The sequence below is a fragment of the Sebastes umbrosus genome, chromosome 4, assembly GCF_015220745.1.
Source record: "Sebastes umbrosus isolate fSebUmb1 chromosome 4, fSebUmb1.pri, whole genome shotgun sequence".
NCBI lineage: Eukaryota > Metazoa > Chordata > Actinopteri > Perciformes > Sebastidae > Sebastes > Sebastes umbrosus.
Window position 1 is genome coordinate 12,500,192 of NC_051272.1, and position 102,105 is coordinate 12,602,296.

The 102,105-nt window shown below is 42.1% G+C and overlaps 6 protein-coding genes across 12 annotated transcripts; 1 reads left to right on the top strand and 5 right to left on the bottom strand.

Moving 5' to 3' along the window:
• Window positions 1-2,020: 2,020 nt before the first annotated feature.
• LOC119487285 (BTB/POZ domain-containing protein kctd15-like) lies at window positions 2,021-9,709 on the bottom strand. 2 transcript variants are annotated; one of them, XM_037768024.1, is made up of 5 exons: window positions 9,158-9,709; window positions 6,243-6,418; window positions 5,096-5,240; window positions 3,007-3,309; window positions 2,021-2,695 (listed from the first exon to the last, which is right to left on the bottom strand). In XM_037768024.1, exons 1-5 carry the CDS (start codon window positions 9,182-9,184, stop codon window positions 2,534-2,536), a joined length of 813 nt encoding a protein of 270 aa, XP_037623952.1. In that variant the 5' UTR covers window positions 9,185-9,709; the 3' UTR covers window positions 2,021-2,533. The 2 variants fall into 2 exon arrangements, with proteins under 2 accessions (XP_037623952.1, XP_037623954.1); XM_037768026.1 differs by lacking the exon at window positions 9,158-9,709 and adding an exon at window positions 8,040-8,142.
• Window positions 9,710-11,733: 2,024 nt separating this feature from the next.
• LOC119487535 (carbohydrate sulfotransferase 8-like) lies at window positions 11,734-32,614 on the bottom strand. The gene is made up of 4 exons (XM_037768498.1): window positions 32,324-32,614; window positions 23,725-23,916; window positions 15,440-15,480; window positions 11,734-14,025 (listed from the first exon to the last, which is right to left on the bottom strand). Exons 2-4 carry the CDS (start codon window positions 23,843-23,845, stop codon window positions 13,027-13,029), a joined length of 1,161 nt encoding a protein of 386 aa, XP_037624426.1. The 5' UTR covers window positions 23,846-23,916; window positions 32,324-32,614; the 3' UTR covers window positions 11,734-13,026.
• Window positions 32,615-41,585: 8,971 nt separating this feature from the next.
• LOC119486654 (P2Y purinoceptor 8-like) lies at window positions 41,586-42,563 on the bottom strand. Its single transcript, XM_037766946.1, has one exon. It carries the CDS (start codon window positions 42,561-42,563, stop codon window positions 41,586-41,588), a length of 978 nt encoding a protein of 325 aa, XP_037622874.1.
• Window positions 42,564-47,380: 4,817 nt separating this feature from the next.
• Window positions 47,381-54,091, bottom strand: tph2 (tryptophan hydroxylase 2 (tryptophan 5-monooxygenase)). The gene is made up of 11 exons (XM_037767191.1): window positions 53,829-54,091; window positions 52,596-52,730; window positions 52,321-52,504; window positions 51,551-51,651; window positions 51,312-51,379; window positions 50,950-51,146; window positions 50,626-50,761; window positions 49,539-49,665; window positions 48,796-48,891; window positions 48,281-48,414; window positions 47,381-47,964 (listed from the first exon to the last, which is right to left on the bottom strand). Exons 1-11 carry the CDS (start codon window positions 53,985-53,987, stop codon window positions 47,790-47,792), a joined length of 1,512 nt encoding a protein of 503 aa, XP_037623119.1. The 5' UTR covers window positions 53,988-54,091; the 3' UTR covers window positions 47,381-47,789.
• Window positions 54,092-57,853: 3,762 nt separating this feature from the next.
• tbc1d15 (TBC1 domain family, member 15) lies at window positions 57,854-70,351 on the bottom strand. 2 transcript variants are annotated; one of them, XM_037767190.1, is made up of 17 exons: window positions 70,217-70,351; window positions 68,528-68,629; window positions 67,600-67,674; window positions 66,779-66,920; window positions 66,177-66,384; window positions 64,707-64,809; window positions 64,126-64,320; window positions 63,763-63,891; window positions 63,022-63,125; window positions 62,822-62,916; window positions 62,559-62,675; window positions 62,360-62,460; window positions 61,341-61,440; window positions 60,892-60,989; window positions 60,657-60,773; window positions 60,345-60,431; window positions 57,854-59,180 (listed from the first exon to the last, which is right to left on the bottom strand). In XM_037767190.1, the coding sequence occupies exons 1-17, from the start codon at window positions 70,238-70,240 to the stop codon at window positions 59,016-59,018; spliced, it is 1,962 nt and encodes a 653-aa protein (XP_037623118.1). In that variant the 5' UTR covers window positions 70,241-70,351; the 3' UTR covers window positions 57,854-59,015. The 2 variants fall into 2 exon arrangements, with proteins under 2 accessions (XP_037623118.1, XP_037623117.1); XM_037767189.1 differs by having other exon boundaries at window positions 64,126-64,323.
• A 3,286-nt stretch (window positions 70,352-73,637) lies between these two features.
• On the top strand, window positions 73,638-98,676 carry LOC119486782 (zinc finger C3H1 domain-containing protein-like). 5 transcript variants are annotated; one of them, XM_037767155.1, is made up of 35 exons: window positions 73,638-74,400; window positions 76,493-76,907; window positions 78,109-78,322; window positions 79,447-79,879; window positions 80,330-80,541; window positions 80,870-80,993; window positions 81,125-81,219; window positions 81,309-81,500; window positions 82,455-82,616; window positions 82,721-82,867; window positions 83,037-83,155; window positions 83,261-83,365; window positions 83,600-83,774; window positions 84,398-84,526; window positions 84,983-85,603; window positions 86,531-86,640; window positions 86,739-86,870; window positions 87,106-87,227; window positions 87,342-87,443; window positions 87,520-87,648; window positions 88,705-88,882; window positions 89,322-89,508; window positions 89,833-90,021; window positions 90,664-90,901; window positions 90,982-91,087; window positions 91,569-91,767; window positions 91,853-91,947; window positions 92,853-92,957; window positions 93,640-93,744; window positions 93,902-94,052; window positions 94,210-94,310; window positions 95,692-95,793; window positions 96,414-96,453; window positions 96,752-96,814; window positions 98,019-98,676. In XM_037767155.1, the coding sequence occupies exons 1-35, from the start codon at window positions 73,842-73,844 to the stop codon at window positions 98,169-98,171; spliced, it is 6,309 nt and encodes a 2,102-aa protein (XP_037623083.1). In that variant the 5' UTR covers window positions 73,638-73,841; the 3' UTR covers window positions 98,172-98,676. The 5 variants fall into 5 exon arrangements, with proteins under 5 accessions (XP_037623083.1, XP_037623085.1, XP_037623084.1 ...); XM_037767157.1 differs by having other exon boundaries at window positions 79,447-79,870; XM_037767156.1 differs by having other exon boundaries at window positions 76,493-76,903; window positions 78,108-78,322.
• The last annotated feature ends 3,429 nt before the right edge of the window (window positions 98,677-102,105 follow it).

Genomic DNA, 102,105 nt, shown 5'->3' on the forward strand with positions numbered 1-102,105 from the left:
TTTAAACATTGTGACGTGAACGACGTCCACCGTTTTAAATTCTGACCACCAACCGTTAATGAGACGCCACTGACGGCGTCATACTGCTGTTAAACACGCCGGTGGAGTTCATCTCTTATAGGAAACACGTAGGAGTGAATGAGGTGCAGGTGTGAACTAGACTCTGGTGGTGTTTTCCTGATCCTGCTGCTGACGGGATCATTACAGGTGTTTGACTCCAGCGCTGTACCTGAACAGGTGCCTTCAGAGTCCAACCTGTAGCCCACTCAGGACGCCGCCGAGCCGCCACGTTTTCTGATCACGCTCAGATCGGTCACACATTCAACCGTTGATTTTTCACTTGAGGCAGAAAATCATGAGTTTTATTATTGAGCATCATGTTGTCAGAGGAACGTGCACCGCGAGGACTGTAACGCCGCAACGGTCGAATGAACGGCAGTGAAACAGCTGGTGGATGTTTAAATGTGTGTGTGTGTGTGTGTGTGTGTGTGTGTGTGTGTGCGTGTGTAGTTCATCATGCTGATGGCGGTTAACTCCTCTTCTTCTTCTTCTTCTTCTTCTCTTCCTCTCTGACAGTCACATGTTCAGATTGATTCATTAGAGCTGCACGATTTAGAAAAAATAATCGAATTGAGATTATTTTGACTGATATTGATATGATTTGCGATATTAGAGGGAATGATATCTTTGTGTCGCGGTGCGGCATCGCCCTGTCGGGGTTTATTTCACAACAATGACCCACTGGCTGAATATTGACCCTTACTTGTACTTATTTCTCATTGAAGCTTTGACGCCCAAAAGCTGTTATTGGGGGCAGCCCTAGTAACCGGAGAGGAATGTTGGTTGCCTGGCAACAGTAAACAGTTTAGTAAACACTAAACTCTTCCCTCTAAGGCGTCTTTGTTGAAAGAAGCACACGGTCGGCGCGTATTTACAATTATTCAGAGGTGCACGACAGATCGCTGCGACAACTTGTGGAGCCTTCGCTCACCACGCGAAAGCCGTGATGACGTATTTTTCTGTCGTGCGTACCTTCACTACGGCGACCATAAACCAGGCTTTAGTCTGTAGATTATGATCAGTAGGTCAGGACGAAATGCTATTTTGACACATTTCCCCTTTAACAAATATTGCAATTTCCTCCTCATCCTGCAACTTGAAAATTGCAGTCGGCCATATTGTGATTTTTAATAAAATTCAGATTAATTGTGCAGCCCTAATTCATGTCTACAGCAGCTGGCTTGCTTAGCATGAAGACGGGAAGCTCTAAAGCTCACTGATCAACATCACTGCGAGCAAACAGACGCATTTATAAAAACTGCACATAACCTCGTTAAAGAAACAGTGAATTATAGTTTTTACACTTTTATTTTTGTACAGATGAATCAGTGAGCTTTAGCTGCTGGTGTGTTCCCTGCTGTTTCCAGTCTCTATGCTAAGCTATGCTAAGCTATGCTAAGCAGCTGCTGTCTGTAGCTTCATATTGAGCAAACCGAGAAAGAGAAGAAGAGGATTTCACTAAATGTTAAACTGTCCCTTTAACCCAGTTTTTAAGTTACCAATCATCACAGGGAGCTGGTTCTCCTACAGACAGTGAACTCACTCAGGCTACGTTCATGAACGCTAACAAACACAACATTCCTGCAGTCTCCTCCTCCTCCTCCTCCTCCTCCTCTTCATCCTGCCTGACGTGATTCACTGTTAGCTCACCGTGCGACTATGAAACCTTCAAATCACAGTCTGAGAATATCGACCTTGTACTGTTGAACATATTAATTTGTCGAGTAGTTGAATATGCAGTTTGGCTTCACAGTTTGCTGTTGAAAGTTTTTAAGATGACGTTTTGGAGAGAGGGTGTGTGTACATGGAAGGTTTTTAACGCTTTAAATGTCTTTTCCCCTCATACCGGGCATTTGGTTTGTATAGTCTAGAGCTCTAACTGAGAACTGTATATTCAGTCAGTCTGGGGCCTCAGAGCACCCGGAGAAATATCATCTGTTGGAAGGACACAATTTTTGCGACTATTTATATTTCCTACATTCTGTATTCAATCCTGACGCATTTCAGGCAATGCAATTTTACAGTTGTTTGTACCTTTGCAAAAAAAATGAAATAAAGAAAATGACAAAGAGTTTTTGTAGAATTTGATCCTCGCGAGAAGACGTCGTGACTTTTTAATGTTTCTATTAATACATCTGTACAAATGAGAAATAGTGACACCAGCTGACAAATACATTAAATATACAGTTTCAAAAGGGGCAGCTTTATAAAAAGAATTAAATTATCCGCACACGTATAAAAACGACCATTCACCTGTATACACAGAACAATGTTATTACAAATATTTACACGTGGCAGTTTTATGACTTGTTGCTTCATCATCAGGCTCAAAATGAAAACATTCGATCCAAAGTGAAGTCTGCAGAGGTCAAAGGTCGCTTAAAGTTTGTTTCCAAGTCTTCAGGTCTGAGCTGCTGCTGGAGACGTCTGCTGGATCCAGATGTGAGTTAATAAATGGTGGTGGTGTTGGAGGTTAGTCCAGCGGCTCCTGTTTGATCCGGATCGGTGTGCTGGTGATGGACTGGCTGTGCCGCAGGTCACGACACAAGACGTACTCGCTGAACTGGGACGAGTCGACGCCGCCGCCACAGGACGCCTTCATGATGAAGCCTTTCTGGAACAGACGCTCCAGGACCTGAGGACAGCAGTCAGTCAGTCAGACAGGTGGAGTACAGATGTAGAAAAGGTGTAGAGGTGAAGTAAAGGTCTAGTGCAGGTGTAGTAAAGGTGTAGAGGTGAAGTAAAGGTGTAGTCTCGGTATAGAACAGGTGTAATCTAGGTGTAATACTGGTGTAGTCTAGATGTGATACTGGTGTAGTCTAGGTGTAATACTGGTGTAGTCTAGGTGTAATAAAGGTGTAGTCCAGGTGTAATACTGGTGTAGTTTAGGTGTAATAAAGGTGTAGTCCAGGTGTAGTCCAGGTGTAGTCCAGGTGTACTACTGACCTGTACAGAGTTGAGTCTGCAGTATCCGTTGAGTGGGAAGCGGATGACGTGGGTCGGGTCCTGGTTCCAGCCGGCGTTGACGGAGTTACACATGACGTCTCCGGTCTCGGGGAAGATCTCCTCGATCAGGACCTTCTCTCCGCTCAACGCGATCCTCTCGCCCAGATCCGGCGTGACTCGAACCACCAGACACTCGCAGGGTGGCGCCCGCTGGGCCTCTCGCTCCACCTGCCAGCGATCCAACTCCCGAACCATCGGAGTCAGCTGGTAGAACCGGGCCTCCTCGTAGAGCTGAGGGAAGTCCTGAAGGAGGCACAGAGAGGGAGCATTGTTAGAGACCTTTCCTTTCCTTCTCGTCTCCTTTCTCTCTCGTCTCCTTTCCTTCACGTCTCCTTTCTCTCTCTCTCTCTCTCTTCCTTCTCGTGTCCTTTCACTCTCCTATCTTTTCTCTCTCGTTGCCTTTCACTCTCGTTTCCTTTCCTTCTCGTCTCCTTTCTTTCTCGTCTCCTTTTTTATCTTGTTTCCTTTTTTATCTTGTTTCCTTTTTTATCTTGTTTCCTTTCTCGCTCCTTAACTTTCTCTCTCATTTCCTTTCCTTCTCATTTCCTTTTCGCTCTTGTTTCCTTTCCTTCTCTCCTTTCCTTCTCGTTTCCTTTCTCTTGTTTCCATTCGCTCATCTCCTTTCTCTCTCGTCTCCTTTTTTCTCTCCTTTCCTTCCCTTCTCGTTTCCTTTCGCTCTCGTCTCATTTCCTTTTCGCTCTTGTTTCCTTTCCTTCTCCTTTCCTTTTCGCTCGTTTCCTTTCCTTCTCCTTTCCTTTCTCTCTCCTTACCTTTCTCTCTCTCTCTTCACGTTTCGTATCAAAGCCCCCCCCCCAGACTAGAAGCGAGGGATAGAAAGATGTGTTTTCTAAAGAGGGGTCGTGTCTGCAGGCGTTTTTAGTCATCGTGAGCAGAATAAGAGAGGCAGCAGTAACGACAGGGAGGGAGATGAGAGGGATGTGATATAACCACACACACACTGATTCAGTAAAACACACAGCAGTGTGTGCTGTAAGCCTCTCTGGATGGATCTCTGCAGCCGCCGGCGCTGATTAAAGCGTCACAATGTGTTCAAAGACTCGCTGCTGTTGGTTAAAACTCACCAACACTAATAATCATCTGTTTGACCTGAACGTTGAGTTTTTGCATCGCTGCATATCTGAGACACGACTCATTATTACAGAAGAGGAAGAGTCCTTACGGCAGCAGACTTACAACTCAGTATTACTATTACTATCACTTCATACTAGACTACGACTTTTTATGAATATTTATAAAATACTTACGCTACGACATTTTATGAATATTTATGAGATACTATACTACGACCGACTTTTTATGAATATTTGTCATACTATACTATGGTTTTTTTTCCATGAATTTTTTTTTTACATATACTATGACTTTTCATAAAAAAGTCGAAATACTATGCGTTTTTTTTCATAAAATTTTTCGGCATACTATACTATGACTTTTTTGGTGAATTTATTCGACCTATTATACTATGACTTTTCTTCATGGAAGTTTTCGACATACTATACTAAAACTTTTTTTCATACATTTTTTGACATACTATATTATTACTTTTTTTTCATGACATTTTTCAACATGCTATACTATGACTTTTAAGTGAAATTTTTTGACATGCTATACTATGAAGTTTTTTGGTGAAATTTTTCAAAATACTATACTAAGACGTTTTTTCATAAATTTTTTCGACATGCTATACTATGACTTTCTTTGGTGCCATTTTTCGCCATACTATATTATAATTTTTTTTTTCATGACATTTTTCGACATACAATATCACAATATATTATAATCAGTTAATAATTGGTTAAAAAAAATTCTAAATTAGTATCCCTACATCACACCGTTTTTAAATTACCCAAGCAGCTTTTTCTGCCTTCTACCAACATTCGTAAAAAAACGTTGATACAATTTATCTGTGATCGGCTGAAGATAGAGACAGAGAATATCGATAAACTGGTCGGGCTCTGTTTACAATCATATTCATCTTTTCTTTGCGACATTTTTCCAGTGAAAGTACCTTGAAGTCTTCAGGCAGCAGCAGTTTGCAGGTCCGCAGGAAGCTGAGGATGTAGCGGAAGATTTCTCCGTCTCGGTCGATGAAGTAGTGCTGCTTCAGACTGTCCAACACGATGGGCTCAGTGCCGTTAAACAGACGACTGATCCTGCACAGAAACACAGACGAGACACTGACTGTCATAGAGCTCCATTAACTGTTGTTCCTTCATCACCATCAACACACTGGAGTTATTCTGACTCAGTCCCACATCCACCATCCTGCTGACACCAAAGCTGCGTTCACACCAAGAGTGAAGCAAATTTTCTCCTCGCTTTACTGGCGCGAGTTGGACCGCCGGTATCTTTTGTGTTCATGCGCTCTAGACGCACAGGAGAGAAGGAGGAGCTTGTCACCATGGATACCAGGCGACAACTTCTCTTTCATCCATTTCCTCTATCAACCATGGAAGAAATAACCACTGTTGCTGCGTTGTACATGTTGTGGAACTCCCAGATATGTCAGAAAACCAAACGCCGTCGTGTCTGGGTTCATAACATCACCCGGCGGCGAGCTGTATTCACATACAGTGACATTGCACTTACTGTATCTAGCAGCCACACGTCACTACTGCGGTATGAACCCAAAATAAACAGATTGTGCTGTGATTTAAATCAATAAACATATCAAAATGATGCTGAAATAACTACATAATTATTATAATAAAAGTCTGAATTCATGCTTTGTCAGGTCTGTTCACAAGACGACAAGCAAACAACTTTAAAAATGCTTGTTTTCTGAATGGAGTTTGGATCGATCAGTGCGAAACGTTTGCTTCACTCTTGGCGTGAACACACCATAATACTCACTACAGCACCACATATTAAGTAATCCGCCGCTGAAAATAGTCCCCAAAAAAGTCTCTATTTCCTCCTGTTGGTTTGACTAAACTACAGTGAGCAGCTGTTTAAGGACTAGATATTAGTGTTTTAATGTCGTCAGTAGGAACCAATGAGCTGAGAGCCACAGACAGGAAGTCACTCAGACCGTATAGAGAGATGGACTAACTGCTGACTACTTCCTCATTTGGTCCGTAAGAAGTCAGATAATATTTTCTATCGTAGTAACTCTCTGATCATGTGACACGCGGTAAATGTGCCGGCGGTCTTACCTGGACTCTGGGTATTTGGTGAGCGTCGCCAGGCTGCTGGTGTACATGTGACCCCCCACGTCGATGTGCACAGGGGCGTTGGCCTTGGTGAGCTGGGCGGGTGACGGGATACCCTGGGGGGTCATGGGGGACGCAGGTGAGCGGCTCAGAGACATCCTGGACATGCTCCGCCCTTCCTGTGACAGGTAACAACAGGTCAGAACACCCCAACACAGTTCACCTCACCTGAGAACACACCTGAGATCACACCTGAGAACACAACTGAGAACACACCTGAGAACACACCTGAGAACTCACATGAGAACACGCCTGAGAACACACCTGAGAACACGCCTGAGAACTCACATGAGAACACACATGAGAACACACCTGAGAACTCACATGAGAACAGGCCTGAGAACTCACATGAGAACACACCTGAGAACACGCCTGAGAACTCAACTGAGAACACGTCTGAGAACACGTCTGAGAACACACCTGAGAACACACCTGAGAACTCACATGAGAACAGGCCTGAGAACTCAACTGAGAACACACGTAAAAACACACATGAGAACACGCCTGAGAACTCAACTGAGAACACGTCTGAGAACACACCTGAGAACACGCCTGAAAATACACATGAGAACACACATGAGAACACGCCTGAGAACTCAACTGAGAACACGTCTGAGAACACACCTGAGAACACGCCTGAAAATACACATGAGAACACACATGAGAACACGCCTGAGAACTCAACTGAGAACACACGTAAAAACACACATGAGAACACACATGAGAACACGCCTGAGAACTCAACTGAGAACACGTCTGAGAACACACCTGAGGACACAACTGAGAACACGCCTGAGGACACACCTGAGAACTCAACTGAGAACACACCTGAGGACACACCTGAGAACACGCCTGAGAACTCAACTGAGAACACACCTGAGAACACGCCTGAAAACACACCTGAGAACACGCCTGAAAACACACCTGAGGACACGCCTGAGAACTCATATGAGAACACGTCTGAGAACACGCCTGAAAACACACCTGAGGACACGCCTGAGAACTCAACTGAGGACACAACTGAGAACTCATATGAGGACAAGCCTGAGAACTCAACTGAGGACACGCCTGAGAACTCAACTGAGGACACGCCTGAGAACTCATATGAGAACACGTCTGAGGACACGCCTGAGAACTCATATGAGAACACGTCTGAGAACACACCTGAGAACACGCCTGAGAACACAACTGAGAACACAACTGAGAACTCAACTGAGAACACACCTGAGGACACACCTGAGAACACGCCTGAGAACTCAACTGAGAACACACCTGAGAACACGCCTGAAAACACACCTGAGAACACGCCTGAAAACACACCTGAGGACACGCCTGAGAACTCATATGAGAACACGTCTGAGAACACGCCTGAAAACACACCTGAGGACACGCCTGAGAACTCAACTGAGGACACAACTGAGAACTCATATGAGGACAAGCCTGAGAACTCAACTGAGGACACGCCTGAGAACTCAACTGAGGACACGCCTGAGAACTCATATGAGAACACGTCTGAGAACACAACTGAGAACACAACTGAGAACTCATATGAGGACAAGCCTGAGAACTCAACTGAGGACACGCCTGAGAACTCAACTGAGGACACGCCTGAGAACTCATATGAGAACACGTCTGAGGACACGCCTGAGAACTCATATGAGAACACGTCTGAGAACACACCTGAGAACACGCCTGAGAACACACCTGAGAACACACCTGAGAACTCAACTGAGAACACACCTGAGAGAGTATTCGTACTTATTGTTGAACTAACTAGTAGTTTTACAGTCAGTGAAGCTCAGAGCTGGTGGATGATCTTCATGGAGCCTGACTGATGAAACAGAGGGAGGTGATGATGACCTGAGAGGGGTGGGGGGGGGGGCAGCTCTGGTTTAATTGCCCCCCTCCCCCCTTCGCTCTGAAAGGTGAACAGGAGGCGGCAGCAGCTTTCAGTGTCTCTGCCCCGCGGCCGGCTCACCGCCTCAGGCCAAACTGACAAACTCTGCTGCTCCCCTCTCTCTCCGTCTGGAGCTACACAACTCTGCTGCACCAGACTCTGTGTTAAAATCACAGGAAATAACAGACAGCAGGTCTCTGCTGATCACAGCCTCCACATAGAGAGTCAATCACATAAATAATGATCATCATCTGAACCTAAATCTATAATCAAGAGGTCAGAGGTCACTGAAACTAATCAAAACACAAGACCTGAAGCTGCAGTCACTCAGTGTGATTGACAGGTCTATATACCTGCTGCTGACACACAGAGATCTGGTGCCCCAATAATCTCACCTGCCTATGTGGGAACAACGCCACTGACGCCAGACTCCATTCAAAAATCTGAAGATTTAACGCGGCCTTGCTAATCTGCAAACATTGAGTATTGCCTAACTATATTTTTAATGGTTTTCTCTTCAGTGTAAGGCCTTCTGGTGAATTCGGCATATTAATTGTCTATGAACTAAAACTTAGTGTCTATATTTCTTTACTTTTTACCACAGAGTCACGTGGATCCACCGCCCAACGCGGCGTTATTTGAGAGGAAAACATGGCCGGCAAAACAAGCGAGCCCAGCAGGAAAAGTTCACATTTTCGTTAAAAAACGTTGTGCTACGGAACAATTCATATATGCCGAATTAAACAGTGTTTCATACCATTACAGAAAATATCAACAATTTTTGGTATCTGTATTAAATGAGTGCGCTGATACCAATAAGACTTAAAACTGTCATATTTTAAATTACATCTGGTAAAACGAAACCCCGGGGAATGTTATCGGGATTTTTTACATCGTAAACTTGACAACTTTTGCGTGTAAAAATGTCACGTTAAACATGTAATGTTAAGCTGCTTCTTACCTGAGAGGACAATGACACAGAGGACATGGAGACCGGCGTCTGTCTGCTCCGAAATGTGAGGATTCCGGTCGGTGATCAGTCCTGCTGTTTGTCCTCGTCTGTCCTGCTGTATGTGAGTGAAGCAGAAGGAGCTGAACGAGCCGGTCCGTGTCGTCTCCTCCAGGAGAATAAAGAGGAGTCCAGCCCGGGGCCTTCCAGACCCCCCGGGGGGACCAGGATCAGGATTAGCTCACAATAACGCGCTCCAACTCGCTCCTGTCAAACCGAGGAGAGAGAGAAAATAGATCCCTCCGCCTCCGCCCTGTCACAAAGATGATTAATCAGAATAATTTAGTATATCCATCAGGTTTAAACATGAATCTTCTTCTTTTTCACATATATTCTAACAAACATCAAACATCCCTGTGGCTCTCTGGGAGCCAGATGACGTCTGTCTTCACGCATTCAGCCTCTCCCCCTACAGCCTGCGGATAAATGCGCCATTTCAATTATTGCGCGCTGGTTAGATGGAGATGGAGACGCCGCGGGGCTGCGCGCACACTGATCCGATTTAGAATCCTCATCTCCGGCTTGAAGCGGAGCGTCGGTCCGGTCATCTACCCGGAACCATCCGGCTGTGATCCATCAGCAGCTCCGACACTCTGTGTGTTAATCTGAGTTTAATATAAATATAAATATAGATATAAATATAATTATAAATATAACTATAAATATACATATACATATAACTATAACTATAACTATAAATATAAATATAAACTTGTGTCAGTGCATGTCACAGCCTAAGAGACAACCACAACATCAACAACACATAATAGTTGTAACTCACACTCTGCCTTTTATTTACTCCTCTACTTCATGTTTTTTTTTTTACATTTATCCTTTGATATTGCAATATATTGTTATTAATTGTTTTGTATTTGTTTTATTGACACAACAAACATTAATTACTTCTTTATTGTTTTCTTCCATTTATATGCATGTTCTTTTTAAATATCTATATATTGTAATTTGCTTAATGAATTGTATATATGTATATATATATGTTTTTGTTTTTATTTTGTTCTTTTTTTTATTATTTTTATTTATTATTGAATTGAGGCTTTGGTAATATTGTTCACCTGACAGTCATGCCAATAAAGCAAATTGAATTGAATTGAATTGAATTGAACTGTCTGTAGTTAAATGTTTTAACCCTCAATAGACCTGTTTTAGTGTTTTTTTTATGGGGGTACAGGGAGTGTTTAGGGGGAGATAGCAGGTCAACAGTAGATGTCACATAGAAGTGGTGTACGTCATCTGAAAGCTGGGAACCTGAATGTTAATTTGAGATGCAGCTCAGCACTGTGTGTCAGAAATAAACATGAATTAAAATATTAAAAGTGTTTATAACATTGGTATTGTTTATTGTTTATTTATTTTGTTTTTATTATTTTGTTTGGGGCAGATACCTGCTGTTCTCCTGGTGTCCTCTAGGGGGCATCACTGCATCTAAATCAATGTTGGTGCTAATCACTGACACATCCCAGACTGTTGTTCTCCTGGCAGTTATTATACGGAGAATAATTCATAAGAAACAGCAATGGCATCATGTCATTAAAGATTTAGTGACCTCTAGAGGTCAGGTTAAAGGTTCTCTCCTGTGTGACGAGTGCGTTCCTCTGTAGAGCTGCTGTCAGAGCGGCGAAGGTCATCAGAGTGTAGAGAGAGATGTGAGATCATCTGATGTTCCCTTTAAAAAGGTCATAGGTCAAAGACGCTGTCACGACAAGGGGGTTTCCATGTGAAGGCCTGGAATAAAACAGGGGCTGAAAATAATGTGTGTGTAAGTGAGACACCCTGAACCACACACACGCACGCACGCACGCACGCGACACACACACACACACACACACACACACGCACACACACACACACAGCCTCAGGCAGCACCTAGTTGATTGTGTCTCTAATTAAAGGAGCCGGCAGAAAGACGAAGAACGATTTAAACATTTAAATATCTCCTAAACCTGCCAGAGGGCAGGAGGAGGAGGAGAAGGAGGAGGAAGAGAGGAAGAGAGGAGGAGGAGGAGGGAGAAAGAAAAGAGGAGGAGGAGGAGGAGGGAAGGAAGAGGAGCAGGGAGGAGGAAGAGAGGAGGAGGAGGAGGAGGGAAGGAGGAGGAGCAGGGAGGAGGAAGAGAGGAGGAGGACGAGGGAGGAGGGAGGAGGAGAAGGAGAGGAGGAGAGGAGGAGGAGGAGGAGGAGGAGGAGGAGGAAGGAGGATATCTGTTCTTCATTAAAACACTGCTCAGGCGCCTGGGTTAGCTCAGTTGGTAGAGCGGGCGTCCATGTATTAAGGCTTGGTCCTGACCGCGGCGGCCCGGGTTCGAATCCGGCCTGTGGCCCTTTCCGCATCCACTCTCTCTCTCCCCCCTTTCAAGACTCTATCCACTGTCCTGTCATGAAAATGCCCCCAAAAAAATAACTTTAAAAAAAAAAAAAAAAAAAAAAAAAAAACACTGCTCAGTGATCATCACTGAACCTGAACCTCAGGATGTGTCTTCATGTTTTTCTGAATAAAAACCACCACGTCTCAGTTTCTAGATAAAAAGCTCACACATTTATTATTACTATTATTATTATTATTATTATTATTATTATTATGATTATGATTCACATCAACCAGTGTAATGCAGCAAGTGAAATATGGCAGTGTTAAGGCTCCAATGTCGTCTTCATCTTCATCTCATAAAGTCTCTTTAGTCTGTTTAGCCTGGTGACACGTCATCGTCTACGTAACCGTCTATGTCACCGTCTACGTCATCGTCTACGTCATCATCTAAGTCATGGTCTACGTCATGGTCTACGTCATCATCTACATCATCATCTACGTCATGGAGATGCTCTGATTTGAAACAGGTTTTATTTAAACTGTCTGCAGCATCCAGAGTTTAAATGTTAAACTCTGTTAGTTTGAGAGGAAACATGATGTCATCGGTCTCACCTGATGATGTCATCGGTCTCACCTGATCATGATTTACCTGGAAAGAGGAGAAGAAGAAGAAGAGCTGTACCTGTCTCTGTGGACGGACAGACGTCTTAATGTGGACGACGTCTCAGAGAAATGAAGGTAAAACTAACTTCACAGAAGTCATTCAGCTGTACGACTAAACTAAAGGTCAAAAGGTCATATTAACCAACACCAGCTCCTCCATCAGAGTTCTGATTCGTTCTCTGCAACTAAAGTAATTAATAATTTCCTGAAGAATAAAGAACGAAGGTCGATATAGAAAAAGAAAACTAGAAGGGCAGACCTCTGCCAATAATTAGTGTATCTGCCCCGTGATCCAGATCAGCTCCTAGACCTGATCAGGTTCTTCCTCGGCCCACCATAAGACCCATAATCAGACAAGGTCCAACAGGACCAGTAGTTCTTCTGTAGTCCTGAAACCAGAAATATGAGGGAGTTCTGCTCTGTTAAGCCTTTAGCTTCAGACCCCCTTCCTGGTCCTGGACTCAGTGCCCCCCCCGGTCCTGGACTCAGTGCCCTCCCTGGTCCTGGACTCAGTGCCCCCCTGGTCCTGCTCCTGGACTCAGTACCCTCCCTGGTCCTGCTCCTGGCCTCAGTGCCCCCCCTGGTACTGTTCCTGGACTCAGTGCCCTCCCTGGTCCTGCTCCTGGACTCAGTGCCCCCCTGGTCCTGCTCCTGGACTGAGTACCCTCCCTGGTCCTGCTCCTGGATTCAGTGCCCCCCTGGTCCTGCTCCTGGACTCAGTACCCTCCCTGGTCCTGCTCCTGGACTCAGTACCCTCTCTGGTCCTGCTCCTGGACTCAGTGTCCCCCTGGTCCTGCTCCTGGACTCAGTGCCCTCCCTGGTCCTGGTCCTGGACTCAGTGCAGGTCTGTGAAGGGTTTGGGGTAGTTGAACATCAGGTAGTCCATGTAGTAGAAGTCGAATGCCTTCTGCCTCTCGGTGGCGTTGAGCTGTGAGAAGTAGCTCTGGGTGATCCTGGAGGAAGTCCTCTCGGCTCGTGGGTTCCGGTCCTTGAAGTCCGGGAACGTGAGGTTCCTCGGCGCTCCGATGTTCTGCAGCAGGAAGTTGGCTTCTTCCTTCAGGCTCTCGAACTTGCCGATGAAGTTGTACCTGAGGAGGCAGGGGTTACACAGCTGGCTGATGGGCTCCCAATGGATGTCCATCCCCACCGGCCGGCGCACGTCCAGCAGGTACTGGACGAACTCCCTGAAGGTGACGCCGGCGCCAGTGCGCAGGGCGGTGTGTGTGGCGTTGGCGCGGTATCTGGAGATGATGGGGCGTCCGAAGACCGGGTGGTAGTACGAGTTCGGACTCTCGAACTTGTCCCGAAACGCCGACACCAGACGCTCAAAAGGCTCCCTGACGAACAGGACTTTGGTGTAGGACCGGAGTCTCTCGGCGGTGCCGGTGCGGTCGTAGCTCTCCAGCCGCCGCAGGTGGTTGCCGTAATGCGCCGCGTCGTGAGGAATGTCTCGTGTGGAGGTGGCGCTGCCTCCCAACACCATCAGCACCCGCTTCCAGTTGGAGCAGCCGGCTTTGGGCACCTCGCAGTAGAGTAGCCTGGACCGGTCCTCCACGAAAACCCGGGACAACTGCCGCCGCGAGACCAGCTGCTCCGTGACGCCCGGCCGGTATTTGGCACAGACGTCGGTCAGCAGTCGGCGCCGGGACGCCAGCGTCTCCGCCAGCTGCTGCTGCAGATGTAGTTCCTCCTCGCCACCGGCAGGGTTCTTCAGGAGCAGCTTCCTGTGGCGTTTGGTGACCGGCGGTTTGTAGCCGACGGCGTCCTCCAGAACCAACAGAGACTCAGAGTCCTTCAGCTTCACCAGAGTCTGACCGGTCACAACGTCGTCATCCTACAACACACACACACACACACACACACACACACACACAAACAGGGCTGTCAAAGACAACGTGATAATAAGGCGCAACTAATTTCTTTAACACATTAACACAACTTGTGATTTTTAGGTTGTAGCGGCTCAGTTTTAAAGCTTGAGTGAAGATACTGGTATCATATGAAACTAGAAAAACCTGATTAATCCATCGGTACCAACCGCAACCGAATCGTGACGAGGAAACGTTTGGATATTTTATACTCCGTGCGGGTTTCTCCGACATTCTCAAAGCTCCTTAAAGTTCTCCGTTTTCTCCACCTATTAGAAAATGTTGGATGTGCGTTGACAGACGAAAATCTACCGCACGGAACCAAAGCAAAGGGCCGCGTCTGATGGTGTGATGTCACTTTAGCCGTACAGACTCATGCGCATGCGGCAAGCATGAATCAGGCTTTATGATACTGTGGCAGGCAGCGCTGTTTGTGAGACTAGAAGCAACTATGTGCAATATAAACCCTCCATCATTCAACACTGTGTGCTGCAATCCATCGCTAGTCGGAAGAAGGTTAAATAACGCTCCAAAAAGGTCCCTTGACCTCTGACCTCCAGAAATGTGAATGAAAATGGGTTCTATGGGTACCCACGAGTCTCCCCTTTACAGACATGCCCACTTTATGATAATCACATGCTGTTTGGGTCAAGTCATAGTCAAGTCAGCACACTGACACACTGACAGCTGTTGTTGCCTGTTGGGCTGCAGTTTGTCATGTTATGATTTGAGCATATTTTCTATGCTAAATGCAGTACCTGTGAGGGTTTCTGGACAATATTTGTCATTGTTTTGTGTTGTTAATTGATTTACAATAATAAATATATACATACATTTGCATAAAGCATCATATTTATCCACTCCCATGTAGATAAGAGTATTAAATACTTGACAAATCTCCCTTTAAGGTACATTTGGAACAGATAAAAAATGTGTGACTAAGCGTGATTAAATGTTTTAATTGATTAACAGCCCTACTTTAAACACAAGACTTTTACACAGTTTCCTGTGAACAGCTGCAGATGGATCAAGTCATTTCTATTCATGATGTAAATAATAATGTTTTTAATAACTCATGAAACAGCCCATCTATCCTTCTCTACAGTACACACACACATGAATACTGAATAAACAGGACGTGCATCATATGAACTCTTCTGATTTTAAACTGATATTTGATTCTAATAAATACATTTTCACAATAAATGAAAATATAATAACCCGTATGTGATCTGTGGTTAATAAAAGGTTTCCTCTCAGCAGGTGGCTCTGTTTTATTCTAACCAGGATCTCAGTAAACTGGTCTGGGATCAGTTAAACTCTGGTTGTAATGCTGCTGGTGTCCAGGAGGTGTCTCTGTGTCTGTGTTGTGTTGCTCACCTTCTCAACGGGCCACCTGGGAGCCTCCAGCGAGTTCACACCTGCAGACAACAGAGGATTATTATGGTCTGGAGATAAACAGTGGGATCACACAGTAATATGCTAATCAATAGTTATCAATCGATTACATCAGCAGATGTTTTTTTAGATTTCTGGCTTTTGAAAAAACAAAAATGTAAAAAGAACTCAAAGAGAGAGAACTTTAACTCTTATTATCAGGTGACCTACTGATTCATTTTCAGTTAATCCAGATTAGTGGGTTAGTCTGTAAAATGTCCAAAGTGACGTCTTTAAATGCCTCGTTCTGTCCCACCAACAGATTTAAAAGAACAAAAAAACAGAAACACTGAAGGTTGAATTAACAAATATTTGATCAACAATATGACTGAAACGAATCAATCAGCAGAATATATGCAGACTTTTATTCTGAGATTAGAAGTTATGCATATTTATCCTCCTCTAATCAGACAGATGAAGGTGCAGTTAGCTCTAAGCTAACAGCCACCCGGTCCTGAGAGGAGGACTGTCAGGCAGCAGATGAGCAAGGCACTGTGAGACGCTGGTGTGAATGTCAAGGTTTTTTTTCTGCTGAGCGTCGTCTTGCAGGTTTCTGCAGTGGAGCTGAACTGAAGGCAGCAGGAGAGACGGTGCTGCTCACAGAGGAACGTCTGGTACTGGATGTTACTGGATGTTACTGGGTGTTACTGGGTATAACTGGGTGTTACTGGATGTTACTGGATGTTACAGTCTGTTACTGGGTGTTACTGGACGTTACTGGATGTTACTGTCTGTAACACGCCTCCCGAAATCAGAAAATTATAGTTATTGCAGCGAGCTGGTGTAAATTTGGCATAAGGTCACGTGAAGTGAAAGAAACCTCTTCCTGTTATGTGAGTGAGTTTCTGTGAACAGACGAAGCTGAACACACTGTTGACAAGACTCAACAGGAGGCAAACGATGCTCTAAATAACCCTGGCATCACTGAGTCTTAACTACACACACACACACGCTGTAACACACTCAGCTCCAGATGGCCTCTCAGCAGCTTCCTGACTCTGAAGGTTAGCAGTGTCCTGCTCCTCCTGGTTATTTATTACCCAGACTGCACCTCACCGTGTGCACAACACAATGCAACGCAACTCAAACATGTAACTGATCCTGAGTCTGTCAGCTCTCCGAGCTGCTGAAGAAAACACCACTGACTCCACCAAGACATTGATAGGGCTGATCAATATCACCATTGATTACTTTAATTAAGTGTGGGGTAACATGCTGCACAACAGAGCCATGAGCACAGTAAACAGTGCAGGATATAGACCCTTCTAGTGTTGACGTCATGATGACATCACAGTATTAGCTGGAGGCTAAACAAAGGAAAGACTGGAGGCTAACACTAGCAGTGGGCTAAAGTTACACATCTAAAATGACATCTTGCTGTGTTGTTGGGTGCCAGAATCCAGATATCACACATTTGAGATGACAAACTGTGATTCGAGGTTCTAGCGAGCTACAATATCGGAGAAACGTTTCAGAGATGAAGAGTAAACAACCCTTTCTCTCCATTTCTGAAACGCTCCGCCGATATTGTACAACTCTCTTTTTGACTGACTTTACTGAAGGATAGTTAACTATAGGCATCCAAAGATTTAAACGCCCTCAATTTATCTTTACAGCGCTGCCGTTGGCCACCAGCCCGCTGGTCGGACGGCTGTTTACCTAGCTAGCTTAGCTTGCTAATTCCACCATGCTGTCATGCAACACAGAAAATGAGGTGAACAAAGTTGTCACTCATCTGGCGATAGCACTGTGCTTTCCTACGCTGTGACAAGAGTGTGTGGATGAAGCATTAAGTTGTTAAATTTTACTCATTTAGCGACTGGCTAGTTGACTAGCTACCTTGCTAATTCCACCGTGCTACGGAAAATGAGCACATATTTAATATTTCTTTATGATGTTTATGAGAATGTATATTTTGAGAGCTTGCTACGTGTTTACTGTTCATGTGATATGTTAGTCTTGTTTTTTTACTCATTTCTTACACATATAAAATAAATCAAATAAATAAATGAGTTAATGTTTGGATATTTGTGTCTGTTCAGATGGTCACGTTCAGGGCGGAGGGAGGGGGAGGTGGATGTGTCATCAAACACAAGACTTTCAACCAGGAGACCGCTGTTCACGGCGTTGCCGTGCAGGACGCCCTATTTCTATTTATTCCTGTCGCTCGCGTTGAAAGCGCCAGCCGCAGTGGACGAAGAACAGCTGATTGGAACAGGAACAGTTTATTCGGAACAGCTGTAGCAGTGCTGTAATATCTGATGAAGCTGTTTGATCATCACATTCATTCCTCCTCCTGCTAACAGCAAGTGAGTCTGTACAGGTGTGTTTACTGACCTCTGACCCTGCCAGCTCCCTCCGGACTCTAATTAATTACCCAGCATGCCTCAGAAATGCCGAGCTCAGCACCTGCTACTGCAGCACAGCTGAGGCAGCGGTGACCTGGGACTGTAGCGCGCTAATGATAGCGCCATCATCACTGTCACATTGGGACCTTGTATCTCCAAGGCGAGTTCACACAGATGATCTCTGTGATCATAAACCTATGATGCCTTCAGGCTCCACTCAGTAAAAATTTGTATCGTCAGTAATGAAAGTACTGAGAGTACAGAGAATACTGGAAGTACGGAGAGTAGTACGAGTACTGAGAGTACTGCATGTCTCATATAGATCCTCTTCTCTAATTAGAGGACATTATTGAGAGATTCACACATCTGGAGGAACATCATAAAGAAGAAAAAGAAGAAGAAGAACAAGAAGAAGAAGAAGAAGAATAGGAGGAGGAGGATAGCGTTACAGCCCCAGCGCAGCAGTGAGGTAAGCCTCTAAAAATACACCTGGATTTATCACCTGGTTCCCATGAGGCTTTGCAAACATGAGGTCATATTAACAGATATAGATAGAACGAGACAATAAAAGCTGCAGGAAGCTGTTTATTGAGCCGACGGCAGCAGGAGAGGATGTACTAATACTGAGAATTACTGACCTGAGATCAGTTGGAAACACATCATCTCAACACACTGTGTGTATATCTATTAATAATAGCTCTATAGAAACAGCCAGTCTTCTCTCTGATGGAGGTTACACAGAGGCGTTAAGTCATTGTGAATATGAACCAGAACTAAAGTGGATCAGGGTTTTTCTGTCTCTGATAGTTTAATAGTTTGTTATATTGTGTTATATTGTAGCTCGCTAGAGCCTCGAATCACAGTTTGTCATCTCAAATGTATGTGATATCTGGATTCTGGCACCCAACAACACAGCGAGATGACATTTTTAGCCTCCAGCTAACACGGTGACGTCATCATGGTGGCAAAACTAAAAGGGTGTATAGAATCATTGTTTTACTGAGTGTCGCACCACATTCCAGAGTAACTCCCAACATATTATATCAAATGTGAATGATCAAACTCAAACTTATCTAAGAAAACACCTCATTCATTCATTATTTTAGAGACTAAAATAGGGCTGCAACTAACCATTATTTATATTATTGATAGCTGAATAATAGTTTTGTCTATGAAATGTCAGAAAACAGTGAAAATGCAGATAAAGTTCAATGTTACGTCTTCATGTGTCAAAAACACAAAACTCTTCAGTTCACTGTGAAATAAAAGAGAGAAAATCCTCATTAAGAGTTTGACATCAATAACAGAAATAATCTGTAGTTTAATCTCTCAAATGAGTGAAATCAGTGAAGTTGCTGATCATTGCTCTGAGTGACTCTCCGCTGAGTGGGTGATGATGATGATGAAGATGATGATGAAGATAATGTGGACTGACTGAGGACACACTGACTCGTATTGTCCACACAGTTAGTTAGCATGCAGCTCAGAGCAGGAAGTGGGAGTCAGCAGCAGCAGAAGAAGAAGTGCTGTGAGTGTATGTGTGTATGTGTGTGTGTGTGTGTGTGTGTGTGTGTGTGAGGGGGGTTGGTTCTACACACACAAAGGTAACAGTGTGTGATCAGTCACACAATAACATGATGTCAGCATCCCTTAATATGAATATTGTATTATGAGATGACCAACGAGCTGCTGGAGGACACAGAGGGTCTGACTGTAGTTTAATTCACTACAATGACCTGCTAGCTGTACATTATCACATAGCAACGGTCTGTTATACGTAGCAACGGTTTGTTATACTGTACATAGCATACTGTATATATATATGTACTAATAAAATCTGAATATTTTGGGGTTTTGGACAAACAAGATATATGAAGACGTCCTCTTTTCACAGTTTCTGATGTTTTATCGACCAAACTTCTAATCGATGAATTGACAGATAGAAGAAGAAGAAGAAGAAGGAGAAAAAGGAGAAAAAGGAGAAGAAGGAGAAGAAGGAGAAAAAGAAGAAGAAGAGTTTGCAGCTGTGATATCTCCGTCATCATTATTAAACATCAGAAAGATGATGATGGCTCCAGTGGAAATCAAACTCAACTCTAATTATTTCTTATGAAAATAGAGACAATGTTAAAAGATTACTTCTTATATTTAATTTCCTCTTCATCATCTCAGCTGCAGATCATCTCTATTACACTGCGACACATTGTTTACACATCTGTCTCCAGATGTTGATGTGTGAAAGCACACACCACCTGCTCCAGTAAAGAGAATGCAAAGATATAAACTGCTCTACATATATTCAAATAAAGAGTAATAAAGATAACTGCTGTGTTAGGGTCTCATCTCTGGATTCTCTGTTCTGAAACTCTTTGGACTCGTGTATTAATGTCATTGTGCTGTTTTAGAGCTTCTTTTCCTTCAACGTGAATTCATAGTTGCCATGGTTACCTTTTTAGCTGTTCAGATCTGTGCTGTATAATTCAGACACGTGAACACACTCAGATTTCCTCTATTACCAACTGATCACATGAATGAAGCTCAAGTTAACAAAATGTTTTAACGTCATGTTCTCTTAACGTTTATACACGAGTCACAACACCACCCAACGCAGCGCAAGGCAACGCAAGGCAACGCGAGGCAACGCAACGCAAGGCAACGCAACGCAACGCAACGCAACGCAACGCAACGCAACGCAACGCAACGCAACGCAACGCAACGCACATGACTTCTGTCATTTTAGTCTAACAGTACGAGGTAATGGTAGTGTACTGCTATACCGTTCATGGTACTGTGATAAAGTGTTTACTACATCATGACAGTAGAGTACAAAAAGACCCAAAACAACCACAAAGACAAAAATTGGCTGCAAACAGACAGAAATTGACCACAAGGATGCAAAATAACCACAAAGAGACACAAAGGGAAAAAGAGACATAAAAGGGCTAAGAGACTCAAAAGAGACGCAACACGACTGCAAAGAAGCGCAAAAGAACCGAAGAGACAGAAAAGGACTGCAGAGACGTAACACGACCGCAAAGAGACACAAAACCACCACAAAGATGCAAAATGACTACAAAGAGATTAATTAATACAAAACCCATTTGTGCAGTATTTACAGTCACTTCGTTACATATTGTTAAAGCAGAACCCCCCCACCCAGGAGAACCTTAATTAAAGTGCACTGTTGAAGTGCGGCGCCGGCGTGCTGTGACATGTTGTTGTTTGGACTGAAATAGGCCGAACATCACACATGTCATCACTCCGCAGCCAAACTTTCACATGACATTAAGTCACTGAAGGGAGGAAATATATATATATACATATATATATATATATATACAATGTATATATATAATCTGGAGCTCAGAGAGGAGCTCACAGAGGATTTAATGAGCAGACACACTGCTGCTCCTCAGCTCAACTAAATAGATTTACATATGATGTTCTCTGAGGCAACACTGGCAACACATTTAAACTAGAAATACAACACTGAATACATTGAAGAATAATAATATATAATCTATAATAATACATGGACACAGACTCAGTGGTGTTTTCAGTCCAAAATGGCGGCAGATGTAGCGGCTGTTATCAGAAAAGCAGCAGAGTTTCACCTCTTTACTTCTAAACTCTTTGGTTTTGTTTTAACAGTAACAGAAGTGTCAGAGAACAGAAATACTGTGTGAGCTGCTGCTGGTTTAGTTACGACGGTGTTCATCGTCTCTGATCGGTTCATTATCTGATCAATACTTCAGGATCACCGTCTCTCTCCTCCACAGTGACACCTTAATGAAGTCTGAGGCAGTGTGGGTCCGCTGGCTGATCAGAGTATCGATCGGTCTCTGGACCTTCTCATCACTGTCGTCCTCCTGCAGCTGATCACATGATGTTTCAGGTGCAGCGTCGACTCAGCATCCAGACCAAACGACTGAATAAACTAATGAATAATGAAATAAATATCTGACATCAAAAAGCAGGATAAATATCTAATGTTTCCTATTTATAGGTTTTATCTGAGCGGTCTGCAGAAACATGTTGGGTTTGTGTCATCATTAGTTCTGGATATCAAACCAGAATCTGTCTGCAGACTGAAACATCTCAACAACTATTGGAGGAAATGTGCTTCATCATTCAAGATGAACTGAACTCTGGATGTCCTTCAACATGTTAATGTGTCCAACACTTTGCATTTATGACCAGACATTCATCAGCCTCAGCTGGACTCTGTGTTTACTGATGGTTTGCTAATGTTTGCATGTAGGGGATGTTAAGAATTAACCGTTAACCAAAATCAAGAATCTTAACCGATTAATTCTATCAGTTAAAAGAACTATTAAAAAATAGCAAAAAAAGCTGAGCAAAACTCAGAGGAGTGGCTCGTCACTTTGAGGAGAACAGCTGGTCCACCTTAACAGCCCACCTTAAGAGAGTTGAGCCGGTGTTACAGATACAGGAAGTTGGCTCGGTCTTGACAAGCCCCCAGGAAGTGCGCCGGTCATCGATCCCGACTTTCGTAGTAGCCAAACGGCGGTACTGCAACTTCCGTGTCCGTCACGTGATACATTGGGCCCAAAAAGGCTTTTTCCCATAAACTTACATTGGGAAAGAGGTTAATCAACTTCCCAGTACGAACACTCTAATAGTCCTTATTTAAAAAAATTAAGTTTTTAAAGTTGTAAAACGCATTAATAGCTGAATCTAGAGTTATTTCCCTTCCTCCGTTCATGTGAGTGAGACCCAGACCGAGGCTGGAGCACAAGCCGTGACGACGGCGTGACATTAAGACCCCGTGACCAAGTCATGTGACCGAGCGGACGCTACTGCGCCAATCATCTCGGACGCTACTCCGCCAAGATACGGGTACTTTTCCAGACGGAAGTCGAGCCATTTAGGCTTCATGCTCCAATGACCAACTCTCATAGGAATGACCGGGGCCCCGCCTCCAACGCTGGATCCAGTTCTTTTAATACATCCATGGGTCTTGAGCGGAGGAGTTGTACCCTCGTAGCATTTATCCTACAACAAATAAACTGTACACACACTGTCTGCTACAGCTACGTTCACAGCTATGACGCCAGCGACAACCCCACACACACATGGTCTGTTGGACACTCGCTAACGTTACGAACAAATGCTGTTTCAGCTGTTTCAGCATTAAATCAAACTGGTTTAAGCTCGTACACCGGACCAGAGCAGGCCGGACCGGCAAAACTGGAAATCCAGCCAACTCTAGTTGATGCACTTCCTTTGTGCCATATGCCGAGAGATTAAAAATATATAAATACAAAGGCCTTATAAGGAATGTCACGATACCATAACCTTAGTGGTCGATTCAATACCCCGGTAAAACATCAAAGTAAAACAATAAATTTCATGTACTCCAACATCCATTCCTTTATTACTGTTAGCAAATTGTTTTTTGTTAGGAAGTTAAACAGCTCCTAATTCCCTCTCTAATATCTATTTTATATGATATATAGAGCCTGAACACATCACAATGTAACTCAGTGACACCTCCGATAGAACCAGGATGATTCTGTTGTCTCTGATTTCTAAGTGGCTTTATGGACATTTATTGTGGATGGACTCCACAGATAATGATATCCTGGGGAAGAGGAAGTCAGAATTAATGATATCAACATGTGTTTCACGTTTCAGTGATGAAGTTATGAAGAAGAGTGATCACAGCCTGAGTGTAGAACTGATCACCAGTTACACAACACTGAATGAGAGAGGACAAAACTGAGACAATCACACAAGAAAGAAAGACCGATAAATGAAAAGGGCTGTAGGAGGATGTTTGTGAGTCGTGGTGTGACATGTAGACTGTTAGTAAACCTTGTTGAACCAGCTGATCTGAGAGAGACACAGAACACTGACCTGGGTTCTGTTGCAGGACCATCTCGGTCAGGTCCTGGAGGTGGACCAGCAGCAGCAGAGATCCGGCTCCCAGCAGCATGAGGAACCACAGGGGGCGGTACAGAGGGCAGACCAGCTTCATGACCACAGACAGCAGAGTCCTGCAGCCTAGAGTCCACCAGGCTGGTCCCAGATCAGCCACCGCTGCACAGCCTGAGGACACAGAGGTGGGGCAGGTCAGACCTGGTCCACATTAAGACAAGTCCTTCAGACTGGACACATGGACGTTATGCACTGTTACACTGACAGCTGTCACATTCAGGTTCACCACCAACATCTGTTAGCATCTAAAGGTTCCCACTGTGTGAAGGGAGATGAGACCACCACAGACCAACTGTCACAGAGACCAGTATCTGTATCTGACCTGTGATCAGCAGGATCACATCATCTGTCTGTTACTGGTTAAAAACATTCATTATAAACATACCGGTTCATACATGAACTGTGACCTCTGACATCACACTGAAGTCTCTCTCCCTCTGTGTGTGTGTGTGTGTGTTGGAAACACAGCTTCTCTGTGCATGTTAGTGCATGTGAGCGTGCCCCACTAGTCAGCTCACGGCTGCCGCTCTGCACTGCTCTCATACGGCGGTTACAGCTGATAACGCCGTCCTGATAACAGCGCCGTCATGGAAACGTAGCGCCCACCCTTCGGTTCCCCCAGGTCAACACTGTTAGCTGTGAGCCGTCGCCATGTTGAGAGCCCTGTGGATGCAATCTGTGATTTAGCAGCTGTAAAGCCTCCCATGTGCTCCCGACCAGTCAGATCTACTCCTCCACTAGAGGGCGCCGTCACTGTGTGTGTGTGTGTGTGTGTGTGTGTGTGTGTGTGTGTGTGTGTGTGTATGTGTATGTGTGTGCGCGCGCCTGTGTTTACTGTTCAACAATCTGCTGACTGAACACTTCCTGTTTCCCATGAGGCCGAGCAGGAACATCTGTTTCTCTGGAGTCAAACAGCTTCCCTCAGCAGGTGTGTCTCTACAGTCGCTATAGAGATAACCTACACACACACACACACACACACTGCAGGCTGAACTAGTGAAGCAGCAGCTCAGAGGAGTGATGAAGACTCTGGAAGAAGCCATCATGAGAACAAACACAACAAACAAAGGCTGTACTCTAAACCTCATACTATACTAGTAGTACAACCTCATACTATACTAGTAGTACTACCTCATACTATACTATTAGTACAACCTCATACTATACTAGTAGTACTACCTCATACTATACTATTAGTACAACCTCATACTATACTAGTAGTACTACCTCATACTATACTAGTATTACAACCTCATACTATACTAGTAGTACTACCTCATACTATACTATTAGTACAACCTCATACTATACTAGTAGTACTACCTCATACTATACTAGTATTACAACCTCATACTATACTAGTATTACAAGTAGCATGAATGTAATCTGTAAATGGGATGAGTTGATAAGCACAATAAAGGCTCCGTAGTCTCTCCACCGTGGCCTCAGTCCACTAATCCTTCATTCAGAGGATCAAATGAAAACTCCACGTCTCTCTGGGTTTATTACTATCATCATCAGGTCGGTTGCTGAGGTCAACACAGGTTGAATATGCTGGTCCAGAGCAGCTCAATCTAGTCTGACTCTTGCTGATGGTTTATTATTATTATTATTATTATTATTACAACTATTATTATTATTATTATTATTATTATTATTATTATTATTATTATTAGGGCCCGAGCATGAACGTGTCAGGAGCTCAACAAAGTGTGAGGAAACCTACTGTTTAGGGAAAGATTATTATTATTATTATGATTATGATGGAGGAGGTGGAGGATGAGTGAGGTGGAGGATGGATGATGGAGTGGTGATGAGGGAGGTGGAGGAGGAGGGATGTGGAGGATGGAGCAGTGATGGATGCTGTTTGTCTGCAGGTTATCAGGCGACACATATTGATCTCTCTTGAGGTCTCCATCTGTCATGTTAATCCGCCGCCGCCGGACTCTGAGCCTCCATCAGATCAGAGTCCTCCACCCAGCTGAGACCCTGACAAATCAAAGGTCAACAGGAAATAGGTTTGACCCGGTGAGATCCTGATCCTGCTGCTCACTGTGAATGAAGGTGCTCCGGAGGATCTCAGAGGAGAACCAGAGTCAGAGGAGGTGCATGCAGGTGTTGTATCAAGAACAGGAAGTTAGTTATTGTGAGGCTGCAGCACAGACACACTGATCATGGAACTGATTAATAATGTCCATCACAGTAAACGTCCATAAATCACTAGAGCTGGTTGATACATCTATCTCCTTATCAATACTATCACCATACTTTGGAGCTGATTCCATATATGTATTGTGATTTTTAAGTATTGCTATTCGATATTCAGATTTATTGTGATTTTTGTTAACTTTTTTAACACTAAGAATAAAGACATTTCCCTCACAAATTAGTGGTATTTTCTTTTTAATTTATAAGGGACATGTAATGTTTTATACTTCTGGTGAATATAATCCAATCAATCTTATTTCCATATATGTATTTTGTATATACAGTTCCCTTTGTTAACACCTTATTTTGAAAACAGTCCCAAGTGTATAATTCCTCTAACTTCTCCAAGGTGGTCTCTAGCTCTCCCGTCAGCTCCGTTCTCTTTATACATCCATGGTCAGCTCCATCGGGGCCGTTTGAATGCATTTAACATAAATGTCAGTATATGGGCTCATTTGACCACGGATATGATTCAGAGTCAGACAACTTTATTGATCCCAAGAAGGGCAATTCAATTTACAGCTAACCCCACAAACACACACAGACAACATCCAGACAACCATTCAAAATGTTATGTCAATCACAGACCAGTAGAACTGACAAACAGAGGTCGGTAAAGGACAGCAGATAAGTTAATCAAATATAATAGCAATAAAATAGATAAGAGAAAACAAATAGATAATACGTAGACATTGTTACATGATTTATCATGTAAGGGAACTGTCAATAAAAATCTCACATGAAATGACTACTGTCTGAGTTTAATAACCTGATAGCAGAAGGAATAAAAGGGTTGGAGTAAATGGTTAGTTCTCCTCAGAGGTGCCTGATAACGGCGTCCCGAAGGCATCAATGAGAATTCAGGAGACAGAACATGAAGAGGTTGGCTGATAATATTTTTAGCCTTCTTTACCACCTGATCCTCCCAGAGGGAACACAAGTCTCTTTGTTGGACTCCAGTAATCTTGGCCAAACCTTAACAATGCTATACAGGCTGTTCTTGTCCTTAATGGTTATCCACTGAACCAACAAATAAAAGAAAAGGTTAATTTAGACTTCCGATAAAAGATCCTCTCGCTGACATTAAAAGAGTTCAGCTTCCTCAATAAATAGATTCTCTGTAGTGTTTACCTCGTTTGACGATAGACTCTGTATTAATATGAAACTTAAGTTTACAATCCAACACAGTTCCAAGATAATTATATGACTCCACAATCTGAACATCTTCGCCGTGTATGACACTAGCTTTGTTTTCAGTCTTGTGTCTGAAGTCAATGATCATTGAGAAATCATTATCATCGCACCATCTAACAAACTCAAGTAATGCTGGACCATGATCAGACTCTGAGCCTTGAAGTAAAGATAACAGGACAGTGTCATCAGAAAACTTAACAAGAAGCCTGTTCTCTTGAGAAGACCTGCAGCTGTCGATGTACATGATAAATAGGAGGGGTGACAACACACAACCCTGAGGGGAACCTGTGTTTGATTCGGATATCTTGGATATTTGTCCATTCACTAAAACCTGCTGGACCCTCACAGTAACAAAATTTAAAATCAGCATGAGAAGCTGGTCTGGGAGGTTAAAATGAGAGGCAAGTCTCTCAATCAGGATGAGAGTGACGGCCGGCTTGACTGCGCGTTACTGCAATACGATAACGTTTCCTGTCCATCACAGAGTTAGCATGCAGCTTTAGCCATGATGTTTAGCTCTGCTTTTCCTGCAATGTGTGAAACCCAAAGTGTTTCCATACTTTACTGGATGTGTAGTGTTTACCACTTTGGTTTTTAAAAGGGGGGGAGGTGCAGGTCGTATCCATGCAGACACTCCAACGTTTTCTACTTTCTAGTTTCGGCTCGCTGCGGTTTGTTTTGGTTTCATAACTAATGTCCGTCTTTCACATCTTCTTCTGTATTTATGGTCTGGATGTGCTTTAGTAAGAAAGACAATATATTTCCCTATGTGATCCGTTAAAAACTAAGAAAACAGAAAAGCTATAAAACATCTCTTTAACTCTCTTTATTCCATGTTGTCTCTATTATATATTATTTTGAATAATTGTCGTGCCATGATTATTGTTGTCATTTTAATGGGAGGCTACTGTGTGGAAGCTCGGCTCCATTAGCATAACACTAAAAGATGCATGTTGGTCCCTGGAGTGTGGTTAGTGTGGAGATGGAGGAAGCCATTACAAACATCCATCTGTAACCGGAGCATTCACACCAGGCAGACAGAAAGGTCTTCTTCTCTTCTTTTTAATGTATTATTAATGCGTCCCGTCCCAGAAATAACTGGCCTCTGTAGATTATTGGACATGGATGCTGGTGTGTGAATGGAGGATCGTGTTTCCTCTGGATGTTCACATTAAAGGTGATTCTGGTGATTTAATCCTGATAGTGGTTCAGTTCAAAGAGAACAGAGCTCCATGTACAGTATATGTTTACCTCCTCCTCCTCAATACCAATCACATGTGAGGGATAATGTACAGCTAGAGGGTCATTGTTGTGAAATAAACCCCTTCAGGTCCATCGTCCTGAAGGGGTTTATTTCACTACAATGACCTGCTAGCTGTACATTATCCCGCTTATGTCACGGCTACTTACTGAAGAAATCTATAATTTGACACAAAAATACGGTCCTCCAGAGTCTGACATCAGAACTGTGTCCATAGCAACGGTCTGTTATACGTAGCAACTGTCTGTTATACGTAGCAACTGTCTGTTATACGTAGCAACGGTCTGTTATACGTAGCATCGGTCTGTTATACGTAACAACGGTCTGTTATACGTAGCAACTGTCTGTTATACGTAGCAACGGTCTGTTATACGTAGCAACTGTCTGTTATACGTAGCATCGGTCTGTTATACGTAGCAATGGTCTGTTATACGTAGCAACGGTCTGTTATACGTAGCAACTGTCTGTTATACGTAGCATCGGTCTGTTATACGTAGCAATGGTCTGTTATACGTAGCAACGGTCTGTTATACGTAGCAACTGTCTGTTATACGTAGCAACGGTCTGTTATACGTAGCATCGGTCTGTTATACGTAGCATCGGTCTTTTATACGTAAAAGCGGTCTGTTATACGTAGCAACTGTCTGCTATACGTAGCAACGGTCTGTTATACGTAGTAGCGGTCTGTTATACGTAACAACGGTCTGTTAAACGTAGCAACGGTCTGTTATACGTAGCAACGGTCTGCTATACATAGCAACGGTCTGCTCTAAAGAAATAATAGACCTTAGAACACCGTGATAGACCAATCAAAATCGAGTATTCAACAAAGCCGTGTAATAATAAATCATAAACAACCATCTCAATGTGGACGTACCAGGTCAGCTAACAAGAACCTTAACGTGGTTTAAATGACACCTTCATCACTACACTTTAATTTAATACAACATTCAAACGAGCCAGGACCTCATTCACACCTGGATCTGGATTCAATCATCAGCTGGATATTTTTCTCTGCTGTCTGACGTTTCATAGACTAAACAATCAATCAGAAAAATAATTAAAAGAAAATAACGGTTAATTTCAACCCTGCGAATGAACAAGAAGAGTCTGAATAAAGAGCTGCTAGTTCAGATCTACCAACGCTGCTGCGTTCACACTACGAGCGACAGGCCAACAGGCTACAAGACAGGAAGCCACAAACTACGTTGCTGCGTGACGGGCGTGACTTGCTGCTCAATGCCGCAGGAACGTTTGGGCATCATGTGACTTCATAAGTAGAAAATGTTCCATTTATGAGATGTTTAAAAATATCACTGCCCATGTGATTGATTTCACTTTACAATCATTAACTATTCTAATCCCACATAGGCCCCGCCCCCTCAGAGTCCATTGGTCCACTAAGATTTCTGTTGTCATTTTTATGCTTTTTTCATGCTGAATCACTAATTTCTAATAAACTTGTGAGCTCATCCCTGGTAAACACCAGATTTAAGGTGATTGTTTGGGGAGAAACTCAGTTTTACAGATGTTGTTGATTAAATCAACTCATCGATTAGTCGACTAACTCGTACGAGAAGGTTGAGGACAGATCAGGAGCTGGTTTCAGGGTGAGGACCTAGGTTTTATGTCATTGAGGGTCCTCACAAGTATAGAAGTACAATCTGTGTGTGTGTGTGGGGTGTATTTTTAGCAGCGAGGAGAGAAATAATTCAGTATGATCACAGAGCAGCTCGATCACCTCCTCTCTGACAGAGGAGACCCACCAGCAGATGATGATCCTCCTCCTCCTCCTCCTTCTCCTCTTCTTTCTCTCCCTCTTCCTCCTCCTCCTCCTCTTCCTCCTCCTCCTCGTCCTCGTCCTCGTCCTCGTCCTCGTCCTCCTCTGCTATCTGTCTGATCTTCGCAGATATTAGCTGATGAGCTGTTAAAATGCAGCATAGCTCCTCTCTGACTACCTTCTGCCTGTTCTTCTTCTGGTAGTGATCAGATCATTCAGAGCATCACTGGAGGCTTCTGGAGATAAACTAAGTATTTAAACACTAATAATAATAATAATAATAATAATAATAATAATAATAATAATAATAATCACCAGACGTATCAATAAAGATAATACCTGCTGGTTCAACACTGGTCCTGTTGAAATAAAGATGTGCCCTGTCTCATTTTCATGAAAACATATTCACACAGCATCACACACTCAGCCAGGTGAAAACAACAGCAGCGTCTCTACCTGTGAGGTATTTACATCATCATGACATCATCCATCTTTCTGTCAACTCAGTCTGATGACAAGTAGAGTTGAACTCGTCCCATCAGGCAGTCAACACCAGTCAGACCAGGGTTGGAGGTTAACCACGGCCTGATGGCCCGCCGCCACTAGCAGTGACTCTGTGGCCACTATAGTGACTCTGTGGCCAATAGCAGTGACTCTGTGGCCACTATAGTGACTCTGTGGCCAATAGCAGTGACTCTGTGGCCACTAGCAGTGACTCTGTGGCCACTATAGTGACTCTGTGGCCAATAGCAGTGACTCTGTGGCCACCAGGTCTCCCAGTAGGTGGTTTTATCAGGTCTCAGTCAGATCACGGTGTCCTAACTGAACGTGACGCTAGCGAGCGTCAGCAACAAAATCAGTTTTTAATTGTTTTTTATTGAAATGTTCTAACTGTCAGCGAGCGACGCAGCATCACTTTTAAAAATAAAACATCCACAGAGCTTTTAGAAAGGTGCAAAATAAAGGTATGAATTTTATTATGATTGTGAATAAATCATTTTAAAAATGTTTATGGGTCTAAAACAAATGTTTTGTTTATCTCTGTGGATGATATCTGACAGATGGGGCCGGTGAGCCAACAGTATAACGTTGCTGGTATCAGGTGGTATCAGGTGGTATCAGCTGGTATCAGGTGTGAGTGATTGACAGCTGCTCAGAGACGGCAGACTCCAGATCAGCTCTGATTGGATGTTTTCCTCCAGTCTGTGAATTCTAGTAGATGGAGGACGGCGGAGGACGGCGGAGGACGACGGAGGACAGCGAGGAACATGATTTTTTTTCAGATTACCTGTCTCATCCACTACTGTCAGGATATAGAGACCGTTTTATAAAAAATAACTTTTTTAATCATATTTGCTCCATTTTTACCCACTGCAGCTTTAAATATCTTTTTCTGTATTGTTTTTACATACGTTTTCATTTGGGTCATTAAAAATTTACTTTGGCCACCAAATTTAGGGACTTGGTGGCCCATGGGGCCGGTTCTTAAAAATATAGAGATATAAAGAAATATAAATATAGAGAAATAAAGTCATATAAAGAGAACTATAAATATAGAGCTATAAAGACATGTAAATATAGAGATATAAAGACATTTAAAGAGAACTATAAATGTAAAGAAAGAAAGAAATATAAAGAGAACTATAAATATAAAGATATAAAGAAATATAAAGAGAACTATAAATATAGAGATATAAAGAAATATAAAGAGAATTATAAATATAGAGATATAAAGAGAACTATAAATATAGAGAAATAAAGAAATATAAAGAGAACTATAAATATAGAGATATAAAGAGAACTATAAATATAAAGATAAAAAGAAATATAAAGAGAATTATAAATATAGAGATATAAAGACATATAATAAAGAAATTATAAGAGAACTATAAATATAGAGATATAAAGAAATATAAAGAGAATTATAAATATAGAGAACTATAAATATAGAGACGTAAAGAGAGCTATATAACGTTGGAGGTATAAATGTATATAAATATAAAAAGCAGCAGTGAGATGTTACCGGAGAGTAAAGTGAAGATAAAGAGAGAAAAGAGCACCAGCTGGTTCCTCACCTGTGTGGAGTCCAGCCGACCAGCATGGAGTCTGCCGGTAGAGTTCACCGGTCCGTCTGAAAGTCTTCTTCTCCGGTTCCGTTGACCTCCGTCTCTCCGACAACAACACAGATAACGGAGACTAAACACGCGCTCTGAAACCGTTAATGTCCCGTTGTTTCCGGTGAACTGTCCGGTGACTGATGAGGGCGGAGAACCGAGAGGGAAAACGCCCCAACTTGCGGAGGACGGAGAGGAGAGGAGTGTGTTCCCGGTGGACCGGACGGGCGAGGCGGGATGAAAAGATGGCGTCAAGTTACCGGCAGAGAAGCAGGAAGAACCCGGAAGTTCAGCTGCTAGACCTTCACAATAAAACCTCCACAAGAGATCTCATGTTTTAATCAGCAGAGATTACACATAATTACTATGTGGAGCATTTAGGAATATTTATACTTACTGAGTTTATCATTCCAGCATTCAAATGTGATTTTAATTAATCAATTCCCAGCCAACGTTTGTATGTGGGGCCCATGTGGGTAGTAAATGGGCTGAAAAATGGGCCCTATATGGGATCGTCCATGGGTTCCATAATGGCCCAGTGTCAATTGCCCTTGTGGGTTTCATGCAGGAGTACACTGGGTGTTATATGGGCCCAATCTGGGCAACATAAACCAAAACCCATCTCGGCCCCAGGTTTAAGTTCTATGTGGGAACTACATGGGGACTACGTGGCCTGAAATATGGGTTGTAAGTGGGTTTGTCCACAGTTTCCATGTTGGGCCAATACACTTATATCCCAGTAGTAACCGAACTAGGACCACACGGGTAGCCCACATGGGGAGCCCATGTGGGACCTACTTAGTTGATCCAAGTGGGCCCCAGATAAGATGCCCATTTTGGGCCCATACCCACTTGATACCCAGGTACCCCCAGCATAACCCATGTGGGGCCCACATAACCATGTTGGTTGGGTTTATATCTTTTCAAAATCTAGATTATTTTTGATTTTATCTATTTCAAACATTTTTTAATTTTTTTTATTTGTACATATATAAAACTGCACAAAATCCAGTCAATGAAAAAAAACAAGAAATGTGTCAGGAGAGGTCAAGAAGCCACAGGCTTATACAAAGGACCTCCCCCCAACCCCAGGAGCAAAAAAAACAATAACAAAAAAGGAAGAAAGATCTAAACTATGTGGAGCGTTTAGGAATATTTATACTTACTGAGTTTATCATTCCAGCATTCAAATGGGATTTTAATTAATCAATTTATATCTTTTTAAAAATACAGATTATTTTTGATCTTATCTATTTCTTTTTTTTAATCATATTTTTATTGACACTTTGCAACAAACATACACAACATAATTTACAGACCCTGTATACATACAGCACCCAACCATGTCTGTCTAAAGTGCCATATTTTAAGATTTGTTATACACATAAAAACAAACACTGAAAACAACAGTATGAACAAATAGGGAGTGATCTTTTCATTGTCATACAATCATAGATTGGTAAAAATAAAATCTGGTCTGTGGGGTGTTACACAGTTGACACAAATAATTCCAGTTTATGGTTAACATATGCTGTTATCCTCTCCATTTTGTAAATGTCCATTGTGATGTTCATCCTTGTATTCAGAGTTGGGCTCTCCTGTGATAACCACTTCCTCGTAAGAGCCTTTTTACCAGCTACCAGCAATAAATTTAATAAATATTTGTCTCTTTTCAACCATTCTTGAGGCATAAGTCCAAAAAATAAAGTCTTGCATTACATGGGAACAAACATTAGGACCATTGTTATTATTGTTTGTTTTTTTGTTTTGTGTGTTTTTTGTTTGTTTGTTTTTTTCAACTTTATTCTTTCTTTTTATCATTATTATTATTATTATTATTATTATTATTATTATTATTATTATTATTATTATTTCTTTCTCAATTTTGAATGTTGAAGTTGTTTTCTCTTGTGTACTTAATGAGTTTGTCTATAAGCTCAACTACTTAAAAATTGGTTTATAAACTATTGTAATTACGAACTATAAAATTGCATATATGAAAACAACCTCGAAAAAAGGGAAAAAAGTTGTTTGTTAAATATTTTCTGTATTAATTATTAATTACATCTAAAATCATTCACTATAGAGGGGGACTTTTATTTTTTGCCTCACCGGAAACAGTAACTCTTATTGTGGTGACTTGACCCTACGCATGAAGCAGCAGCGGTGCTGGTGTGTGTGTGTGTGTATGTGTTTACCTGGAGATGGGGGGGGGGGGTTCCCCGGGGAACTCTGTGCAGCCGACACCGCCTCCTTCTCCAGGCAGCCGAGAGGAGAGCTCCAGAGAGCCGAGAGGAGAGCTCCAGAGAGCCGGGGAGGAGAGCTCCAGAGAGCCGAGAGGAGAGCTCCAGAGAGCCGAGAGGAGAGCTCCAGAGAGCCGAGAGGAGAGCTCCAGAGAGCCGGAGAGGAGAGCTCCAGAGAGCCGAGAGGAGAGCTCCAGAGAGCCGGAGAGGAGAGCTCCAGAGAGCCGGAGAGGAGAGCTCCAGAGAGCCGGAGAGGAGAGCTCCAGAGAGCCGGGGAGGAGAGCTCCAGAGAGCCGGGGAGGAGAGCTCCAGAGAGCCGGGAGGAGAGCTCCAGAGAGCCGGGGAGGAGAGCAGGCTGGCGGGCAGGAGTCAGATGTGTTCAGTGGAGAGAATAATATCCACAACATGAAAGAAATACTTCAATATGGTTCATTCATTAACATATATATTCTATAGTACTAACACTGCTGGAAGAAGTACACATAGGCTACTTCTAAATAATACTTCATTACCAGATAGATAGATAGATAGATAGATAGATAGATAGATAAATAGTAACTTTATTGATCCCGAGGGAAATTCAAGTTTCCAGCATCACAGTTCCATAGTGCAAAACATGTTAGTAAAAAGGCAGCAAAAAAGTCAGTAGTGCAAAGTACAAAATATACCAGATATAAAAATACAAGGAGATGAAGAAAAATTGTTAAAACTGAATATAGTGCAGGGTAACAGCTGTGATACACGACTATTAAAAAAGTGAATATAGTGCAGAAGAGACTGTTAAAAGTGAATATAGTGCATTATTATCTGTCCTATTATTACCAGTAAATGTAATGATAAAAAAGTACAGCAGTATTATCAGTAGACTATCATAATACAGTATCAGCTAATGTAGGCCTATCAAAAGTAAAAGTATGTAAAGTAACTAAAAAGAAACTGAGCACATTTGTTCCAGTAAGTGCAATTTTAAGTTACTTTTATACTTTGTCAATTCAACTGCACTCTACAGGAAAGGCCAGAGCAGACTCTACCTGCTCAGGAGACTGAGGTCTTCAGGAGTGCAGGGTACACTCCTGAAGACCTTTTATGACACTTTGGTGGCATCAGACATTTTTTATGGAGTTGTCTGCTGGGGCAGCAGCATCTCGGCTGCGGACAGGAAGAGACTAGACAGAGTGATCAGGAAGGCCAGCTCTGTCCCGGGATGCCCCCTCGACACAGTGGAGGTGGTGGGAGAGAGGAGGATGATGGCTAAGCTGTCATCCATGATGGAGGATGACTCCCACCCCATGCAGGACACCATCTCAGCACTGGAGAGCTCCTTCAGCGACAGGCTGCTCCACCCAAAGTGTGTGAAGGAGTGCTATCGCAGGTCCTTCCTTCCTGCAGCTGTCAGACTCCACAACCAGCACTGCTCCCAGTAGACCACTTACACACCAAAATACTGACAATAACTGCCCTTTACTGTACACCAACTGTCTATCAGTACTACTCAGGTGTAATTCACACTGTGCAATATCATTTTCCACTTGTGCAATTTTGTTAATAGTCTGTTTATTGTCAATACTGTATATACTGCTCCTATTTTTATACTTCCTTCTATTTAAATGGTTCATATTTTGTTACACTTTGTTTAGCTCTTTTGTGTACTGTGTTATCTGATGTATCTTGTTTTTTTGCTCTATCCCCTTTGCTGCTGTACACTGCAAATTTCCCCACTGCGGGACTAATAAAGGAATATCTTATCTTATCTTATCTTATCTTGTAAAGACTGGAAACAGTCAATGTGCAATAATGTGCTGCACGTTTGAACAGATTTAAGTTTGTAAAGTGAGGTTGGGCTTCACAGATGGAGGCTGATCCAGAGTCTGCTGAATGAACTAATGCAGCGTTGACTTCAGGACCAATTCCAAGATGAAGTCCTGCTCAGTGGATCTGTTCAGACCTGCAGACGGCTGCTCAGGAACTATAAACACGGAGGTGTCGAGTTACTACACTGCTCATAAACTACTTTATATATGGCCTAAAGTATGTGGACGCTCTGTCTCTGTACTCCTGTGTTGGATCTGTGTTTCTAGGTTTGGACCTCTTAGTTCCACTGAGGAGATATTTAACAGTTTCCTGTTTCAACATGACAACAATAAAGTTTCATCGAAATTTACTTCAAATTTTAACTGAATTTCCAGAAAATCATCAAAGTAAAACCTGAAGTGAATATCAGTAGAACGTGTATATATACATATATATATATATATATATATGAATATATATATATATATATATATGTTTATAGATCTGATCTGATATATATATATCAGATCTGGTCCCAGTCTGCCCTGGGCCTCCGCCCGCTGGTATTTGTCCAGTATGAGACAGATCTGGTCCCAGTCTGTCCTGGGCCTCCGCCCGCTGGTATTTGTCCAGTATGAGACAGATCTGGTCCCAGTCTGTCCTGGGCCTCCGCCCGCTGGTGTCTGTCCAGTATGAGACAGATCTGGTCCCAGTCTGTCCTGGGCCTCCCCTTGCTGGTCTCTGTCCAGTATGGGACAGATCTGGTCCAAGTCTGTCCTGGGCCTCCCCCCGCTGGTGTCTATCCAGTATGAGACAGATCTGGTCCCAGTCTGTCCTGGGCCTCCCCCCGCTGGTGTCTATCCAGTATGGGACAGATCTGGTACCAGTCTGTCCTGGGCCTCCCCTTGCTGGTGTCTGTCCAGTATGGGACAGATCTGGTCCCAGTCTGTCCTGGGCTTCCCCCTGCTGGTGCAGTGTGGTACTGGTCTGTGAGGAGCCAGGTTCATTAAGGCGTCTGCTGTCCTCAGGGCTCAGATAACAGATAGTGTTCTCCTCCACGCTGGCACTTATTGATCCCAGTCAGCGGCTAAGATCAGCTCTTCTTCTTCTGTGGTGGTTGGCTGCGGGGAGAATGCAGACATTATTGGATGCTCGTCTTTCACTGAGTGTAATGAAGTACTGCTGACATGATACACAGCTCTGTTCACAGACCCTCTATCACAACAATGGACTCAATTAATCCATCGGGGGTTCACTCAGCTCTTTGTTTGTCTCAAGCCTGCGTCCTCACTGAGGCCTTTATTCTACAGTCAGCCCATTCTGCGTCCTCCTCCGTTTCAGCTCATTTCAACAGTTTTATACATTATTTTGACAACAGCCGCTGCCGCCATTTTGGACTGAAAACGCTTATTATATTTATAATATTTTATTGTTCAACACAGGACCTTTCAGTAGAGACATTAAATATGACAATATAATATAAATAATTTAGTTTTACTTTTGTACGTCGCTTTATAGGCGGACGTTTTACTGACGTCTGGTAGGCGCTTTCAGTCCAAAATGGTGGAAGCTTAACTCTGCTGCTGGGAGCTGATGTAGACATGGAACCAACTATTGACTTTCACTTCTTAGCAATGTACAGTACGTTGTTTTTCCTCTAGTCCTCGCTAGCTTGTCCGGAAACTGACAAGCTAGCTAGCTAATGCGTTGCTAGGCAACAGCTTGGGTCCATGTTTACTTCCTGTCAGCTGATGTCATTCCCCGTATCCCTGCAACAGGAAATAAACTGGATCATATTTAGCATGTTTACGTTTAAAACTGTGCAACGGTCTAAATGTTGTAGATTTGTGACATCACAAAGTTACATAAATGCTGACGGCTGATTTAAAGGGTCAGTGTGTGAATACGTTCTGTGTGTATTTCTCTGTGATTGATGTCTTGATACTTTCACTTAATTATAATATAAAAGACATGAAAATCTCCCTTTTTCTCTGTCTGGGACCTTTAATAAATCCTGGAGGTTTTATAGAGCTGACAATATGGAATGTTTTTATTTGTGTTCTTTCGAAATTAAATCTGTGAAAAACAAGCAATTACATTTGTACTGAGAAGCATCAAAACATGGAGAAGGTAAGTAAATGTTATGATTATTTCATCTCCTAATAATGAATGTGTAAAGTTGTGTCGCAGTGTGTGATAACAAGTATTATCTCACACTGTGTTAGTGTGTATGTGTCTGTGTTTGGACCATCGGTTCAATTAACTAACTGCACTCTGCTGTTTAAAGTTAGTAATCTGAAGTTGTCAGAGGACGACTCTATATATCTGAATGGTGTTGTAGAGAGTCCTCTTTACTAATACATGTTATTTAGTTTAGGTTTCACATATTTTACTAATATGTTTTGGAAAATATTTACTATTTTTTCACATATTTTACTGATCATTTTCCTACATCTTTTTTTGGATATTTTTCTCTAATAATTTTCGGGCATTTTTTGAATAGTATTCACAGATTTCTGAATGTTTTTTCATGCTTTTAGTTTGTAGAACGTCTTCTTTAGAAAGAGATGTTATTTAGTTTAGTTTTCACATATTTATTAATATTTTTCACATATTTTACGAATAATTTTGGGATATTTTTCACATACGTCTGAAAGGTCTTTGATACTTTCAGCTTGTAGAGAGTCCTCTTTACTAATAGAGGTTATTTAGTTTAGCTTTCACACATTTTACTTATATGTTTTGGATATCTTTGACTATTTTTCACATATTTTACCAATAATTTTCCTACATTTTTTGGATATTTTTCCCTAATAATTTTCGGGCATTTTTTGAAAAGTTTTCACAGATTTCAGATTTCTGAATGTTTTTTCGTGCTTTTAGTTTGTAGAACGTCCTCCTTAGAAAGAGATGTTATTTAGTTTAGTTTTCACATATTTTACTAATCATTTTTGGAAATTTTTCACATATGTCTGAAAGGTCTTTGATACTTTCAGCTTGTAGAAAGTCCTCTTTACAAATAGAGGTTATTTAGTTTTGTTTTCACACATTTTACTAATAGTTTTCAGATATTTTTGACTATTTTTTCACATACTTTACTAATATTTTTCAGAAATTTTTCCCATAATGTTTGGGATATTTTCACAAGCTGCAGATTTAAACAGGAACAGCTTCCTGTTTCAGCAACATCACAATAATGCAGCCTGTCACATAAATGTAGTGGAGTAACAAGTATAAAGTAAATAGTACTTCAGTACTTCAGAGTAAATGGAGCAGGAGGTTCTGTGTCTCTTGGCTTCACGTTGTCCCATGTGTGTCCCTTTGAACAGGAAGTGATTTCAGATTGTGGCGACAGCAGCGTTAAAGATCAGCAGCAGATTAAAGAGAAGAAGAAGAAGAAGAAGACGCAGCTGTTGGATGAGAGGACATCAGCTGATGAGCAGCAGCCCGTCCTGATCCACGGTCTGAGCGTAGAGCGGTACCGAGAGATCTACCATTCAGTTCTACCGCCGTCTGTCCTCGCCGGTCTGTCAACAGCTAAAGCTGCTGTAAGACCTTTCACTCACCCCAACACCTCTTATTAATGTTACTCATGTTATTATAACTGTTATTATACTGTTTTTATACCTGTTATACCTGCACCAGTCTCCTCCCTCACCAACACCTGTTATTAATGTCATTATTACAAATGTTTTTATTATTACAAATATTATCCTTATTATTATGATTATTATGATTATTATTATGCAGCAGTAACAGTGTTAATATGCGACACCATTATTTACAGTGATGTGTTGTCGTTTTAAAGGACTACGTGTCTCAGGTGCTGGAGCTGAAGCAGCGTCTGTGGGTGGAGCTTAGTCGACCTCAGCTACAGGAGACAGTCGGGGAGGACGGACGAGTGGAGGTCAAAGAAATATTTGACCTGACTTAAAATGGAGACTGTGTTATTCATGTAGAAACTCATAAATAAATAAGAGGAGTGGTTGCTGTCGACTGCAGCGCGGTCTGAAAGGTGATGCTCACTTTGATTTTGACAGCACGTTGATTTGCATGTGTGGTTACTGAGCGTCAACAGCGTAAAACTACCAGCCAGCTCTCTGTTCCTCCTGACGTCGGATACTGAGTTGGACCGCCGATATCATTTGTGTTCATTTGCCGGAGAGAAGGAGGAGCTTGTCTCCATGGATACCAACAACTTTTCTTTCCTCCATTTCCTCCATCAACCATGGAAGAAATAACCACTGTTGCTGCCTTGTACATGTTGTGGAAGTCCCAGATATGTCAGAAAACCAAACGCTGTCGTGTCTGGGTTTATAACATCACAATCACATACAGTGCCATTACACTGACTGTATCTAGCAGCCACACGTCACTACTGCGGTATGAACCAAAAATAAACAGATTGTGCAGTGATTTAATATCAATAAACAGATCAAAATGATGCTGAAATAACTACATAATGATGCTGATTAGTAAAAAGTCTGAATTCATGCTTTGTCAGGTCTGTTACCAAGTCGACAAGCAAACAACTCTTCAAATGCTTGTTTTCTGAATGGAGTTTGGATGTATCAGTGCCAGGCTATGCAGCTGCTCCATCAACACTCAACATAAAGTCATCTAGGCATAAATACGGCAGCGACGTTATTGTTTCTACCATAGACAGTCTGTGGTTTCTACACAGAGTTTGGTCCGGTCTCTGTACAGATATGATGTACTACCGTAGCTCTGGGTGACCACAGACACACACAAGATTTATTTCCTCCATTTCTGATGTCAGGACGTCAGTGACGACAGGAGGACAGGAGGACAATCTCAACACTGAGAGGATTTCATCAAACAGCGCCACACCAATTTATCACTAAATACGCAATGCGAAATTTGCAAAAATCACGTCATTCTCACCATTCGTGTCGTCAGGCGCAAATTCTTGTCACTTTGCACTGACTTTCTATGTAATTAGTTCACGTGAAAAGTTTGCTTCACTCCTGTTGTGAACACACCATTACTTTTGCAGAAGAAGAAGGAGACACAACGACATGACGTAATTACACACCTCTACATTTTATTCCATTTCTGATGTTTCCACTAAATAAAAACACAGATGATAATAAGAATAATAATCTTTAGCTTGGTATTGAAACACATCTCTGTCTGGAACCTTCATGTCTTTGAGGTCCAGAGATCTTCTACTCTGCCTGGGTTCTGGAGTTTGGGTTCTGCTGGTCTTTGGTCCAGCAGGCCACCTGTCTGAACCGGGTCAGGTAGAACATGGGACCGATGAACAGGCCGAAGTTTGGGAAGAGCAGCAGGACCTGCAGGACGCTGCACTGAGCCGAGCTGATGGTCTCGGAGGGCCTGGATACGATCACAGACATGTAGGGGACCAGAGCCACCACAGGAGAGTACGCCACCACCGACGGTACCATCACCGCCACGATGTTCTTCAGAGCTCTCCTCTTCAGCGGCACACTGGAGCCTGAGGCGTGGCCCGGCCCGCTCTGACACAACACCCACACGATGGCCAGCAGACACAGCAGCATGACCACGAAGAGCAGCGAGATGGTGATGGACAGAGACAGAGCCATTGTGAACATCTGGACGAAATACCCCAGCAGGGCCACGGTCAGGGTGAGGAGCCAGGCGCCGGCACACAGCGCCACCCGGTACTCCCGCCTCCCCAGCCTGATGTAGGCGACGGGCCGGGCCGCCGCCACGTAGCGCTCCAAACACATGAAGGTCAACAGCAGCGGACAGCCAAAGATGTTGAGAGCGAAGAGGGCTTCGCGGACGGAGCGGGTCACCTGAGAGGTCTCGTGTAGGGTGGAGTAGATGTCCAGAGGCAGACAGAGGCAGTACAGGACATCCATGACGGACACGTTGAGTCCCAACACCTCAGATGGCGTCATGGCGCTCCTCCTCTTCAGCAGCAGCCACATCAAGCCTGCGTTAGCTGGAAGTGCCGTCACCAATACGAAGACCTTCACCGCCAACCAGCTCACTTTACCAGTTTCCACGTGACACTTGTTCATCATCTCCATGTAACTGTCCATGGACATGAGGAAGGACCAGAAGGACCAGGGGGACTCGAACGGATCGTGTCCGCTGAGAGACCCGTTGGTACTGATGTTGCTTCCACTGACGGACAATGCGCTGCTGTTCCCCATCCCCAGTTGTTTAAGACCAACTGTTTTATCGTTATCAATAATAATCTGTAATAAATCATATTTGTTATGAACACATGAACACATTATCATAAAGTAAACTCAACTGATTCATCTTGTTCTGTACTATACGGTAATATAGTAGTGAAATAGTACTATACGGTAATATAGTAGTGATATAGTACTATATGGTAACATAGTAGTGATATAGTACTATACGGTAGTACTATATTATGAACGTACCTTCAGGAGGAAGATGATGATGATGAAGATGATGAAGTGTGCTCAGTGATGAGTCTCTGCTCCTCTTTCTCCTTTATAAGGAGGCAGCAGACACTCCCTCAGGTTGTTTGCATACAGACATGGTGGTCCATGTGTTTGTTTCCATCATGCAAATGTGTGAAGACACGCTCCAGCTGACCTTCATCACCATTTACATCCTGTTTACCTGAAGCTCCAGCTGACCTTCATAACCATCATCAGACGTTGAAGGGCTTGACGAACCGTCGATATCAGAAGCGGAGGGGTGTAACGAAGCGACGGTATCATGGTACGTTTTTATCGCAAGGACACGCGCCGCTTCCCAGCATCAGATGCTTGGTGGGTTTCCACTAGACACAACACACTCGGCACCTGATTGGATGAACGCTTTCAAAAAAACGGAAACAATATGGAAGCTCATTTGGAAACTTTCTTCTCTTATTTCCCGAAAATAGTTCCACAAAATGTGTTTCTGAAAACATTTGAGGCGAGAAATAATCCATGCAGTTGCTGAATCTGTCTTTATTTTGGATCGATAAACATTTATTTTAAAGATACTTGGGAGTTTCGAGAGGCGGTGAGTCATGTCGGACGCCCGTGATTTGCATAACGTAGACTAGACCTCAACTTTATGCAAATGAGGAATGGCCATCGTGACGCTCTGTCTCTCAAATCGTGCCACCAAGCTACCATAATGCATCGCACGACTGTTTACATAGACAGTGAATGTGAAGCCTGGAAAGGACGGATCCTGTGGACACGTACCATCAGAGCAAGGAGCGTGGCTAAGTGTTGATATCAGTCGCCGAGGGGCATGACGAAGCGTCGGTATCAGACACCTAGGATCGTGACGAAGCGTCGGTATCAGACGCTGAGGGGCGTGACGAAGTGTCCGTATCTGACGCCCTGGGAATGAGAGCGTGCTGGTACACTGGAGAGGGTGAACAGCCTCCATCTTAAATTTGCTGGTGAAATGTGGAGAAGCACAAACCACCAATCATCAGTTTCAGGGTTAAATACACATTTATGTTATTTTATTCCAGTTACAAAGAAACTGACTTTCAAATTATTCTTTTTAAAAAAACGACACAAAACTGAAGCAACATGACGAAGATCTGCTCAAGTGTCTCTTTCCTGAGTCTTAAAGAGTAACTAAACCCCAAACCACCGTTTCAGCTGTAAACCAACGTATATGGGTATTTAGTCGTGTTACTGCTGGATTCACCTCCAAATGTTGACCCTTTAGTGCAAAGTGAAAAACCAAACCAACATCGCCAACGTCTCCTGACCCTGCAGACTATGGAGAGAGTAGTGAAGAGTAGATGTTACCCTTTCAGTTAGCCTGTGAATCTCTTATCCTAATCACTAGCATACACATACCACTAATGCTAGGGAATAGGAATGTGACAAGTCGGCCATTTTTGGAGGCTAATAAGAGCGCCATCTGCTGGCTGTTTCCTGTAAGTGTCAAAAAAGAACACAAAACACTGCACAGTGAATAAGATTCAAAAGCTGAATTATAGCATATGTAGAATACAGTCAGACACAAAGGTAGGCTCCAAAGATTTACATATTTTGAACTGCTGACAGATGTTAACTAATCTCAACTTCACTAACGCCAAAACACATCAGCTACTGTAACGGGCGGCGAGCTGTCAAAAACTGAACTAGGAACGATATCATTAACTAACTTCAGTTTTGTAATATATGGCCCCTTTGTCTCCATCAGCTTCTCTTTATATGGACATTTGTCTTCTTTATTTAATAGACCGGTGACAGATAATGACAGTCTACCGTAGCTCCGTAACACTACCCTCCAAAAATGGCAGCGATTCTCCGCAATTTCCATTCCCTATGGCTAGCATATCCCAGCCTTGCATGTAAACTCAAATTCACAAATGTTTGTAAGAGTTTATAGGCTACTGTGTTTTGTCACCATAACAGACTATTTACAGCACTCTTACCTAACCATAATCATAACAATAGTCAAAATGCTAGGGATTCACGTTAGTGATTAGCATGAACTAATTGAAAGGGTAACAGCTATCATGAACGGTAATTTCAAAATGGTAAAGTCCGGCTAAATGTTAAAGTAAGCCCAGCAGTTGATGTGGTGCTTTTTATGTTCTGTAACTGTAGCATGAAAGCATGTTGGAATTAGCTAGCTAGCTATTCACCTGCTAAATGCCTGTTCACCAGATAATCATTAACACTGATTCACCAGATTCTGTAATGTGCTGATGGCTTCATTTACAGTCCACAGAATAGAGAGGAAAGGCTTGTGCTGTGATTATGATGCTCATATAGACACACATAGATGCTGCATTGGACGCTGCAGCCCGTTGCAGGGATAGGTCAACGTGGGCGCCATATTGGACCTGGCAAGCCTGGCCTGTAACCCTATACAAGTGAACGGGGGAGCTGCTGTTTTTCTGGATAAAAAGCACTATAACGTCTACGTTTCTCAACCGATTTCAACGAGTCGATATTATATTAAAGGGTTTATGATGTACGTGGAGTAGAAAAATAAAGTTTAGTCTCCAGTTACTTTGAATCTGGATAGTTGAGCTATAATCGCTGCTAGACGCTCAGGAGACGAGTGTGTACCGTAGGCAGAGATGAACTGAATTACTGACCTGATAGAAAATAAAGTTCATTTATCATAAGGAATCTTTAAAACTCACGTTTGTCAAGTATGGCTTTGGCTTATTTTCCTTGTTTAAGGCTAATACTTGTAAGGAGGGCCCTGTATAATATAATATAATATTATATTATATAATATTATATAATACAATATAATATAATGTCTTCCTCCGTTTCAGTGATCATGCTTTCAGTCTATAGGCTACCGCTACCGCTAACACTGATGCTGATATTACTATTATGTACTTTCTAATAAGAGCAATCAGAATAACAGGCAAATAGTAGTACATAAATAAATAATGGTAACAATAAATATTAGTATAATAATATTAGTTATGATCTGAATTTATTGAAATAATGGTGATAATACAGCAATTATTCAAAAACAAAATAATCTAATAGTGTTATTGTTAACCAAGACATGCCATCAGTTTTATTGTTTGCAATATTAGACACATATTGTTTTTAATACGTATCGTACATTTCATGTTTTAAACACGATATCATGTTATAAATGAACATCAATAAGCTAACATTAGTTTATATCGATTAGCTAACAATAACAAACGTTAGCTTGCTCTTATCTGATGTTACAGAAGCAAGATTTGTAAAGATGTAACGTTAACTTGAACAGTTGATAATGTGAAATATGCTTAAAGGAAAATGTGATATGATAGTACTAGTTTTTAATAATGACCTAATAATTGATTGAATCCCACCATATTAAAGGACAGACCACTGATCCATGAACCGGAAGCGGTGATGTTAACGTATTTAACGTATTTAACGTATAGGTTTTCAACAAAATCTTTGGGAAAAGATAAAAAATCATAACGTTACTCTTTCTAGATCATAAACCCTTTAATATAATAACGACTCGTTGAAATTGGTGGAGAAATGTAGACGTTATAGTGCTTTTTATCCAGAAAAACGGCAGCTCCCCCGTTCACTTCTATAGGGTTACAGGCCAGTCTGGCCAGGTCCAATATGGCGCCCACGTTGACGTACGATCCAGGAGTCAATGCAGCATCTATGTATATATGTCTATGTATATATGTCTATGCTACACTGGTTACTAAAATGAGCTGATGACGATAGACACGACCTTGGCGTGTCTTAGCTCCTCCCACCTCACATATTGAGACTTTCTAGAGGATTTTCTGAATTATCAGGGAGGAAGAAACTTCAGCCAAAACTCTGGGGTTTAGTTACACTTTAAAATCACTCTGATAAATCAACCTTTATAAAGTTAAACATTTATTATAAACATTTATAACTCCATTATTACCTAAAAAAAAAAAGGATTTACAACAGCAGCTTTTCACAACCTGGCAACCCAAAAGTAACTGCTCATAAACTGATCTCTAAAGCATCAGTTAACGATGTTATGAAGCATTAATAAAGCTTTTACTAACAGCTTATAACCCCTTTATAACAGGTGACACCTTCATTAGACAGCGATACCTTCATGTTCTATGTATTAAATCTTATTTACACGTTTAGTGTTACAGGTAGCTCAGACACATGAACACAGGTGTGTTGTTTTAAACCAATCAGAGCTCAAAGACATGAACACAGGTGTGTTGTTTTAAACCAATCAGAGCTCAGAGACATGAACACAGGTGTGTTGTTTTAAACCAATCAGAGCTCAAATACATGAACACAGGTGTGTTGTTTTAAACCAATCAGAGCTCAGAGACATGAACACAGGTGTGTTGTTTTAAACCAATCAGAGCTCAGAGACATGAACACAGCAGTGTTGTTTTAAACAAATCAGAGCTCAGAGACATGAACACAGGTGTGTTGTTTTAAACCAATCAGAGCTCAAAGACATGAACACAGGTGTGTTGTTTTAAACCAATCAGAGCTCAGAGACATGAACACAGGTGTGTTGTTTTAAACCAATCAGAGCTCAGAGGTGACTCAGGTGTGTTGTTTTAAACCAATCAGAGCTCAAAGACATGAACACAGGTGTGTTGTTTTAAACCAATCAGAGCTCAGAGACATGAACACAGCAGTGTTGTTTTAAACAAATCAGAGCTCAGAGACATTAACACAGGTGTGTTGTTTTAAACCAATCAGAGCTCAAAGACATGAACACAGGTGTGTTGTTTTAAACCAATCAGAGCTCAGAGACATGAACACAGGTGTGTTGTTTTAAACCAATCAGAGCTCAGAGGTGACTCAGGTGTGTTGTTTTAAACCAATCAGAGCTCAAAGACATGAACACAGGTGTGTTGTTTTAAACCAATCAGAGCTCAGTTGGTAACTAAGGTGTGTTGTTTTAAACCAATCAGAGCTCAGAGGTGACTCGGGTGTGGCGTGTCAGATGCCCATGTAGGTGTTCATCTTCCCCAGAGCGTCACACACGGTGGTGAGGTCGCTGCGCAGGTCCTGCACCACGTTCTCGATGCCGCGGGTGTCTTTGAGCAGGTCGACGCTCTGAGTGTACGGGTTGTAGTACACCGAGAACGGCCTCTTTATCGTCTTAGCAAACTCCCTGTAAGAGAGGAGACACCATCAACAGGTCACGTGACACATCATGTGATAGGGGAGACCGGGGTTGGTTGGTTTTCTGGTCCTTTGAAGGTCACAGATACAAAAACATCAACATGTTGGTTTTCTTGTGTCAGAGAGGGAAACATTTCAGTTTCAGAGTAACACAAGTCAAAAAGTGCTCTGTGGACTAAATGTATTATAAAACTGTGTTAGACAGAGATATTGGAGATGTGTTACTTCTAGTCTATAGACCTCTTTTCTGTAAGTACCCCTACGCCGCAGAGATCAGAGTGAGTGTTTGCGTGTCGGTTGTTCACCTCATCTTCTCTTTGGCCTCCTCGAAGCTCTCGGACACAAAGTAGACGTCCTGGAAGGTGGTGATGAGACACTCCTGGTTGCAGGTGGTCCTCGGGTCGAACATCCTCACACAGGCCTGATCTGACAGGGCATGCTGGGAACCAAACAGCACCAACATCTTCGTTGGGTGGCTTCATTTTATTTTATTACATTTTGTGTATTTTATATAATTTCTTTCTCTGTTATTTTATTTGCTGGGTTTTATTTTATTATGATGTTTTAATCATACGTTTCCATGTAAACCATTTAATAATGTTGTGCTGTATTAATAAAGTTTCAGATTTTTATTATTGTTTCAGACATTTTTCAATCATAAATGTTTCAGATTCACAACTGTGAAGATTTGTTGCATTTAAATAGACATAGACAAAACTTTGGATTCGGGGAAATAATGATATATAATATTATGAATTTATAAGAAAATAACAGATAAATCAATAAAATGTGTGTGTGTGTGTGTGTGTGTGTGTGTTACCCTCAGCTCTCCTATAGACGACAGTAAACCGGCTCCGTAAGCTCTCAGCTGACCATCCTGTTTACAGAGTCCGAACTCGATGGTGAAGAAATAACACTGTTCACAACACAGTGAGTAGAATATAGAGTAGAGTAGAGCAGAGTAGAGTAGAGTAGAGTAGAGTAGAGTAGAGTAGAGTAGAGTAGAGTAGAGTAAAGTATTACTTCATTTATTCTTTAATTCTTTAATGTTAAATTTAACAGATGTCATAACATGATACCTTCCCGTATGTGTCATGTATGTTTCATGTATGTTTCACGTATGTTTCATGTTTGCGTCATTTATGCGTCACGTATGCGGCATGTATGTGTCACATACGTGTCATGTTTTTGTCATGTTTGTGTCACGCATGTGTCATGTATGTGTCATGTATGCGTCATGTTTGTCATGTATGCGTCACGTATGCGTCACGTATGCATCACGTATGCGTCACGTATGCGTCACGTATGTGCCTTGTATGTGTCACATATGTGTCACGTATGTGTCAGGTACGTGTTATGTATGTGTCAGGTACGTGTTATGTATGTGTCAGGTACGTGTCACGTATGTGTCATGGATGTGTCATGTATGTTGTGTCTTTTACACCCTTGGCTGTGAATAATAAAAGGAGTCCCTTGTATAATGGGGAGTAGTGACCAGTGTGTCCTCTAGACGACACTAGTGGAGCGGAGAGTCACATCAACAGGAAGTAAGCTGTGACTCACTGTGGCCAGTTTCTGAACGTCCTCATCAGACGCTCCCAGAGAAGCCAGGCCGATCTCCTGAGAGAACTGAGCAAACTTTGGATCTGCCAGCAGAGGAACATGACCCAGCAGCTCATGACACGTATCCCTGTAACCACAACATGAGCAGAGACAAGATCAGTAAAATACAGGAACATGTGATCCATGAAGGAGTCTAAGACAAAGAGAAGAAGCTCTTATTGTGATAATATGTATTAAGGTGGTAGTAGGCTGACTTTGGCTGTTGACATTCAGGTCTGAGTACATGACTCTCAGGATTTCTGGCTCGGTCTGAGCTTTTTAACATTGCTGACTGAAGCTGAGCGCTGACTTTTAATCGCTCCTCCTCGGCTCCATCTCAACTACCTCAGTTTTGTCTTTGTTCAGTTGAAGAAAATTCTGGCACATCTAATCGTTGATTTGTTCAATGCCCTTTCTCAGTGCTTGTATTGGACCATCGTCCCCTGGTGATATGGTTATGTACATGTGTGTGTCATCTGCATAATTATGGTAACTTATTTTGTTGTTTTCCATAATCTGAGCCAGTGGAAGCATGAAGATGTTAAAGAGAAAAGGACCCAGAATGGAGCCGAGGGGAACTCCGTATGTCATATGTGTAATGACCTGTAGACACAAAGAAGTCCCTGTCCTTTAAGTAGGATTCAAACCAGTAATATGTAATATGTTGTGGTCGACCGCGTCGAATGTAGATAAGACTTGATAAAAGTGTTGATGGTATACCTTCACACACTGTCCTGTCTGCCAGGTATAATTCATATGTTTTAAACCTGGAGAGCTGAGCTATGAGGACGTTAAGGTTAACAGGCTTTCCCTAGATCCAGAAATACAGCTCCAACAACACCACCCTCATCACTGATTTACATGTTTTCTAATGTTGTTAGAAATGTGATGTTTTCAATCAAACAGCACCTGCCAATATAACAAGAAGAAGAAGAAGAAGAAGAAGAAGAAGAAGAAGAAGAAGAAGAAGAGGAAGAGGAAGAGGAAGAGGAAGAGGAAGAGGAAAAAGAAGAAGTGTGTCTGTGTGTGTGTGTGTAGGTGTACTCACGGCTCAGGTGTGTATAGCGGGTCGGTGCTGTGACGAACATACTGAGTGCAGTTAAACACTCTGTAGGCCAAACCAGCCAGGAAGTCTCTGGGAGACAGATAACCTGCTACTGGTCGCACTGTGAAACCAGACCGCTCTGAAACACACAAGGACATGCATCACGTATTACTATTGATTATTGATCATGTATTCTTCACTTCTCTAATGATCTTTCTGAGAGCAGTGGCTTTCCTGCACACATAAAACTGCATTGTGTCGTCTTCAGATTCCTGTTCAGATGAAACTCTTATGGAATAAAACATGTCAACGGTCGTAGAAACAGACCTCTGAGAAACTGGGACACGTCCTCCAGCTGGGGGATGTTGTCGTTGCGGTAACCACAGTGTTTGCTGAGCAGCGGCAGGTTCTTCAGGTATTCTCTGCAGGCGTGAGTCGGGTACAGCTTGGTCAGCTCTCTAAAGACCACCCCCCACGTCCTGACCTCCTCCGGGGTGTACTGGACATGAGGGATGGGCTGGCCGCTGGGGAGGAGACGCATCCATAACTGAACACTACATGGACTACAACTACAGTCTCATCACAGACTACAACTACAGTCTCATCACAGACTACAACTACAGTCTCATCACAGACTGCAACCACAGTCTCATCAGACATAGTCTCTTCAGAAAACTGATGATACTTACAATTTATAATTCATGGCCACTTCCACAAAGTATTTCCTCCTCTGACGGTAAACATCATCCTTAAAGCCCTGACAGGAAGGAAGAGGTCAGAGGTCAGAGGTCAGCTGGAGAAATAAAACATTCAAATATATAAACTTTTTTTGTCCGATCCAAATACATTATCCCTTACTTATATTCTATCTGTTATCTGTTATGTAGATGTTGTATGTGAACTTATAGAGAAGGGAAGTGTAACTCACAGGGTGGTCGGCGTCCAGCTCGGTTCCGTACATCAGCACTCTGTGAGAACACTGATCCAACTCAGAGATCTTCATGGGGAACCAGGGAACGTCGTTTCCCTCTGATTCATACAGAAATATTACTGCACTTCATGTCAGAAACAACAAACTGATCAGTTCCATATAAATACACTTTCTGATTATTATAAAAGGCATTTTCTCCTCATTTACTTTGGTCCACAATGATAAGAGATAATATATAAAATACACTAAAAACAATAGAAGCCTCTAATCATTCAACACGTTTTATTCTCATCAGCTCATCAGTATATTCAGAGAATCTCTGCACTCATGTCAGTAGGGAAGATTTTCTCATACCATTATTTGGGGGAGTGCGCTGTGTGCAGGATCCTGGGAGTGTGTGAGGTTTATATGTTTTTTTATGAGACGTGTATGACCATATAAATTTCCCCTTGCGGGATAATAAAGTTGACCTTTGACCTTTGACCTTTAGAAGGTTGAAGCTTTGAATAAAGTGATGATAATACCTGGTCATCTCACATCTCCAGCCTGCTGAACAAAGCTCAGAAACGGCGTATTTCTGAAGGAAACTTGAGAAAGCTAAATTCCCTCCTCGCCCTTCCCTTTTACAACATCCTGACTGGGACCATTACAAACTGGACCAGGACTGGAGGGACCAGGATCTGACCAGCCCCCATCTGTTACATGGTACACAAAGGTAGGTAGACTACACAGGTAGAAGTGTACTGTAACAGCTCAGGTGTTCTTACCTGCCTCAGCAGACCACACGTGTGCAGGTGTGTTGAAGGAGATGACGTTAACGTGATCTTTGAGGTGCTCCAGCAGCTCGTTGAACTCTTTCTTACTGCAGCTGCAGTCGGCAAAGATCTCCACCTCGTTCAGGACTCGCTTCGACATCCGAGACTCGATGTGGCTCAGGTTCACTCGCTTCTCCTGCGATGAGGGGGGGGGGGGGTAAAGTAAAGATATGACGTCTCTATAATCGACAATCAATAATGAGTGGAAACAGGAAACAGAGTCTCACCTGGAAGAGTCTTAGGGCTTTGACCAGACATCCCACCTCGTTCTTCAGAGAAAACACCACCGCTGTCTTCTCACAATCCTCAGCGCTCTCTGTATCCGGCACCTCGTTGATGGGACAGAAGGACGGGCGCCTCGACTGGACCATAACAGCAACATCAGCAACATCAACAACAACATCCACAACAGCAACAACATCCACAACCACAACAACAACAACCACAACAACAACAACAACCACAACAACCACCACAACAACAACAACTGACCAAACTAGTACCAACTCAACAGTGTGGAAATAATTTTTCTAATAGTTACAAGTTCCAAAAGTATCAGCATCCAAATATACTTAAAGTACCAAAAGTAAAAGTACTCATTCTGCAGAATAATATATATTATATTATAATGTTCTAATGATTGATGCATTAATGTGTTCATCACTTTAATGTTGCAGCTGGTAAAGGTGGAGCTACTTTTAATGACTTTATATATAATCTATTATAATACATCATAATTTATTATTATTATACTAATGGTAGTTTAATCTATAATAATACATAATTTATTATTATATACTGCTGGTAGTTTAATCTATTATAATACATAATTTATTATTATATACCGCTGGTAGTTTAATCTATAATAATACATCATCCTTTATTATTATATACTGCTGCTAGTTTAATAGAAGTAGAGTAGAAGTAGAAGTACATCAAAACTGTACTGAAGTAAAAGTACTTTCCAGAAAGAAAGAAAAAATTTGAGAAACTCAAACTTGTTAAAACTTCAACTTCAAGAAAACCTGCAGAGGAGGATGAAGATGAAGAGGAGGAGGAAGAGGATGAAGATGAGGAGGGTGAAGATGTGGAGGAAGATGCGGAGGAGGAGGATGAAGATGAGGAAGATGAGGAGGAGGAGGATGAAGAGGAGGAGGAAGATGAGGAGGATGATGAGGAGGATGAAAATGAGGAGGAAGATGAGGAGGAGGAGGATGAAGATGAGGAAGATGAAGATGAGGAGGAAGATGATGAGGAGGAGGATGAAGAGGAGGAGGAGGAGGAGGAGGAGGAGGATGAAGATGAAGAGGAAGATGAGGAGGATGAAAATGAGGATGAAGATGAGGAGGAGGATGAAGAAGAGGAGGAGGAAGATGAAGATGAAGAGGAAGATGAGGAGGATGAAAATCAGGAGGAAGATGAGGAGGAGGAGGAGGATGAAGAGCAGTACTTGTCCTCACCATCTGCCCCCCGGTGTGGCGCTGCTGCTGCTGGTGGAACATGGCTGAGTCCAGAGACAGACCCCTCCTGGACCAGTACTTACTGGAGAACATCATCATGGCCGGCTGCATGCGGGGAACTGGCTCCGGGCCGGGCTTCATCACATGGGACGAAGCCATGGGGAACCAGTGGGTGTAGGAGTACCAGGGCTCCAGCCTGACGTCTCTGCTGTTCCTCCGCACACTGACACGGTCCCACAGCAGCACCTCCTCTATATACTGAGCCAGGGAGGGGGAGGAGACCAGCACCTCCTCTATATACTGAGCCAGGGAAGGGGAGGAGGCCACACCTCCTCTATATACTGACCCAGGGAGGCCACGCCTCCTGTATATACTGACCCAGGGAGGCCACGCCTCCTCTACAAACTCAAGTCCTATGGAAAGGAGGCTGGGTCACAGGCGGTCATGGCTCTTGGGGTATGGGGTATGACACATGCGCAGTGTAACTGAAGCTGCGGTCGTGCATTGCGATTGGCTCAATTTTGGCGAGTGCTGACCAGATTTTACTGCGCATGTGTTATACGCCCAAAGATATGACGCGTTCATGACGCGTGACCCAGCTTCCTTTCTATAGGCCTTGTATATACTGACCCAGGGAGGCCACGCCTGTTGGCTGCTGTTGGTGCTCCTCCCCTAAATAACTTTACATTTTACACCTTTTTTTCTGGAAATAAATACATAAGTGGAAACATGTGAACAAACATCAGTGTGATCAGAACCTAAAATGACAGAAAGCATCTTATTTGATGTGTACTTTGACTTGAACATGGAGGGGGGGGCTTAGGACGTGTACTGTGGCCAGCCACCAGGGGGCGAACCAGATGTTTTGGCTTCACTATTGGGGATGCCATGTCATGTCGTCCATCTTTATTTAAAGCCTATGGTTTAGAGTGATACCACTCTCTCTCATGTCTCTACGCTAAATATGAAGCTACAGCCAGCAGCTGGCTAGCTTAGCTTAGCACAAAGACTTGAAAGGTAAAGCTCCTCTAAAGCTGTTTAACATGTTATATATCAGGTCTGACTTTTGTTTACAGCTAAAACCAGTTTTATAAACGACTGGTCCGGACGCTATAGGCCAGAGTGTTTGCAGCAGGTAAACAGGTCTGAGCTGGCTGTGAGCAGGTGGAACTGACTGACAGTCAGTCCACACAAAGCAACCTCCACCTCAATAAAAGCCAGAGAGATGGAGGCTCGATAAGTCGCCGCTATCGGCCGCCTGCTCACACAATTTCCTGCCAAACAGGAAATGAAAGAGCGGTGAGATGGCTGGAGACGCATCGGCTGCTTTGTTCTCGCTCTGATGAAGCTTTATGAGCAGATTGCAGGTGATACCTTCCTCCGCCTTCAACGCCAAATGTCTCCCATCAAAGGATGAGGAGGAGGAAGAGGAGGAGGAGGAGGCAGACTCATCCATCACACACATGAAAGCAGCTGAAGTGACATTTGGAGACAAGCAGCTCTTCAGTCAATCTGACATTTCTGCAGGAGAAGAATTTAAATGAAATGTGTCTGATGTTAAAGTCGTTTATTTCACTGTTGAATGTGAATATTTACGACCACCGTTTACTAATTCATTCCCTCGGTTTCATTACATTCATTTGTGGGCACGAATTAAATCACTAAATAATTCTGGTAGAGATTCACTCCAGCCGCCGGCTGCTGAAGGAACTTTACTTTATCAAGACATGTTGAGAAACATTGGCCTCCATTTATGTGGTTTTCTCTCTATGGCTGCGTAAATATTCATCATTTCAAACACTGTTGATGTTTTAGGTCATATGTATATTTAAAGGGACTGTTTGTAACTTCTTACTCGTATAAATCATTGCGGGTCGTTGTCCCATGCACGCTCACGTGTGGCTACGCTGTTCAGACTCAGACTCCACCATTAACTACACGGAAGCACCAAAACCGCCAAGTTCTATCTAGTGAGGCCCGTCTGTTAAACAGTGTTGGCCATGGTCGGAGGATACGGGGGAGACCGTAGCTTTGGTCTCCAGGGCCGGAGTCTCTGCTGTACTCTGCTCCTCTGCCTGCTTGCCTTCAATCACACACTGTGCTCGTTCCCCTCGCTCTTTCGATCCACTCTCATGTGCATGTGCGCACAGTACACACTGCAGACAAGTTAGTTTAACTCTGAGAATATCTAGTGAATGTAGAGTGGACGTTTGTGCAGAAATAAATGCTGCAGCTCCTCCAGACCAACAGAGGTTTTCTGTGTCTTGTGAAGTGACGGGGCTCCGCAGCGAGAAACGTTATCGTCTCCGACCAAAACTCCGGTGTCTCCCGTTCCCTCCGACCGCGGTCGGGAGGCTGAAGCAGGAAAAGCCAACACTAGGATCAGCAGTGATTCATGGAGAGACCTTCGTCTGGTCAGCTAACATTACTGCCAAGCAGGTGAAATATAGAGTGATATTGTGGTTTTAGCTGATGTGTGTCGCCTCACTGTTTTGAGCAATGCTCGTTCATGTCTATGTAGAGCGAGCACAAGCGTGAGCGCGAGCAACAGGACGCTGACTTTCGTTGACTTAACGGCCACAGGTGTCGCTGTTAACAAGTAATTTCTGATTCTTACAGAGTCCCTTTAATGTTTCACATCAAGTAGTGTTAGGTTTAACAAAACATAATGGTTTGGCTCAAATTAAGTATGTTTGTTTTTAACGCAATTTTTAGGAGACCACCTGGTCAATAAATGGACCTCTGTCAAGTTTAAAGTGTTTAACAGAAGTGTAAAGAGTTTAAGTCAGGGATAATGCCCACCGAGATGTCAATTATCACAAATTAATGGACGACGGAGAGGCCAGAATTAATTCCTGATTATGGACACCTCGTCGGGCATTATCCCGCTTATACCACGGTCACTTGCCAAAGACCAAAAAAAAAAAAAGACCATGATTTTATTTTTTCATACGTTTTGCAACCAAAAGTTTTTCACTCTGTTTCCCTGGTACCCCTGAGGGTACCTGGAACAATCGTTACCATCCCATAATGTTCTCATGCAATGGAAACGTTGTTCACTGCTCCAGTAAATAGGACGGACCTTAGATACGACATCTAGTCCGCTCAGCTCATAGAACCCTTTGACTCAGCTACGAACGAGCCAGAAAGCTAACATTATGTTAGCATAAAGCTAACGTCATGCTAGCAAGATTAAATGTCAATAACAAACCGTAAATATAATTTGACAGTATGTTTAACAACAAGACTAGCTAGCTATCAGATATGTCACTTTCCCCAAATTAATATCAAGATATCGCAAAATCTTGATGGCAAGCAATGCTAACAAGATTCAGACAATAACATTGCATACGGTTGAAAAATTAAAATAAAGAATTAAAATAAGTTTAAAGAGTTTAAAGAAAAGATTTATTTCCATGTCATCTATAATAAAAGTGTCGGCTGTCTTTTAAAGATAACTTTATTAATAACCAGATTTATTGGATGTTGTAATGGGACTGTGATTGCTGTCAGAATGAAACAGGAACAGCAGAGGTCTGATTGTGTTGCTGTTAAAGGAACATTTTCACATTTTGTCACTGTGTGCACTACAAACTGAGTATCTGCTGTTGACTAAACCTCACCTGCTGTTACCATGGCAACCACAGGTGTGACTGAGGCCCTGCAGGTAGTCACAGTTTGTATCTGTAGCTCCACCAGCTGTTAACTCTGGAGACGTTAAAGCCTTTTCAAAAACAGCATGATTTCCTGGAAATCCAGTTAATATTTGCACATCTGGATGAAACTTGTAAAAAGTTTATATATGGTGTCATCAGGAGTGACAGAAGTGAATAATCCTTTAATAAATCATCTAGAACGTATTATTTGTGTATATATATATATATGTAATCCTCTCATTTAACTCCCAACAACAAACCAGGTTTAGTTCCAAAATGTGGCAGTGTTTCTTTAAGAGTCAATAAAAGGACCCTCACCGTATAAAAACACAAATCAAAAATTGTCATCACATCAGGGGAAACTGCTCGTCCACGTTAACATCTTATTTTATTCCATTTTAGACGATATTAATGAATACTGAGGGAGGTTAATGAGCGTTAGAGTAGTTTGATCTGTTTGTCTTCATCATGTTGGACATGATGAGTTCACTGTGAGGAGATAAAACACCTCTAAAGCTCCATTCAGACCTCCTCCTCCTCCTCCTCCTCCGCCTCCTCCTACAGCCACCTCCTGTCAGTTAAAGGATCGTTCTGGTGTTCTCAGTGTATTACTACTGTAGAATCAGACAGTGTAGAGGCAGGTAGATCAGGCAGCAGATCAATGTCCTGCAATGGACAAGGGCATTAGCTAAACGCATTTTACACACCTAAAAACATCTATATCAGTTTAAGTGAACGCTATATTTAGAATATTTTCACCTCTTATAGAAGTTTTTAGGTGTCTGAAACGCGTTTTCCTGCTGCTCCCGTCTACAGCTGCTTTAATCACCAGACTTCATTGAAAAAAAAACCCCATAATTTTACCTCTCAGAACAGGGGAGTTGCTGGTCTACCGCTACATCCGTCGGTTAGTCAAACAAGGTATAATTACTGTTTTTTTCAATGGAGTCTGGTTGCTCTCGGAGCATAGATAACGGCATCAGTTCCCGGTCTGAAACAGACTATACAGCGGTCTCACGGCGAGGTAAAGCAGCGAAATATATATTCTAAATATAGCGTCCACTTAAACTGATATAGATGTTTTTAGGTGTGTAAAATGCGTTTAGCTGCTGCCCCCTTCCACAGCAGGACATTGATCTGCTACCTGCTGGTTCTCCTGTCTGATTCCACTGTAGTAACACACTGACAATCATACAACCACACTGAAAAACACCTGAACTACCCCTTTAACCTCCATCTACTGTAGTAATACACTGAGTTATGAAGAACAGACTCCCTATGGTCTATAACAGACCATAATAACCTGTGGTCATATCTCTAGTTAACTGACTGTCTGAATGGAGCTTTAGAGGACATGGACAGAGGGAATGACTGATCTGAATGAAAGAGACAATAATGGTACAAGAAATTACAAAAATAAGATTCTGAATAATCTTAAATCCTTTTTACATTCTCCCGCTCTTCTTCCTGTGTGTTGCCGTGGCGATGTGGCGTCCTCCTGCTGACACACTGAGTCAGTCTCTGCTGTTCACTACGATATGAAGGCCACTTTGCAGCCGTTGCTGTGAGAGCTGCTTCCTCTCAAGAGTCCGTTAGAGCAGGCGTCGGCTCGCTGGGTCGGCCGGAGAGCCGGAGACGGTCCAGAGTCACAGACCTGGTCCAGGCCCAGGATAATGCTGATGGAGTGAGGCACGTCCTGAGCAACAGGGACCACATGGTACACATCATCATACAGGTCACGATACATATACAACGTACATCACAAGTCTGAAGATGCAGCGTCTCTACACACACAATGTTTAATGTTATTTTATATCATTCATATGAACCATTCAGAAAGTTACCTGAAGGTCACACAGACGGCTTCTTGTTTCATATCATCTTCCTCAATAATACACATTTAAATCATGAATATTATGGATTTAATCCTGCTAGAAATTCTTGTGCCGATGTGTGGTGAAAGCCTCTCAGCGTTGAGATTGTCCTCCTGTCCTCACTGACATCCTGACGTTGTTGAATCAGAAATGGAGGAAATAAATCTTGTATGTGACTGTGGTCACCCAGAGCTACGATAGTACGTCATAACTGTACTGAGACCGGACCAAACTCTGTGTAGAAACCACAGACTGTCTATGGTAGAAACAACAACGTTGCTGCTGTATTTATGCCTAGATGATTTTATGTTGAGTGTTGATGGAGCAGCTGCATAGCCTGGCACTGATCCATCCAAACTCCATTCAGAAAACAAGCATTTTATAAGTCGTTTGCTTGTCGTCTTGGTAACAGACCTGACAAAGCATGAGTTCAGACTTTTTACTAATCAGCATCATTATGTAGTTATTTCAGCATCATTTTGATCTGTTTATTGATATTAAATCACTGCACAATCTGTTTATTTTGGGTTCATACCTCAGTAGCAACGTGTGGCTGCTAGAAACAGTCAGTGTGATGACACTGTATGTGAATACAGCTCGCCGCCGGGTGATGTTATGAACCCAGACACGATGTCATTTGGTTTTCTGACATATAGGATAATAAGAAGGATGGTGAAGGTGCATCTCTGTGTCTGTCCACAGCTAATCTCTCATACTGCTGCACCAAACTGCATCATATTTAACGAGCTGTTGTGGTTGCAGTGACTCACGTTGTCAGAACCCCTTTTACTGCCCGTTTGGTCCCAACACAGACTGACTGCTAGTGATCCCACAGCTGAGAGACACAGCGGGGTGGAACACTTATCTCAGCTGTCTTTGGATCCTCTTGGTTTTTCTGGAACTTTCAGCCACATGTCATGGCCTTCAGGTGTGATCATGTGACCTCAGTGTGGGTGGAGTGACATGTTGGCTGAATGCTGACGTACCTTACAGCTGTGAATCTGCTGACTGATGCCTTCTGCTTTCTGGAGGATCTCCTCTACGTCCAGCTTCATGGAGAGCTCATTAATGTGCTGCAACACAAACAGCAAAATTAAAGAATAAAGACATTTCCCTCACAAACATCTATTTCAAAATCATAAAAAAAAATCATGATACTGTAGGTCAATCAAATTTTTTTCCACCCCTAATAAATACACATACATACTGTATATATGTCTTTAGTGTCTATGTAGTGACAGTGTATATACACATACATATATACGTCTCTAGTGTCTATATAGTGAGAGTGTCGTCACCTTGAGGATTTCGTTGAAGCCGTAGTTCTCCTCCATGATCTTGTGTTTCTCTGAGTCCAGGATGGCGCAGCAGACCAGCAGGTGGAAGTTCTGACAGGGCAGACCAGTCCACATCACCTGGGAGGGTGGGGGGGGCACACACAGGTACAGACAGCTGCTATCTGCTCTATAGACATCACTGATGACTTCACTGTGACAGAGATCCAGACCCACCACAGAAGAAGAAGAAACTCACCTCCCAGAGTCGCAGAACGTCCTGGAAGTTGAGCTCTCTCTTGAATCGGATCAGCAACCAGCGGAAACAGAAATACAGGTAACCTGAATCCTGAGACTCTGCAAACAAAGAGCCACAGACATGGATGTTAACGCCGTCACACCAACTACTATCCAACTACGACGTTTACGAGAAAACAACCCTGAAAATAGTGTTTTTTTTGTTGTGTTTGTTTCTACACATCTTTTATACTAGATGCTTTTATTGTGAAGGGCTCTGTAACGTTGGTTTGAAGGCGCTACATGAATGAATCTGGTTATATGTGATATTAAATACAAACAGATCATTAATGGACAGAGACAAGAGCAGATGATGATGGTGATGGTGATGATGGTATGTTTATCATGTTTAAATATCTGCCACACTGTAGTTCATCATACAGAGTACTATATGTAGTAGAGTTGATGTACCGAGGTAGTTCCAGAAGGCCAAGTCCAGCAGTCTGAGCAGCGTACTGAGCTGGATCAGCTGGGTCTTCATACCCTGCATCTGCTCCTCAAAGTTCTGGTGCTGCAAAACAACAACAGGAACATATCTAAAGTTCTAAAGTTCTAAAGTTCTAAAGTTCTAAAGATCTAAAGTTCTAAAGATCTACAGTTCTAAAGTTCTAAAGTTCTAACAATCTAAAGTTCTATGGATCTAAAGTTCTAAAGTTCTAAAGATCTAAAATTCTAAAGTTCAAAAGATCTAAAGTTCTAAAAGTTCTAAAGATCTAAAGTTCTAAAGATCTAAAGTTGTAAAGTTCTGAAGTTCTAAAGATCTAAAGTTCTAAAGATCTAAAGTTCTAAAGATCCAAAGTTCTAAGGATCTAAAGTTCTAAGGATCTAAAGTTCTAAAGATCTAAAATTCTAAAGTTCTAAAATTCTAAAGATCTAAAGTTCTAAAGTTCTAAAGTTCTGAAAATCTAAAGTTCTAAATATCCAAAGTTCTAAAGATCTAAAGTTCTAACAATCTAAAGTTCTAAGGATCTAAGGATCTAAAGTTCTAAAGTTCTAAAGATCTAAAGTTCTAAAGTTCTAAAGATTTAAAGTTCTAAAGATCTAAAGATCTAAAGATCTACAGTTCTAAAGTTCTAAAGTTCTAACAATCTAAAGTTCTATGGATCTAAAGTTGTAAAGATCTAAAGATTTAAAGTTCTAAAGATCTAAAGATCTAAAGATCTAAAGATCTAAAGATCTAAAGTTCTAAAGTTCTAAAGATCTAAATACAAACATGGTTTTTCACTGTATATACTGTATATATATACATACAGTTTATACATAGATATATGTATACATACATACATAAATATACATATGTATATATACTGTATATATATGTATATACTGTAGGTATATATATACACATACACAGTATACATACATATATATATACGTATATGTATGTTTAATATAATTTATATATATATATATATAAGTGTTTAACTCACCATCTGGTCCATGAAGGAGACAAAACACCAGAAGGCGTCCACCTCGTTCTCCATCACGTAGAGGATGGGAGACAGCAGGTCGCTCATCCCCTGGACGTAACCTGAAGACACACCAACACCTCAGTCTCCGTCTCCGAGGAACATCACACTCGGATTGGTCCAAACTTTATCACAACAGAAGTGGTTCTATTGGACTCACCCAGGTCAAAGTCGTACATGCAGTAGGTCATCAGGATGTCGTGGAGGAGGACCAGACCCGGGTTATCGATACCCTCGTAGAACCTGTTGGTTCTGTCTGTTCTGTTCACATCTTTCTCTGAAGACAGGAAGACAGCAGACGGTGGATGTGTGAAACACCTTTATTATATTATATATATATTTATATATTTATTTTTCATTTTTATGTTGCACATAAAAATGAAAAATAAAGGAATCTTGAATCTTGAAGGACGGAGACGTCACCTATCAGACTCTTGTAGTCCCTCAGCTTTGAGTTCCTCCTCTCCTGTTCCTCACTGACGGACTTCCACTGCAGCTTCATCCTAAAGTACTCATCACTGTCACAACACAGAGGACACAGGGGACAGGTCAACATCAACCAGCAGGGGTTCCTAATAAAGTTGACACTGAGTGTCTCTGTCCATATTAAAGAAGAGTCCTACGTTTTGGCTCTCTGCAGGACTTTCCTCTCTTCCAGCGTGCTGTCCCAGGGGACATAACCCAGCAGGAACTTCCAGGCCTCTTTCCTCAAAGAGTGACAGAGTCCCTGTGGAGACAGACATAATGACACAGAGTCCGTGTAGAGACAGACATGATGAGACAGAGTCCCTGTAGAGACAGACATGATGAGACAGAGTCCCTGTAGAGACAGACATAATGACACAGAGTCCCTGTAGGGACAGACATGATCACACAGAGTCCCTGTTCAGACAGACATGATGAGACAGGGTCCCTACAGAGACAGACATGATGAGACAGAGTCCCTGTAGAGACAGACATGATGAGACAGAGTCCCTGTAGAGACAGACATGATGAGACAGAGTCCCTGTACAGACATACATGATGAGACAGAGTCCCTGTAGAGACAGACATAATGACACAGAGTCCGTGTAGAGACAGACATGATGAGACAGAGTCCCTGTAGAGACAGACATGATGAGACAGAGTCCCTGTAGAGACAGACATAATGACACAGAGTCCCTGTAGGGACAGACATGATCACACAGAGTCCCTGTTCAGACAGACATGATGAGACAGGGTCCCTACAGAGACAGACATGATGAGACAGAGTCCCTGTAGAGACAGACATTATAAGACAGAGTCCCTGTACAAACAGACATGATGAGACAGAGTCCCTACAGAGACAGACATGATGAGACAGAGTCCCTGATGAGTCAACTCACTCCTTTGAAGATGTCTTGTTTGAGCCGTGGGATGTTGATCATCCTCCCCTCTGGATCCTGGTGTCTGGTCCAGTCCTCCGCTGACAGAGGCTCCCTCCTCATCACCTCAGGCCTCGTCCCCAGGTCGATCTGAGGGGACAAAGGTGAGACAGAGAGACTGAGTAATATTATTTATAATAATAATAATAATAATGATAATAATCATCATCATCATAATAATAATAAACTGAATAATAACAACAATAATAATGACAATAATAATAATAATGATAATGATAATGATAATGATAATAATTAAAGTGTGATGTGATGTTGTTCCAGCAGAAGCAGTAGTGAACAGTGTGACTGGTAGCCTGGTCTCACCCTGGTGATGACCTCAAAGCCGGGCTCTTCCTGCTGGTTGATCTCCAGTCCCGGGATGACCTCCCCCAGCAGGTCGGCCACCTCCTCCGGGGGGCGCTGGTGCTGCTCCTCTGTCCCCCGGAAGGCATCGAAGATGTAGTTGGTGACTTTAGAGAAGCCCCCCAGTGTGGTGACGTACGGATCCTTCCTGAACTTCTGCTGGAAATAAACGGTCTTATTAGCATCTAGCTCATCATACCCATTTTTATTATTTAACATTTATCCGGCGTACCGCATAAATGACATGAAACTGTGAAATAGTCGTGTGCCAATATTTCACATAAAAACTCTTCACACTTCATCAGCTCAATAAGAGATGTGAATAGATTGGACCAGCTACCAGGATCCTGTTGACCCAGAGCAGCATCCAGCATGGGGGAATATTTGAGTCAGTATATCGAGGGACACTTTATTCACCGTGTGAAAGATCATTAAAATCAACCTTACTCTGATAAAAATGTTGCCTTCTCGCTGCATAATATTCCCATTCTGTGAGAAAGAATGTGTTGACTCTGAGGTTTTAGAGTGATTTAGTTTCTTACATTAACAAGGCCAAAGTTGTTGTCGTCCAGCAGGTTCTCAAAGGACTGAGACAGAGCTCTGTTAGGAGAGCTGACCAACAGACAGGTGTCATCCTCTGGAGCCCTGCAAACACACACACACAACACACTGATTTACACACAACACACACTGATATACACACTGATTTACACACACACAACACACTGATTCACATTCATTCATTCATTCATTCGCACGCACGCACGCGCGCGCGCGCGCACACACACACACACACACACACACACACACACACACACACACACACACACACACACACACAGAGATTTACACGCACAACACACTGAGTTACACACACAACACACTGATTTACACACTGATTTACACACAAACTGACTTTAATCAATAAAACTCTATTTAGAAAGAAGCAACAGAGACAATCAGTCGGACAACATGAGGTCTGAATCATCGACATGTGAACTAGAGCTGCAACCATTAGTCAACTGAAAGAACATTAATCTGATTTATTACACGGTTTTGTTGAATAGTCGATTCTGATTGGTCAATCACAGAGCTCTAACGTCTGTTATTTCTTTATAACAGACCGTTGCTACGTATAACAGACTGCTGCTACGTATAACAGACCGTTGTTATGTAAAGCAGACCATTGCTACGTATAGCAGACCGAAAATGTAACTATAAATAACGTGTGATTGAAACCTAAAGGAAAAAAAGAAAATTAAGCTTACTTTTATCTTTTAATAGTCTATTAAAAATGTATAACTTCTTAAAGAGGACCTCTTAACAAAAAAGCCTTTCTTAAAACTTTCACTTCCTTATTATTTGTTATGTGATTCTCTGTAAAACTCAACAGTGACTCAGCGGTCTGGAAGCAGGTTACTTCAAAGTAACATCCAGTCAACCTTTTTGTTTTTTCATTGATCTCTGCAGCCAATCAGGAGACAGACAGTCAGCAGGACGTCAGACTGGTGCTGCAGGTGTTTCTGATGCTGACAGTTTCATAATGAAAGGCTTGGATAAGAACTTTAATAACAGCTATCTGCAGTGAGATCTGTGTCCTTAGGAGAATAATGTGACATGATATCTGGTTCACAGAGGACGACGTGTCCTGACTGGCTGACGTCCACGGAGTCACGTAACATAGAAACCAGCAGAGAAACGATGTGGAACCATTACTATTTATCATTGTTGTTGTTTCATGGTTCATCTTATTTTCATCTATCAAACTGCAGTGTTTCTCACAGGACTCGACCCTCATTTTAAAAGGTAAATGCATCAATCTGACAGTCTGTTATTTCTTTGCTACGTATAACAGACCATTGCTAAATAAATACAATTTTATGCTCTTTATTTAATCATAAACTCATTGGTTGTATAGACAATATCTATCTCCAAAAATGAAGCCAAAATATCTGGATCACCGGCCCCAAAACCTTTGAGAACCCCTGGTATACACAGTGTAGTGTACTCACTCGGTGAGCAGAGCGAACGTCCTCAGGGTGTCCAGGAACTCTCTGCTGCCGCCCTGGTGGAAGTGCAGAGCAGGCGGGGAGGCGCAGGACTCCTTCAGTTTGAGGAGCAGGAAGGTCCAACCTTCTTCCTTCACTGTGATGGACCGGAGGTCACCGACACTGAAGCTGAACGCACCCCGGCTCCTCTCATGGCTGTGGTTCAGAGAGCCTGACGGACCAGAGACAGGAATCAGAACACCCACTCATTTATAGACGTATATATATCCACTCCACATATATAGATCCACTCTGTAACACCACTGTACAATCAGAGTGTTTCTGTAGTTCCAACACCTCCAACAGAGTGAGACAGCTTCTCTAGAGATGACCTGTCACTTAAAAAGTCACATTCATATCAGATGTATAATTTAAACTAATCAACTTTATAGTTTAGAATCAGGAGCTTCAGAATTTGGACGTGAAGCTCATGAAAGATATTAAATTAAATTAAATCTAATTAAATTAAATTAAATTGAAACTAGTTCCATCATGTTACCAGCAGATAGTAAATGTTTGCGGTGTTTCTCTGGTGACTGGAGTTAATGTAGGTTAAAGACACTCACCCTCTCCGTTTGTGCAGGTTCTCTTCTTGAAGGACACGGCGTTGACCATGTCCCACTCTGTCTCGTAGCTGTGCTGGCTTTCTAACAGCTGGTGGGACTTCCCACCTGAACACTGGTCCCACTCCATGACTGAACTGGAGTCCTGATAAAACACACAGCGACATTTTATCTATTAGCTGAAATGGACTCAACTTTTCTCAGATATCTGGATGCTTCTGGTTTCTACACTAGAAAGAGATGATGAACCAGTTCAAAGTGGAATGCTGCTGCCCCCTGGTGGTCTGGGGGGGGCTAAGGTGCTGATCATAAACCACAATGTTCCCAGTTAGTCTGTCAGCAAACCTTTTGGTCCATGTTATTGTTTCCTGTCATCTTTCAACCCTCGGCTGTCAATAAAGACCCAAAAATACTTTAAATGTTCTATGTATATGTAGTAGGAATGTTAATAATTAACGTTTAACCGTTAACCAACATTAATAATTTTAACCGCTCAGCTTTTTAAATTAATTAAAAAGTTGAGCAAAACTCAGAGGAGCGGCTCGTCACTTAAAGGAAAATAGCTGGTCCACCTTAACAGCCCACCTTAAGAGAGTCTGAGCTGGCGTTGCAGATACAGGAAGTTGCGGGCAGACAGAGTAATGTCACTGCATGAGACGCACTAATCTTGATGGTTAACAAGGGTCGGTTATCGGTTTTTAAAAAAATGTGAAATAGCATCCCTAATATGTAGTTGTATATGTAATTGTATATGTGTAGTGGGTCTGTAGTTCTATATGCAGTTCTCTATGTAGTTCTATGAAGTGAAGAAGACACAGTGTTACCTTTCCAGCACACAGCATGTTTGATGGGTCGACTGTGTCTTCCAGAGGTCTGTACTCCACCAGGACTTCAGCATCCTGACATGGAGAGAGAGACAACATGTCATCAGGATATTTACCATCCAACCAGGAACCACCACACCATCTCATCACCCACGTAGAGCTGAAAAAATCTGTCCATTAATCGCAGAAAATGAACAGGTAATGATTCTCAGAATCAATTAAAGATGCAGCGTGTCAGATGTGGCCAGAATGAAATAAATGAACCAAAATTATCAGCAGAGAGTGAAGAGGTCAAAGTGTTGACGTCTATGTGTTGTGTTGTGTTGCAGAGGTATCTACAGATATGAATATGCTAACCACGATGTCTAGTTCTGCTTTTCCTGCAATGTGTGAAACCCAAAGTGTTTCCATACTTTACTGTATGTGTAGTGTTTACCACTTTGGATTTAAAATGGGAGGGTGCAGGTTGTATTCATGCAGACCCTTAAACGTTTTATACTTTCTTGTTTCGGCTGGCTGCGGTTTGTTTTGGTTGACGGATACAGAATGGATATAACGTCACGTTACTCAGACTACAACAATAAAAGCGGTAACTTCCTTCTACCTCCACATAGACTCAAATTAAGCAAATATATCGATTCTGGCATTAAAACATCTATTTATAAATATAAATAAAAAAATCGATACACAGGTGAATCAATTGTTTTCCCACCCCTACAATCTACCGGTTTCAGCTTCTCATATGTTAACTGATGTCTTTGGGTTTTTGATTGTTGGTCAGATAGAAAACGAGACATTTGAAGACGTCACTCTGGACTCTGGGAACTTTCTGAATTTATAGACACGACTAGAAAATAATCTGTACGTGAATTAATAATGAAAAATAGTCTGTAGTTGCAGCCCATGTGTGATCTATGAATAGTTTTACCTTGTCAACAATCCGCAGGGAGCCTGATATGAGTAAATCCTGCTCGAGGCCGTCTTCATCACTGCTCGGATGGATGAAGACTCCTTCATGTTCAAATATGACCTGTGTGACAGACGTTACGTTAAAGTCAACAAATTACATCATGTAACAAGAAAAATATGAACACATCATTTTGAGTTACGCTTTCATTATTGGTATGAAATCAGCTCTTCTTACTTCCTGTACACAAATATAACAATTATGTACAGGAAGTACATAATTGTTATATTTGACTTTCACAGTGTTCTATAGTGTGTTTGACAGGTTACTTGCTCTCAGCTGGTCTCAGTCACACTGTTGTGGAGTTCAGCTCATCTTACTGTTGTTTTGATACTAAAACAGTGTGTTTGCCATAATAGAGGCAGTTTCCCCAGCAGGTCCGTGTGGTTCTTTTTTTTTCCAGAATGAACGCTTCTTGCACAATCTTTTCAAGGTCCTGATACTTATTAAATGTGGTGCTGGCGTGTCAAAAGATGAAGTATTTGGTTATTTGTGAAACCTAAACTAAAGTATAACTTCACAAGATGCTCCACGTTCCTCATTTTCACACTATTTCCCCACTAAAATAACACCTAAAATTACTGCTTTATAATATTATGACTTTATTCTCATAAAACTACCACTTTTTTATCTTAAACTTCTGACTTTATTCTCCCAAGGATGTTAATGGATATTTAGGTGGTGATAAACTCAAAGGACAAAACAGGTGTTTGAATGTAATGTACTTAATTGATATTCAGTCAACTAATATGATATTGATAGATGATATATACAGCTGGTCTCAGTCACACTGTGTGGAGTTCAGCTCATCTTACTGTTGTTTTGATAGTAAAACAGGTGTTTGAATGTAATGTACTTAATTGATATTCAGTCAACTAATATGATATTGATAGATGATATATACATATATTTTACATTATAACAGTGGACTCTGTGGTGTATTTTCAGCTGGTTTTAGTCACACTGTGTGAAATCAGCTCTCCTTACTTCCTGTACATTATTGTTATATTTGACTTTCACAGTGTTCTATAGTGTGTTTGAGAGGTTTCTTGGTTTCAGCTGGTCTCAGTCACACTGTTGTGGAAGTTCAGCTCGTCTTACTGTTGTTTTGATAGTAAAACAGGTGTTTGCTACCCTGCTAGGTAGGTGTTTGTCTCACTAAACGTTAGCTAACTAACAGTGTGGAGCTAGGAACACAGTAACAACCATCTGAGGTGTGTTTTTTCTTTACTGGTGTAGAAACTAGCTGAACTAGTGACCGGTTCTGGGACTTCTCTCAGGGGGCCCAGTCTGTAAACAACCAGCTAGCTCTGTTAGCAGCATGCTAATGTTAACACAACTTCTAGCCTGGTGGTGTAGGAGCCTCTGGGAGTCTATAAAGAAGTGAACCTCCAGACGGGTGGTGGTGGTGGTGTTGTTGTCTACAGGGTGTAGTTCACAGCAGTGCTCTCGTGGCAGTCTGAGACTCTGATGATGATGTCGTTACAATACAGCTAGCTAGCATAGCAGCTAACACTAGCTAACCTGCTCTAACTGCTCAGCCCTGCTACTGAAGCACTCATAGCTATGTAATATATATGGAGAGACTATATATGTACTATACTAGTGTGTTATTTGATCATGATAACAGCTGTAACAGAGTGTTTTTACCTTTAGAGGAGACTCCGTCGCCATGTCGCTGCTTTCTGTCTGCTGGTGACGTCAGCAGCTCACGTGCCTGTCAACTTCCAAAACAAAATTGACAAGTCAGTTTCCGGTTGGAAGAGCTGTGGTACGCATGCGCACTGCGTCATCACTTTTTCAGTGTATTATTTTTTTGTTTAGTTTAGGAAAATATAGACATAGTATACGTATTTCAGTATTTTCAGTTATGTATTATTATTACTATTATATGTTATATGTTGTTATATCATACGACGGATTATTAGGGCCACATTGAGGGGAGGAAAAAAATCAGAGATTTCGAGAATAAAGTCATAATATTATGAGAAAAAAAAGTTGTAATATTACGAGAATAAAGTCATAACTTTACGAGAAAAAAAGTTGTAATATAACGAGAATAAAGTCATAACTTTACAAGAAAAAAAGTTGTAGTATAACGAGAAAAAAAAGTTGTAATTTTATGAGAATAAAATTATAACTTTATGAGAATTTTTTTGTAATATTACGAGAATAAAGTTATAACTTTATGATAAAAAAGTCTTAATATTACGAGAATAAAGTCATAACTTTACAAGAAAAAAAAGTTGTAATATTTCGAGAATAAAGTTATAACTTTACGAGAAAAAAAGTTGTAATATTACGAGAATAAAGTCATAACTTTACGAGAAAAAAAAGTTGTAATATTTCGAGAATAAAGTTATAACTTTACGAGAAAAAAAGTTGTAATATTAAGAGAATAAAGTTCTAACTTTACGAGAAAAAAAGTTGTAATATTAAGAGAATAAAGTTCTAACTTTACGAGAAAAAAAGTTGTAATATTAAGAGAATAAAGTTATAACTTTACGAGAAAAAAGTTGTAATATTTTTTTATACTGTAATAATTTGCAGAATTTTTTGCAATTGAAAATCTGAACATGTTTATGTAACTACTGTATTGAACTTTTTAAATAAAGCCATTTAAAAAAAAGACTGTATATGACGTATACAGGAACCCTTATATGGACAGCTTCCTGTCTCTCAGTCTCGTTTTGTATCATGAGTTGGATGCGAGCAGCAGAAAAGAAGGTCTCTGGGCTGCGGACGAATAGTCCTGTTTGACCCGAGGGACAGGAAGTGATGTAAACTTGGAGGTCAGCGACAGTAATAATTACAGTATTACACAGATATTACACAGATGTAATAAATACAGCAATACACAGATGTAATAATTAAAGTAAAACACAGATGTAATAATTATAGTATTACACAGATGTAATAATAACAGTATTACACAGATATTACACAGATGTAATAATTATAGTATTACACAGATGTAATAATAACAGTATTACACAGATATTACACAGATGTAATAATTACAGTAATACACAGAAGTAATGTTTCGTGGTACAGGAAGGAACAGGAGAGATGAGACATTCATATCAAGACTTAGATTTGGACACACTGTACTAAACAGCACACTATTTAAACTAGGTAAACATGACACAGGTAGATGTAATTATTGTGAACAAGAAGAAACGGTGGAGCTTGTAATATTGCATTGTGAGAGATATGAGGAAGAAAGAAGGCATTTGATTCAAGGCCTCAAAGAGATTAAAGTACACTTTGATTTAATAGACGTTCTACAAAATAACTCACTAAATGAGGGTTATAGTATGACAGAGTATTAGGGCTACATTGAGGGAAAAAAAAATCAGGATTTTTATTACAAGAATAAAGTCATTACTTTACGAGAAAAAAAATCGTAATATTATGAGAAAAAGTCGTAATTTTACGAGAAAAAAAGTCGTAATATTACGAGAATGAAGTCATAAATTTAGGAGAAAAAAAGTAATATTACGAGAATAAAGTCATAACTTTACGAGAAAAAAGTCATAATATTAGGAAAACATATTACCAGCAACCAACAAAATGGGCGAGAGGACATAGCAGCCTGAGCCTGCTTCTGGACGGGTAGCAGCTGTTTGTCTCGGTTTATTTCTTCAGAATAAATGCAGTTTCTTGCACAATCTTTTCAAGGTCCTGATACTGATGATAATGTGGTGCTGACGTACCAAAAGATTAAGTATTTCCTTATTTGTGAAAACTTTACTAAGTATAACTTCACAAGATGCTTCACGTTCCTCATTTTCACACAGGCGGCCCGCTGCTCTATTTCCCCTCTAAAATAACATGTAAAACTTATGACTTTATTCTCATAATATTACGACTTGTTTTCTCGTAAAATTCCGACTTTATTCTCGTAATATTACTACTTTTTTTCTCATAAAATTACGACTTCATTCTCGTAATATTAAAATTTTTTTTCACGTAAAATTACAACTTTATTCTTGTAAAATTACGACTTTATTCTCGTGATATTACGACTTTTTTATCGTAAAATTACGACTTTATTCTCGTAATACTACAACTTTTTTCTTGTAAAATTACAACTTTATTCTCGAAATATTACGACTTTTTTCTTGTAAAATTACAACTTAATTCTCGTAATATTACGACTTTTTTTTCTCGTAAAATTATTACTTTATTCTTGTAAGATTACAACTTTTTTTCTCGTAAAATTACGACTTTATTCTCGTAATATTACGACTTTTTTCTTGTAAAATTACAACTTTATTCTCGTAATATTACGACTTTTTTTCCTCGTAAAATTACAACTTTATTCTCGTAATATTACGACTTTTTTTCTCGTAAAATTACAACTTTATTCTCGTAATATTACAACTTTTTTTCTCGTAAAATGACGACTTTATTCTCATAATATTACAACTATATTCTCGTAATATTACTACTTTTTTTTCTCGTAAAATTACGACTTTATTCTCGTTATATTACGACTTTTTTATCGTAAAATTACGACTTTATTCTCGTTATATTACGGCTTTTTTTCTTGTAAAATGACGACTTTATTCTCATAATATTACAACTATATTCTCGTAATATTACTACTTTTTTTTCTCGTAAAATTACGACTTTATTCTCGTTATATTACGACTTTTTTATCGTAAAATTACGACTTTATTCTCGTTATATTACGGCTTTTTTTCTTGTAAAATGACGACTTTATTCTCATAATATTACAACTATATTCTCGTAATATTACGACTTTTTTTCTCATAAAATTATGACTTTATTCTCGAAATCTCCGATTTTTTTTCCCTCAATGTGGCCCTAATACTCCATCGTGTATAGAATATTATTTCAGTATCTTAGACAAATTAACATGATTGGAAAAATATGATTTTTTTTTTGTTGTGAATATAGTAAATATTATCCAGACTGATCCAGACTCCAGACCAGCTGGTGGCGGTAATGCACCAAATCGTTGTTGGCCAACCGTCAATAAAATCTCACACAAGAAGAAGAAGATAAACGTGCATGCTTGTAGTGCGCGCGCCACCTACGGAGGCTGACGGAGACTCGCGTCACAGGGTGTCTCTCGCGAGCGTCAACAAAGCTGAAGCAGCAGCTAGCTGTCAGCTAACGAAGCTAATACCGGAGCTAACCGGCGGAGCGTCTGTCCGGTGGAACATGAACTATCTTCCGTCTTCAGCCCGATGAGTTTACAGCCGGCGGGCAGCGGCTCACTGAGGACTTTTAGTACCGGAACGAGATGGAGGTGAAGACGATGGGTCGATCCCCCCGAGAGGAGCTGGAGGACGGAGAGATCTGCGACGATGAGATCGAGGAGAGTGTTCCTCTGCGGCGGGGGGATGGTAGGAGGCCCGGCCGCGGCGCTCATCCACGGACACGGAAACCTCACCACAACCTGCTGCCACACAACATGAACCACCAGCCGCCGGACTTCCGTCTCCTGATGCCCTACAACCGGGGTCCTCACGGCCCGTTCCCACCGAGCCACCGGGACCGGCAGCAGCAGTGCGGGCCGAGCCTTCCTGACCGGCCTCCCAACGCCACCCCGCAGCCGCCTCCGCTGCTGCTGCCGCCGCCGGGGCTCCTCGGTCCGCACGGCGAGCCGAATCCGAGGACGAGCTTCTGGGAGCGGAGCCACGGCACTCTGGGCCGGTTCAGGCACCGGGCCATGCCGAACGGGGGACGAGGAGGGTGGAACCGGGGCTGCCGGGGCGGTGGAGGTAACACCAGAGGTCCCCCCGGTCGGTACGGGCCCGGAGAGAGTCACGGTAACAAGAAAGACTCTCCCATGAGGAAACGTATCCTTTAATCCGGTCTCTAGTGGGACTACTGATTTAATCACACCACAGGCTGTCACACGACACAACCACTAATAATAACAATAATAATAATAATATTAATAATAATAATAATAATAATAAATAATAATACTACAGGCTGTCACTGCACAACCACACATAATAATATATAATAATAATAATAACAATAATAATAATACAGGCTGTCACACGGCACAACCACTAATAATAACAATAATAATAATAATATTAATAATAATAATAGTAATAATAAATAATAATACTACAGGCTGTCACACGACACAACCACTAATAATAACAATAATAATAATAATATTAATAATAATAATAATAATAATACAGGCTGTCACACGACACAACCACTAATAATAACAATAATAATAATAATAATATTAATAATAATAATAAATAATAATACTACAGGCTGTCACTGCACAACCACACATAATAATAATAATAATAATAATAATAATAATAAATAATAATACTACAGGCTGTCACTGCACAACCACACATAATAATAATAATAATAATAATAATAATACAGGCTGTCACACGGCACAACCACTAATAATAACAATAATAATTATAATATTAATAATAATAATAATAATAATAAATAATAATACTACAGGCTGTCACACGGCACAACCACTAATAATAACAATAATAATTATAATATTAATAATAATAATAATAATAATAAATAATAAATAATAATACTACAGGCTGTCACTGCACAACCACACATAATAATATATAATAATAATAATAATAATAATAATACAGGCTGTCACACGGCACAACCACTAATAATAATAATAATAATAATAATAATAAAACTAGTTAATGTGTGGGAGTGCTGACAGCTGAAATTAATTGCTGAAAATATGGAACTGAATTGTAAAACTGTCAGAGTTGAAAGCTGAACTACATGATGAAATACGTTGGTAGAGAAGCAGGAAGCTGAACTGTCAAAGGTGAAAGTTTTGACTCGTTAGACAGAAAGTAGTTTTTGGGTGGGTAGTAGTAGTGGTAGTGCTTTGTCCATATGTCACTAAAATAAATACCAATAGATAATAACCACTAGAAAATAAATACCAGTAGATAATAACCACTAGAAATGAAATACCAGTAGATAATAACCAGTAGGGGATCAACAGATGGTAACTGCAGAGTGGAACAGCACTAAACAACCTTCAGTCAGTCGTCTTTTATAGTAAAAGGAACGGAAATAAAAATACAACCTGACCCTGAAGACGTTTAATGAAAAGGTGAAACACTGAAACTAAACCAAACCTGTGATCACTGATTATTGATTGGGAACATACGTATGTAAATTGATTGTAATGTACGATGTTGTATTATGTGATTATCGAAAAAATTATCGACGCAGTTATTTTCGAATAGTATTTTTGCTTGGAATGCTCATCCCTACAAGCTGCACATTATCCCGCTTATTACACGGCTACTTACTGAAGAAATCAATAATTTGACACAGAAACGGTCCTCCAGAGTCCGACATCTGAACTGTGTCCATAGCAATGGTCTGTTATATGAAGCAACGGTCTGTCATACGTAGCAACGGTCTGTCATACGTAGCAACGGTCTGTCATACGTAGCAACAGTCTGTTATAAAGAAGTAACAGACTGTAGAATGCCGTGATTGACCAATCAGAATAGAGTATTCAACACAGCCGTGTAATACATATATATATTATATTCAATAGGACCACGTAGAGCTGAAATGATCAGTTGATTAATCGATAAAAAATTAATCTGCAACTATTTTGATAATTGATTAATAATTTCAGTCATTTTTTAAAATCCAAAACAAACCAAGCCACCATGTTCCAGCATCTGAAATGTGAATATTTGATGTTTGTCTCTGACAGTAGAGTAATGAGGCTCCAGAGGTTTTAATATTAATAACTCATGTAGAGTATTTAATGGATTACTGGACAGGAAATGAACCAGCGATCATTCTGATTATCGATGAATCGTTTAACCTGATAAACATTAATAAACGATCAATGATTGGATTAGTAGTTTCTTTAACGTGTGGCCTCAGAGAAGCAGATGGGGAGGAACCAGACCAGGAAACCACCTCCCAGTGTTCCCAGACCAGAGACCAGTATGGACGAGTCCTTCGAGGACCTGCTGTCCAAGTATAAGCAGATTCAGCTAGAGCTGGAATGCATCCGCAAAGAGGAAACGATGGCTCTGGAGCCCACTAGAGACCACAGCCAAGACAACACCGCCAGTATTACAGAGACCAGACCAGTACCCAGACCAGTATCCGGACCAGTGCCCGGACCAGTACCAGTAGCAGCAGAAGATATGACAGAGCTGGAGAAGGCGGAGGAGAAGAAAGTGTTCCAGGCGTTCAACATCAAACCTCTCCGTCAGAGACTTCCTCCTCCCGCCAGTCTGGAGGAGCTGAAGAAGAAGAGTGGTGAGCAGGAGAGAGGAGGCGCCGACGGTGAGTAAACAGGAAAATCATACTCCATCCATCATCTTCCTCTTATGTGGGTCACTCTTATTGTTGCTGGTATGATGTCAATATACAGTCAAAAGATCACTTTCACTCTGTTGCTGCTGTGAACCGCGCGGCTAGCAGTAAAAATAGGCGAGACCTTGAATCACTAGAAGAGACGCAGCCGCCACACGCTGCTGACGTTCCCTGTATTGACACGCCGTAAGGCTGAGTCCAGCCACCCTACGAAGGAAACTCATTTCAGTCGCTTGTATCAGCGATCTCATTCTTTTAGTCACTACCCAAAGCTCCCGATAGGTGAGGGTTGGAATGTAGATGGACCGGTGTTGTCCTCCCCCAGGGTTGTCCCTGGTCACGATCCTGTTTGTGATTTTCATGGACAGGATCTCAAGGCCCAGTTGGGGGGTGGAGAGTGTCCGGTTTGGGGAACTCAGAATTGCGTCTCTGCTCTAACGGTCTGTTATACGTAGCAACGGTCTGTTATACGTAGCAAAGGTCTGTTATACAGAAATTACAGACCGCAGAACGCCATGATTAACCAATCAGAATCAAGTATTCAACAACTCTGTGTAATAATAGTTAATATTGGATTTAGTTCAGTGAGCCACTCAAATTCATGACTGGAGAGAAACACGCAGTCACATGATGACCTGACGCCGCCAGCTTTGCCATCACTCGGGGACGGTGAGGATGAAGTAACAGCAGCTCATTTGTTTCCATAGTGACGAGTCAGGAACCAGTTTAGCACCAGCCCTCGATGCCCATCCCTTCTGATGATGGATTAATCAGATCTTTAGCTTCACTAATATTTGTTTTACCGAGTAGCTTTTCACGTACATGATGTAAAGTAGAAGAAAAACTATTATATATTAATAATTATTCGTCCCCCTCTCTTATGTCTCTTCTTAATCAGTGACACACACACATTCATATAACCACCCTCAGTAACTCAGTAATATTGTTATATCTATTGTTTCTGTCTGTTCCTATGTATTATGTCACTTCCTCCGTTTTGTGTACGGCACCAATAACAAAATAATATCACCTTTTAAAAAAGTAAAGGAGGAGACAATACCACAAAAGTCAAGTGATCATAAATTTAAAATAGAAATATACAATAAAAATATATAAAAAATAAATGAAGGTGCGCTGTTGGAGCTGGTTTCACTTCCTGTGTGTTTCTCACCAGGTGATGAAGAAGAAGAAGAAGAAGAAGAAGAAACACAAGAAGCAGAAACGGAACAAACTGCTGAAGAAGAGTCGCAGGACATGAAGAAGAAGAAAAAGAAGAAGAAGAAGAAGACGACGAATCTGTGCAGCAGCGTCGAGACCCCCGAAGAAGAGAAGACTGAACAGACAGAATCATCGGCCTCCAGCGAGGAGTCGCTCGTCTCTCCTGACAAGGTGAGTGATGTGAAGGTGAGGACGTTTTCCCACCGGTTAATAAACTCGTGACAACACCGGTGTTACAGATTACACCAGACATTTTACCATAAAAGATGACGGTCAATATGTGCAGCGCGCTGACTGATCTTTAGGCCGCAGGTCATACTTGCCAACCTTGAGAGGAAGGATTTCTAAACTAAAGTGTGTGTGCGGGGGGGTTTCAGAGACTTTGTTTTCTGCATTCTGGTGACTTTAAAAGAGTGAAAATAACAAAATGATGACTTCACTGCAACAGCATTTTTATGTTAAACTTTTGATTTTACCTTTAACTCCCAGGAAAGAAAACAGAATAATTTGCCCCTCTGGTGTGAACTTGTGTGAATCTCTAACATAACAAATATTCATCCGTTTTTATTTATTTTTGCTCCTGCTTAAGTATTTCTTTCTATTCGTTCTCTCCATTTCTCTCTCCTAATAATAATAATAATAATAATATTATTATTAATCATTTTATTTGTTGGGGCCTTTCAGGACACCCAAGGACACCTTACAAAGATAAAATAATGCTGGAACAGATAAAAACAGCCAGACACGATGAAAACACCAGCAGAGCGAACATAGCAAGAGACATTTAGGCAGAGACGTATGAGAGGGAAGGACACAGAATGATGAACACCACAGTGAATCGGCCAGTAAACAAAGCAAAACAACGGTGGGGGCGGCGGGTACGTAATGTAATCAGTGTGTGCCCGACCACCGTGTAACACAGACTACCGCGACAAGGCTAGTGACCACTCCGTCCTCCGCACGCCGATTACCTCACTAACGTTATGGTTTCAGTCCCAGTGGCTGAATGCACAGTGACCTGCAGCCTCTTAAAACATAACTAATTCTAATAGTAATCATCTACCACAGAATGAATGCAGCTCTACAGTCTGTATGTGTTGCTGCATCGCCCTGAAGGGGTTTATTTCACAACAATGACCAGCTAGCTGTACATTATCCCACTTAATACACGGCTACTTACTGAAGAAATCAATAATTTGACACAAACGGTCCTCCAGAGTCCGACATCAGAACTATTACTCAGTAATTGACCAATCAGAATGGATGCTAGCTCTACAGTGTGTCTGTGTTTGCAGCCGTTGGTGAAGGTGAAGGTGGAGGAGGAGGAGCTGTCGGAGCTACAGCTGCGCCTCCTGGCACTGCAGTCGGCCAGTAAGAAGTGGCAGCAGAAGGAGCAGCAGGTGATGAAGAAGAGCAAAGACCGGATCACTAAAGCGGTCCAGGAGAAGAGCTCCGTCTCCGGAGCTACTCCACCCAGCAGGCAGAGAGTCACCACCAGGTCCGCCTCCGTCGCTGCCGCCGCCGCCGCTGCTGCAGAGAGGAACAGAATGGGGTCCAGACTTCTGGACAGGAACCGAGACAGAACCAAGACCGTGCCCAGACCAGAGGACAGAGACAGAGAGAGGCCCAAAGCCAGTCCTAAACCTGGTCCCAAAGCTCCACTGGAGAGAGGCCGAGGTCCAGGGAAAGGTCACCTGGCTAAGAAGATGATCAGCCCAGGTGAGAAGGGTCAGTACCTGGTACCACCTGCATTCATATGAGCACACCTGGTACTGTTAATAATACAGTACATCACAGGGCTTTTATTATTCTCCTAAAGATACTTTATTATCAAAATATGTATCATTAAAATAGATTATTATCAAAATATTTATTAAAATGGTTTATTACCAAAATATTTATTTTAAAAATACTTTATTATCAAAATATTTATTATTGAAATAGTTTATTATCATGAGATTTATTATACAAACAGTTTATTATCAAAGGAGTTATTATACAAATAGTTTATTATTAAAATAGATTATTATCAAAATATTACAATTTCAGCTGCTTGCTTTTTAAAGTTTCATGTTGTAACACAATAATCTTTAATCCTGCCCACAGACTGCAGCTCAGTATGGAGACTGGAAGCATTAATTGTATAATAATAATAAAAATAATGATGATGTGTGACAGGCTCGGCGGCGAAGCAGGTGTTCAGAAAGCAGCAGCTGAGGACGTGGAAGCTGCAGCAGCAGAGGGAGCAGGAGGAGAAACGGCGACAGGAAGAGGAGGAACGACGCAAACGAGAAGACGAGATCCGACGGATCCGGGATCTGTCCAATCAAGACGAGCAGTACAACCGCTTCATGAAGCTGGTGGGAGGAAAGACGAGGACGCGCAGTAACGTAAGACTCTTGTTATCAGTTCATCTAGAATAGAGCTAGAGGTTACAGCTGATAATGCCATCATCGTGGAAGCGTAGCACCCACCCTCCGGTTCTCCCCCTCCCCAGGTTAACACTGTTAGCACCATTAGCGGCAATTAGAGGCAATAAAAATGCTCCTGTTAATTATCGCCGAGAACGGGATATGAAAATTGTGTGTTATCAGCTGCTCACAACCACAAAGAAGATTGACAGGATGTGTTAGGAACACCACATAAGAAGAGTGACAGGATGTGTGTTAGGAACACCACAGAAGAAGAGTGACAGGATTTGTTGTTTGTGTTCTTCAGACCAGAGATGGAGAACACAGGAAGTCTGCAGGTAAACCTGGACTGGACGCCTCGGGGAACCTCTATCAGTATGACAACTACGACGAGGTGGACATGGACACGGACAGTGAAACCGGATCACCAGGTGAGACACCACGGAGACCCCACCTGAGCCTACACCTCTTCAACATCCTCTTCACCACTCACTTCCTCAGACGTGTCCTGACTTCCTGTTTACATAATAAGGTATAAATAAAGTTGTCCTATTTGTTTTAGTGGCGTCTTCGACACACAACCAGCTGACCGGAGACGACCCTGCAGGTTTCCCTCAGCCGTCTCCGTACGCCCCTGACTGTCCTCCATTTGGACCGGTACGCTCCTCCTCTCCATCTTTAAATGAACCAACCAATTATCAGATGGATGAAGTGATGTAACGTTGTCTCCTTTCTGTCTGTCTCAGGATGTCTCTCAGCCCTTCCTGTCCCCCATACTGTCTGGTGTCCCCCCTCCACCTCCACCTCTCCCCCCTCCACCAGAGGAGCTGGAGCCTCCTCCCAAACCTCCCTTCGCTGATGAGGCGGAGGAGGAGGAGATGCTGCTCAGGGAGACCTGTCTGATGTCTATGGCCAACAAGAGGGTGACGTCCTCAGAGGTGGGTGTTGCTGCTGGTGGGGGTACTGGTGCTGGTACTCCATCTACTGAACTGATGAAAATTAATATTCCACCAATATTCTAGTAATATTAATAATATCATGCTGTGATTAACGCCCCATGACGTATACCTCCTACCACTACGCCCTCCTCTTCCAGCAGCAGTCATTTTGCTCCGTGGTGTTCAACCCTCGCTGTCACCAAACTGAGTACTGTTACACGGTACACTGATACTAGAAAGGTATTGGTATACCCTACAATTAAAAACGGTAAAACAACCCATTTTTTTAGTACCAATACTTTAAGAATGAGCCGTGAGTTGCGTCAATGTGCGACTGAGGGGCCGTGTGTGTGCGCAGCTCTCTGCTTTAGAGGACACCATCAGGATTGGGTTTTACAAAATAAAACGCTGTTTAATAAGTGACATCAGAATCATAAATACTTTATTGATCCCTGGAGGAAAATTACAGTTGTTCCATTTTAGAATAAAAATGTATAAAAACATAGATAAGTTACAAGAACAATAGAAATAAGAATAAAGATGAAATGTAAATATGTGTTCATTATCAAAAATAAATGCAAATATAAAATCAACTATCAAAAAAATAACATAAACTGAAGTTTAGGGGACATCAGATTACTGTATACATTTCATTTTTTTTAATGAATTAATTTTTAAATTTAAACATTTTTAATAGATAAAAAAATAATGTTAAGGTCCATATTCTGTCATCTATTATTCCATTTCTTTTCCTGATAGATTTTTACCGTGGTATCGTATCAGTATCCAGATATTTAGGCAGCGTATCATATCGAAGTCAGAATTTTGGCATCGTGACGACACTAGAACTGACTTCTTCTATCTTTTATTTCTACGATGATGCACGAGAACAGACTCTGTAACCAGACAAGCCTTTAATCAGTGAGGATGTGTTCCCTCTCTCTGTCTCTGCAGGAGAAGAGCTCCAGCGGTCCTCCGTCTCCAAGCTGTCAGCCATCTGCAGGCCTTCAGCAGCCAATCAGAGGGAACCTGAGCACCGTCAGTCTGAACACTGTCACTCAGTCACGAAGCAACAAATTTACCAGAGGCCACCACCCTGCCAGAGCTCCACTGGTGGTGAGAACTAATCACGATAACATTCAGAACACTGATGATGATGGTGACTGGATAACAGCAGCTCCAGGATCAGTAGCTTCACCTCTGTGTGTGTTTCCTTCCAGCTGCCCCGACACAAATCAGTGGTGGTTTCTCTCTACGACTCTGACGACTCCGACGACAGCGACTCCAACATGGACGCCTGCAGCTCCACACAGGGGCCGTTTGGAGGGCTGGAGTTCATGATCAAAGAGGCCCGGAGGACTGTGGAGGTGAGTCCACCTCACACACCTGAGACAGACACAGACCTTAGACACACCTGACACAGTCACACACCTGACACAGACCTGAGACAGACACAGACCTGGCACCACCTGAGGCAGATACTGAGTTGTGACAGTCTATCCTGTGTGATGACTAATGGATGACCTCACTTTCCAGGCGGCGAAGCCTAAAGCAGCGTTCAGGGCCGAGAAGGAGAACAACCCGGTCCGGACTCCAGAGGCTCTACCTGAAGCCAAGAGAGCCGAGTACCGAATGCTCAAAGAGGAGATCGCCAGGTAAACACTACACAACACCACAGAGACACAGTCCCATGTTACTATGGAGACAGAGACACAGTCCCATGTTGCTATGGAGACTGTAAACCATGTGTCCTCCTGCAGCAGGGAGAAGCAGAAGATGATGAAGGATCACAGTCCTGGTCCTCGGAGCACCGTGTCTCCTGCTGTCCGAGAGACTGAAGCAGAGCAGAGACTCAACAGACACAGGTGAGACCTGCAGAGACTCAACAGACACTGGTGAGACCTGCAGGGACTCAACAGACACAAGGGGAGACCTGCAGCAGACGGTGCACAGCTGGTCCACTATAGACAGGGCCTCATTCACTGAGCATTCATCTAGATCACAAGTGGACACAGAACTAAATGTCGGAGAGCTGCTGCAGCATGGTGGTTCAGAGGACACGGTGAGTAAATGTCCCTCTGTCTCCCGATGTGCCTCAGGGAGCTGCTGCAGAGAGACGAGACCATCCTGAGACATCTGCTCCAACAGGAGCTGAAGAAGACAGAGTCTCTGAAGGCTGCTGAGGCCAAAGTGTCCAGACTGAAGGAGCAGCTGCAGGCGTCGGAGAAGATCGTCACCGCCAACAGGACATTGCTGAAGAAGCTGCAGGAGCAGGTGGGACCATCAGGACAACACTGTTTAATTTAGTTTAATACACAGCTTTGAACAGATAGACAATAATGGTCCTCCATCGTAGGAGCACCCGGGGATCAAACCACCGACCTTCTGATTGGTGGACGACCTGCTCTACCCTCTGAGCCACAGTCGCCCAAATAATAATAAAATCTATAGATAAATGTAATCTTTACTCAACAATTAACAGATGTTATCTATATATAAATCTCCTCTTCAATCCACTGGTGTCACTCAGCGCTTCATCAATCTCAACAGTCCAATCAGTGAAAGGCTTCAGTGTGTATCATAATTATCATTATTAGCATTAGCTACAGGCAGGTCTAGTTAAAACAACGTACACAAGAAACAGAGAAATACACACTGGAAATAATAACAAAAAGAAAAAGTGAAAATCAAAGACAATTTGAAAAAAATAAAGAAAATATACAAAAGGAATTTATATTTTATGTTAAATTATGATGAAATTTCCCATGACTTTTCCCAGGGTGCATTGCTCCTCCACATTGATTACCTGTCTCATATTGAAGCCATTACACATGTTAATGAGGGACATGAAGCTGTTGTCTGTTAACCCACTGTTGCTTCCTGTTCCACCTGTGCAGGTGCATCGTGTAGAACATCGGGTGTCCATAAAGAAGAGTCTGTCGGTCCAGTTGGAGCGGGAGCTGACTCAGGCTCAGCTGGCTGCAGGCAGAACATTTAAACGTAGAGCTGACTCCAACCAGACTCTGGTGAGAAAAACACTGATTTTAGTGTTGTACAGATAGTGAGGACGGAGGAGGAGAGATGAAGTCATGAACATCTGTTATGAAGTCTCAAATGTGGTGTCGTGTCCGACCAACCGTCTAAATCACAAAGAGAACAGCAACAAGAAAATCACTTTTAGAACCTGAACCACTGAGGTTTATCATAGATGAATGACTGAAACAAATAATCAGTTATCAAAATAGTTCCTGTTGATTGACTAATCAATGAATGAATAATGTTTCAGTTTTAACCCAGTTAGTAAGTATCCAGCTAATCATAATAACCGTTTGTTTTACGTCTGTAACAGTACTCTACTAGAGAACCAGTCATCATAAGTTAGGAGGCACTGCATCTACTTTCATGCATTATGTATTAATATGTATTTATATTTTTTAGCTCATAACATACATTACATGTGTTTGGTACTGTTGTCCTCTCAGCCCAGTAAGCTGCAGCGGTTGGGCGGAGCTCCTCACAGGTCGGACCGTCACTTTGCAGAGCTGATCGCTCAGAAGCAGCAGCTGCAGCAGCTGGAGTCGGAGTACGCTCTGAAGATCCAGAAGCTGAAGGAGACCCAGGCGCTGCGTAACAGAACCCCGTTAGAGCTGCCCACGGAGACCCCACTACTAGCCTCCACCCCTCCTGAGCCTCAGAGCCAGAACCTGCCTCCCTCCCCCCACTTCCCTATACCACAGCCCTCCCTGCACGACCTCACCCAGGACAAGCTCACCCTGGACAGCGAGGACCTCCCCGAGGCCGACGACCACGAATCAGAATCGGTGCCTGCGCCTGCCACAGGAGCCCGCCGGAACTCCCTCCGTCAGTCCAGCAGCTCGTTCACCAAACCCCACCTGGAGCAGCTGAGCTCCACCCCGTCTAAAGACGGCAGCACCAAACCTGCCAAGACCTCCGCCAGCTGCAAGCTTCCTGCACAGATGTTTGCAGGGCTGGACCTGGAGGCTCTGAAGCTGAGGTACCAGCAGCAGGCCCGGCTCGGAGAGCTGCTGCAGAGGGAGCTGCAGACGGTGGGGGAGCAGGTCCACAGCCCCTCCGCTGGACAGGTGACCAGCGCACCTTTTACACACTTTATCTCCTTAAAGAGTTCCTTAGATCTGGCAGAATATGAGCAGGTCTGGAAAAGTGTTAACAAGGCCTGAGAAGGTTTTAAAGGACCAGTGTGTAACATTTAGGGGGATCCATTAGAAGAAATGTAATATGTAAGATAATGCACAGCGGGTCATGTCCATCGCCTTGGCGGGGTTTATTTCACCACAATGACCCACTAGCTGTACATTATCCCACTTATTACACGGCTACTTACTGAAGAATCAATAATTTGACACAAAAAACGTCCTCCAGAGTCCGACATCAGAACCGCATCCATATCAACGGTCTGTTATACAGAGCGACGGTCTGTTATACGAAGCGACGGTCTGTTATACGTAGCGACAGCCTGTTATACAGAGCGACGGTCTGTTATACGAAGCAACGGTCTGTTATACGTAGCAACGGTCTGTTATACGTAGCGACGGTCTGTTATACGAAGCAACGGTCTGTTATACGTAGCAACGGTCTGTTATACGTAGCGACGGTCTGTTATACGTAGCGACGGTCTGTTATAAAGAAATACCAGACCGTAGAACGCTGTGGTTGACCAATCAAAATCAAGTATTCAACACGTGTAATAATAATATATAACACTCATTTTTTGAGTTCTTTTGCACTCGGCGGCTCACGTTACCTCTCTAGTCCGGTGAGGGGAGGGGTACTCAGCTGGTTGTAATCTGCAACCACACCACGAGATGTCACCAAATCCTACAGACTGTTCCTTTTAAGAAGTGGTTAAAACATAACACAGCTGATATTAGTTCAGTCAGACAGAAGGCTCCTGTTATAACACCATCAACATCAGACTGTAATTTCTATGTTTGAAACTCTTCATGTTCATGATCAACGTGTGTCATCATGATGTCACTGTCTCTGTGCAGGCGGTCTCAGTGGAGGTGGACACAGCCACAAGCCAATCGGAGAGCTCCGAGCCTAAGCCTTTTCCCTTAGAACCCTATCACAGTCCTCTGCTGGTCTTCAGGTCCTACAGGTACAGTCATTTTATTAATGCATTAGTTAACATGTACTATCTAGTTGTTCTATATGTTGACATGTTGACATGTTGTATATTGTGTGTGTGTGTGTCAGGTTCAGTCCGTATTACCGGACCAAGGAGAAGTTATCACTGAGCTCCGTCACATACAGCAACACCATCGAACCCAGAAAGACTTTCTGTCGCTTTGACCTCACAGGAACCTGCAACGATGACGACTGCAGATGGTCAGAACATCTCTTTATTATTAGTAGTAGTAGTAGTATTCCAACAATGGCATGTTTAAATCGAATTGAATCATGGATTTGGAGAATCATGACACCCCTAGTAATTATTATTAGTATTATTATTATTATTATAATAATAATATATTATTGTTGTTGTTGTTGTTATTATTATTATGATGATTATGATGTCCTTGATGGTGTGGTATGTGGTATATGTGGTCCCTCTGCACTGCAGGCAGCATATGAGGAACTGCACTCTGACTGGAAACCAGCTGTTCCAGGACATCCTGTCCTACAACCTGTCTCTGATCAGCTGCTCTGAGGTCAGCTTGGACGAGGACATCAGCGTCTCCACAGGTCGGCCTCACAGTCACATGTTACACACACACACACACACACACACACACACACACACACACACACAACAGTGTCTTCTGAACCAGTCATTCATGTATGTCTGTGTTCTTGTAGAGAAGTACATGAAGAAGCTGTTTGGCACCAACAAAGACCGGATGGGCGTCGACCAGAAGGCTGTCCTCCTCGTCAGCAAAGTGAACGAAAGCAAACGACACGGTGAGGGAACTTTTCTTTAGTATAATCATCATCATCATGAGAGAAACTGTCCTCTGACCTGTCCGTCCTCCTTCAGTCCCTCCATACACTACATGTAAAGACACGAGGACATGGAGGCCGAAGCCGTCGGCACAGAGCAGCTTCAGCCCGGAGGACGACAGCGAGGACGAGTCAGCGGGAGGAAACCTGGCGGTGGGGAGACACGGTGAGACAACGAGACGTTTACTGAATAAAGTCACACATCACTGGGGACATTTTAGGCTTTTTCATTTTTTATTCTTTGATCATTCTATCTGTGTTAATAAATATATACTAGAGGTGGGAAAAAAAATAGATTCACCTATGTGTTGCAATTTTTGATTGCAGATTTTGAAATAGATTTTTTTAATACCAGAATCGATATATTTGCTTCATCTGAGTCTATGTGGAGGTAGAAGTACTGACATTTATGTTAAATGCATTCAAACGGCCCCGATGGAGCTGACCATGGATGTATAAAGAGAGTACTTGACATACATTCTGGAAATGCTGTGAGTTTATTTTATAGTTAGTTGACCCTCAGCTATAATGAGTTTATAATAAACTGTGGAGCCAACATACACTCAGACCCTGAAGGACTAAATGTCTCATTGAAACCATTAAAACCAGCATGTTTGATCCCGTTACAGCATCAATCATTCATTCTATTATAAGGATTTAATCTGGAGTCCTGCTTCAACACTGGATTTTTACTGTTTTACACCACATTGAGTCGTTCTCTCACGTTTGGGGCAGATACCTGCTGTTCTCCTGGTGTCCTCTAGGGGGCATCACTGCATCTAAATCAATGTTGGTGCTAATCACAGACACATCCCAGACTGTTGTTCTCCTGGTAGTTATTATACAGAGAAAAAAATTCATAAGAAACAGCAGTGGCATCATGTCGACAAACGGTCATTTAAAGGGTTAAAGTTGTTAAAATAAATAAATTAAAATTTGAATATTTTTATGATCCGGACTGAAATTGGTTAAAAGACTAAAGACGAAAAATTCTGAAGTATTTACATGTTGCATGTTGATTTTGTACTCAGTTTGAGAGTCTCAGTTTCCTCATTAATTTCTGTTAATCTAATCTGATAATAGATATTATCTCCTGAACTCTGAGAGGAAAAGGTACTTTCACAGTTAGCACAGTATTTAACGTATATTTAGTGTTCTTTTGGTCTCAGAGTTGTATTCATGTACCCTGTGTTTTATGTGATGGTCTGTCTCTTTTTTCCAGACGGTGTCTCGCGGATCTGCCTGTCTGCTCTGGACGTCTGCGTCACATCGGAGGACAAACGTTATTTTATAAGTGAGACGGACGACATATCAAACCTGGAGACCAGCGTCCTGGAGAGTCCCCGAGACGCCCAACTGTGGATCAAGTTAGCCTTCAAGTACCTCAATCAGAAGGAGACGTGAGTCACAACCCATCAGCTGATTGATGCTCGGTTCTCAGTTCATGTTCCTGTCTGTAGGTCTGTTCTCTACTAGTTTAACATGAGAACCTCACGTTCCTGTCTGTACGTGTGACCTCTACTAGTTTAACATGAGAACCTCATGTTCCTGTTCCTAGGTCTATTTCTACTAGAGGAGAACATCAGGTTTATGTCTGTAGGTCTGTTCTCTACTAGTTTAACATGAGAACCTCATGTTCCTGTTGCTAGGTCTGTTCTCTACTTGTTTAAGATGAGAACCTCATGTTCATGTCTGTAGGTCTGTTCTCCACTAGTTCAAGATGAGAACCTTATGTTCCTGTCTGTAGGTCTGAGAACCTCATGTTCCTGTCTGAGAACCTCATGTTCCTGTCTGAGAACCTCATGCTCCTGTCTGAGAACCTCATGTTCCTGTCTGTAGGTCTGCAGCAGAGTGTTTGGAAGCAGCCCTGAACACGCTGTCTCGTGCTCTGGAGAGTAACTGTGAGAACCCGGAGGTGTGGAATCACTACCTGTCCCTGTTCTCCAGGCGAGGCAGCCGGGCGGAGGTCCAGGAGATGTGTGAGATGGCGGTGGAGCACGCGCCCGACTACCAAGTGTGGTGGAACGTAAGAAAGATCCTGATCCTTACATAGAACGTCCACAGGGTCCGGCTGGTTCATGATATAGTTCAGGTGTTCTACTGACGTCTGCAGCAGAACGTTTGACCTGAATATTTATTACGGCTGTCAGAGTCAACGTGATAATAACGCGTTAACATAAATTTGTTTTAACGGCTCTAATTTCTTTAACACATTAACACAAATTGTGATTTTTAGGTTGTAGCAGCTCAGTTGTAAAGCTAGAGTGAAGATACTGGTTGTTGTGAAATAAACCCATTCAGACAGATATATATATATATATATATATTTATGTGTTTTCTGTGTTTTTAGTATTTGCAGCTGGAGAGCTCGTTCGAGGGTAAAGACTACGTATGTGATCGTCTGCTGCAGTTCCTCGTCTCTGAGGCGTCTCCTGGCGTCTCTGACAGACTGTCCTTCCAGCTGATGGAGGCTCTGCTCTACAGAGTCCACCTCAACCTGTTCACCGGCCGCATGGAGAGCGCGCTGGCCATCCTACAGGTGACGCATCATATGAACCCGTGTACCTGTAGCTGGGAGTCCTCACTCTGCTCTGATGAAGCCTTCTCTGGAACAGGGCTTTAGATCTAGTCTTAGTCTTAAGACTAAAATGCTGATTAGTTTTAGTCACAGAAAAGTCATTACATTTTAGTCAAAATGTTTTTTCTCTTCATTTTGTCAGCTATTTTTATTTATTTAATCTTAGTCCTGTTTAGTCATCAGATTATATTGAACATTTCTGTCAATTTAGTCACTTGTTTCACATCAGATGTTATCTTCTCATTATCTGATGAAGAACACCGGTTGAATGATGAAGAATGCAGCTTTGAAGTTAGTCTGAGTCGTCCTGACTGACGGCGCTCATTAATGATGCGCTGGTCCGTTATGAGAGCCAATCAGCTTCTCCCAACATGTCAAAATATGCCTTACTAAACCACCAGAACCCCAAACCACATCTTAGTCTCGCTTTTTTCGTCAATGATTCTGCATGTTTGATATCGTCATCGTGTTTAATGACGTCGGCGCCGTGTCGCCATCGTCAAAAGGTGGTTGAGGAACATATGTGGTCCTAGTTTTGTTTAAATGAACGCTGGTTGTGTGTCGCTGTGATGGTCAGGACCAACATAAAGACTTTGTCTGCAGAACGCCTTGAAATCGGCCCACGACCGGAGCATCGCCGAGCACCTGACGGCCAGCGACCGGGCGCTGCTGTGGCTCTCCTTCATCCACCTGACGGAGTTCGACCGGCTGCCGGCCGGCCTGTCGGACCCGGCCGAGTCCGGTCCGTCCAGACTGGTCAGCAGGGAGTCCTTCCTGCTGCCCTGGAGGACGCCGCAGGACGTCAGCACGCCGCTCCACATCCTCATCGCACTCTTCCAAGGTACACAGAGGAACCTGATGAAGCGTGGCGTGCATCATGAATTCTGTCGGCTCTCATTGTTGATGTTGTTTCTCTCTCAGACGCCGTCCATCAGTGCAGCGATGAGTCCCTGTCTCCCAGCCAGAGGACGCTGGCCTGCCTTCCTCTGCACACCAACCTCATCTTCCTCAACCAGCTGCTGGACAGGTCAGTAATCATCATCTTTATAACAGTGTATTCATATGTTGTTCAAATGAACCAGTACCAGCGTCATGACAGATCATCCAACATCAGTTTATCAGTTATTATTATCACTTCTAACAAATACAACTACACAAACTCCTCTTTACTACCCAAAATGCAGTTTGGGAGCTATATTCAGGTAGAGTGTAAACGTGAAGTATTTTATTTTCCAGACTGTTTGTGTCAGTGATCCATGTGCTAGTATTCCAGTTACACTCAGTACACCACATCACAACCTATTAATAATAAATATTATTATTATTGTTCTCATTATTATTATTAATATTGTTTATTGTTATTATTATTACTATTATTATTATTATATATTTATTTCGGAAGCTGACTGAAGTAAACTGTGCAGCCTGTTGGATTTGTTATTATTATTAATATTATTGTTGTTATTATTATTAATATTATTATTCTTGTTGTCGTGGTGTCCCTGCAGGTTGGACGAGGGCGTGGCTCTGTGTGAGTCTCTGCTGGCGGTTTGTCCCGAGTCGTGCGTTCTGAGAGACGCTCTGGCCAACCTCCACATCAGGAAGGGGAACCCAGACCAGGCGGTCAGCATGTGGCTTCACGCTCTGGCCGAGTGTCCCAACAACGCCGAGGTCTTCTATCACTCCTGCAACTTCCTCATGGCTCAGGTGAATGATTCACACCTGTCGCTTGATTCTTGATTCTGTCAGAGGACATGAAACCTAACGGAGCTGTGTGAATGTCGTCCAACAGGAGCAGTCGAGCGCCATCACTCCCCTGTTTCGAGGGTTCGTTCTGTCGCTGTGTGAGGACGAGCAGAGTCAGAGGAAGCCGTTGGACGTCCTGCGGTGCGTTGGGTTCAGCTCAGTCTTAAACATGTTCATTAGGGTCTGTGTCCGTAAAGCCTTGTTTTCTTAGCGCCAGCGTCTTTTTTCAAGTGTTCCCAACGAGGAGAGAGCGTACGAGGAGAGAACGTACAAGGAGAGAGTGTACGAGGAGAGAGCTTACGAAGAGAGGGCATACGAGGAACAACGTGTTTGTTCTGAGCGGTGAAAATCTCTGCGCTGGTGACGTCACGTTAGAAAATGGAAGAGAAGCTTGTTGTGGCTGTCTGTCTATCCTGAGCTTTACATGTCAGACAGACGCCATCATAACAAAGATATAAAGCCTCCTCCAGTGTATTTTGACATTTCTATGATATTTCATATTTATTTGATCAGCTTCACTGTTTGACAACATTTCTTTTGACAAATAACTTAATTTTGTGCTCAAAGTTTAAAAAAAAAAAAAGAAGCTTGTTTTTAAAATGTGAATATGACACCTGGCTATAGTAGAAGCTGCAGGTCAAAGGTCATCCTCCAAGCTGCAGGTCACTCATGATCGTTTGAGTCTGAGCAGTAAACTGATAAATGTGAGGGCAGCTCGGCCAGCCGGACACTGAATGCTGTTGGTGAGTGTTGCGCTTTATTGACGTACGTGTTGTCTCCACTGGATCGTCCTCCTGTCTCTACAGCGGTCAGACTGAGCGGCGACGAGCTCAGAGTATGAGGCCACGCCTCCCCCGGTTGGTGCTCACGCTGAGAAAACAATGGCAAACAAAGAGATGATAAAAAGTAAAGGGCCAGCGGTTCGACCAGTGATGTGTTCTGCATTATTATGTTGTGTAAATGCTGGGACGCGGCGCCCTGCGGCTGACGCTCTGCAGCCGGCGCTCTGTGGACACAGGCCGTTACAGTTTATTGTCTCTCTGCAGACACGTCCTGGGTTTCCCATGCGAGGAGCTGCTCAGAGGTCCAATCATCAAGGAGCTCCAGGAGCAGCTGAGCCAGCAGATGGCCTACCTCCACCTCATCCACTGGTGGGTCTCCACCTCTCACACAACCTGATGAGGTGGAGGTTGTGTAAATACATGGTCTAGATATATAAATACATGGTCTAGATGTATAAGTACATGGTCTAGATATATAAGTACATAGTCTAGATATATAAGTACATGATCTAGATATATAAGTACATGGTCTAGATATATAAGTACATGGTCTAGATGTAGAAGTACATGGTCTAGATATATAAATACATGATCTAGATATATAAGTACATGGTCTAGATATATAAGTACATGGTCTAGATATATAAGTACATGGTCTAGATATATAAGTACATGGTCTAGATGTAGAAGTATATGGTCTAGATGTATAAATACATGGTCTAGATATATAAGTATATGGTCTAGATATATAAGTATATGGTCTAGATGTAGAAGTACATGGTCTAGATATATAAATACATGGTCTAGATGTAGAAGTATATGGTCTAGATGTATAAATGTATGTTATAAATATATAAATGCATGTTCTAGATATATAAATGCATGTTGTAGATTTATAAATACATATGCTAGATATATCAATGCATGTTCTAGATATATAAATACAAGTTGTAGAAATATATAAATACATGTTCAAGATATATATATATATATATATATATTTATTCTATATTTATTCTGATGTATTGAATCAGTGTTATTGTTGTTGCAGTCGCTGGCAGTGGCTGCACGGCTCTGTGGACGACACGGTGGACGCCTTCGAGAGAGCGCTGGGGACAACCATAAAACTGGACGAGCTCCACAAACTCTGGATGGAGTGAGTGTCCACTGTGTCTCTAGTTACCTGGTGTCCACTGTGTCTCTGTCTCTATCTCTATTTACCTGGTGTCCACTGTGTCTCTGTCTCTAGTTACCTGGTGTGCACTGTGTCTCTGTCTCTATTTACCTGGTGCCCACTGTGTCTCTGTCTCTAGTTACCTGGTGTTCAGCAGCAGTCAGCAGGCCCAACGTTCGTCCAAACGGTTCTCAGATCTGGTCCAACGCTGTCTGAGCACCGTCCCGTCTCGACTGGAGGTTCCCTTTAACCCATCAGAGTTCTGGAGCTGCTACACCTTCCACAACAAGGTGAGACCTACCTACCTGTCTGTCTGTCTGTCTCTCTTTCCGTCTGTCTCTGTCTCTGTCTGTCTGGCTGTCTGGCTGTCTCTCTGTCTGTCTCTGTCTCTCTCTGTCTGTCTCACCGGTTAAAAATGGGAATGCTTTGTGCTGATTGGCTCTGCAGGTGGTGACTCTGTACTTGAGCTGTCTGCCGCTGTCCCAGCATGCACTGGTCCTGGAGAGACTGAGATACGCCATGCCCAACAACACAGAGCTGGGCCTGAGGTACACTTACAAACCATCATCATCATCAACTAGCAGCGATGCAGGCCGACTGTTGCGTCGCCTCACGTCTCCTTCGTCTCGGCCGCCAAATTGCACTCGAACACACCTAAAAGACGACAGCCAACGGCCAGTTAGCACGAACGTTCTGAGAGGAAATAATTCTCCACGCCAGCAGGTGGCGGTAGTCTGTATTCATCATTCACAAAGGGAAACAGGAAGAGCGAGGACGGCGGATAAAAGCCGTTTTTATGATGCGTACATGAACCGTTTTCACACCACTCTCACTCACCATTTAGCTTCATTCCAGATGTTCATGTCGTGAAAATATCCGTGTGTTGAACGATCAGATGAGATGAAGATGAAACATGAGAAGAGTCTTCTGTGTGTCCTCTTGACTTCCCTTACCAAGTATGCTACTAGTATACTTCTATTAAACTTAAAATAAGAGTATACTTCCAGTTTACTCTTTATGTACTTATCAGAGATATACTTAACAAAAGTATACTTAGCTCATACTGACAAGTATTAAGTCTACGTATACTTGGCTTATACTTGTACTTGATCTTTTGATCAAGATATACTTAAGAAAAATATAATTTAGTATACTTGTAGTATAAAAACAGTAGATAACTTTTATAAACTGTAAAGTGGGCCACAAGTATAAAACCAGTAAACTATCAGTACAATACTTACACTTAAATATACTTTTATAAACTAAAAAGTGAACCTATTTAGTCCCGAGAAGTATTAAAGTAGTACACTTACAAGTATAAAACTAGTACACTATCTGTATACTTATAGTATAATTGCAAAGTTTACTATTCTTACACTTAAAGTACACTTAAAATTATACTTTTATAAACTAAAAAGTGGGCCTTTTTAGTCCCAAGAAGTATTAAAGCAGTACAAGTATACTACTAGTACATTGATATTAGTATACTTACTGCATAAAGTATACTTGGGAAATATATACTTGAATTTTACTCAAGTATACATCATAAAATAAACTTGTAAGTAAACTACTTTTTCGTGAGGGTTTACTCGTTGGCTTGCTTTCTTCGCTTCCGTTTCTCTTCTCGTGCTCTGATTGGTTGAAGCTGAACAGCCAATCAAGAGTGATTTCTCTCACTGACGAGCTCCGCCGGCGATTCAACATGCTGAATCGGCCGCAAAACCTCCGACACGGGCAGACTAGAGCCAACGGTGAGGACACACCGTAAAAACTAGACAGACGTTCACCGACGGGCCCAAACTGTCCGACGGACGACCAACGGCTTGGTGTGTCAGGACCTTTAGACCAGGATGAATCCAGCGGTGGTGCTGCTGCTGTTGTTGTTGCTGTTGTGTTTGTTGCTTCCTTAGTTGCCATGTTGCTCCACAGGTTGCTGCATCAGGAGTGGCAGGACGGAAATATTGAACACCTGAAGTTCCAGGTCCGGATGTTGAGCAGTCACGCGCCAAAGTGTCTGGTCTACTGGGAGATGTGAGTGACACAAACAGACAGAATGTACTGAACCATCAATATGTCTCTAGACCTGCTCTAGATTATATAGGACAGTCCAGACCTGCTCTAGATTATAGAGGACGGTCCGGACCTGCTCTAGATTATATAGGACGGTCTGGACCTGCTCTAGATTGTAGAGGACGGTCCAGACCTGCTCTAGATTGTAGAGGACGGTCCAGACCTGCTCTTGATTGTAGAGGACGGTCCAGACCTGCTCTCGATCGTAGAGGACGGTCCAGATCTGCTCTAGATTGTAGAGGACGGTCCAGACCTGCTCTCGATCGTAGAGGACGGTCCAGACCTGCTCTCGATCGTAGAGGACGGTCCAGACCTGCTCTAGATCGTAGAGGACGGTCCAGACCTGCTCTAGATTGTAGAGGACGGTCCGGACCTGCTCTAGATTGTAGAGGACGGTCCGGACCTGCTCTAGATTGTAGAGGACGGTCCGGACCTGCTCTAGATTGTAGAGGACGGTCCAGACCTGCTCTAGATTGTAGAGGACAGTCCTATATGAAAGCGTGTTCAGATATCTTGTGTTATGATCTGAAGTATAAACATAGACTGACTGTAGACTGACACGTGTGCGCTGTGTCTCACAGAGCTTTAGCTGTGGAGAGGGAGCTCAAGGAGCCATCTGAGGTGAGTCAGTGATGGAGGGATGTGACCTTTTCCTGTAAAAAAAAAACATTTAAAAGTGAATGGAGTTTGGTTGTGAGCGTCAGCTGTTGATGATCATGTGACTGAATCTGATTTCTTCCCTACAGGCTTCATATAAAGTGTGGCGATTGAGTGACAGTTTCTTTGTTATTGTTTGTATATTCACAACCAAACCTCTGACGTGGTTTTAGTTTTTCGGTGTGAACTGACTCAATGCTCCGGCGTTTGGTGTTTCTTTCTTTCTCTCTTCCTCTTTTATGTCGCTGTATTTCTGTTGTAGGTTCGTCTACTGTATCAGCAGGCTCTTCACAACCTTCCACTGTGTGCTGCCCTGTGGAAACATGTAATTTACCCCTTCACTCTCTGTAACACCCATCACATGCACACACAGAACCGACCGTCCCTGACCCGTGGACACTCACTCACTTCCTGTGTCTCAGGTGGATCTACGTCTGTGTTTCCTCCGCAGTCTTTACTGCTGTAACCTGAACTGAACAGGCTGCAGCTGTAAAGAGAGGAACATGTTAATATCATGGCTAACGGCAGCGCTGTAAAGATAAATTGAGGGCGTATAAATCTTTGGATTCCAATAGTTAACTATCCTTCAGTAAAGTAAGTCAAATAAAGAGTTGTACAATATCGGCGAAGCGTTTCAGAGATGGAGAGAAACGGTTGCTAATAGCAGAAGACTAAATATGAGCAACATTTACTCTCCATCTCTGAAACGTTTCTCCGATATTGTAGCTCGTTAGAGCCTCGAATCACAGTTTGTCATCTCAAATGTGTGATATCTGGATTCTGGCACCCAACAACACAGCAAGAGGACATCTTAGATGTGTAACTTTAGCCCACTGCTAGTGTTTGCCTCCAGTCTGTCCTTTGTTTAGCTTCCAGCTGACACCGTGACATCATCATGACGTCGACACTAAAAGGGTCTATTGATTTGATATATTAGTAAAGAGAGGTGAAGTCCCGCCCCTTCCGGTGGACCCCATGGTGGTCACAGGAAGGGGCGGGACAACAGGTAGCAGCACAGTCAGGACAAAGTCACACCTGAGACATAGGAAGTGGAGGAGTGGATGAGTTCTTTGTTTACACCTCACCTGTATACACGCATGTTCACCTGCTGCCCCCCCATCCTCACCTCCTCTCTTCTCTCCCCCCCTCTCTGTCTCCGCCCCCCCCTCTTCCCTCTCCCCCTCATTGATCCCCCCCCCCACCCCCGTCCCATCTCTATCTACCTGTCCCTCCCATCCCATCTACCCCTGTCTACCTGTTCCCCCCACCCCGTCTCTATCTACCCGCCCCCTGTCCCGTCTCTACCCCCACCCGTCCCATCTCTATCTACCTGTCCCCCTCACCCCCCACGTCTCTATCTACCCGTCTACCCCTGTCCTATCTTTATCTACCCACCCACCCCACATCCGTCTATCTACCCGTCCCCCCCGTCCCATCTCTATCCCCCCCGTCCCGTCTCTATCTACCCATCTCCCCCCCCTCACCCCGTCTACCTGTCCCCCCCACCCCCCCTCGTCCCGTCTCTGCAGCGCCTGCTGTTTGAAGCAGCTGAAGGAGGTGGATCGGAGCGCCTGAGGAAGCTGGTGGACAGGTGTGAGCAGGTGGGAGTGAGGCTGGTGGACAGGTGTGAGCAGGTGGGAGTGAGTCTCAGTGAGTCTCCAGAGCAGACAGACCGTCAGTGACACTCTTCATCATCATCATCATCATCATCAGTAGTAATAAACAGTAAACAGATATCAGCCGAGGTAAGACAGACAGACGGACAGATGGACGGACATCCTTCACACCTGATCCTGTCTGGAGCTGCTGATATGTCCCCATCATGTACGTAAGTATCGAGCTGCTGATTCATGTCCTCCCCAACCCCCCCACCCCCACCCCACCCCTCCTGATTTCCTCCTGTAGTGATGCTGCAACATCATCTGCACGTTGTCTTTTCTTTTATTAAGACTTTTATTTTGTTAAAGTGATAAAAGCAGACAAACTGAGTATTTTCTATTTGGTCCGGTCCGGTCCGGTCTGAGAGACTCTGAGCCCCAGAAACTGATCCAGCTGCAGGACTCGCTGACGTGCGCTCATGTTTTTTTGTCCATATAATGATTAAAGAGTATTAAAGAGGACAGTGTTGTTGTTTACATGTTGGATTCACTGTTAATAAATGATTTTATAAAGAGAAAACGAACTGTCTCAATGTGTCCATTATGTCCTTAACTTAGTACCCAAAGGGCAGGAATTGTCCAGGTGGACACCACCAGGTGACGGTCTCCACTGATAACATGAATTCTGTCTGAGTGTATACATTATAAAATGCCTCATAATAATAAACTATATATTATATAATGCCTCAATAATAAACTATATATTAAATAATGCCTCAATAATAAACTATATATATGTAATGCCTCAATAATAAACTATATATACTATATAATGCCTCATAATAATAAACTATATATATGATATAATGCCTCATAATAATAAACTATATATTATATAATGCCTCAATAATAAACTATATATTATAAAATGCCTCATAATAATAAACTATATATATTATATAATGCCTCAATAATAAACTATATTAAATAATCCCTCATAATAATAAACTATATATATTATAAAATGCCTCATAAAATTAAAACTATATATATTATATGATGCCTCATAATAATAAACTATATATATTATAAAATGCCTCAATAATAAAATATATGTATTGTATAATTCCTCATAATAAACTATATATATTATATAATGCCTCAATAATATACTATATTATATGCCTCAATAATAAACTACATATATATTATATGTCTCATAATAATAAATGATATATATTATAAAATGCCTCAATAATAAAATATATGTATTGTATAATTCCTCATAATAGTAAACTATATATATTATATAATGCCTCAATAATATACTATATTATATGCCTCAATAATAAACTACATGTATATTATATAATGTCTCATAATAATAAACTGTATATATTATATAATGCCTCAATAATAATCAACTGTATATATTATATAATGCCTCAATAATAAACTATATATATATTATATAATGCCTGATAATAATAAACTATATATATTATATAATGCCTCAATAATAAACTATATATATTATAAAATGCCTAAATAATAAACTATATATATTATATAATGCCTCATAATAATAAACTATATATATTATATAAGACCTCATAATAATAAACTAAATATATTATATATGAGCTAATAAAGATAAACTATATATATTATAAAATGCCTCAATAATAAACTCTATAATGCCTCATAATAATATACTATATATATTATATAATGCCTCAATAATAAACAATATATATATTATATAATGCCTCATAATAATAAACTGTATATATTCTATAATGCCTCAATAATAAACTATATATTATATAAGACCTCATAATTTACATGTATTATTGATTAGACTTGATCAAGTGGGGTCATGAGTCACATACAAGTCATCAGCATTTACATGAGACATGTTGCACAATCATGTCAAAGTGACAAACTTTAGTCAGGGTACTAAATATTTCTGTTGGAGGGCTGGATTTGGCCCCCGGGCCGATGTTTTGAGCCCCTGAAGAAATGTGTTGGCATCCCTGTACTAATATGTGGGAAGTAATGATTAATAGTGATTAATAGTGCACATATGTGATTAATCAGAGAGCACAAATTACAACTGATTTACTTTCAGTTTATTTGATGTGTGTGCGTGTGTGTGTGTGTGTGCGTGTGTGTGTGTGTGTGTGTGTGTGTGTGTGCGTGTGTGTGTGTGTGTGCGTGTGTACTCTGGGTTGGTCGAGGTTAACTGACTTCCTGTCGAGGGTGGAACTTCCTTCAACACTCAACAGAGGTTAAAAACACTAGTGAGGACCAGACACTCTACTAATATGGTTATAAATCCTCCAACAGCGAGCTGCATCGATGACTACTTCACCAGCTGACCTTACTGACGACGTGCAACGCTGTTAAGTGTTCCTCATGGAACACGATCCGATGTCAGTTCACTGTGACTACAGGTTCAAACATTTACTGTAAACTGCTCAAACTGAGACATTTAATTTATTCTGCTTTATTCACATACTGACGTCATCAACTCAAAGTTAATAGATTGTATTTAGGATCAGATGTCCAGTCTAGAAAACGGACATGTTCATTAAATTGTAAATTTATTTGTATTTATACATATATATACATATATATATATATATATATATATATATATATATATTATATACAACATATATTTATTATTTTTATCAGCAGCTATAACCCCATAATTTATTATATCTTCAACTGTGCAATACTGACTAAACAATAATTTAGTTCATTCCACCACAGAGAGGGAGGATGGAGGACCAGACTAGAACCGGACCGGAGTAGAACTGGAACTGGACCGGATTGGAACTGGAACTGAAACTGGACCAGACTAGAACTGGACCGGACTGGAACTGGTTCCAGTCTGATATTCTGGTTCCATGTTTTGGTGTGTTGGTTCAGTGTGAAGGCTGCAGGCAGGATGTGGAGGGTGGAGGAGATGTTCCTCCTCTTCCTCCTGACGACCAGGACAGGATGTCAGAGGAAAGGAAGGGGGGCAGGAAGAAGGAGAGGGTGACAAGTTAAAGTCTGCTGATATCACATTATATTATATATTATATATTATATATTATATAGCTTTGTTGAATACTCGATTCTGATTGATCAATCACGGCGTTCTACGATCTGTTGTTTCTTTATAGCAGACCGTTGCTACGTATAACAGGCCGTTGCTATGTATAACAGACCATTGCTATGTATAACAGACCGTTGCTACGTATAGCAGATCGTTGCTACGTATAGCAGACCGTTGCTAGGTATAGCAGACCGTTGCTATGTATATCAGACCGTTGCTACGTATAACAGGCCATTGCTACATATAACAGACCGTTGCTACGTATAACAGGCCGTTGCTACGTATAACAGGCCATTGCTACATATAACAGACCGTTGCGACATATAACAGACCGTTGCGACGTATAACAGGCCGTTGCTACGTATAACAGGCCGTTGCTACGTATAACAGACCGTTGCTAAGGGCGCAGTACTGATGTCGGACTCTGGCGGACAGTTTTTGTGTCAAATCATTGATTTCTTCAGTAAGTAGCCGTGTAATAAGCAGGATAATGTACAGCTAGCGGATAATTGTTGTGAAATAAACCCCTTCAAGGCGACACCCTGAAGGGGTTTATTTATTAAATACTATTAAATACTAAATATTTTCTTTTATTTCTGTAGCGATCTACCGACAATACGAAGAAACCCAGAAAATATGCTCAGTCATGTTTTACGTCACGTCCCGCTGTTCTCAATGTGAAATCATTCTTTACAAGGATGAATAAACATGGATTATTCATAAACAGAGAATCAATGGATCTGCGTCACTGTGTCTTATTGAATGTGGTTAAAGCTGTCTGAGTTCCCCAGACTTTAGTTGTTCAGTCAGAAGACTGAAAAACAGTTCCCGTCCACATAATAATATAAAATACAATGCCTTCTTAATAATAATAATGAACAAATGCCTCTTCGATAATGAACAAATGCC

Bases quoted from the DNA above. Each gene is read 5' to 3' on its own strand.
- LOC119486654 (XM_037766946.1), bottom strand. From the start codon at position 42,563: ATGGGGAACAGCAGCGCATTGTCCGTCAGTGGAAGCAACATCAGTACC.
- LOC119487285 (XM_037768024.1), bottom strand. From the start codon at position 9,184: ATGTCCTCTGTGTCATTGTCCTCTCAG. The intron at 6,419-9,157 runs GTAAGAAGCAGC...TACCTGTCACAG, and splicing joins CTGTGTCATTGTCCTCTCAG to GAAGGGCGGAGCATGTCCAG. The intron at 2,696-3,006 runs GTCAGTAGTACA...TGCTGTCCTCAG, and splicing joins GCAGACTCAACTCTGTACAG to GTCCTGGAGCGTCTGTTCCA.
- LOC119487535 (XM_037768498.1), bottom strand. From the start codon at position 23,845: ATGAAGCTGGTCTGCCCTCTGTACCGCCCCCTGTGGTTCCTCATGCTG. The intron at 15,481-23,724 runs GTCAGTGTTCTG...TGTTGTCTGCAG, and splicing joins GGTCCTGCAACAGAACCCAG to GTGTGAACTCGCTGGAGGCT. The intron at 14,026-15,439 runs GTGAGCAACACA...TGTGTGTTGTAG, and splicing joins CCAGGTGGCCCGTTGAGAAG to GATGACGACGTTGTGACCGG.
- tph2 (XM_037767191.1), bottom strand. From the start codon at position 53,987: ATGGCTTCGTCCCATGTGATGAAGCCCGGCCCGGAGCCAGTTCCCCGC. The intron at 51,380-51,550 runs GTGAGTTACACT...CCTTCCTGTCAG, and splicing joins AGCTGGACGCCGACCACCCT to GGCTTTAAGGATGATGTTTA. The intron at 50,762-50,949 runs GTCTGTTTCTAC...TGTGTGTTTCAG, and splicing joins CGTGTCCCAGTTTCTCAGAG to AGCGGTCTGGTTTCACAGTG.
- LOC119486782 (XM_037767155.1), top strand. From the start codon at position 73,842: ATGGAGGTGAAGACGATGGGTCGATCCCCCCGAGAGGAGCTGGAGGAC. The intron at 89,509-89,832 runs GTAAGAAAGATC...CTGTGTTTTTAG, and splicing joins ACTACCAAGTGTGGTGGAAC to TATTTGCAGCTGGAGAGCTC. The intron at 94,311-95,691 runs GTACACTTACAA...GTTGCTCCACAG, and splicing joins AACACAGAGCTGGGCCTGAG to GTTGCTGCATCAGGAGTGGC.
- tbc1d15 (XM_037767189.1), bottom strand. From the start codon at position 70,240: ATGGCGACGGAGTCTCCTCTAAAG. The intron at 67,675-68,527 runs GTAAAACTATTC...TCTCCATGTCAG, and splicing joins CCCTGCGGATTGTTGACAAG to GATGCTGAAGTCCTGGTGGA. The intron at 63,126-63,762 runs GTGAGTTGACTC...CTGTCTCCACAG, and splicing joins AACAAGACATCTTCAAAGGA to GGACTCTGTCACTCTTTGAG.